This window comes from Pongo pygmaeus, chromosome 1 (assembly GCF_028885625.2).
Source record: "Pongo pygmaeus isolate AG05252 chromosome 1, NHGRI_mPonPyg2-v2.0_pri, whole genome shotgun sequence".
In the NCBI taxonomy this organism is placed as follows: Eukaryota; Metazoa; Chordata; class Mammalia; order Primates; family Hominidae; genus Pongo; species Pongo pygmaeus.
Genome location: NC_072373.2, coordinates 43,429,633 through 43,572,727, shown reverse-complemented (window position 1 = coordinate 43,572,727; position 143,095 = coordinate 43,429,633). Strand labels below are relative to the sequence as shown.

The window sequence follows — 143,095 nt, the reverse complement described above, 5'->3', positions numbered from 1 at the left end:
GAGTCCTGAGGGCCTCTCACCCTTTCTCTAGTGTGTGGGAGCTTATCTCAGCTCCTAGCTGATCATGGATGAGCAGGCTGTCTTGCTTCCCTCTCTTTCTTTGCTTTCGGTGCTTCCTGTCAGTTCTCTCTTGAATTACATGGTTCTCTCATAGATAATCTAGTTGAAGTATGAATATCTACTTGTTATTTTGGCTCATCTCCAGAAAAGAGGTGTGTTCTAGCTGCAACTAGTCAGCTAAATTGAACCCTTGCTTGCTGTAATGTTGTAACATTTAACAACTGTCTCTATCCCTTCCTTCCCCCTACCCTTCCTAACCTCTAGTATCCTCTGTTCTACTTTTTATTTCTATGAGACCAGCTTTTTTTTTAGCTTCCATATATGAATGAGAACATGCAGGGTTTAACTTTCTGTTTCTGGCTTATTTCACTTAATGTAATGTTTGCCAGTTTCATCCATGTTGCTGCAAATGACAGGATTTCATTCTTTTATATAACTGAATAGTAAACCATTGTGTATACATACTACATTTTCTTCATCCAATTATATCTTGTTGGACACCCAGGTTGATTTATATCTTGGCTATTGTGAATAGTGCTGTAATAAACATCAGGGTGCAGATGTCTCTCTGATAAAATTATTTCCTTTCTATTGGATAAATTCCTATTAGTGAGATTGCTGGATCATATGGGAATTCTATTTGTAGTTTTTTTTTTTTTTTTTTTTGAGGAACCTCCATAGTGTTCTTCATAGTGGCTGTACTAGTTTATATTTCCACCAGCAGTGTGTAGGAATTCCCTTTTCTCCACATCCTTGTCAGCATTTGCTATTTTTTGTCTTTTTGATAATAGCCATCCTAACTGGGGTGAGATGATACCTCACTGTGGTTTTGATTTGCATTTCCTGGATGATTAGTGATGTTTAGCATTTTAAAAATATACCTGTTGGCCATTTACATGTCTTCTCTTGAGAAGTGTCTGTTCAGGTCACTTGCCCATTTTTTAATCAGATTGCTTTTTGACTGTTAAGAAGTTTGAGTTCCTTGTATATTCTGGATATAAATTCACTGTTGGATAAGTAGTTTGAAAATATTTTCACCCATTCTGTAAGTTGTTTTTTCCCTCTGTTGATTGTTTCTGTTGTTGTGCAAAAGCTTTTTGGTTTGGTAATCCCATTTGCTTATTTTTGCTTTTGTTGCCTGTGCTTATAAGGTTTTATCCATAAAATCTTTTTCCAGACCAATGTCCTAAAGTGTTTCCCCTAGTTTTCTTCTAGTAGTTTAATTGTTGTGTGTCTTACATTTAGGTCTTAGATCCATTTTCAGTTGATTCTTGTATAGGGTGAGAGGTGGGAGCCTAGTTTCATTCTGCATATTGGTATCCAGTTTTCCTAGCATCACGTTTATTTTTTTGAGACAGAATCTTACTCTGTTGCCTAGGCTGGAGAGCAGTGGTGCAGTCACAGCACACTGCAGCCTTGACTTCCCAGGCTCAAGCAAGGGAAGAGGTGAGAGGTCACCTCAGCCTCCCAAAGTGTTGGGATTATAGATGTGAACCACTGGACCCAGCCCCCAGCATCATTTGTTGAAGAGGTGTCCCAGTGAATGTTCTTGACATCTTTGTCAAAAACCAGTTGGCTGTAAATATGTGGATTAATTTCTGGGTTCTCTACTCTGTTCTATTGGTCTATGTGTCTGTTTTTATGCAATATCATGTGCTTTGGTTACTATAGCTCTGTAGTATATGTTGAGGTCTGGTACTGTGATATCTCCAGCATTGTTCTTTTTGCTCAGGGTTGCTTTGGCCGTTTGGAGTCTTTTGTGGTTCCCCACAAATTTTAGGATTTTTTTTTCTATTTCTCTGAAAAATGTCATTGGTATTTTCATAGGGATTGGATTGAATCTGCAGATTGCATTGGTTAGTATTGTCATTTTAATTATATAAATTATTCCATTCCATGAGGATGGGATGTCTTTCCATTTGTTTGTATCATCTTCAATTTCTTTATTTTAAATCAGTGTTTTGTAGTTTTCTTGAGGAGGTCTTTCACCTTCTTGGTTAAATTTATTCCTAGGTATTTTATATATTTTTTGCTATTGTAAATGGGATTTCCCTCTTGATTTCTTTTTCAGCTAGTTCGCTGTTTGTGTGTAGAGCTGCTACTGATTTTTGTATATTAAGTTTGTATCCTGCAATTTTACTGAATTCATTTATCAGTTCTAAGAAAAAAAAACCCTTTAGGTTTTTCTATATATAACATTATGTCATCTGCAAACAGGAATAATTTGATTTCCTCCTTTCCAATTTCAATACCTTTTATTTCTTTTTTTTGCCTGACTGCTCTGACTAGCACTTCCAGCACTATGTTGACTACAAATAGTGAAGGTAGGTATCTTTGCCCAGTTATACTTCTTAGAGGAAAATCTTTAAGCTTTTCTCTGTTCAGTAAGATATTAGTTGTGGATTTATCATATATGGCCTTTATTAGGTTGAGGTACTTTCCTTTTACACCTAATTTATTAAGGATTTTTATAATAAAGAAATGTTGAATTTTATGAAAAGCTTTTTCTGTATCTATTGAGATTATCATAGTATTTTGTCCTCCATTCTATTGATGTGATGGGTGACATTTATTGATATGCATATTTTGAATCATCTTTGCATTCCTGGCATAAATCCCACTCAATCATGGGGTATTATGTTTCTGATGTGTTGTTAGATTTGGTTTTCTAGTATTTGCTGAGGATTTTTGCATTTATGTTCACTAGAGGTATTGCCCTGTTGTGTCGTTGTCTGGTGTTGGTATCAGGGTTATGCTGGCCTCATAGAATGAGTTAGGAAGAATTCCTTCTGACCTAATAATTTGGAATAGTTTGAGAATAATTGGTATTAATTCTTTCAAGGTTCAGTAGAATTAAGCAATGGAGCAATTGGTCCTGGACTTTTCTCTGTTGGAAGGATTTTTATTACTATTTGATTTTGTTGCTTGTTACTGATCTGTTTGTGTTTCCTGTTTCTTCTTGGTTCAATCTTGGTAAGTTTTATGTTTCCAGGAATTTATCCATTTCCTTCTGATTTTCCAGTTTGTCAGCATATGATTGTTCACAATATTCTGTAATGATCTTTTGTATTTCTGTGGTATACATTGTAATTTCTTCTTTTTTGTTTCTGATTTCATTTATTTGGGTTCTCTCTCTTTTCTCTTAGTCTATTAAATGGTTTGTTAGTTTTGTTTATCTTTTCAAAAAATCAACTTTTTGTTTCATTGATCATTTGTGTTGTTATTGTTTTTCTAGTCTCAGTTTCATTTATTTTTGCCCTTATTATTTATTTATTTCTATTAATTTTGAGTATGGTTTGTTCCTGCTTTTTTAGTTTTTTGAGGTGCATTGTTAGGTTGTTTGAGACCTTTTAAGTTTTTTGATGTAGGCATTTATTGCTATATACTTGCTTCTTAATACTGCTTTTGCTGTATCCTACAGGTTTTGGTATGTGTATTTGTATTTTCATTTTTTCCAGGAATTTAAAAATTTTACTCTTAATTTATTTCTTCACTGATTTGTCATTCAGGAGCATGTTGTTTAATTTCCATTCATTTGTATAGTTTCCAAAGTTCCTGTTGGTGTTGATAACTAGTTTTATTCCACTGTGGTCTGAGAAGATACTTAATATAATTTTGATTTTTTAAAATTTGTTGAGACTGTTTTGTGGCCTAATATATGGTCCATCCTGGAGAATGTTCCATGTTATGATGAAAATAATGTGTATTCTGTAGCCATTGGGTGAAAGGTTCTGTAAATATCTCTTAGGTCCACTAGAGATGCAGTTTAAATCTGATGTTTCTTTGTTGATTTTCTGTCTAGATGATCTGTCCAGGGACAAGAGTGGGGTGTTGCAGTCCCCAGCTGTTATTATATTAGGACCTGTCTCTTCCTTTAGATCTAATAATATTTGCTTTATTTGTATTTGAGTGCTCCAGTGTTGGGTGCTTATATATTTACAACAGTTATATTCTCTCACTGAATTGACACCTTTGCTGTTATATAATGTCCTTCTTTATCTCTTTACAGCTTTTAACTTGAAGTCTGTTTTGTCTGATATAAGTATAGCTACTCCTGCTCAAATATGGTTTCCTTTTGCATGGAATATCTTTTTCCATCCCTCCTCTTTCAGTCTATGTGTGTCTTTAAAGGTAAGGTGAGGTTCTTGTAAGCAGCATATGACTGGGTCTTGTGTTTTTATCCATTCAGCCAGTCTCTCTCTCTCTCTCTCTCTATATATATATATGTTTTTGTTTTTTTTTTGTGAGCAACAAGGCTGTTTATTTCACCTGGGTGCAAGCTAGCTAAGTCCAAAAAGAGAGTCAGCAAGGGTGGTGGGATTATCATTAGTTCTTATTGGTTTGGGGATAGGTGGTGGAGTTAGGAGCAATGTTTTGCAGGCAGGGGGTGGATCTCACAAAGTACATTCTCAAGGGTGGGGAGAATTACAAAGAACCTTCTTAGAGGTGGGGGAGATTACAAAGAATCTTCTTAAGGGTGGGGGAAATTACAAAGTACATTGAATAGTTAGGGTGGGGCAGAAACAAATCACAATGATGGAATGTCATCAGTTAAGGCTATTTTCACTTCTTTTGTGGATCTTCAGTTGCTTTAGGCCATCTGGATGTATACACACAGGTCACAGGGGATATGATGGTTTTGCTTGGGCTCAGAGGCCTGACATTCCTGTCTTCTGATATAAATAAGAAAAGCAAAACAAAATAGTGAAGTGTTGGAATGGTGAAAAATTTTGGGGGTGGCATGGAGAGATAATGGGTGATGTTTCTCAGGGCTGCTTCAAGTGGGATTGGGGCAACATGGGAACCTAGAGTGGGAGAGATTAAGCTGAAGGAAGATTTTGTGGTAAGGGGTGATATTGTGGAGTTGTTAGAAGGAGCATTTGTTGTATAGAATTATTGGTGATGGCCTGGATGTGGTTTTGTATGAATTGGGAAACTAAATGAAAGACACAAGGTCCAAAGAAAAGAAGGCAAAAAGAATTGGGAGTACCCAGGATGTCCAATTAGAGTGTCCAAGGGGATTCAATATTATTGTTTGCTTGATTGGTGAGTTTTTTGGCTCTATCCTTGAGTTTTTTTTTATACCAGGCCAGATTGATTTAGGTAAAAACAACACTCTTCATTTAAAAATATACAGAGTCCCCCCCCACCTTTTTTTTTTTAGCAGTGAGTAAGTCAGGGCCTTGGTGATTTTGGAGGAAAGAGAAATGCAAAGCCAGCAATTGTTTGTTAAAAAGGATTAGAAATGGCTAGGAGAGACTGAGTTTGATAGTGTGGTGGAGATAGCTGGGGAGAGGTAGAGGGTGGCATAAGAATGGGAACCAGAATAATAGTGAGTATAACAGTAAAGAATATGACTTCATCAGGGTGAAAGTATTGGAGTATACTTTGTCAATGAAGATCTTCTATCCACTTAAAGGAGACTTAAGGGTGGCAGTTTGAGGTAAAACCAAGCACCACTGAATACCAAGAGCCTGAGAGACTGCTTGGGTGATTGGATTAGTAAAGGCCGGTCCATTATCAGACTCTATAGAGGTGGGAAGGCCAAACCAAGGAATTATGTCTGACAGAAGGGAAGAAATGACCGTGGTGGCCTTCTCAGACCCTGTGGGAAAGGTCTCCACCCATCCAGTGAAAGTGTCCACCCAGACCAAGAGGTATTTTAGTTTCCTGACTTGAGGCATGTGAGTAAAGTCAATTTGCCAGTCCTGGTTGGGGGCAAATCCCTGAGACTGATGTGTAGGGAAAGGAGGGGGCCTGAGCAATCCCTGAGGAGTAGTAGAATAGCAGATGGAACACTGAGAAGTGATTTCCTTGAGGATAGATTTCCATGATGGAAAGGAAATGAGAGGTTCTAAGAGGCAGGCTAGTGGCATGTAACCTACATGGGAGAGGCTATGAAAGATGGCAAAATAGAATGGGCCTGTGAGGCTGGAAGGAGATATTTTCCTTGGTCCAAGAACCATTTGCCTTGTGTGGGAAGAGATTAATAGGTGGAAGTTTCAGTGGGGAAGTAGGTGGCAGTGACCAGATGAGAAGGAGAAAAGCTGCCGTGAGGGATAGAAGTTGGAATGCTGGCTGCTTTTTTAGCTACCTTATCAGCATAAGCTTTGCCCTGAGTGATGGGATCTGATGCCTTTTGATGGTGCTTGCAGTGAATGACTCCAGCTTCCTTTGGAAGTAAAGCAGCCTTGAGAAGAGTTTTTATTAAAGAGGCATTAATGATGGAAGACCCTTGCATAGTGAGGAAACCTCTTTCAGCCCATATAACAACATGGTGGTGCAGGACATGGAAGGCATATTTAGAGTCACTATAAATATTGATGCATAATTCCTTTGCAAGAGTGAGGGCTCGAGTTAAGGCAATGAGTTCAGCTTGCTGAGAGGTAGTGGGGGTGGGGGTGCAGAGTGGTAGCCTCAGTGATAGATGTGGAAGATACTATAGCATAGCCTGCCTTTGCTGGTGAGTGGAGATTAGGCCTGGTGGAACCGCCATCAATGAACCAAGTGTGATCAGGGTGAGGAACATGAAAGAAGGAAATACGGGGAAATGGAGTGAATGTCAGGTGGATCAGAGAGATACAGTCATGGGGGTCAGGTGTGGTATCAGGAATAATGTGGGAGGCCGGATTGAAGTCCAGGCCAGGAACAATGGTAACTGTGGGAGACTCAACAAAGAGGGAGTACAGCTGAAGGGGCCAGGGAGCAGAAAGTGTATGTGTCAGGTCTGAGGAAGAAAATAGATTTTGGAAGTTATGAGAACTGTAGAGGGTGAGTTGAGCATAGTTTGTGATTTTGAGGGCCTCTAAAGGTATCAGGGCACCAGCGGCCGCTGCATGGAGACATGATGGCCAGCCTAAAACAGTAAGGTCATGCTGTTTGGACAAAAAGCCTACAGGGTGTGGTCCTGGCTCTTGTGTAAGAATTTTGGTTGCACAGCCCTGTACTTTGGCTGTGTGTAATGAAAAGGGTTGGGATAAGTTAGGGAGAGCTAGTGTGGGGGCAGGTTCTAGGGCTGTTTTTAAGGAATGGAAAGAGGAGTGGCAAAAGGATTTAGGACCTCTGGGGTCAGCTAGGTTTGCTTTTGTGAGTTTATACAATGGTTTAGTCAGGATGGTAAAACTAGGTATCCAAAGGCGGAAGTACCTAACCATGCCTAGGAAGGAAAGAAGTTATTATTTTGTAGAAGGGGTTGGGGTTTGGGAGATTGGCCGGACATGATCAGCTGAGGGAGCATGTTGTTTTCATGAAGAATTATGCTGAGGTAGGTAATGGATAAGGAAGAAATTTGGGCTTGACTGAAGTAATGGGGGCTGTCCATGAAGCCTTGCGGCAGTACAGCCCAGGTAAGTTGCTGAGGCTGATGGGTGTCAGGGTCAGTCCAAGTGAAAGTGAAGAGAGGCTGGAATGAAGGGTGCAAAGGAATAGTAAAGAAAGCATATTTGAGATCTAGAACAGAATAATGGGTTATGGAGGGGTTGTGGAAGGAGGCATTGAGGATAGGAGAGTATATGGTTTTGGCACCATGGAGTGGATAGGCAAGACAATGTGGTTGATAAGGCGCAGATCCTGAACTAACCTGTAAGGCTTCTCTGGTTTTTGGACAGGTAAAATGAGGGAATTGTAAGGAGAGTTTATAGGCTTTAAAAGGCCATGCAGTAACAGGCGAGTGATAACAGGCTTTAATCCTTTAAGTGTGCTGTGGGATGGGATATTGGCATGATAAGGGTGATTATGTTTAATGGGATAGTAATGGGTGTGTGATCAGTTGCCAGGGAGGGTGTAGAGGTATCCCACACTTGTGGATTAAGGTGGGGAGATAACAAGTGGAGAATATGAAGGAGGTTTTGAACTGGGGAAAAGGGCAGCAATGAGGTGTGGCTTTAGCATAGGAATAGTCAGGGAAGCAGATAATTTAGTTAAAATGTCTTGACCTAATAAGGGAGCTGGGCAGGTGGGGATAACTAAAAAGGAGTGCTTTAAAGAATGTTGTCCAAGTTGCCACCAGAGTTGTGGAGTTTTAAGAGGTTTAGAAGCCTGGCCATCAATACCCACAATGGTTATGGAGGCAAGGGAAACAGGCCCTTGAAAAGAAGGTAATGTGGAGTTGGTAGCCTCTGTATTGATTAAGAAGGGGATGGACTTACCCTCCACTATAAGTTACCCAAAGCTCGGCATCCGTGACAGTTCAGGGGGCTTCTGAGGTGATTGGCAGCATCAGTGTTCAGCCGCTAAGCCAAGAAGACCTGGGAAGGAGTCAGTCAGAGCCTTGGACCAGTTGGACAGTCTAATTTCCAGTGGGGTCCCGCACAGATGGGACATGGCTTAGGAGGAATCCCAGGCTGCGGGCATTCCTTGGCCCAGTGGCCAGATTTCCAGCACTTAAAGCAAAATCCTGGGGGAGGAAGTCCTGAATGAATGCCTGACTGCTGTGGCTTAGGCATTTTGAAGTTTTTGTGTGCTGGAGATATGGCTGGGATTTCTCTCACAGCAGAGGCAAGTAATTGCAACTCTTCTCTATTATCATACACCTTGAAGGCACAGTTAATTAAGTCCTGTTGTGGGGTTTGAGGGCCAGAATCTAGTTTTTGGAGCTTTTTCTAATGTCAGGAGCAGATTGGGTAATAAAATTCATAGAGAATAAGATGCCCTTCTGGCCCCTCTGGGTCTAGGGCAGTAAAGTGTCTAAGGGTTGTTGCCAAACGGGCCATGAACTGGGCTGAGTTTTTATATTTGATGTTAAACACTGATTTGGGAGAGGTCGGATAAAGAAAAAAGGAGCATAACCTTGACTATGCCTTCAGCTCCAGCCACCTCTTTAGAGGGAATTGTTGGGCAGGTGGGGGAGGGCTAGTCACAGAATGAAACTGTAAGCCAGACTGGGTGTGAGGAGGGGAGGTGATAGAAAGATTATAGGGTAGGGGAGCAGAGGCTGAGGAAGAATTGGGCCCTGGCTTGGCCTGGTGAGGAACAGCCTGGGGAGAAGGGGAGAGGTCAGATGAGTCTGTAGAAAAGAAGGGTTCAAATGACTCAGAGCTGGGGTGGAGACTGAAGGAACAGACAGGAGCAAAAGAAGAAAGATTTGGGATGAGTCACATTGGGCACAGAGACTAGGGAGGGACCAATGTGTATTAGAAGTCCTGGACGTCAGGCACCTCAGACCATTTGCCCATTTTTTGACAAAAATTATCTAGGTCTCATAGGATGGAGAAATCAAAAGTGCCATTTTCCGGCCATTTAGAAACATTGTTGAGTTTGTACTGGGGCCAAGCAATGTTGCAGGAGAAAATAAGACATTTAGATTTTAGGTCAGGTGATAGTTGAAGAAGTTTTAAGTTCTTGAGAACACAGGCTAAGGGAGAAGAAGGAGGAATGGAGGGTGGAAGTTTGCCCATAGTGAAGGAGGCAAGTTTAAAGAGAAGGGTAGAGACATGGAGAAAGGGTTGGGGAGCAGCCCTGGGCTGCAATGTGGGTGAGCAGCCAAAGGAGGCATCTCTGCAATTGACTTGCCACCAAGGGAATGTGGTTGAATGACCAAAGCAGGCATCCCTGCAGAGATCAGACACCAATGGAATGTGGGTGAATAATCAGGCAGGCATCCCCACAATGATTAAACAACAAGGGAAGGCTGCCTTCCTGAGTACATGACAAGCACCAGAGTTTTGGGTTCATGGATAAAATGCGTCTCCTTTGTCTCTACTAGAAAATGAAAGGAATTGAAATTAAGAGAAGAGAAGGAGTGAAGGGTGGCACCAAGATTGAAAGGAGAAAGAGGTTGAGGGATAGTGAGAGAGGTTGGAGAAGAGAGTAAAAGGAGGCCACTTACCCAATTTAAAATTGGTGAGATGTTCCTTGGGCTGGTTGGTCTGAGGACCCGAGGTCATAGGTGGATCTCTTCATGGAGTGAGGGTGAGGACAGGAGACGGTCTCCTGAAGGAGTCCTGCTGACCTGGGTCTTTGGCACCAAATGTCTCATGCATCCATGTGAAAAGACCACCAAACAGGGTTTGTGTGAGCAACAAGGCTGTTTATTTCACCTGGGTGCAGATGGGTTGAGTCCAAAAAGAGAGTCAGCCCAGTCTATATCTTTTAAATGGGAAAATTCAATCTATTTACATGCAACATTATTCTTGATGGGTGAGTACTTACACCTAGCATTCTATTATTTTCTGCTTGTTTTGTATATCCTTTGTTCCTTCCTCTCTTACTGTTTACTTTTGCAGTTGGGCAGTTTTCTGTAGGGATAAGATTTGAGTCTTATCTCTTTCTCCCTGTGTATTAACTTTACCAGTGAGTTTTACATATTTTTATGATGCTGATTATCATCTTCTCTGTGGGGAACAGACCCCCCAAAACCTGGCCATAAACTGGTCCCAAAACTGGTCATAAACAAAATCTCTGCAGCACTGTGACATGTTCATGAAGGCCATAACGCCCATGCTGGTAGGTTCTGGGTTTACCAGAATGAGGGCAAGGAACACCTGGCCTGCCCAGGGTGGAAAACTGCTTAAAGGCATTGTTAAACCACATACAATAGCATGAGTGATCTGTGCCTTAAGGCCATGCTCCTGCTGCAGATAGCTAGCCCAACCTATCCCTTTGTTTCAGCCCATCCCTTCATTTCCCATAAGGGATACTTTAAGTTAATCTAATATCTATAGAAAGAATGCTAATGACTGGCTTGCTGTTAATAAATACATGGGTAAATCTCTGTTGGAGGCTCTCAGCTCTGAAGGCTGTGAGACCCCTGATTTCCTACTTCACTCCGCTATATTTCTGTGTCTTTAATTCCTCTAGTACCACTGGGTTAGGGTCTCCCCAACCAAGCTGGTCTGAGCAAGTGGTTTCCATCATGGGGTCTCGAATCCAGGTTGAAGGGTCACTGGAGCGATGCTTGGAGAACATGGAACTAGCTGGAGGACACCTGAGTACTCTTAAGGCAATCCCCATGGTGAGTAAGAAGGGGAGCTCAGAAGCATCAGGGTAACAATGGGACAAGTGTGCGGTCTGGTTCGTTCCATCTTGGAACTTTTTCACACTGATGATGAGGAGGAAGGAGAGTATAATGAAGTAACAGAAGAGGTTATAGAGCAGGTTTATTTACCAGCTAAAGCTAAAGTGGCAAAGGAGGGAGAGGTTCATCCCTACCCTTCTGCACCCCCTCATTATTATTTTGAAGAAAAAGAGTGGCCTAACCCTCCAGATCTTTCTTTTCCAGAGGACAGTGGGTAAAAATTAGTTGCCCCAGTGACTGTTCAAGCAGCACCTCGAGCGACCGCTCTTCGTTCTATTCAGTCAGGAATTCAGCAAGCTAGATGAGAGGGTGATTAAGAGGCTTGGCAGTTCCCTGTTAGACTACACTGCCCAGATCAACAGGGAAATATTATAGCTACATTTGAGCCTTTTTGTTTTAAATTACTCAAAGAATTTAAAGAAGCTATTAATCAGTATGGACCAGGTTCTCCTTTTGTAATGGGACTGTTAAAGAACATTGCTGTTTCCAGTCAGATGATTCCTACTGACTGGGACACTCTTACTCAAGCTTGTCTAACTCCTGCTTAGTTCTTACAATTTAAAACTTGGTGGGCAGATGAAGCTTCCATTCAGGCTGCTTGCAACACCCAGGCCAAACCTCAAATTAATATAACTGCAGACCAACTTTTGGGGGTTGGCAGCTGGGCTGGTTTAGATGCACAAGTGGTCATGCAGGATGATGCCATAGAACAGCTTAGAGGAGTGTGCATCAGAGCTTGGGAAAAAAAATCACTTCAAGTGGAGAAAAATACCCTTCCTTTAGTGCTATAAAACAGGGACCAAAAGAACCATATGTGGATTTTATAGCTCAGTTACAGGAGTCTCTTAAAAAGGTGATTGCAGATTTGGCTGCTCAGGATATAGTGTTGCAATTATTAGCTTTCAACATTGCTAATCCTGATTGCCAGGCTGCTCTGTGACCTATCAGAGGGAAAGCACATTTAGTTGATTATATCAAGGCCTGTGGTGGTATCAGAGGTAATCTGCATCAGGCCACCTGCTAGCACGGACAATGGCAGGACTGAGAGTGGATAAAGAAAATACTCCATTTCCTGGAGCTTGTTTTAACTGTGGGAAGCATGGTCATACTAAAAAAAAATGTAGAAAAAATCAGCTAGTCAGGCCACCAGATAGGGGAAAAAAGAAAACTGCTGAGCCTGAACTATGTCCAAAATGTAAAAAAGGAAAACATTGGGCTAATCCATGTCACTCTAAGTTTGATAAAGATGGGAACCTGATTTCAGGAAATGCCATGAGGGGCCCATCCCGGGCCCCATTCCAAACTGGGGCATTTCCAGCTCAGGTCACTCCCTCACCCCTGTACAATGCCTGTCCCCCGCCACAGCCAGTAGTGCCACAGTAGATTTATGCTGCACAAAAGCTGTGAGTCTTCTGCCTGGGGAACCCCCACAAAAGGTCCCAACAGGAGTCTGTGGTCCCTTGCCAGCAGGGACAATAGGATTAGTTCTAGGCAGGTCTAGTTTAAATTTAAAAGGAGTACAAATACATACAGGAGTCATTGATTCAGATTAGAATGGGAAATTCAAATTGTTATATCTACTTCTGTTCCCTGGAAAGCAGAGCCAGGAGAGTGCATAGCACAGCTCCTGATTTTGTCATATGTGGGAATGGGAAAAAGTGAAATTAAATGAACAGGAGGATTTGGAAGCACAAATAAACAAGGCAAAGCAGCTTATTGGATAAATCAAATTATGGATAAACATCCTACCTGTGAAATAACTATTCAGGGAAATAAATTTAAAGGTTTGGTAGATACAGGAGTGCACATTTTCTCTACAGCACTGGCCATCTGCATGGCCAATTCAACCCACTCAATTTAACATTGTTGGAGTTGGTAAACCCCCTGAAGTATATCAAAGTAGCTATATTTTGCATTGTGAAGGGACCGATGGACAACCTGGGATTATTCAACCAATTATAACTTCTGTACCCATAAATTTATGGGGAAGGGATTTATTACAACAATAGGGAGCACAAGTTCTAATTCCAGAACAATTATATAGCCCTCAAAGTCAACATATGATGTATATAATGGGGTATGTTCCTGGTATTGGACTAGGAAAAAATTTGCAAGTTTTGAAAGGACCACTTCAAGTGGAAAGACAAAATTCCTGCCAAGGCTTAGGATATCATTTTTGATGGCGGCCATTGTTAAGCCTCCAGAACCTATACCTTTAAAATGGTTAACAGATAAGCCAATTTGGACAGAACAACAGCCGCTAAGTAAAGAGAAACTGGAGGCTTTAGAGAAATTAGTTCAACTAGAAAATGGGCACATAGCCCCAAAATTTTCTGCTTGGGATTCTCCAGTGTTCATAATTAAGAAAAATTCAGGTAAATAGAAAATATTAACTGAATTAAGAGCCATCAGTTCAGTTATACAACCTATGGGAGCATTACAGCCAGGATTGCCTTCTCCTGCTATAATTCCAAAAAATTGGTCTTTAATAGTCGTAGATTTGAAAGACTGTTTCTTTACTATCCCTTTAGCTGAGCAAGACTGTGAATGGTTTTCATTTACAATTCTTGCAGTAAACAACCTGCAGCCTGCTAAGCATTTTCATTGTTTTACAGATGGGTCTAGTAATGGTAAAGCTTCTTATTCTGGCTCAAAAAGTAAAGTTTTCCAGATGCCCTATACTTCAGCTCAAAAAGCGGAGCTTGTAGCTGTAATTGAGGTGTTGACTGTTTTGATATGTCTATTAATGTGATTTCTGATTCTTCATATGTGGTTCATTCCACACAGTTAACTGAAAATGCTTAGTTACAATTTCATACAGATGAACAACTGAAGACAAAAACAAAAAAGGGGGATAAACAGGGATTATGGGACAGCCCATATACAATTGAATCTAGCATTATTAACTTTAAATTTTTTGAGCCTGCCTAGAGGCCAGATGTTATCAGCAGCTGAACAGCATTTACAGAAACCGGCTGCAAAGACAGAAGCAGAACAACTGGTTTGGTGGAGAGATCTGATAACAAAAAGTTGGGAAATAGGTAAAATAATAACTTGGGGTAGAGGTTATGCTTGTGTTTCTCCAGGCCAAAATCAATAACTGATTTGGATACCATCAAGAAACCTGAAACCTTATCATGAGCCAGATGCCGAGGAAGAGATTCCAGGAGGATCCCGAGGACCCCCTGGTTGCACCCATGTCAAGGCTGACACTGAGGAGGACCCCAACTGTCATGAGCAACACCCATTGAACACAGCCACCCACCTGGGGACAAATCAAGAAGCTGTCACAGATGGTGGAAGAAAACCTGAGGAAAGCGGGACAACCAGTCACAATGAGTAATTTGGTGATCTATCATAGTGATGATCACCATTGCCATGAGTATTCCTTCAACAAGGGCTGACACAGAGAACAATTATACTTATTGGGCATATTTATCAATCTTGTCTGGCAATAATGCCTAGATGATTTCACTCTATGACACAGTTACACATGCTTTCTGATCTCAGTATTTACCATAATAAATCTGCTCCTATACTTGAGGCATACCACCCTCAAAAACCTATTTGTAAACAAAATAGCACCTGGCCAGAAATAATGAACAACTTGTTTAGTAAGATTGCATTGCAGAACAGGCAGAGATGTTATGCAACTATTCCTATGGAATCATTGATTGGTCCCCTAAGGGGATGTTTAGCTTAAATTGCACCTCTCAGTCTGCATGCCACGGCCACACTAGTTCATTTGGTCTGAACAAAGTGGTCAGATGGCAGAAATGATAAGAAGTATGGCAAAAGTTCCTATTGTCTGGAACCATGGCAGTATAGTGTCACCTCAACCTCAAATGATATGGCTCATTGTAGGAGCTAAACATAAGGATTTGTGGAAACTATTAATAGCTCCTAATAAGATCAAAATTTGAGAAAGAATAAAAAAGCATCTAGAAAGACACTCTACAAACTTGTCTTTGGATATTGCAAAATTAAAAGAACAAATATTTAAAGCATCCCAGGTACACCTGACCTTAATGACAGGAACTGGAGTGCTTGAAGGAGCTGCAGACAGATTAGCAGCTAGTAACCCATTAAAATGGATAAAAACACTTGGAAGCTCTGTGATTTCAATGATGATTGTGCTTTTAATCTGTGTTGTTTGTCTTTGTATAGTGTGCAGATGTGGATCCTGACTCCTGCGAGAAGTAGCTCACAGTGTCAAAGCTGCCTTTGCTTTTATCGATTTGCAAATCAAAGAAGGGGGACATGTTGGGAACAGGCCCCCCCCCCAAAATCTGGCCATAAACTGGTCCCAAAACTGGCCATAAACAAAATCTCTGCAGCACTGTGACATGTTCATGATGGTTTTAACGCCCATGCTGGAAGGTCGTGGGTTTACCAGAATGAAGGCAAGGAACACCTGGCCTACCCAGGGTGGAAAATCGCTTAAAGGCATTCTTAAACCACAAACAATAGCATGAGTGATCTGTGCCTTAAGGCCGTGCTACTGCTGCAGATAACTAGCCCAACCCATCCCTTTATTTCAGCCCATCCCTTCATTTCCCATAAGGGATACTTTTAATTAATCTAATATCTATAGAAAAAATGCTAATGACTGGCTTGCTGTTAATAAATACGTGGGTAAATCTCTGTTGGAGGCTCTCAGCTCTGAAGGCTGTGAGACCCCTGATTTCCCAGTTCACACCTCTGTATTTCTGTGTGTGTGTCTTTAATTCCTTTAGCACCACTGGATTAGGGTCTCCCCAACCAAGCTGGTCTTTGCACTTCTCACTTCTGGATATAGACCTCCCTAGAGGGTTTTTTTTTTTTTTTTTGACAGGATCTTGCTCTTTCATTCAGGCTGGTGTGCTGTGGTGTATTCACGGCTTGCTGCAGTCTTGATCTCCCAGGCTCAAGCAATCCTCCCATCTCAGCCTCCTGAATAGCTAGGACCACAGGCCTGTGCCACCATGTCTGGCTACTTTAATTTTTTTTCCCTTAGAGACAGAGTCTCACTATGTTGCCCAGGCTGGTCTCACATTCCTGCACTTGTCATCTTCCTGCCTTGGCCTTCCAAAGTGCTGAGATTACAGGCATGAAACACTACACTTGGCCATCCCTGGAGTATTTCTCCCTTCCTTCCTTCCTTTTTTCCTTCCTTCCTTCCTCCCTGTCTCTCTTTCTTTGTTTCTTTTTCTCTTTCTTTCTTTTTCTCCCTTTCTTTCTTTCTTTTTCTTTCTTTCTCTCTTTCTTTCTTCTTTCCTTCCTCCTTCCCTCCTTCCCTCCCCTCCCCTCCCCTTCCTTCCTTCCTTCCTTCTTTCCTGTCTTATTTTAAAAGACAGGTCTTCCAGTTCAGAAATTATTTTATATGCTTGGTCTAGTATATGGCTAAATTTTTATTTAATTCATTAAATTCTTCAGCTCTGAGATTTCTGCTGTTTTTTAATACTATCTTTTTTGTTGTTGTTGAATTTCTCATTCAAATTATGAAATGTTTTTCTGATTTTGTTGAATTGTCTATTTGTGTTCTTTTGTATCTCACTAAATTTTTTTTGTCATTGTTGTTTTTGAGACAGGGCCTCACCCTCTTGCCCAGGCTGGAGTTCAGTGGTGTGATTGTAGCCCACTATAACCTCAAACTCTTGGGCTCAAACAATCCTCCTGCCCCAGCCTCCACCGTAGCTAGGAATATAGCTGTGTGTCACCATGCCCAGCTAATTATTTATTTATTTTTGTAGAGATGTGGTCTTCCTGTGTTGCCTAGGCTGATCTTGAATCCCTGCCCTCAAGTCATTCTTCCATCGTGGCTTCTCAAAGTACTGGGATTAGAGGCATGAGCTACTGTGCCTGGCCTTGTCAAGTTTCTTTAAGATTATTATTTTTAATTGTTTTTCTTTCTGGCATTTCTTATATTTCCTATGATTACTGTTACTGGAGAATTATTGTTTTCTGTTGGAGGTGACATGTTTCCTTTCATTTTCATGGTTGATGTATTTCTACATTGGTTTCTACATGTATGGTGTAAAAGTCATCTTTTCTATTTTTATGGAATAGGTTTTCAGGAGAAAAGTTTATTTGTATGAATGAGTCTTGGGATGTCAGTACAGTGGGGTGCATTTGCCTTGGTTCTAGGTGGATGCAGTAGTGCAATCTCCATGTAGTTTCTTCAGCTATAGTCCACACTAGTGGTGTCTGCAAGTTTCCCAGTAGCCTAAGCTGAGAGAATTTGTGGTGATGATGGTGAGGCTTTGCCAGGGGTGGCTCACCTGGCTGTTTCTGTTTCTCAGGTTGGAAACGTGTGTGTACACAGTGGGTCAGCCAACATGGGGTCTGGCTGTCTGGGGTTGGAGCCTTCAGCCATCTGTGTACTGGAAGGGTGTAGTGGCTACTGGCCCCCAGAGAAGGGCACACTGCAGAAGTGGCTGTGGTCTCAATATTGCATCGTGCCACAGCAGCTTGGCTCACAGGGAGTGGGTGGAGTGTGGGGAGTGTATACTTTGTGCTCCTAATCCAGGGCAAGGCAGCTATGTGAATTCCTGGTAGCTCTCCAAACTGGGCTTAGGACTTGTGAGGACTGTGAGATTCTCCTATAGTACGGACTGTAGGTATTTGTGGTGGCCATGTATCTAGTGGGACTCTTCTGCTTACCTATTCCTTGCAGCGGGAAATCCTTCCCATATCTGGGCTGATCTGATCCTGGTGAGGGAAATGGGGCTACAAAGGGCAGGTGCCTCCATGTTGCCCTCCTGTACTTCCAATCACCACATGTGCATCTCCACTTCCTCACTGTACTCCAGTGCTCTTCCTTCAACAATCCAGTCAAGTCTTAGCTATTTATTTATTGCCATGGTCCTTTCTTGTGGGGGAGACTAGCACCAGGCATCTCTAGTCAGCCATCTTGCTCAAAAGTTTTAAATTTTGATGAAGTCCAATTTGCCAATTTTTTTCTTTTGTTGCTCACGCTTTTGGAGTTATATCTAGGAATTCTTTGCCAAATTTAAGATCATGAAGATACCTCTGTGTTTTCTTCTAAAAAGTTAATAGATTTGCTTTCTTACTAAATTTTCATTGATTTTCTTGAATAGAAGTTTCTTCACTTGCTGTTTACCCTTAGGACCATTTCTAGAGGCTTTGTGTGTGTGTGTGTGTGTGTGTGTGTTTTCTTTCCTTTTCTTTTATTTTTTTTTTCAGACAGAGTCTCACTTTGTCACCTAGGCTGGAGTGCAATGGTGCAATCTTGGCTCACTGCAACTCTGCCTTCAGGTTCAAGTGATTCTCCTGCCTCAGCCTCCTGTAATTCTGAGTTGCTGGGATTACAGGCATGTGCTACTATGCCTGGCTAATTTTGTATTTTTAGTAAAGATGGGGTTTCTCCATTTTGGTCAGGCTGGTCTCGAACTCCTGACCTCAGGTGATCTGCCTGCTTCAGCCTCCCAAAATGTTGGGATTACAGGTGTGAGCCACTGCACCCAGCCAATTTTTGTATTTTTAGTAGAGATGAGGTTTCATCATGTTGCACAGGCTGGTCTCGAACTCCTGACCTTACCTGATCCACCCCGCTCGGCCTCCCAAAGTGTGGGATTACAGGCATGAGCCACCGCACCTTGCCTAAATGTGTCTTTTTAAAAAATAATTTTCACCAGTTTCACCGGGGAGCTGGTCAGTGGAACCCCTCACATTGTCATGCCAATTGTTGATCTCTGTCCATCCATTCTTGATAAAAATCTCAAAATGACAATATATATATTTTTCCCAATGCAAAACAAGAATCATGTTTAATCACAAAAAAACTAGATACATTTATAATAAAGTCAGAAATGGTATAAGAATGTCTACTGTCGACTCTTCCAAGATGGCCGAATATGAACAGCTCCTGTCTGCAGCTCCCAGTGAGATCGACGCAGAAGATGGGTGATTTCTGCATTTCCAACCAAGGTACCTGGTTCTTCTCACTGGGACTGGTTGAACAGTGGGTGCAGCCCACAGAGGGAGAGTGAAGCAGGGCATGGTGTCGCCTCACCCAGGAAGTGCAAGGGGTTGGGGGATTTGCCTTTCCTAATCAAGGGAAGCTGTGAGAGACTGTACCAGGAGGAATGGTACACTTCTGCCCAAATACTGCATCTTTCCCATGGTCTTCACAGCTGGCAGACCAGGAGATTCCCTCTGGTCCCTGGCTTGGCAGGTCCCATGCCCACAGAGCCCAGCAATCTATGATTCATTGGCTTGATATACTTGCTGCTAGCGCAGCAGTCTGGGATTGACCTGGGACGCTGGAGCTTGGTGGGGGGAGGGGTGTCTGCCATTGCTGAGGCTTGAGTAGGCAGTTTTATGCTCACAGCATAAACAAAGCTGCCAGGAAGCTCGAACTGGGTGGAGCCCACCGCAGCTCAGCAAGGCCAACTGCCTCTCTAGTTTCCACCTCTGTGGGCAGGGCATATCTGAACAAAAGGCAGCAGCCCTAGTCAGGGACTTATAGATGAAACCCTCATCCCACTGGGACAGAGCACCTGGGGAAAGGGGCAGCTGTGGGCACAGCTTCTCCAGACTTCAGTGTCCCTGCCTGACAGCTCTGAAGAGAGCAGTGGTTCTCCCAGCATGGCGTTCAAGCTCTGGGACAGACTGCCTCCTCAAGTGGGTCCGTGACCCCTGTGTATCCTGACTGGGAGACATCTCCCAGTAGGGGCCAACACACATCTCATACAGGAGAGCTCTGGCTGGCATCTGGCAGGTGCCCCTCTGGGACAAAGCTTCCAAAGGAAATATCAGGCAGCAATATTTGCTGTTTTGCAGCCTCCTCTGGTGATACCCAGACAAACAGAGTCTGGAGTGGACCTCCAGCAAACTCCAACAGACCTGCAGCTGAGGGACCTGACTGTTAGAAGGAAAACTAACAAACAAAGGAATAGCATCAACATCAACAAAAAGGACATCCACACCAAAACCCCATCCATAGGTCAGCAACATCAAAGACCAAAGGTAGATAAAACCACAAAGATGGGGCGAAACCAGAGCAGAAAGGCTGAAAATTCCAAAAACCAGAACACCTCTTCTCCTCCAAAGGATTACAACTCCTTGTCAGCCAGGGAACAAAACCGGATGGAGAATGAGTTTGATGAGTTGATAGAAGTAGGCTTCAGAAGGTGGGTAATAACAAACTTCTCTGAGCTAAAGGAGGATGTTCCAACCCATCTCAAGGAAGCTAAAAACCTTGAAAAAAGGTTAGAGGAATGGCTAACTAGAATAACCAGTGTAGAAAAGAGCATAAATGACCTAATGCAGCTGAAAAACACAGCACGAGAACTTCATGAGGCATACACAAACTTCGATAGCTGATTTGATCAAGCAGAAGAGAGGGAAGAAAGTGATTGAAGATCAAATTAATGAAATAAAGTGGGAAGACAAGATTACAGAAAAAAGAGTGAAAAGAAACAAAGCCTCCAAGAAATATTGGACTATGTGAAAAGACCAAATCTGCATTTGATTGGTGTACCTGAAAGTGATGGGGAGAATGGAACCAAGTGAGAAAACACTCTTCAGGATATTATCCAGGAGAACTTCCCCAACCTAGCAAGGCAGGCCAACATTCAAATTCAGGAAATACAGAGAACATCACAAAGATATTCCTTGAGAAGAGCAACCCCAAGATACATAATCATCAGATTCACCAAGGTTGAAATGAAGGAAAAAATGTTAAGGGCTGCCAGAGAGAAAGGTCGGGTTACCCACAAAGGGGAGCCCATCAGACTAACAGCGGATCTCTCTGCAGAAACCCTACAAGCCAGAAGAGAGTGGGGGCCAGTATTCAAGTTCTCATATGTAACTAACCTGCACATTGTGCACATGTACCCTAAAACTTAAAGTATAATAAAAGAAAAGAAAAGAATTTTCAACCCAGAATTTCATATCCAGCCAAACTAAGCTTCATAAGTGAAGGAGAAATAAAATCCTTTAAAGACAAGCAAATGCTGAGAGCTTTTGTCACCACCAGGCCTGCCTTACAAGAGCTCTTGAAGGAAGCACTAAACATAGAAAGGAACAACTGGTACCAGTCATTGCAAAAACATGCCAAATTGTAAAGACCATCAATGCTATGAAGAAACTGCATCAACTAACGGGCAAAATAACCAGCTAGAATCATAATGACAGGATCAAATTCATGCATAACAATATTAACCTTAAATGTAAATGGGCTAAATGCCCCAATTAAAAGACACAGACTGGCAAATTGGATAAAGAGTCAAGACCCATCGATGTGCTATATTCAGGAGACTCATCTCACATACAAAGACACATGTAGGTTCAAAATAAAGGGATGGAGGAAGATCTGCCAAGCAAAAGAAAAGAAAAAATAAAAGCAGGAGTTGCAATCCTAGTCTCTGATAAAACAGACTTTACAGCAACAAGGATCAAAAGAGACAAAGAGGGCCATTACATGATGGTAAAGGGATCAATTCAACAAGAAGAGCTAGCTATCCTAAATATATATGCACCCAATACATAAGCACTCAGATTCATAAAGCAAGTTCTTAGAGACCTACAAAGAGACTTAGACTCCCACACAATAATAATGGGAGACTTTAACACTCCACTGTCAATATTAGACAGATCAACAAGACAGAAAATTAAAAAGGATATCCAGTACTTGAACTCAGCTCTGGACCAAGTAGACCTAATAGACATCTACAGAACTCTCCACCCCAAATCAACAGAATATACATTCTTCTCAGCATCACCACACACTTATTCTAAAATTGACCACATAATTGGAAGTAAAACACTCATCAGCGAATGTAAAATAATAGAAATCACAACAAACTGTCTCTCAGACCACAGTGCAATCAAATTAGAACTCAGGATTAAGAAACTTATTCTAAACCACACAACTACACGGAAACCGAACAACTTGCTCCTGAATGACTACTGGGTAAATAATGAAATGAAGGCAGAAATAAAGATGTTCTTTGAAACCAGTGAGAACAAAGACACAATGTACCAGAATCTCTGGGACACATTTAAGGTAGTGTGTAGAGGGAAATTTATAGCACTAAATGCCCACAAGAGAAAGCAGGAAAGATCTAAAATTGACACCCTAGCATCACAATTAAAAGAACTGGAGAAGTGAGAGCAAACACATTCAAAAGCTAGCAGAAGACAAGAAATAACTAAGATCAGAGCAGAACTGAAGGAGATAGAGACACAAAAATCCCTTCAAAAAATCAATGAATCCAGGAGCTGGTTTTTTGAAAAGGGAACGAAATAGATAGAATGCTAGCAAGACTAATAAAAAAAAAGAGAGAAGACTCAAATAGATGCAATAAAAAATGATAAAGGGGATATCACCACCAATCCCACAGAAATACAAACTACCATCAGATAATACTATAAACACCTCTATGCAAACAAATTAGAAAATCTAGAAGAAATGGATAAATTCCTGGACACATACACCCTCCCAAGACTAAACCAGGAAGAAGTCGAATCTCTGAATAGACCAATAACAGGTTCTGAAATTGTGGCAATAATTAATAGCCTACCAACCAAAAAAAGTCCAGGACCAGATGGATTCACAGCTGAATTCTACCAGAGGCACAAAGAGGAGCTGGTACCATTCCTTCGGAAATTATTCCGATGAATAGAAAAGGAGAGAATTCTCCCTAACTCATTTTATGAGGCCAGCATCATCCTGATACCAAAGCCTGGCAGAGACACAACAAAAAAAGAGAATTTTGGGCCAATATCCCTGATGAACATCAATGCGAAAATCCTCAATAAAATACTGGCAAACCAAATCCAGCAGCGCTTCAAAAAGCTTATCCACCATGATTAAGTCAGCTTCATCCCTGGGATGCAAGACTGGTTCAACATACCCAAATCAATAAACGTAATCCATCACATAAACAGAACCAATGACAAAAACCACATGATTATCTCAATAGATGCAGGAAGGCCTTCAACAAAATTCAACAGCCCTTCATGCTAAAAACTCTCAATGAACTAGGTATTGATGGAATGTATCTCAAAATAATAAGAGCTATTTATGACAAACCTACAGTCAATATCATAGTGAAGGGGCAAAAACTGGAAGCATTCCCTTTGAAAACCGGCACATGACAAGGATGACCTCTCTTACCACTCCTATTCAACATAATGTTGGAATTTCTGGCCAGGGCAATCAGGCAAGAGAAAGAAATAAAAGGTATTCAGTTAGGAAAAGAGGAAGTCAAATTGTCTCTCTTTGCAGACGATATGATTGTATATTTAGAAAACCACATTGTCTCAGCCCAAAATCTCCTTTAAGCTGATAAGCAACTTCAGCAAAGTCTCAGGATACAAAATCAATGTGCAAAAATCACAAGCATTCCTATACACCAATAGCAGACAAACAGCCAAATCATGAGTGAACTCCCATTCACAATTGCTACAAAGATAATAAAATACCTAGGAATCCAACTTACGAGGGATGTGAAGGAACTCTTCAAGGAGAACTACAAACCATTGCTCAACGAAATAAAAGAGGACACAAACAAGTGGAAGAACATTCCATGCTCATGGATAGGAAAAATCAATATTATGAAAATGGCCATACTGCCCAAAGTAATTTATAGATTCTGTGCTATCCCCATCAAGCTACCACTGACTATCTTCACAGAATTGGAAAAAATGACTTTAAAGTTCATATGGAGCCAAAAAAGAGCCTGCATAGCCAAAACAATCCTAAGCAAAAAGAACAAAGCTGGAGGCATCATGCTACCTGACTTCAAACTATACTTCAAGGCTGCAGTAAGCAAAACCGCAGGTATTGGTACCAAAACAGATATATAGACCAATGGAACAGAACAGAGGCCTCAGAAACAATACCACACATCTACAACCATCTGATCTTTGACACACCTGACAAAAACAAGCACTGGGAAAGGATTCTCTGTTTAATAAATGGTGCTGGAAAAACTGGCTAGCCATATGTAGAAAGCTGAAACTGGATCCCTTCCTTACACCTTATACAAAAATTAACTCAAGATGGATTAAAGACTTAAATGTAAGAACTAAAACCATAAAAACCCTACAAGAAAACCTAGGCAATACCATTCAGGACGTAGGTGTGGACAAAGACTTCATGACTAAAACACCAAAAGCAATGGCAGCAAAAGCCAAAATAGATAAATGGGATCTAATTAAACTAAGGGATTCTGCACAGCAAAAGAAACTATCAGCAGAGCGAACAGGCAACCTACAGAATGGGAGAAAATTTTTGCAATTTATCCTTCTGACAAAGGTCTAATATCCAGAATCTACAAAGAACTTAAACAAACAAACAACCCCATCAAAAAGTGGGCGAAGGATATGAACAGATACTTCTCAAAAGAAGATATTTATGCATCCAACAGACATATGAAAAAATGCTCATCATCACTGGTCATTAGAGAAATGCAAATCAAAACCACAATGAGATACCATCTCACACCAGTTAGAATGGTGATCATTAAAAAGTCAGGAAACAACAGATGCTGGAAAGGATGTGAAGAAATAGAAAAGCTTTTACACTGTTGGTGGGAGTGTAAATTAGTTCAACCATTGTGGAAGACAGTGTGGTGATTCCTCAAGGATGTAGAACTAGAAACATCATTTGACCCAGCGATCCCATTACTGGGTATATACCCAAAGGATTATAAATCATGCTGCTATAAAGAGATATGCACATGCATGTTTATTGTGGCACTATTCACAATAGCAAATACTTGGAACCAACCCAAATGTCCATAATAATAGACTGGATAAAGAAAATGTGGCACATATACACCATGGAATACTAAGCAGCCATAAAAAGGAAGGGTTCATGTCCTTTGTAGGGACATGGATGAAGCTGGAAACCGTCATTCTCAGGAAACTATCGCAAGGACAAAAAACCAAACACTGCATGTTCTCACTCATAAGTGGGAATTGAACAATGAGAACACATGGACACAGGGAGGGGAACATCACACACCAGGGCCTGTCAGCGGGTGGGAGGTGGGGGAGGGATAGCATTAGGAGAACTACCTAATATAAATGACGAGTTGATGGGGGCAGCCAACCAACATGGCACATGTATACCTATGTAACAACCCTGCACGTTGTGCACATGTACCCCAGAACTTAATGTATAGTAATAATAATAATAAAGAATGTCTACTGTCTTCACTATTATTTAACATTGTTTTGCAGATACTAGTCAATGCAATTAGATAAGAGAAAAAATTATAGGTATAAAATTTGAAAAGGAGGTACAGTTATAATTATTTGCAGACAGAATGTATAGCTGAAAAAGCTGAAGCAATCAAAAGCAAAACTACTAACATTGTAAAAGAATTCAGTAAGTAGTCTGGATGCACAATTAATATACAGAATCGATAGCCTTTATGTATGTAAACGACAACAACCAGTTAGAAAATATAATAAAAGAAATTCCATTTATAAAGGTGGTAAAAAATATTTAGGGTTAAACTTAAGAAATGTGTAAGTGCTGGCTGGACACGGTGGCTCACGCCTGTAATCCCAACACTTTGGGAGACCGAGGTGGGCAGATCACTTGAGGTCAGGAGTTCGAGACCAGCCTGCCCAACATAATGAAACCCCATCTCTACTAAAAATACAAAAATTAGCTGGGTATGGTAGTGCGTGCCTGTAGTCCCAGCTACTCCGGAAGGCTGAGACAGGAGAATCGCTTGAACCCGGGATATGGAGATTGCAGTGAGCCGAGATCACGCTACTGCACCCCAGCCTGGGCGACAGAGCAAGATTCCGTCTCCAAAAAAAAGAAGTGTGTAAGAGGTATATGGAAACACTTCTGAAATTATCAAAAGAAGACTTAAACAAATGGGAAGAAATACCATATTCTTAAATTAAAAAAACCTACAGTGGTCCCCCACTTATCTGTGGGTGACATATTCCATCTACCCCCAATAGATGCCTGAAACCTTGTATAGTACAAAACCTTGTTTACAGTATTTTTTTTGCTGTAGATATATATATATATACATATTTTTTTTGAGGCAGAGTCTCGGTCTGTCGCCCAGGCTGGAGTGCAGTGGCGTGATCTCGGCTTACTGCAAGCTCCGTCTCCCAGGTTCACGCCATTCTCCTGCCTCAGCCTCCCGAGTAGCTGGGACTACAGGCGCCCGCCACCATGCCTGGCTAATTTTTTTTTTTTGTATTTTTAGTAGAGACGGGGTTTCACCGAGTTAGCCAGCATGGTCTTGATCTCCCGACCTCGTGATCCGCCCGCCTCAGCCTCCCAAAGTGTTGGGATTACGGGCGTGAGCCACCGTGCCCGGCCTTTTTGCTGTACATATTATACATACCTATGATAAAGTTTAATTTACAAATTAGGCATAGTAATATATTAACGACTAATAATAAAATAGACCAATTATAACAATATACCAGCATCACAATGCTTGTACTTTGGGGTTATTATTATTATTATTATTTGAGATGTAGTCTCCTTCTGTCACTGGGCTGGAGTGCCGTGGCACGATCTGGGCTCACTGCAACCTCCGCCTCCTGGGTTCAAGCAATTCTCCTGCCTCAGCCTCCTGAGTAGCTGGGACTACAGCTGTGCACCACCATGCCCAGCTAACTTTTGTATTTTTAGTAGAGACCAGGTTTCACCATGTTGGCCAGGATGGTCTTGATCTCTTGACCTTATGATCCACCCGCCTTGGCCTCCTAAAGTGCTGGGATTACAGACGTGAGCCACTACGCCTGGCCTATTTTGGACTATTACTAAGTAAAATAGAGGTTACTTGAACACAAGCACTGTGATACCGTGACAGTTAATTTGATAACTGAGATGGCTACTCAGTGACTAATGAGCGCATAGTGTATAAGCATGGATATGCTGGACAAAGGGGTGATTCACATTCCAGGCAGAACTACAGCAGGATGGTGCAAGATTTCATCATGCTACCCAGAACAGCAATGCAATTTAAAACTTATGAATTGTGTATTTCTGAAATTTTCCATTTAATATTTTTCAGACCAGGGTTGACTGCGGGTAATTGAAACTGTAGAAAGTGAAACCCACAGTTTCAGTTATCTGCAGTAAGGACTGACCTTCCTCTATATCTCATAGGGTCCATCCTCACCTAGAACCTAAAGATGTACTTGGGGGCTATTATAGATAAAGAATGTAAAGATGTACTTTGGGGCTAACATAAAGATGTTTTAGGCTTATAGCTTTTGCTTTCTTATTAAATTTTCATAGATTTTCTTGAATAGATGTTTCTTCATTTGCTGTTTGCCCTTGGGACTATTTCTAGAGGCTTTATTTTATTTTATTTCATTTTAGTAATTTTCACCAGTTTCACAGGGGAGCTGGCCAGTGGAACTCCTCACATTGTTATGCCACTTCTGCAGTGTGCCCTCCTCTGGGGGCCAGTAGCCACTACACCTTTCCAGAACTCAGATGTTGGGATGACAACATCAAGGGAAACCAAGGATGTGGGGAATTCCAAGATCAAGGTGCGGGCAGATTTGATGTTGGTGAGAGCCCTCTTCCTGGTCCGTAGATAGCTGTCATTTCACCGTAACCTCACATGGCAGAGGGTGAGATATCTCTGGGTCTCTTTTATAAGGGCACTAATCTCATTCATGAGGACTCTATCCTCATGACCTAATCACTTCCCAATAGCCCTTAATACTATCACCTTGGGGGTTAGGATTTCAACATACGAATTTTGGGGCAACACACACAGTCTCTAGCAACTATAAAGCCTTCCTAATTCTCTCTCTCTCTCTCTCATCATCGTTGGTATGAGCTCAATTCTTGTTTTTAATGGTTTAAAATTCATTCTTGTATTTATTCATTTTGGTGCTTAAATTGCGTGTAGAGGCCACTTTGATCTGGCTCCTGTGACCTTGTGACATACTCCCATCAATTTTTTGGAACAATTCCTTGCTGTCTGGTATAAAAATATGTTCCAGACTTATCTTGTATCCAATCCTATCCTGGCCTTGGAATCAACCGTTTCTTTTAAGAAGTTCTGTCTCCTTTTAGAAAGGAATGGTGTTAGAAGCTGAAATCTAGGTACTAGATTTGTTCCTTTTTACTGGATGTCATTACTTCTTGGAACTTTCAGCAGTCAGCACTAGGAAATATATCCATGTACATGCCATTGTTCTGGAGGCTGGGAAGTCCAGGATCAAGGTGCTGGCAGAGTCGATGTCTAGTTAGGGCCCTCTTCATGCACTGCTTAACAATGGAGACACATTCCGAGAAACGTCTCTTTAGGTGATTTTGTCATCGTGTGAACCTCATAGAGTGTACTTACACAAACCTAGATGGTATAGCCTACTATACACCTTGACTACATGGTGTAGCCTATTGCTCCAAGGCTAGAAGCCTGTACAGCATGTTACTGTACTGCATACTATAATACAATGCTAAGTATTTGTGTATCTAAACACAGAAAAAAAGTACAATAAAAATACAGTATTATAACCTTATGGGATCCCATTGTATATGCGACTGTCATTGACTGAAACATTGTTATGTGGCACATGGCTACATACTCGTACCTACAAATGTACGTACACACATATATACATATTCATACATATACATGTGCACATAAACAGGCACACAAACATACATATACAATTTTGAGGAAATTGTAGAAAAAGGTGAGAAGCGAGTGTTCTTAGTTATAGTAGGATGCCTATTAGGACTGGTAAATGTAGAGGGTGTGCTGGGATTGGAGAATCATCATTTTGCAATCATCGTAGTATTGATAGGATCAGACAAGAATTGTCAATGGATACTTAACCTACGGGAAATTTTAATGAGCAGCAGAATATTTGCATGGTCTTAAAGTGTATCCTCACAAACTATAAGTTTCAAGGGAGAAAAAAAAAACAAACCCAGTAATCATATAGTGGAGAAATCGGGCAATACCCCCAACTGAGTAATCAAAATTAATTTCACCTATGAGAGACTGGTGGCCATTATGTGCTTCCAGATATGTTAGGCAGAAAAGGACAGAGCATTTCCTATGGAGTATTCTGGGAGACAATGCAAAACCTCAGTGTAATCATGAGGAAATATCAGACAAATGCAAAATGAGGAATACAAAGAAAGGGTGGGTGAACCACAATCTTAGAAAAATGTCAATGCTGTAAAAGACAAAGACGAGTTATAGAAATATTCCAGATAAAAGGACACTAAAACGCATGCAACTAAATTCAATACCTGGCCGAGCATAGTGGCTCATGCCTGTAATCCCAGCACTTTGGGAGGCCGAGGCAAGAGGATTGCTTGAGCTGAGGAGTTTGAGACAAGCTTGGGGAACATAGAGAAACCCTATCTCTACAAAAAATACCAAAAATTAGCCAGGAGTAGTGGTGTGCACCTATGGTCCAAGCTACCTGGGAGGGTGAGGTGGGAGGATCACCTGGCCCCAGAGGTTGAGGCTACATTGAGCCGTGATAGCTCCACTGCGTTCCAGCCTGGGCGATGGAGTGAGACCCCGTCTCAATAAATAAATGAAAAAAAAAAAGAAAATAAATTCAATACCTGACTTTAGATTAAATCCTGTGCTGGAGAGAAAAAATGCTTCATTAGATAAACTGACAAAATTGGTATATGGATGGTGGATTAGATAAAAGTATTGGATCAATGTAAATGCATTAAGTTGATAACTGTACTGTGATTATGTAAGACACTATCTCTCAGGAAATACACATTGAAGTATTTAAAGTTAAAGGACTTCATCCTCAAATACCTCAGAAAAAGTTATGCATGTCCACAGAGAGAAAGAAAAGAGACATAAGCCGGTGGTGGTGGCTCATGCCTGTAATCCAGCACTTTAGGAGGCCGAGGTGGGCAGATCACTGGAGGTCAGTAGTTCGAGACCAGCGTGGCCAACATGGTGAAGCCTTGTCTCTACTAAAAATACAAAAAAATTAGCCAGGTGCGGTAGCAGGCACCTGTAATCCCAGCTATTCAGGAGGCTGAGGCAGGGAGAATCGCTTGAACCCAGGAGGCGGAGGTTGCAGTGAGCTGAGGTCATGCCATTGCACTCCAGCTTGGGCTACAAGAGCGAGACTGTCTAAAAAAAAAAAAAAAAAAAAAAAGAAAAGAAAGACAATGAAAGAGTAAATGATAAAGCAAATGGGGTAAAATTTAACCATAAGTGAACCAGATTAAAGAGCATACAGTGTTTATTGTGTGATTTTTTTTTCTTTTTGAAAACAGAGTCTTGCTCCCTTGCCCAGGCTGGAGTGCAGTGATGTGATCATAGCTCATTGTAATCTCAAATCCCTGGACTCAAGTGATCCTCTTGTCTCAGCCTTCCTGGTAGCTAGGACTATAGGCACGTGCCATCATGCACAGCTAATTTTTAAAAATTTTAAATTGTCTTTGTAGAAATGGGGTGTAGGGGTGGGGATCTCCTTTTGTTGCTCAGGCTGGTCTCAAACTCCTGGCCTCAAATGATCTTCCTGCCTTGGTCTCCCAAAGTGCTGGTATTACAGGTGCGAGTCACTGCATCCAGCCTCTTGTGATACTTTTAGTTTTGCAACTTTTTATTTGTTTGAAATTATTTCCAAGTAAAAATTTGTTTAAAAAAATCCCTTATTTACACAAAAATTTGTTGAAGGAAAAGTGTTTACTTCCAGCTCTGGAAGTAAGAAGTAACTCGCATAATTCTAAAGAATTTGCTTTCATGTTATGCAATTTAGAGACAGAAGTCTTAGTGTCATCTTGTTTGATCTACCATCTAGAGCAGGAGCTCCTCTGACAACATCCCTGGTGGGTGGTTAGCTTATCTCTTCCTGGGCATGTTCAGGGATTCACAGTCTTAAAATTACCCCATTCCAGTCTAGAATGGTGAGATGGCTGTCTTACAAATGCTTCCATACTACCTCTATATACGACTAATGCCATGTTGTAGTTAGACAACTACATAGGTTACAGTGGGTTTGGAAGATGAAAGGCTAAAGAAATGTACCCAATTCAGATGCTACTTACGTGCCACTCAAAACCCTCCTACTAAGCCTCTGTTGGAATAATGTTTCTGGGTGGTCTTATCTGCTAGCCCCTCCCAGGAGCCATGCCATACCTCTTCCTTCCTGCAGGTGCATCACTGTTGCCCTAGCATGGGTCACCTTGGGAACTGCTCTGCACGCATATCCATGCATCCTACATTTGTTGAAGAGTTAATACCCATAGGGCCATCCTTGATCAATGGACTATGGGTGTGAGGGTTAAATGTTTCTCTAGGACAGTTTGCAGATGCTTCTCACAGGGCTCCTGGGAAGGACTGGCAGGGTAGAGCCCCACTTGCCTTTCACAGTGGCTCTTTCTTGTGTTGGCTTTCTCTGCCTCCCTGTTTTCACTCTTGCCCATCTCTCCTCTCCCTGAGATCATTGCCTGAATAGCCCATGCAGACTTTTGTCTCAGGTTCTGCATCCAGGGGGAATCAGGCTAAGATAGCATCATTAGAAAAAAAGTCTAAAACTCCTACGAGAGGGATGCTAATTGCTCATTTACCCAAATCCCACAGCTCAGCTGAATAGCAGCTAAAGCAAGATTAGTTTATCTTAAATAAATATCATTTTGGGACTCATTGACTTCTCTGCCTCTGCAACATATCCTCTTCCTTCAACTGTTTCTCCTTCTTCTAGTTCTCCCCATCTTTTTTTTTTTTTTTTAAGAGATGGGGTCGCACTATGGGTTGGCCAGACTGGTGTTGAACTCCTGGCTTCAAGCAATCCCTTAAATCTCCAGAGTTTTGGGATTACAGGTGTGAGCCACTGTGCCTGGCCCTGTGTATCTCCACACCATTGACCATTCATCTCCCTTCCCTCTTTGTTTTGTCTAATCTCTGGTCCTTCATCTCTTTCCACTTCATCCTCTTTCTGTCTCCTTTATGGCTTTGCTTTTTGTTTTTCTGTGATTCCTCTTATCTTCTTCCCTTTCTGATTGCTGGTAAACACAGTTGACAGTCAACCTAGCTTGTATGACACTTGAATCCCATGGCTTTGCTCTCCTTGCATTGTCTCACAAACAGGGCAGAGAAAGGTGGGATTAGATTGTGTGCTGCCCCACACTAAGGATTCTGAAGGGTTTGCTAAGTAAGGATGGGATTGGCCCTTAATAGGCATCCCATGAATGTGAAAGAATTAGTGAGTGAAAGGTATGCAGAGGGATGATGGGGCTTTGACACCCCCTATAGCCACAAAAATCCAGAGTTGGCTCTGGATACTGGTCCTGGGTGTGTGGACCCCTCAGCCCAATCTTCTCTCCCCAGTTTCTGTTCTTTAGCTGGATCATGGAAGTTTATGCATTCCCAGGATGGAAAATCAGAACCTGGAGAGGAGCTGGGAGACCTACAGAGAAATCTGAGTCCTCGTTTCTTCCCCTGCCCGGGATAATGCAAAGCAAGGCCAGGTCTCCGTGGAGGTGACTTGTTTTGCTTTTCTATAAAACCACCCAAACATGTGCATTTGTTCACAGTTCAAATCCAGTTTATTACCAAAATGAACAAAAGAAGAATGAGGCTTAAATTAAATAAATTATGCAAATATCTCAAGAGATAAGGTTCCCAGTCCTCCCTGGGAATTATATTATCACAGGTCAGTATCACTAAGAACATTCAAAAGTATTGAAATTCTGGATTATTTCACTACTTTGCCTCCATCTTTCCTGCTTCAACCAGGTCCAGAAGAGTGTTCTTTTCCAAATATTCCAGCAGAGATGTTTTCTTCAATGTCTTCCCTCTGCCTCATGTGTTTCCAATCTTACCTCCACAGTGGGCTCTGCAACCCTCAGACATGTTGCAGATCTCTCCCTGAGCCTCAACTCCAGGCCACTGGGTCAACAATCTCCTTCAGTTCTGAGGCTGGTCTGGGGGTTAATGATTACTTGGGGGTTAAGGATCACTTCATCAAGTCCTCAGGGGATCTAGATACTTGGTTCAAAGGGGACTCTGACTTGGAATGTCCTGAGGCTCTGTGACCTTCTCCCACCTCCTGGGCCTGAGCTGGACTTGGAAGGAGGTGGAGTAGGGGAGAGTGAGTTGTCATTGGCTAAGGCTCTTGTCCTCCTGGAATTTGGCACTTCGGGTGCTGGGCATGGTGAATCCCAGATAACATTGTCCTTCGCCTTCCAAGTTTTGAGTTCCATTGGCAGCCAGATGGCATAATGAATTCACAGAAAAGCAATGCTCCTGGGCCAAGAATGTGTTGGCTCTTGGCCAGCACCCCCTCCTTTAACTCTAAGAAGACTTGTTAGCTGACCAACTCACTCAACACACAGACACACAATGCAGGTCTGGCTGAAGTTAGAAATGGGGATGTTTTCCTAGGCTGGGCCAGCCCAACCTGTTGGGGAAGGGGTTGTTAAGTTGAAGAAGCTTGAGAAAAGCAGTGATGAGAGGTCAGAAGATTTTCTGTGCATTTCCACTGAAATTTTACAAAACACTTACACATGGAACCTATTTATTTTCAAGTCAACAGTGGGGTTCCTCTCAATACCTCCTTGTACATATGGAGAAGTTAACCCCTATTTTCATCTTCATAGGAGAAGATGGCCTCAGGTCCTAAGGGTGTTAAAGAATCTTCCTGTGGAGGAAGACCCAATCTGGATTAGCCCCTTTCCACATCTGCATGCAGTTAGGGGATGCAGCAGATCCCTGGAGGACTTCCACCTTTGCCTGTAGAAGGACCCCATTGTGTCTCTGGGCCACAAGCTAATAAGGAAGAGTTAACATGATTGGCTCTTTGCCAAGTAAAGAAAGTTAAGGCAGATTTACCAAAGGGAGGCATTTCCCTGATGGGCCCTGGGGTCAAGGGGGACTGTCTGGGCCCAGGTCCTGTCCGTTTTCCCTGTGTTGGTACTAGCACCCTCTTCCCCTCTGAGTCTCTGGGTGCAAAGAGGGATTCCCAAAAGCTTTTGTGCAGAATAACTGGTATCTATTACTAGGATGCCAGAGGATTCTGCCAGCTACCCATCCCCCTCTTTGGGGTTTCTAGCCAGCCTCCAGGGGAAGGGAGCAGCCTCTGAGGGCAGTGATGTTTCAGGAGGTGAGGCAGAACCTTAGTGGGCTGTCCCTGGGGAGGTAGCTCTGGTGGTCTCGACGGTCCTGGCCACTGTCCAGGCTAGAGTCTGACGTGCTTGCTGACAGCAGTGGTGGTTTGGGCAGCCTTGGGGATGATGGAGGGGGGCGCATAGTTACTAAGGCCTAGACTCCTGGGTGTGGAGAGCACATGGTCCCTGGGTGCAGAGCTGCCAGAGACAGAGTTGAGGCAGCTGGGGAAGGCAAGCCAGATTCCTAACCAAGTTTATCCCTATGTCCCGTGACAGCCTGACACCATCTGACACCGAGCCGTGTGGGCTCTGGGACACTTTTTGAAGCTTGTACAGCAGGCCAGCACAGTTGTACTTGTCCTTCTGTTTTTGGCTCACTTGTAAAAGCTGGAAGTCAAGGTGTCCTTCAGCTGCCAAGGACAGGGCAGAGGTGGGTGGTGTGGAGTGAGCAGGAGGCTTGTCCATTGCGGCCAGGGCCTGACGGGTGAAGAGTGGGCTCACCAGACTCTCACTCCTGTAAGGGTAGCACCCCCCTGCTGCTGAGAGGCTCTCTCTGGAGATGCGGGGAGGGAAGGAGGGGAGGAGAGAGGGGGAGAGGAGAGAGGAACCCAAGCTCTGGGGGATGCATTTTCCTCCGCCCGACACCCCCTGTGACCCCAGGCTCATCCTTTATGGAAGTCCCAAGTGCCAGGCACTCTGTAGGCAGCATGAGGACTGGCTGAGCCCTCACAGGGCGGTCAGGGTCTCTGCGTGAAACATGCTCCCGAACATCTCCTGCAGGAACCACAGGAAGGAAGTGGGAGGGGAAGAGAGAAGTTAGACCAGTTGGGGTCACAGTGGCTGCAACCAAGAGGTGACCCTAGGAACCCCTGGCCAGAACGAGGCACCATGTGTGCCTGTGTGTGTGCGTGTGTGTGTGTGCGAAAGTGTTTGTGAACAGGGGAGAGGCAGGGTCAGCCTAGGAGGTGAACCAGTCCAGCGTGGCAGGAGCAGGTGCTGAAATCTACATGTGAATCACCTCCTGTGTGCTGTGTGACCTTCCACGTGTCCCTCGCCCCCTAATAGCTTCACTTTCCTCATTGGGTAAAATGAGGGTTGGCAGTAGACAAGCTCTAAAGTCCTTTCTCACGTTGATAAGCTATTTTGGTCCTATCCTGGCTTTTTGGAACGTGCTGGAGATTCCAAGAGGGCACAGAAATCAGTCTGCCAAATCTTTGTGGCTCCAGCTCTATTTTTTAATCTGTCCCACCTGCCATCAGCACTGTGAGAGATGGATTCAGAGCACCATGGAGCTCAATGTCAAAAAGAACGGGAAGAGGCACAAAGAGAGACACTACTTCTCATAGATCCAAAGCCAGATTTCCCCAAACCTAGTCATCTGGTTTCTTTTAATTCAGGGCATTGGTGGGGTGGTGTTAATCCAGGGGCCCTATGGGGATGGGGATCCCTCGTATACACATACCTTTTAGGTTTTGTTTTGTTTGTTTGTTTTTGAGACAGTCTAGCTCTGTCACCCAAGCTGGAGTGCAGTGGCATGATCTTGGCTCACTGCAACCTCTGCCTCCCGGGTTCAAGTGATTCTCATGCCTCAGACTCCCGAGTAGTTGGGACTACAGGCATGCACCACTACGCCTGGCTAATTTTTGTGCTTTTAGTAGAGACGGGGTTTTGCCATGTTGGCCAGGCTGGTGTCAAACTCCTGACCTCAGGTGATCCACCCACCTCAGCCTCCCAAAGTGCTGGGATTACAGGTGTGAACCATTGCAGCCAGCCACATATCTTTTAGTTCTTAAGGCTTGTCTACATGCAATAATAATTCATTTGTAGACCCAGAATTCATCTATTCTACCAGAACGTAAGTTTCGAAAAGGCAGAGGCCTTTGTTTTGCTCACTGCTATATGCCCGTACTGAACTGCGTCAGGCAAACAGTAGGTACGCCATAAATACCTGCTGAATTAATGAAAGAACAAGTGACTGCCCTGCCAATCTTGTGTGGTGGATGGGACAGGTATTACCTATGTTTCCCTAATTTCACAGATGATAAAAACTAGGGCCCAGGGTGTATGTGGCTTGCTCAGGGTCACATGGGTGATGTGTTGGAGAATAAGAATAGATACTAGTTCTCTAGGACTTGGTCCAGTGACTCACCCTTACCCCACGATGCCTTTCAGGGAGTGAGAAGAATGAAAACAAAGGCCAGGCATCATGGCTTATGCCTGTAATCCAGGCACTTAGGAGACTGAGGCAGGCAGATTGCTTGAGATCGGAAGTTCGAGACCAGCCCAGCCAACATGGTGAAAAGCTGTCTCTACTAAAAATACAAAAATTAGCTGGGCATGGGCCTGAAGTCGCAGCTACTCGGGAGGCTGAGGCAGGAGAACTGCTGGAACCTGGGAGGCAGAGGTTGCAGTGAGCTGAGATCATGTCACTGCATTCCAGTCTGGGTGATAGAGAGAGACTTTGTCTCACAAAAAAAAACAAAAAAGAAAAAGAAGAAAAAGAAACAAAGATGACCACAAATCTTTGTGGTCTTGAATGTGACTGCTCTGGGCTGGAGGTGAGACAGCTGAGTGAACGCCTTGTATTTGACAGCGACCCCATCCTTCCCCTCCTCATCCTGCTCCCACTCTCACAGCGCGGTCCCTCAGCTCACCTGCTCTAAGTCCCAGTAGCTGGGGATGTCCTCCTCTGAGTCGTACAAGGAGAGTTCAGTGTCCTCTGGAGCCTGGAAGGGAGGAAGCCGGTGCAGAATGAGCTTCAGTGACTGAGCAGCAAAGTTGGTGCATGGTGGCAGGAAAAGGGACAGGTGGCCGGCTCTGATTGGATGCTGCTTCCTGACACATGACATCCTCTTGTCCCTTCCCTCACCTGCCTCACAAAAACAGCACGGCTGTGGTCTTCCCCCTTATACCAGACAGGTGTGTATCGCGGTCTTCCCTCCTTTGTGGTCCGTTAGAGGCAGGGAAGGTTTTACCCAGCTTAGAAAAACTATTGGCTAGCCGCCTGACCTTGGGGAATTCCTGTCCTCCTGGGAATCTATTTTCTAATCTGTTAAAGTCTGATAACCAGCCTCACTTTGCCTGCTTTGTCCCTCACAACGCTGTTGAAAAGATGTGCGTTTATGTGTGTGATTTGTATCTGTGAATATAGTCTATAATATGTGAGTATATATAATATAAAATATAAATTATTTATAAGTCTATAACTAATCAAGTATACATATCAACTAGAGTAGCTGAACATGATTAGGGCACTAACAACTAACGCAGGTTCCTCCAGAATCTCCCTCTTTGCTCTGCAGACAAATTCACGAAGCAGGAAAGCCCGTTGTTTCCCCAGGGTTTCCCTCTAGGCATGGAGGGCAGGAGCCAGCACCCTGTGTGTTCCTCGGCAGTCTTTCAGCACTTAGAACAGATGGTTTCACCTTCTTCAGTCTCTTAAGGCAAAGAGCAAATCATTGCTCTAGAGCCAGAAAAGCCTTTGTTATGACCCACAGAGGGCAGGGGAGGTTTTTACCCAGGGCTGGGGCACAACCAGAGTCTTGGGAGGCCAAGGGCAGGAGCTGAGCTGGGAGGGGACCCTGAGGGCTGAGAGATGACTGGGGATCTGGGCAGGGACCCCAAGAGGGTGGGCTTTTTCTGACTCCCCAGTCTTCTGGAGTTTTAGATGGTGTTATTTTGTATCCCATTTGTATGTCACTTACTGAGCTAGTAAATTAAATGTCAAAAAGCTGAGACAAAACTCAGACCCAATCTCTTTATCCCTCACCAGCCTGAAATCCCTAAGCTTCGGTAAGTTAAAATGGGTAGGCTTACTCCCCTCCCCTCCCTTCCCGAAAGCCTTCTTTAGAAAGAGATGAGGAGGAGGCAGGGAACAATGCCAGCAGAGTGGGCCTGCTCTACTATGCTTTGGGTGTTTGTGCAACCAGAAAATTTATATTGATAAATAATTTTTACAATACACAAAGTGCTTTCAAGTGACACAAAAGATGTAATTATCACTTAACCCTAAAACAAAACAAAAGAAAAATGCAGAGAGGTAGGTAATGTTAGTTGATGGTGCTCATTCTATAGATAAGGAAACTGAGATTCAGAAAACTGAAATGGCAGACTTGATATTGGAATTTAAATCTTCTCCTGTGTTCTTTCTAATGCCTCTTGGTCCTGCTATTTCAGTGCCTTGGAGCCTAGGATTCCCCAGGTGCAAGGACCTTACCCCTTGGAAGTTGCGTCCTGGGGTCCCGTCTCTGGCATTTGCCTGGGCAAAGAGGACTGCGTCATGTATGCTGGGAAAGACGTGCTTGCATTCTAGACTCCCATCCTCAAAGACGCCTCCATGGCTAATGTCTTTGTACACCTGGGCTAGAAGGAGGAAAAATCACCTTCAGAGAGATAACAGCCATTGTGGATTGGAGCTGGGGGGTGGGGAAGATGGTGAGACCAGAGCAGGGATGGGAGAGGCCTGAGGTGCCAGCTCTTGCTGTATCTGAGGGCCACGGCATTGGCGGTGCAATATCAGTTCTGGACAGCAGAGGGCAACATGAACTTGAGGATGCTGAAGTTTCAACCCAGGGCAGAAGGAAGCAGTTTGATTTAGGCAGTCAGTACTTTGTGGTGATTCGAGTGGAAAAGCCTAAGCCATCCTTGAGGAGGCCGCTGCCAGTTCTATCCTCCAAGAACCCATCCTTCCTCTTGTTTTCCCAGACCTTTCCAGCAACTTCCAATGTGTGGCAGAACTATTACTCTTTATCCCAGAGATGGTTTCCTGAGGGGGTGTCCAGTGAGGTTGGGGAGAATCCACTGCTTCTAACTCCAGAACATGTCATAGCAGGTCATTGCCACTGCAGATTCTCTCCCCGAGTGTGGCCATGTGGAGCTTGGGACCTGCAGCCCTGCTGGAGGGGGTCTGACCCAGTGCAGGGAGCTGGATGTGTGTGTATGTGCCCCTTTACATTCTCCTGTGTGTCTGTGTGCACTTGCTCCCACATCTCTGCACTTTGCATACATGCTAGTGATGTAAATGTCTGCTGCTCTGTGGCCACGTCCTTGAGGCTGTGTATATGCACCCTTTGGAGGCTGTATGCCTACAAAACTGCATATTTATATGTTCCCTGGGGAATTAGGGTACTGTGTGCTCTATGCCTATATAGATTCACAGAGTTTCTGATTGGGAGAGGATCCTCAAATCCATCTAGTCAACCCTCTCATTTTACATAGGTAGAAATAGATCCCTTGAGAGATAAAGTGACTCGGCCAAGGATACATGGCAAATTAGTTATGGGGTAGATTAGAATCCTAGCTGTCCTTTTGTAACTCCATGACCCCTTCACCCCCACTCTGCCACTAAGGCCCCTAGGATGTTTATGCAATCTGACCAGTCTCTTTGGACTTGTACCTGAAGCTTTTATGAGCAGGCAGCAGCTTGAGGGGGGATAGCTGGGTGCTCTCATTTCCAACCTCCTCACTATTCAGACCCCACCAACCTGTTCCTACCCCACACTCCTTGCCAGCCTTTCAGTCCCTAAATGTCCTCTTTCTCTTACCATGGATGTTCACCAAGAAGACCTTCACGCCGATCTTCCCATAGGTGGAGCTCAGCTAGAAGTGTTGGAGTAGGGAGGCAAAAGGAAAGGAATGTTCTGAGTGGGTCTCAAAAGTGATTCACAAAACTTACTTCAGAGGGGAAGCCAAACAAATAAGCAACCCCAAGAGCCCAGCAGCCAAAGATAAAAATAGCAGCAAAGCACACCACTTCTCCCTGGAGTGTTGGCTGACGGCTTCTCTGGGAAGTGGGGCGGAAATGGACTTTTGCCAACGTGGTGGGCACTTAAAGTCACCATGGCCCCTTCCTGTGGGGCTAGATCTTTTCTTTGTTTTTCTTTTGAGATGGAGTTTCACTCTGTTGCCCAGGCTGGAGTGCTGTGGCGCGATCTCGGCTCACTGCAACCTCCGCCTCCTGGGTTCAAGCAATTCTCTGCCTCAGCCTCCCGAATAGCTGGGACTACAGGTGCCTGTCACCAAACCCGGCTAATTTTTGTATTTTTAGTAGAGACGGGCTTTCACCATGTTGGCCAGGCTGGTCTTGAACTCCTGACCTTGTGATCCACCTGCCTTGGCCTCCCAAAATGGTGGGATTACAGGAATGAGCCACCACGCCCGGCTGATCTTTTCTTTCAGTAGCTTAGATTCCCAGACTCCTTTGTGGCTTCAGACAGAAGCTACAGGGGAGGATGGAGGCTCAGGGAGTCTAGAGCTTCAGCCAAGGCCGGCCTGGACTCCAGATCCCGGCTAAGGAAGCTGGCTGAGGCCCAAGGCTGGGTATGGGGCCTGCCCTGCGCCTGATTGATGGTGAAGTCAGTCCGAACACTCTCTGTGCCCATTGTTCCCCTGGCTTGCCTCTATCTGAGCCAGCTCTGAGGTTTGCTGACTCCCGCCATTGGCGGTGGCTGCTGGAAAGTTATCAGATAGATACATTCATTCAAGGTGTCCCGTGGGCTGTCTGTTTGGCCTGATGGTGTGGGGCACTGGTGTTATTTCTTTTCCGCTCTTAGGGTGGCCGGTGAATGAGGGACAAGGGCAGCAGATCATGAACCAGGAGCCAAACTGGACCCTCCTCAGAGACCCTGGGTCGGTTCCTGGTGGCTGAGAGGGACTTGGGATGGCCTCTGGGGTGTTGGGGTGGTGGGGGTGTTGGGAGCACGGGGGCCTGAAGCTCTGGTAGACTTCTCCCGCCACTCATTGTCACGGGTCGTCTGGGCCTGCTCTGTGGAGAATGTCCCATCCTGGTAGCGTCTGGGGAAAGGAGGGATTCCTAGGAGCCGTTAGCCTCCCTGGTGAGCTTCCTCCCTCAGCTTCCTGAAATGAGGGCTCCCAGGAAAGGGAATGTGGAGAGCAGAGCGGAGGGGTCGGAGTGGGTGGTGCTTGCTGTCCCCGAGGGCCTCACCTTGGCCAGGGCCTTGATGCCCATCAAGTCCACAAAGCTGACTCCACTCATGTCTAGGATGAGGGTGTGGAAGGTGACGAAGGGCGGGACGCTGGCCAGCGTGTCACTGGGCTCGCCAGGGCCCTGAGCAGAGGCCGGTGGCTCACTCTGGGCAGCTGAGGAGCTGTCAGGGCTGAAGGTGATATAGGACACGCTGGTGCCGTTAGCCGGCGTCTGGTTGTTGTTGGGGTCTGTGGGGGGCGCGTTCTCAAAGTCCTGCTGCAGCTCCTGCAGGGAGACAGTCTGGAGGGGTGGGGACAGTGGGCAGAGTCAGGGACCACCAGACTGAGCCAGACCTTGCTGTGACTGAAGCAGGGGCATGGAGGGTGTAGGTGGAGGGGAATAACTCGCCTCGGTGATGGTGAACACAGACCCCGAAAGCTCCACCAGAGAGGCCTCTCCTAAAGCCCTTTCTTAGGCAGGGCCTGCAAACTTGGTCTCCTACAATCCAGACAAAGTCAGAGGACCCAGCCAAGAGAGGCACTGAAGCCTCAAGCCCACTCTGTCCGGGAGAATGCCCCTCCAGGGACACTGAGCTCCTTTATTTCTTGAGACAGAGTCTCCCTCTGTTGCCCAGGCTGGAGTGCAGTGGCACTATCTAGGCTCACTGCAACCTCTACCTCCTGGGTTCAAGTGATTCTCGTGCCTCAGCCTCCCAAGTAGCTGGGATTACAGGTGCCCACCACCACGCCTGGCTAATTTTTGTGTATTTTTAGTAGAGACAGGGTTTCGCCATTTTGGGCAGGCTGGTCTTGAACTCCTGACCTCAAGTGATTCTCCCGCCTCGGCCTCCCAAAGTGCTGGGATTATAAGGATTTCTCCCATGCCCACCCCAGCCTTGCTAGCCCTGGGCTGCCTGGGTTCCCCAGGAAACTCACTGCTGCTCCCCCCTGGGTTGTTCAAAAGTCCATGGGCCATGTCCTATCTTAGCCAGAAAATGGAGAAGGGCCATGGGGGGTTCAGTGGCTTTCCTGGGAGATGGTAGCACCTCATCCAAGAAGAAAAATGCCCAGGCTGGGCGCAGTGGCTCAGGCCTATAATCCCAGCACTTTGGGAGGCTGAGGTAGGTGGATCACCTGAGGTCAGGAGTTTGACACCAGCCTGGCCAACATGGTGAAACCCCATCTCTACTAAAAATACAAAAATTAGCCCAGCGTGGTGGCACCTGTAATCTCAGCTACTTGGGAGGCTAAGGAAGGAGAATCGCTTGAACCCCAGAGGTGGAGTTTGCGGAGAGCCAAGATCACGCCATTGCACTCAAGCCTGGGTGACAAGAGCAAAATTCCACTTCTTAAAAAAAAAAAAAAAAAAAAAATAGAAGAAGAAAAATGCCCAGTGGCCACCAGGCAGTGTTCCCAGAGACTTTCTGTCTTTGCCTGTCAGGGTTGGAAGTGGGGCCCCCAAGGTACCACGAATAACAGGGGGCAATATCAGAATGGGCAGGAGAGCAGGGTACGGGGCTGCTTCTGGCCTCCATTCACCTTGGTTTTCATGAATAGAGACCTCCTCTGTTGTGTGGGCCTCATTCTCCGCTTCTCCTGCTTCTTGAGGTATTTTTGCTTGGCTAGTAATACTTTCTGGGGGTCCATGCCTGTCTGTAGGGAAAGAGCCAACAGCAATCTTGACCTCCGCCCTCTATGGGAGTGGGCTGTTCTCAGCTCCCACCGCCCTTCTGCTTCCATCTTCTGGCCACTCTCTGTCTAGAGCCTCTGGTCGTCAGGGACTGAGTCTTACCTTGGCAATGACCTTTTGCCTGAAGATCTCTGAGTTGGCAAAGTAGAGAGGGGAGCAGTAAGTGATGATTTTAATCCCCTGGATATCCTGGGCCTGTGACAGGGAGACTGAGCTCAAGTTGCAGAAATGTCTTTATTGGCTTTAAAAAACAACCTCTTCTTGGGGTGGTGCAGAGCAAAAGAAGGAGGTCATAAGCTTGAATTACCTACCCTATTATAGGTCTTGGGATTCACATAAATGTCAGTGTCCATGACCTGGGCCAGTGCATAGCCATTTCGACTGGATGGAGAAGGAAGAGAAAAACATAAGAGAATGCTAATGGCACATGGGCCTGGAAGGGTGCCCCTGCTGGGGCGGGGGCAGAGCCAAGGTTGGATGAGGTCCTGTCCTCACCCCCAGACTTGCTGTGTCTGTCTTTTTGCACTGGAGACACATGTCTGGTGGCCTGTGGCCTCCTATAACTATGAGGATGACAGGCAGGCCCTTGACATAGCTCCCAGACCACGGGGCGGGGGAGAGAAGTGGTAGGAGAAGTGGTGGGAGTCGCCCTGAAGTCATCACTTCCTTGTTCTGAGTTCTCAAGAAGAGAAGATAGGATTCCCCCAACATTCAGCATCCTCCCTGCCTTGGCCAAGACCCCTTCTCTGTGATACTCCCAGTGTGTAGAACACAGCTTCTGTCTTCTACCCAGGCTCTCTCCTGGGGTGGGGTCCATTTGGTTTGGGGTTCTGGCAGTGTCTTTGGAAGGATGTTGAATCTCACCACCTGCCCTTGCCCTCCTTTCTCTGCCACTGCCCTCTCCCCAGCTGTCCCCAGCAAGACTATGCTGGTTTTCTCTGGGGTTTTCAGGATATGGGAAGTTAAACAGCCCAGACTGTGCCCACAGTCCTGGCTGGGTTGGGCTCTCCTTGGGCCTGGCAGCACCTCCAGTGCCAGGCCCAGAGGTGGAAGGTGCAGTGGACTAAGCCAGGCTGTGGCATGGCAGCCCTTTGTGGGCTGGCCCAAGGACCCGACTGTGGGCCTGGGAGGGCAGAAGCTATCACTTACAACTGAGTCTGGAAGACCACGACCAGGATGGAGAAGGCGACACCCACTGCCACACCATAGGGCAGGCTGAGGAAGAAGGAGGAGAGGAAGCTCACTACCCAGATGCACTGTGAAAAGAGAGATGTCAAAAGCAGACCTGGGGAAAAAACAACCTCTTTCAGGAAGTCTTCCTGGATTAGCCAAGGCCATTCTCTGTTAGTACAACCTCAGTGCCTCTCTTCTCTCTCTTTTTTTTTTTTAAATTGCATTTTTGCAATATTTTATGTATTTGTGCTTTGGTTACACTTTCCTCTTTCCCTTAGATTGACTGTCGTTGCCTGATCTTGTCTGCGTTTTTAATAGAAGCCCCAGCACACAGGGAGGCGGCATCTATAAGAGCATGCATCTTGGGTCAGATCTGTTTGGGTTCAAAATGTGTTTGTTTGTTTGTTTTTGGAGTCACAGGGTCTTGCTCTGTTGCTCAGGCTGTAGTGCAGTGGCAAGATCAGCTCACTGGAGCCTCAAACTCTTGAACCCAAGTTGTGCTCCCGCCTTACCTTCCTGAATAGTTAGGACTATAGTCACATGCCACTACACCCACCTAACGTTTTATTTTTCTACAGAAGGTTCTCGCTATGCTGCCCAAGCTGACCTCAAGGTCACTTGGGCTTGAGGTCACTGACCTCAAGTGATCCTCCTGCCTCAGCCCCCTAAAGTGCTAGATCACAGGTATGAGTCACTGCACCCAGCCCAAAGTTTTGTTCTTTAATCGCTATGTGAAACAAAAGGAGAATAATAATGTCTACCTTATGAAAGGATTCAAAAGTTAAGGAATGTGACAATCCTAGCCTAGTGATGGATGCTCAGTAGGTGATCAACAAGTGTGAGTTCCCTCTCTCTGTCTCACAGCGAGCTGTGTGGGCCCTGACAGGAGCTCAGCAGTGCTTTCTGATTGGCTGGGGGCCTGGTTTTGTGTGTGGGTAGGGGGCAACATTGGGTGAAGTTTTGATAGTTGCCCCCTATAGATTTTAAGACCCGGAAATTCCTCTAAAGGAAATAAATCTGCCCAGATTCCTGTAGAGAATTGCTGTGAAGATCAAATGGAAACAAAAGCCACCATATGAACCTAAGGAAATACCGCCATAGTGGGGGCTTGTTGGGCTATGGTCAAAGCAGATCCTTGGGCTGGGAACTGAGGTATAATTTTTCTCCCTGTCCTCATCACTCTCTGGGTGACCACAGATGAGCCACTCACTTCTCTGGCTTTAAGGATTTTCTTTCCTGCCCTAGGTTGGGTGAGCCTCCCTTCCCTTTGAGACAGTACAGCCTAGAGGTCTGGAGTCCAGGACTTGGAGTTTTAATCCAGACTCTACCGCTTCCTACCTCTGTGGCCTTTGACGATTTACTTAACCATTCTGAGCCTTGGTTTCACCATCGTTAAGAAAGTTTAGTAAATCCTCTCCCATAGGTTATGGTGGGGCTTAAATGGAGAGAAGGCAGTGTCATCAAAACACACTGGCCTTCATTACTATGCCCAGCGGATGATGCAGTGGAGTGTGTGACTAATCATAACAATAAGTCATGTTTGCAGGATGTTTGTGCTCATGTGGTGTTTTCCCACTGTGATCTCATTTAATCCTCGGAACCAGCATTTGACGCAACCATGACTGCATGAGTCTTACCCCCATTTACAGATGAGGAAATAGAACCCCAGGGAAGTCTAGTAACTTGCTCAAGATTTTGGTCCCCTGGCTTTATGTTCTAGGGCTTTAAAAAAAAAAAAAAAAAAAAAACAATTTCCTTTTACTTTTTTGGAGCTATATGTCATAAAGTAGTCATAGCTAAGCTTTATTGAGTATAAAATACGATGTAGACAACATGTTTACTTGTATTACCTTGCTTCCTCTTCATAGAAAACCCTGGGAGGCAGAGAGTATAAAATAACCATTTCCCCGATTAAGATGCCAAGAATGGGCAAGGTTAAGGGGATTGCTATTGGCCACAGAGCCAGCAGATGGCTGAGTTAGGGTTTGATCATAGGATGTTTCACTTCGAAACTTGGACTTTTAACAACTCATCTATGCTAATTAGGAAGCAGCAGACTAGAGGGTTCATTGTTAGGACAGGGCTAACTGACAGGGCTGTGGGGTTGGAGGAGAGGGCAGGGGCATGGCCAGTACCCAGAGGCTGCCCAATACTTACACAGTCCAGCTTGCTCTTCCTCCACAGGTAGTAGGGGTCGGTGAGTTGCTTGAGGGAGTTCTTGAGATTGACAGCGATCAGGGCTCCTAGCACAGACTAGAGAAGCAGAACATTGCTCCAGGCCCCCAGGGTCTCCCCTTCTTTTTGCCCTCCTGCGCATACTCGACCCTGAAGCCTGGCAGGACAGAGATGGAGTTCTGGAACACCTCCCCTGGCTGATCCCCCAAATCTCTGCATTCAACCTTAGGTTTGGAAAGTGCTGGCGTTAGAGCCATGGGGTCCTTCCTGGCCCCATCCTTGCCCTATCTCTCTTCCCTCATCTCTAAATGATGCATGCCTAGAGCCCTCCTAGCTGGGCTATATAAGAGCCTGGTACTCATGGGTAGGTGCAAATGTTGCCTAGGGATTAGACTCTGAGGCCAGAAGGCTGGAGTTTGGGACCAGCCTTGCGCTGTAAGCTGCCTCACTATGGACAAGGTTACTTAGGCTCTCAGACTCAGTTTCCTTCACCTGTACAATGGGGAGGATAAAACCTGCATTGTCTACCTCACAGGTTGTGGTTGAGACTAAGTACGACAATGATGGCACTTTGTAGTCCGTAAAGTGCCACACAACTCTCAGGGATTGTTCTTATTGGAGTCTCTCGTTTTCTTCTGCTCGATGGCTGGGCTCTTACCTTAGGGAGAGGATACAGATAGATCCCCAGGACCAGCATGGTGATCATCACCACCAGAGACACACACAGGCTGGCCACCTATTCCGAGAAAGAGTTGGGGATAGAGGGAAGGTGTGAAATTTTTGCTCTTGATTTATTTCCAATCCATGGCTTTGGTGGAGTGGAGACTAAGAAGGGAAGAAGGGGGTTGGAGAAGAGCTGGCCTGGCTTGCAGTGCCCAGGCTTCTTTGGGGCAACTGTTCTGTTACCACCTCCCCCCAACTCCCCTAGAACAAGGCTTACCTGGGATTTTCCTCCAGCTCCATCCACAGCCAGAGTGACGGAAAGCGCACAGCAAATGACATGAATTTTAAAGAAGGAGCCAAAGAAGTTGCTGCAGCCGAGGGCGATCATCTCCTGCAGGTAGGGGACAGGATTAGAAGCCAGTGTGGGGCTGGGGGGCACGGGGACCAAGTGCAGTCAGGCACGCAAGCTGGATTGTGGGCCTAGGACCTGAGAGTGACCCAGTGGTTATAAAGTCACACATTCCCAGTCAAGAGGAGGTCAGCTTCTTGGGGTCAGAGGACCCCCTATCCCCCACACTCGAGGCAGCCTGCCTCACCTCAGCCCAATGAGCTCCCCACCCAAGATATCTCATGCCAGGCCTGAGTTGACCCGTCCTGCCCAGTCCTGCCGGAGGTGGCCAGAGCTACCTGGTTCGAATCCACGTCGTAGCCGTGCTTGTTGGCCAGGGTCCGGCCCATAGCCAGGTTGATGACATAGCTCACGATGGCTAGGGAGAAGGCTGTGCCTATCATGTCCTTCCACTGTGAGACCACAGGCGACACAGGGGTGGGGAACCTGCCGAGGATCCAGGAAGGAGGCAGAACCCAAGGGTGTGAGTGGGAGGGCAGCCAAGTCCTTCACCAGCCCACAGGGACCAGCCAGGCCCCCATGGTGTGCCGGGATCTTTGCCTAAGTTATCCCATCCAGTCTGAATCCTCAGCACCACCCCATAGGGTAGGGACCATCACTCCTGTTTTACAAAGGAGGAAACTGAGGCTGAGAGAACCTAACTTGCCCAAGGTCCCTGGGCCAGTACATGGTAGGGCCTCATTTGTTAACTCCCAGATTCTGAACCCTGTACACTCACGAGTCCACAGACACCTAGACCTTTGGTGCTATATGGTCTTCCCTCCCTTGCCTGCTCCAGTCCTGCAGGACAAGCGTCTCCCCTCTCCTCCCAGGGCCCAGCATGGTGCCTGGCACAGAGTGGATGCTTCATGAATCTGGTTGAACCTAATAGTTCCCTTTCTACATGGACAAAGAACCAATGCATTAGAGCAAGGCGAAGAGCCAGCAAGGGGCTGATCAGAGAGGCTTTGTTTAACAGCATCTGTTGAATGAGATTTATAAGGGGAGTGAGGCAGTTAAGACTCATTTTTGATAAAATAGCCTACATTGGCTGGTTGTGCGGCCCTTCTCAGGAAACGGTAATAGTGTCATACAGTTTCGACTGCACTTTCATAGAGTTCATCTTGTCTCCCTCTCCAAGCTCAGGCCTTAGTGGGGCATGTGGTGTGGGTGGGCCAGGCTTCTGGGCCACCTGGACTCACCCGCGTTGGATTTCTCCCACGATCTGCATGTGATACTTTTTGGGCATCTTACAGCCACCGGAGATAGCTGTTGCCACCACCACCTGCAAACCCCAGAGTGGAGAATGGGGATTGGCCCTAAGTTGGGGCCAGGGCAGGGGTCTCTCTCAAGTCTCCTTTTCTCTAGGGACCCTGAATCCCACTCCCCTGCCTCCTTAGGGGGAATTATTAGAGCAGTAGAAAGAGAGGAAACGCCACATATGGGGGATGGGATGGATTCACATCTGACTTCCTGTCCCACTGGCTGCCAGTTGAGGGGATGGGGTGAGGAAAGGTAGGGGCTTCCTCGTCTCACAGCCTGGCCCCCCAACACCCCAGCTCTGGACAACATCCTTACCACAATCATCTCTGTAGGGATGGGGAAGCGAATCTTGTGCATGTAGCGAGCATTGAGCTCCTTCACCAGCACCAGGAAGGCACCACTGATGACAGCGAAGATGAGCGAGGCGATGTTGGTGTGGGGGAGGTTTTTGCAAATGTCAATGAAGGTCTGGGGGAAAGAGCATCATGCTCACAGGCTCCCACCCCTTCTTCCCATACTACCCCACCTTTGGGTGTCTGACCCAGGGAAGGGTTGCCATCAAAGCTAATGGAGGCACACTGAGACAGAATTAAAACCCTGATCAGGAACCTTGTCCCGTCGTCCACCGCCCTCTCCCAAAAGGCACATGGGGAACTTGTGCTAGAAAAGGAGTGCTTTTTTTTTCTTTAGAAGAGTTTGGGCTGAAGGAGGAGGGATGGAGATTAGACATAAGGCAGGACTTTCCAGGCAGGGAGGGATTGAGGCACTAGAATGGGGAACTGGCGGAGAATGTACAGCTCTTTTCTGCAGGGATTAACTACCAAGAACCTCAGTGAGCCTCAAGGTCATGACTTTGACCCTCCCAAGACAGAAACCCCCTCAGAATCCTCTCTGAACAACAGCTAAGCCAGCTTTTGCAATGAGGAGCTCACAACATCTTAAAACAGTACATCCTCCTCATGTGTCTGCTCGAGCCTTGCCCCACTGGCAGGGGTGCATCCCCAGACTCACAAAGACGATGGACCCTGGGCCTGTGTAGGAGGGGATGGTCAATCCGAAGATGTACTTGAGCACCGAAATCAGGATCTGCAGGCCGGCGGCCGTCATGAAGCCCCGGATGAAGGACTCGGAGAGGTAGATGGCCACAAAGCCAAACTGCATGAAGCCCAGACCCATCTGAGAGGAGGAAAAGGGTGGTTGGTGGAGGAAGACCAATGTGGTTCAGCAGTTCCAATGACCCGCCCCACCCACACCCAGGTCTGGAGCTCCATGCAGTCCTAGCATAGCAGTGGCTTGAGGGAAATGGACCATCTGTGACCTTCATCTGCCCTTCACTGTGCTCTACATGCCTGCCATCAGACCTTCAGCTCCTTTAGAGCGTGGGCCTTTTTGTCACATCACCTCTCTGGCTTTGGCTTATCTGTAAAATAAGTCTGGTCCTCCCCCAGTGTTTTCTCTCTCAGTAAATGACACCATCATTAACCTGGTTGCCCAACCAAAAACTTGAGAGTCATCCTCCCTTACCTCCCACATCCAGTCTATCGCCAAGCTCCTGGTAAAATATTCTTTTCAAGTCCAGCCCCATCTCTTTCTCCACCTGGTCTTGGCCTGCATTATTCCTGCCTGGGCCTCTGCAGAGTCTCCCAACAGGTCCCCTGCCTTGTTTCTAATCCACCTCCCACTGACCATTCTCTGTGTAGCCCAAATGATCCTTATAAACTGCCAATCAGACCCAAAGTCGCTGTTTAGAGACCAGACCCCATATCTCATTGTCTGGTTCCTGCCTACTTTTCCATCCTCTTCTGGGGCTCTTTACCCTCCAGCCACACCAAGCCCCTTACTTTCCCTGGGCAGATCACACTCTCTCAGGCCTCAGTGTTTTTAGGCACTGTTCCTTCTGCCTGGACCATCCTTTGTATATCTTGTTCCTGGTTAAGTTCTCATCCTTTAAGAGAGGTGGAGTGTCACCTCCTCTTTGAGGTCCTCCGTGACTCTGCTCTGTGTCCCTACAGTCTTTGTACATGGCTCTACTTTGCTGCTTATCTCACTGCATACAAATTTATCTGTTGACATGGCTCCTTCCTCTGCTGGGCTGTGAGCAACTTGTGAATTGGACCTCTTTCTTACTTATCTTTGTATCCCAGGGTTTAGCCTAGTTCTTGGCACAAAACTGAATGAATGAGTGAATGAAAAGGTGCTCTCTGGGACTGCGTTTTGCTCTTGCATTCTGTCATGTTGTGCTTTCCTTTGTAAAACCTAGCAGAATCCTTTGCAACCCTTTGCAGAAGCTCAATTTATGTTGTGCAACTGCTGCTGTGGCTTGGAGCAGAGGAGGCTGGAGCGGAGTGAGGGATGTTAGAGAAAATTAGCAGTCTGCAAGACTGTGCTGGCAGAGAGTTGGGTTTCTCCACGGGATAATGGAGAGAGGCTGTGAGTCTTTTACAGTTTTAAATCTCAGGACAGTTTTACCAGGTACAGCTGTTGTTTTTTTGTATGGTCCTGCTGGATGCAGATGAGGAGATACTGTTAATTTTCAAGGTTCACTTTAGCCCTGGGATGGGGAGGGGGGAGGAGGGAGGAGGTAGAGCCCTAAATTGTTTTTCATTCTTTTTTTTTTTTTTTTTTTTTTTTGAGATGGAGTCTCGCTCTGTCACCCAGGCTGAAGTGCAGTGGCGTGATCTTGGCTCACTGCAACCTCTGCCTCCCGGATTCAAGTGATTCTCCTGCCTCAGCCTTCTGAGTAGTTGGGACTACAGGCGCATGCCACCAAGCCTGGCATATTTTTGTATTTTTAGTAGAGATGGGGTTTCATCATGTTGGTCAAGCTGGTCTCAAACTCCTGACCTCAAGTGATCCACCCGCCTCAGCCACCCAAAGTGCTGGGATTACAGGCATGAGCCTCCACACCCAGCCCCCTAAATCAGATTTAGCATCAGTCTGATTGGGGCAGGGTGGTCTGATGCTCTTCTAGCAAGGTTGGGGGCTGCCCCCTCACCTGGATGATGGCAGTGAGGCAGGCTAGCGTAGCTGACACGTGCAGCCTCTCTGCCTCCATGGCTGCTGTGTCCACATAGCTCTCATTGGTGGCGTTGTTGAAGACCTGGAATTTCGACTCTGGGGCCAGCTGCAGACAGATGTTACCCACCAGGATGCTGATAACGGCAAAGGTACCTGTGGTGCCCCACCCAGCCAGCAAAAATCAGAGGTTTGGACCACACCCAATGGAAATCAGAAAGGGGCCCAGGAACGCTTCCCAACCCCCAGGGGGATGGATCCCTGCACCTCCAAGGCTCTTCTCCATCATAATAATAACAACCACTCACTCTAACCATGATCTATGCTTTTCAAGGTGCTTTCACCTCAACGGTCAATATTGTCTTACCAGACATGTGAGGAAATGAACTCAGAAATAAGAAATATAAGCAGAGCCTGAACCAGAAACCAGCCCTTGTGACCAGGCTTTCTTCCATCTCACTTAGCACCAGAGAAGTCCAAATGTCCCTGTAGTGGCCGGCTGGGACCAACTAGGGAGTTAGATGGTGATTTCTCCCATCTGTTTAAGCATGTTATAGCATATGGTACATCTTGTTCTGCCAAGTCTTCCTCTCATTTCTGGGAGGAAGATGGAACAGGTAATGCTAACCGAACTCAAAGAGGCTCAGTGGTTTCTCCAAGGTCACTGAGGACCTGGAAATGACATTCACAGTGACCATTCCCCTAGGACTGACCAGCAACAACTCCAGGAGAATGCAGATGGAAAATCTCCCGAGCCCCCTTTGCCACACCTCCCATCCTTGTGGTCTGGGTTATCCTTCCTGCCCAGAGGGGAGAGGCCTTACCTGGCACCATCTGGTGAACACCTCCCAGGAAGAAGTAGGTTAGGAGGGGGAAGAAGGAGGAGTAGAGGCCATTGACTGCAGGAAGGTTGGCCAGCAGAGCAAATGCCATGCCTGCAGAGGACAACAAGATTGAAGCTCAGCGGCATGACTGGCTTATGGGGATCACAGAGGGATGGAGTGGGGATGAGGAGAGGAATGGTGGGGGGAGTGGCAATCCAGGCCCCTTCACCTTGTGGGACCTGGATGGATCCCCCGCTGAGTCCACCAAGCAGGTCGGGAATGATGTAGTCTTTAATCTTGTACTTGGGGAGCCAGGAGAGCACAGGCAGCAGCCCAAACACCACAGCTTTGATCTTGGCTGAGGAACATCTGGAGGGGAAAGGGGAAAATTTCTAGTCGGCTCTGCATGGCTTGGACATTCCATGTTGGAGAGGGATTATCATATCCTGCTCGTTTCATTCATTGGTTCATTCAAAATTCACTGAACTGTGTGCCAGGGATATTGAGAAGAAAAGGCAGGAACTTTTTCTTGAGAGCTCATCAACTTGTCCTGGGCATTAGCTGGAGGTCTTCTGACTGCCAGCTGCTTACCTGGGGAGTTTACAAGACTTGGCTTAAAGGTATGGGTGTTATGGTGGCTCAGCCTTCGGAGGTATCAGATCCATCCCTTGGCTCAGATGGCTTTTCTGTGGGAAAGGCTCCTCTGAGTCCTGTCTGTCTGATCCCAGGCCTGGGTAACTGCACCTTGGCTCCTGCCGCTGTGTGTGCATCCTGTGTGTGCATTCTTTGCTTTTCGTCTGTCTCTCCCACTAGGCAGCAAACCCCACCATGCATGGCGAGAAGTCTAACTCTCCTGTTCATCTTTGTACACCTTGAGCCTTGCACAGGGGCACTTAGTAAATATTTGTTGAATAAATGAATGAGTGAATACACCTGAGTGGGGCCTGCCTGCTGCCATTTTTCTTAGAACTTCTTTGAAAAGGAAGGCTCTATTGTTCCTGCAGGGTGCACTCTGCTGACTCACTATCCTTTATGTGTGGTAACTCCAATACCGGAGTTCTTTCTCCTGTTAATTCACTGGGCAGCAAAGGAGGGAAGAATTCGTTGGTCAACGCAGGGTGGGGAGAGTTGATCCCTTCCCTGTTTGTTGAACACCTCAAGGTCCTTTCATAGAAACTCAGGAGCGGTAGGAACAAGGGCTTACAAACTCAAGGGTGACAGCCGGTGGATTGATGACTGGAAGTGGGTGAGGGGCATTTGCTTTCCTTCTCCCAGTTGAGGGAACTCAAATACTTAGGGCCCATCTGGTGACTCACTGGCCTGCTCTGATGAGGCTTCCTTTCCTGCCCAGCACCAATTCCTGCTCTTTGCTCTTGCTCAACAATAGTTTCCTTGACACTCGGTCCCCTGGATGTCACCCAAGACTGAAACCAACAAAGACAATGCTTTGTACCTTGGAAAGTCTGGGCAGATTTTCTCTTCCAACTAACACTCCAAGGAAAAGCATCATCATCAATATCTTACCCCCTGTCCCTTCTGGGGCTCATGGGTGCCTCTGCCATCCCTGGGATGCTGGAAGGGGAGGTGAATGGGGGATAAATTGCTTAATGCAACTCTAAAGCCTTGCTTGAAGAGAGAATCAGCCCTGCAGGGGCTCCATCAGGTCTGTTTGTGGCAGAGAAAGCCGAACTTATGAATAGAGAGCTGGCTAGGGAAAGAAAAACAACTCATTTGAGGGCTAGTCCATGCCCAACCTTACTTGCAAGTCTGCTGTATGTTGGGCAAAGCAATCTGAAGCTTGAAAGAAGAGCTGGAAACAGAGGCTGAGAGGGATTAGCTTTCTAGACATTCATTCATTCATTCATTCATGAAACAAATATTTATTGGTGCACCTTCTCTATGCCAGGCACTGTTCAAGGCTCTCATGCCAGTATCATAGGAATTGTTAGTTTGCTGTATCCCTTTACAGCTTTCATTATCCTAATCTTTTAGAACAATAGCAGATCTTCTCATCCTCAGACTTTGTGCCCTAAAGTCTTGGGCACAAAGACTGGCAGAGACCACCTGTCTGAGGAGCACAGCTATGAGGACAGACTGTAACTGGGCAGAAATGGAGCCTCCCAAGAGAAATAGGGTTGGGCTGGGGCTTTTAGTACAAACTCAAGTGGGTGATTCCCCCGGCCTGAACCTGTTCCACCTGCGTCTCCACTTCAGCCATTGCCAGTGACCTCAATCCAGGTAACTGAATCAGCCGTTTCCCCAGGGGAGTGAGGGAGAGTGAGCCGGCCTACAGCTGGGCCAGAGGAGGTCTGCCAGGAGTCTGGGAATGGGGAGGGTGACACCCGCAGCCCCAGCCTCCTGGGGTGTGGGTATGGATCACCTTGTGTAGCGCCTCCTTAGGGACAAGGTTTCATACCCACCATCGCATTTCCCGGGAGCTGAGAGTGGAAAGAGCCTGGCCGCTGGTAGATCCCCTCAGGAAAGTTCAGAAATTTAGGGCCTCCTTTTGGCATTCTCTGGACCAAATGGAGGAAGGAACACCCAGGAGGGAAAGGACAAAGAACTTGGGGTGATGGTAACTTCAGGTATTTTTTTGTAAGGAGGGAACAGGGCATGGAGTAAGGGCTCTGATGCTCCCCATCCCTCCATAATGTAGCATGCTCATCTACCACACCTTAACAAACCCAGAGAGACTGGGGTGGATTGAGAATATGGGAGATGCCATGCAGGGGTTTGGGAATGCCCTATAACCCTTCTGGATGGTTCTTGCTCCTGCTCCCCATCCTCCCTGGGGGTCTCAGTACAGATGAGATTGTAGGATCTTAAATTCGTCATTCAGAACCTCGCTTCCCCAGGGCTTCCCTTAACCCCATCTTAGGGATACCAGTGCGGAAGCCGTGTCCTAGTGCAGAAAGGATTTTGATAGGGAGGAGAGGAGGCAGGAGTCTGGGTTCTGGACCAGTTACCTGAAGGCATTGCGAAGTTTCTCTCCCACTGGGTATGTCCGGTTCTTCTTCTCAAACTCATCGTCGAAGAGGGTGAGGGAGTATGCGGCTCTGTCTACCACGTAGCGGGGCCTGGGCTGGCTCATATCTGGGGCATTTACAAGCTTTGGGAGAAGCAGAGGAAGGGAGGGTGAGGGAACATCCCTCCCCAGTGCCAGCCCAGGCCTTCTCTCTCTGGTCCTCGCAGCAGCAGAGTTTTATTCTGGCCTTCCCCGCCCCGATAAAGCAAGGTGCCTCCCTTCCCTCTGTCAAGTTTTTCCGTCAGACTCCCTGCTCGCAATGGCCTTCCTTCCCAGGCACTGATGATGCATACACTCGCCCTGGCTGTTTTGCTTGGCGCTCAGCACGTGGCTGGCACTCCACACCTGTGGCATCACCATCACCCCCACTGAGCACCAGGCAAAGGGGAGGTAGAAGTACGAGGGCAGGAGTCCCCACTTGATTCAGCAGGTGGACCCTCCCCTCCCCTGACCTCTGGTGTCCCCACAAGCCATACTCCCTCCCCAGACCTCAGTTTCCCTGGCAGAAAGGCTCCCACCATTCAGCCAGTCAGCTTGGAAGAAACAGAAAACAGCTTGCCTAGAAGCAGGGGGATAGCTGAGATGAACTCAGGAGGACCCTTCTTGGATAAGGCACCTAGAACTTCACCAACAGTTTTCCCAGGGGGACAATGGTGTGTGTGGGGAAACCAGCATGGTCCGCCTGCCGGCTCTCTCTCCCACGGCTTCCTGTGCCTAACCTTTCCCCCACCCTTGTGTACTGCCGCTCCTCTCCTCCTCACTTTTTGTGCAACCTTGCTGACGTTCCAGGAGTTGAGATGGGCAGAGCTGAGTGCCAGGGCCCCTGAGGCCCGGAGGAGTTCCCTGCAGGAAGCTTTCCCCCTCCTTCTTCCAATTACTGGGCTTCCCACCTCCCCTCTACCTCCTAGAGCTGGGAGAAGTTGCTCAGAGGACCACAGAGAAAGAAGGACAGAGAAGAAAGAGATGGGGCAGGCTTAGAGTGAGGATTTGTATCTGGGAGGTGGGGAGTGTGGGGTGGCTGTGGCCAGTTTGGCAAAAGACTGGAGATGGGGTTGAAAATGAGTAACTACATGGGGACTAGAGATGCCCCCAACTTCCCAGAGGAGAGCCTGGGTGAGGGGCAGGTTGTCAGAGGGGAGCAGGTTGCTTAATGCCTTTTGTGGAAGGGTCCAGGAGCCTGGGTTAGTCCTGCTTTTATTAAGGAGGTAGAACGGGCAACATTACTTTTCAAACCTCAGATTCCGTATCACTAAAGTGGGGGTAACAGACATATCTCACAGGGTTGTTGTGAAGATCAAATGAGTTAATGGATAAGAAAGGGTTGTGTAAAATGTAAAGTGTGATGCAAATGTGAGTTTCTATTATGAATAAGATTGTGCTCAAGTTGGTGAAGGCTGGGCTGGTGCATTCCATTCATTTGGTCTTAGGATCCCAAGGTCCACTTGAACTACATGTGAGGGTGGGATGCCCGGCAAGACCCCACAGGTGGTACCCAGCAGAAGCGAAGGTGGGAGAATGAACCTACCCCCAGGGCCTGTGCCCAGCCCCTTGCCTTGCCCTTAGTGTGTCCTCAACAAATACTTGTTGAGCGAATTGATAAATGGTGTTTTGGAGGAGACATGGGCAGAAATGAGTAAGGGCAATGGCATGTGAGACATTTCAGTGGGAGAAATGAGAGACGGGGTGGCTTAAGGAAAACAGCACAAGTTTGAGAGCCAGATGACCTAGGTTCAAAGATTCAGTTTCTTCATCTGTAAATGGGGATAATAACAGTTGCAGGCAGATGCTATGAGGATTAAGTGAGATCATGTGTATGAAGAGGCTAGCTTTTTATAGGCACACAGTAAATGGTAGTGGCGGTGATTACTATGATTAAGATGGGAGGGTGCTTTCTACCTCCTAGCAGAGACTATTCAGAGGCTGCCGGCCCTTCACCTGCCCGTGAGTCGGGGTGGTCTCGCTCTTCCTTTCCACCTGCTCCAGAGTCTGCATGGGTCTGGCTGTCGAGGTGGTTTGCCTGGGGGGGGCTCAATGAGTGGGGAGCATGACCTCCCCACATAGGAACCCAGAGCTCCAGACCTTGCTTCGGAAAAAGACTCATGGTTTGGGGAGTCTAGCCCAGGCCACTAAACAGACCACTTGCAAAAAAAAAAAAAAAAAAAATAGCCAAAAATTTCAAGGGGGGCTGAATCAGAAAAGAAGAGCCCTTTGGAAGAGGAGGTGATGGGAGATCTTGCTTCCACACCAACCAGCAGGCAGCGATCCCTGAAGCATCTTCCTAGGCTGCTTTCAAAGGCTCTAAGTTCCGGTAGTGTGTTTGCGGGGAATGGAGTTATTAGCATCTGATTCCGCTGAACCCTACTATCCCAGCCCCCCTCCTCGCGATTTCCCCACTTCCTCAGTGGTACCTTTCTTCCTGCCACCCAGCCCACCCCCATCCTTGTTCCTGTCCTCTCCCTCCTCCTCAGCCTCCATATTCAGTTGTTCATCAAATCCTATTGCTATTTCCTTCCTTCCTCCCTTCCTTCCTTCCTTCCTTCCTTCATGTCCTTCTGTCCTGTCCATTGCCTCCATACTTCCACCCACCCTGTCCCATTGCCTCCCTCTTCAAGTCTTATCTCATATTTGGACTATTGCAAAAATTGATTTGCTGGTCTCCAGCCATGCCCCTCCAACCCAGCCTAAACTCCCTGCTCTGAAACCTCTACCTCCTTCATTTCCAGGAGGATGAGACCCAAACTCCTTATTTTGGGCTTTTTGTTTTTTTATCCTCTGGCCTTAGGTGGATTCAGGAAATCTGTTGGCTGGGTCCCTCCACACCATCCGGGCTGGTCTGTTCTGCACCCGCCAAACAAGCCTGGGTCTCTGTTCCCACTTTCCTCCTTACCTGAGGTGCTCTGACTCATTTCTGCCTTTCTAGACCTGCCCATCCTTAAGACCTGTTGAAGTTCCTCCTCCATCCCTCTCCTTCCTCTTCCACTCTTTTCCCTTCTCCTTCTTGCATATGAAGCCTTTCCTGACCACCTTGAAACCTTGAAGGATTTCTCTTTCTCCCAGGATCTCCATGTGCACCCCTCCAGCCTGTACACTAGTGTTGGCTTTGGCCATTTTTCTTCGGGAGGAAAGCGGCAGGGGTGGTGGAAGTCCTTCAGAGAGCAACAGGTAGGTGACTCAGGACCAGTTCTGCCTCTCTGGGCAGGCTCACCAACAGATGGAGCACCAGATACTAGGGAGTCCCCTCTGACACAGGCTAACAGAGGAAAAGCCTCCCTTGCTTTACTGGAATACCAAATCTGTCTCTTTCCCATGCCCTCTGCCCATCCCAGAAATAGGATGCTGAAGGAGAGAAGGCTCTGGGAGCTTTCACAATCCTGAGTTTGCATAAAGATGAGAACCCAGTAGCCAGTCAGAGTCAGAAAGTTTTGTGTAGAAGAGAACTTGAGGACCACATTGGTCCAATTGTCTCATTTTGCAGATAAAGAAACTGCACTTGATTTAACTCCAGTGTTCCTATTCGAAGGGGCTTCAGACCTTCCAGGGACAAAGCTGATCCCAGGACAATGTTTTCCCCTGAGTGGCACTCAGAATGCCCCTTTCTGACCACCCTGGTGTCCTTGCCACCCCAGCTGATGGGACAGGACCTCTGGGTTCTGTTACTCCTCTTGAGGGCTCTGGTTCCCTCCTGGCCTTGGTTTCCCAGGACTATGATGGCCAGAGTTGCAAAACTGAAGCCACAGGAACTGCCCCAGCTCCTGGTGAGAAGGCGCCCTCAACGTACTTCCTAATTCCAAGAATAGGGGTTGAGGTTGGGTGGGACGTAGAAGACAAGGGTACTTCATCCCCAGCCAGCCCTTCAGGTGAGGACAAGAGGTGGAGGGAAGGGGGATGGGAGTGGCGGAAAAGGGTGAGTGGCATGGTGGGGAGGAGGAGTCTCAGAGAGCTAGCAGGGATGGGAGTCCCAGGGAATCCTCAGAGAGGGTGTTTCACGATGCTAGATGCTACGTTGGGGGCGGGAAAGTGGAAGAGGGAGCAAGAAAGAGAGCCAGGTATAGGGAATATAACAATCTGATCCCTAGTTAAACAACCAAACAGCCATGCTAAGTGATGTCAGCATCGCTGGGAAAAAAAGTCAAGTGCCCTATTGCCAGAGGTGTGTATCTACAAGCCCTGCCCCCGCCACCCCTCAACTGCCTTCCATCCCCCTACCGGGCCAGGGATAAATAGCAGGTGCCATATGATAATACTGAGAAACAAAAGGGTGACCCTGCCCCTCCTCCACTCTGCAGGGAAGGGGGGTAGGTCCTAAAGAGCTGCAGGAACTTAGAGGGGGTCTGTAGGGTTTAAGGGGAGTAGGGGGTGAGCCGGGGAGAGCAGAGGGCAGGAGATGTGGGTCATGGGCCATTCCCATGCCCTGGCAGGAGAGTGGGTCAAATCTGGAGCAGAGGGGATGCAGGGGTCCTGCGAGGTGGAGGAGCTGGGAGAGGGGAAGCAAAGAGAAAATAGACCCTGCAGGGAGGGCACAGGCTGAAGCAGATCCCCTCTTGAGATTCTCCAGGATTTCTCCTCCAATGAGCTCATGCCAAAGCATGCCCCTGGTACATTCTCCCGGTCACATTTCTAACCAGGTCTCTGTCAACACCATCCAAATATTGTAGGCAGAGATGGGCTTGGGCAGAGATGGGCTCAGGCAGAGATAGTGCCCTAGTGGATGCACCGAAAGGCTCGGAACGGCACCTGGCCGTGGGAAGCATGCAATAAACTCCAACTATCATCATTACTGCTATGACTCCAGAGGAGCCTTTTTCTTGCTCTGCCATCTCTAGTGGGCACTCTGCCTTTTTCTGGCTTTCCTTTTTCCATCTGCCCCTATACCCACTGCCCCATGCCTTAACCCCTCCAAATTTTCCCAGGACTTGATGAGAGGAATAGCAGAAAACCTTGTCAGAAGAGGGTAGAACATCTGCGGAGCAGGACGGTGAGGGGCCCATTTGTGGGTTTTGGTCAGATCTGGAGGTGATCTTGTCACTGTGGCCCAGGCTGACTTCCTCCCTCAGTCCTGTCGGGGGTGTGCATGTGGGGGAGGGGGGTTTTGACGCATGTGTGCCAGGTACGGGAACAGCCCTGGCTTGGCCAACCCACCCTGGCGTCCTTATCGCTGGTTCCTAGCCAGCTGGTTGCTGTGTTCTGGGAAGAGGAAAGGTCACCTTGAGGTTTCCCCTTCGCTCTAGCTGCTGGTTGCCTCCCTGCCTCATCCAGGGTGGGGGCCACTGGGTAAGAGCAGCCTCTGAGTGACCCAGGTGTGAATGTGAGTTGGGACAGACAAGCTGGCTGGGGTCTCAGTGGGAGACCACATCCCTGGCAGGAGGAGGAAGGATGTAGAGGCCTCTGCACCCCTAAGGCTTTTTTGTTTGTTTGTTTGTTTTGCTTTTGTTTTTTGAGATGGAGTCTCCCTCTGTCACCCACGCTGGAGTGCAGTGGCACGATCTCGGCTCACCACAACCTCCGCTTCCTGGGTTCAAGCAATTCTCCTGCCTCAGCCTCCCTAGGAGCTGGGATTACAGGTGCGCACCATGACACCCAGCTAATTTTTTTTGTATTTTTACTAGAGACGGGGTTTTGCCATGTTGGCCAGGCTGGTCTCGAACGCCTGACCTCTAGTGATCTGCCCTCCTCGGCCTCCCAAAGTGCTGAGATTACAGGCTGAGCCACTGCGCCCAGCCCCCCAGGGCATTTTTAAACACTCCTTTTCCTTCTACTGTCCCTGTGTTTCCAGGGCAAATCTCTCCCTGCTCCTCACCCCAGCCTAATTTCCTCCTCAGTGTAGGGGAGGATGAGATGTCCCTAAGGTGTCTTAGAGACTGCATCCCATGTAGGGGAGAGATTCACTGATACCACCCCCCAAATCCCCACTCCTTATCTACAGGCGGACTCCCCCTCCCTCTGCACTTTCCCTGCTAGGAATGTGCTGGGCTGAGGAAACAGGCTCCAGAAAGAGGGACCAAGGCTAGACTTTGAGAATCACTTCCTAATAGCAAGACTGACAAGGTCATGGGCTCCCTGGAATGGGCACTTGAGGTTAAATTCCTAGAAGTCTTTAAGGAGACTGGGGTTACTTTCACTTGGAAGCAGGGCCTGGGCAAGGAGACCAGTGAAGGGCCCAGCTGCTCTGGTCCCAGAAATCCAGGCGAAAGCCCAGAGAGGCATCCAGTGAAGATCAACTCCCCTTGAAGGGGTGGCTCTGCCCCTTCCATCTTCCAAATAGTGACCCCACAGCCCCCAAAGCTTGGTCAGTGTTGAGCTGGTCCTCGATTCCCCCAGCAAGTTCACGGGGGTCAGTCTGGCTGTTTAGTACGGTTTAAGAGGCACTCTTGAATACTGGGTATATGCCAATCTCCGGAAGACTCTGGACATTAAAAGACAAAGAGGAGTCCGTCTCTGCTCCAGGGTTTATACAAATGAGACTCAGAGAGCAGGTGGCTAGCTCTGGGAAGTGCCTGGGAAGGCCATCCTGGCAGTGGAGGTGCTCCTGGCCATGCTGGTCTCCATGCTGCCCAAGCAGGGTCTTGCCAGGTTCTGAATGCCAGGGCCAGGATGAGGGAGGTGGGGGAGGACTGTGGGGTTCTGAGAAAGGGTCATCTGCATGAGTGAAGCCACTCAGGGGGAAAGCCCTCTCTCAGTCTGTCCACTTGGGGGGCTGTGTCACTCCAAGGTCTTCTTCTGGTGCTCAGACCCGTGGGGCCAAGTGTAAGGGGGCAGTTGGTGCTGGAATAATAGAAGCTTTGTTAGGTCTCAGCTGGGGACCCTCTGGGCTGGTTTTGAGGAATGGGGGCACTGCCTGAGAGTGGCTTGGAACCCCTTGGAGCTGCAGGATGAGGGGTTTGGGGACTGAGAGCCTGGAGAGCTGGCTGCCCATCCACTGTCCTGGCCCAAGCCCTTCTGTGTTGAAGCATTCACCAATGAGTCGGGCGTCCCAGGTCCAGCTACCACCCACCCGCCTGCCTGATGGAGCTGGTCCCTTGCTCACCCTCTCCCACTCCTCGGTTTCCTCCCCCTCCACCTCTTCCAACTTCTCAGGACTAATGGGGACACGTGGGATTCTGCGTAGTCCATGCTAAGTTCCCCGAGCTGGTGGAGAAGTAAATGAGTGAAGGAGGATGTCTGGTGGGGAGACAGCCATACAGAGTAGGCTGGTGAGTCAAGCATTAAGAGCTTTTGCCTCCAAGACTTGAAAAGAAAGGGAGAGGAGCAGCGCACAGCTTCAAAGGCTGGCGCAGAGGAAGGTCTAACATTTTCCTTTCCCTCGGAGGCCTTTGCCTCGCTCTGTTTCAGGGTCTGGCGACCTCCTCCACCACACCCTCACCCTACTTGCTCCCTCAGCCAAGCCCAGCCTTGCAGCCCAGGTCCTTACATGGACGTGAAGACCCGAAGGGCTCCTCAGAGGGGAAGGGCTGGGAGGCTGCTCTCAGACTCCAGGGGCCAGAGTGTCCTTCCTACTTGTGCCCAGGTTGGCAGTTGGTTCCTGTCATCCCTCCTCTCGGTACCCCTGGTGCCTGCCCTCTTGCAGGGATGACCCCAGCCCAGTGGGGTGGGCTGGGCTGGGTGGGGCTTACCGGTGGGTGAGCAAAGCCGGCTGGGCAGGGCTGCAGGTGTGTCTGGGGAGCGGGCAGCCGAAAGGTGTTCCTGAGGTGTGTGAAAGGGCTCTGCTCAAATAATCCAGGGAGGCGTTTATAAATAACTTTTCCTCAGGGCCACGGGGTGAGCCCCGGCTTCTGATTGGCTCAGAGGGGAAGTGGTTTTGAACACTACACCATAGCTAAGCCTGAGGAGATAGGAAAAGGAGATAAGGGGGAAAAGGTCCCAAATGAACAGCCCTTTTTTTGTTTTACCTGGGGAGCAGGGCTGTTTGATGGGAGCTTGGCACTTCCTAAATCCACCCCGAAGACAATAGGTCACATTCAGTGGGGCTCCTGCCCCACAGGCTCCCCCAAGGCGGCCCGGGAGGAGGGGGACGAGGCAGAGGAGGGGGACAAGGCAGGACAAGCTCCTCTGAGCTTGCTGTCCTGCTGCTTATGGGGCTGGGGGTCAGGCCAAAGAGCCTCTTGGACAATGGGCGCTATTGAGGCCACCTGAGGGGTGTGCTCTTGGGGCTGCTTGCTTTGAAGATTGGAGATCTAGGGGGTGGGAAGACAGTAGTCCTCTGAACACCCCTGGGGAAGGGGAAGAACCGTGTCTGGGAGGCCCTGGGAGCCTTTAGGCAGTTTTGGGTTGTGGTGGAGACCTGGTTCCCAGTTCTGTCCCCAGTCTTCAGTTGCTTATAAGCTCTGTGCCTTGGTCTATCCATCAGTGCAATGGGGGAAATTATTCCTGGCCCTCCAGGTAGTGTGCAAAGAGAACACAGGGGTTTAGAATCTGATAAAAGAGCTCAAGAAACCGGACTTAGAACAATTATATGAGAGGCGACCTGAAGGCTAGCAAATCTCCAATCACAGCCCTCTGCCGCTTCCAGGAATTAATGTCTCCCTGGGTCATGGCACTGATCCGGCTGTTGCCAGCAGAGCTGCCCATCCCAGGCCCATTGAGTGCTACGGAAGGACCTCAGAAAGCAATTGTGGACAGGGGCTGGGAGGGTGGGTGGGGGAGTTTCTTAATTTACTTCCTGGGAGGGAGAGTCCCTACCTGACACCAGGTGCCTGTTCTTTGAGACATCAAGTGCTGCACTGTCCTTGTCCTCAATTGTCCTCTCATCTCTCCAAAAGAAACCAGAGGCTCTGAAGTGGGCTGGAATCAGTGCAGGGGGCTTCAGTAAGGCACCTCTGGAAGTTGGGGCGAAAGTTCCCCATGGTGAAATGAGCTGGCTTCAGTACATAATAGGGACTCAATAAATATTTGTTAAATGAATGAAAGAGTGAATTATCTGCAAGCCCAACCCAAGGGATAGTTTGTAGATGCATTGCTTGTGGGGGGGACTAGGGAAACACCCAAGGTCACTCAGAGTTGTCAGGGTGTAGCCAGACAAATGGCTGAAGAGAGCCAGAATTCAAGTGACCCAAGTGTGCCCTGACACCTGGCTGAGGGAAGGATGCGTGCATGGACACTGCCTCGGGGAGCCCCTCCCCAGACCCCTATGTGGACTTAGCTGACATGTTGCACATTCGTTCCTCTGGCTTTCTCTGCTTCACTCTCATAACACTGACCACAATTAATGGTAATTATGTATGGAATTGTCAGTCTTTCTGCAAAGACCATGAACTCCCTGAGGAGGGCAAGGGGGCAGTGCCTCTTTTGTATCCCTACCCACCTAGCCCAGTGCCTGGCACTTAGGAGGAGCTCAATATAGATTTGAGGAATGAATGAACAATGGTATGATAGAGTCTTTAAACAAACCAAAACCAGAGGGTAAGAATTTGTCCATGCATCTTCAGTATTGTCCAGTGTCATGGGTAGCCTGACCTGTTCTAAACTTTGGCCAGGAAATTCCTAGAAAGCAGATGAGTCATTAGGTTCTTCCTATAGCCAGGTGACAGTGGCCATCAAGATCAAACAACTAAGTCCCCTTGCTGAGACACCATGTCCACCAGGGAATCTTCTGGTTGTATGTCCTTTAGGGCAGAGAATGCACTGCCCAGCTGGCTAGAGCATCTAGGGCTGCTTTTGCAGGCATGCTTCTCTTTTAAATGACCCATGGACATTCTGGGCTACCCATTGGTCCAGTGTGAGTTTTATTAATGTGAGTTAGTATCTCCTGAGTATGACCTAGTTTCCACAGTAACACTTGGTTTTCACACAGGTGATTTGGTTTAATTCTTATATCAAACATTTAGGCACGTTACTGTCATTTTTTGATGAGTAAACTGAGTTGACTGAAGTGAAATCACTTGTCTAAGATCACAAAGATCTGGATGGAAGAGACAGGAATCTAACTTAGCTAAAATGGCTTCAAATCCTCTGCTTAGTCTATGATATCATCTTAACCTTTGAGCCTGTGAAGCTAAGGATGAGATCCTATAAAAGACCATACCTTTTAGATACTATCAGGTTCCCTTGCAGGTATAACTCCTAACGTAATGTGAATGAAGATGTCTGGGGCCTCCAGGATACATACTGGAGTTGGAAACTTGTTTTCTGTCCTCAAAACTTTTCTACTGTCTCAGCAAAATTCTGGGCAGGTAGCTCTTGCATTATAGGGGCAATAGGGATAGATGAGCCCAGAGATTCCTCTGAAGTCACCAAGGAAGATTGATAGGGGCCTCAGAATCTGGGGCTGGTCATTGGTGGAAGGCCCAGGAAGAAGGAAACCAGATCAGAGGCTAGGGAAGCAGAAGACAGAAGGGAGAGTGCCCCGAGGGCTGAAAAGGCATCTTAGGGGTATCTTGGGTAGAATTAAAGTGTGGACAAATTTAGGGTTGGTGGAGGGAACACAAAGATATGGAGAGATAGGTGACAGAAATAGAAACACAGAGAAAAGGTGATGGAGACAAAGACTCAGAAACAAAGAGAAAGGAGCCAAGGACACATTCACAGCCATAGCAGCTCAGCCTTGAGTTTTGCTAAATCGTCTGTGTTTCATGATGAAAGTGATGAACAGCAACCCTATGCCTCTTTCTGGAGCAGGAGAGAGAATCCTTTGGAAGCAACCTACTTCACCCCCAGCCCTAGGGTGGGATGCTGCATTCCTTCATTCATTCCTTCATTCATTCATTCATTCATTCACTGGAAACCCCTTATCAAGTGCCAGGATCCTGTCCTGGGGAAAATGAAATAAATCAAACACAATCCCTGTCCTGAAAAGATCCTACAGTCTGGTGAGGAAGACAGGAAGGTGAAGAAACCATTGTAGCAAGGAACATAGGGTGCTATGGGAGTACAGGGGAGAGGTGCCCAGATCAGCTCTCCAGGGGACAGAGAAGGAGCCAGGAAGACTTCTGGCAAGAGGAGGGCAGGAAGGTCAGTCACAGCTGCAGCCTGGACACCTAAGCTATAGACCCCAGGTGGGGGAGGACTCCCAGGAAGAAGTAGGATGGTGGCTTCCCCTGGAAGCACTGTTTCTAGAAGGGATTTCCAGCTTGTTCCCAAGTCCTCTTTGACTTCTGAATGCACCCAAGGTTCTCTGCCTTAAAGCCCATCCCTATGTTCCCCTGTGATCCAGAGCTTGTGACCACATACACACATGGTCACACTGAACAGTCACACATAACACTGAGTTATGCAGATAAACCCAAAGTATTCCTAAGGTTCCCTCCTGACACATCTCACCTTGGAGCTGATCTTGCTAAGAAACAGCTATTTTTCAGATGAGCAAAATCAGGCTAGACCTGCAAACAGGAGACAAATTCTGCCACCTCTGTCCATCCTTGGGCCTCTGGTCTTATCTGCACCTGCTGGCTTCTTGCACGTGTGCCCTGTGTGGGTGCCAAGGGTGTGGGCAGGAACATGTCTTGGGCAGAGCAGCCCAATGACTTAAGCAAATACCTTAAGGCTAAAGACAGAAAAGTCTTCACCACCCTGCCCTGCAGTGGCAGGATCTGGCCTGGCCCTCCACGGCTGCCAGTTTCATGAGTGCTTGAGGACTGGTGGGACTGCAGAGGTACCCAAGGAGAGGCGAATCCTCACTTCTGTCCCCTGGGAAGCCAGGGGCTCAAGTACCCCAGCTGTAAGTATCTTAGGTTGGTCAGGAGACATGGAAGGCAAGGTGAGTAGGGTGATGCCAACCAGTGCTTGCTTGGTCTTTCAACACAGGGAACTCCTAGCATGTGCCCAGCACTGTGCTAGGCACTGGGCATGCAAGACCCAGTGAGAACCAGTCCTTGGGAGATCAAGACCCTGGCAGGAGCAGGCAGAGGAGGCTTCTAGAATACACACAACGACAGAGCTGGGAGACAATATGTTAGGAGGAACCTTAGGGTGGACTCTGAGGTGGCGAGGGTCTGGACAGTTCTTGTCTGGAGACAGTCAGGTCAGCATTGACCATGATCCCTGCACATCTGAGGCCAGAGGAAAGGACGTGGCACAAACCATAGAATGGGAGACAAGGAAGGGGCCTTAGGGTCCACCTGGTTCACCTCTCTCATTTTACATATGAGATACCCGAGGCCCCAGAGAGGGCCAGGGACCTGCCCAAAGTCACCGAGAGAGATAATGGCAGAGCTGAGGAGATGGCTCAGGTTGGTGCCTGCCTCAGGACCCCATCCTATCCCTCCACCCTGGCCCTGGAGCACAAACCAAGCCCTCTCTCCACAAAGAGGGCAAGAAGTCACGTGGGGACCTCCTCCCACTCCCCATTCGATCATTACCCAGACACACCCTGGGCTCTGAGGTGGGCATATGCCAGCTGCCGCTGCAGAGGGACTGTTCTGCCCGTCTGAACTCAGCACTCCTTTAGGAGTGGTTTAGGGTTGGGGTTGGGGGTGTGGGGGAAGCAGGTCTGCAGCGTCAGGGCTTGGGAGCCCAGGAGGATACAACTCCTAGGTGGGCGGGTCCTGCAGCTTCTAGAAAGAGGAAAGGATTCTGCTCAGAACCAGAAATTGGCCTGGGTGAGGGTGTTCAGGGCAGTTCACACTGCCCTGGGAATGCTGAGACTGGGGCTGGAGCTAAGGAGGAGGTGAGTTCCAGGTGGTTAATGTTGACTGATGGGCCTCCTGGCTGCAATCCTGACACTGGGGCCTTAAGCCAAGCACATATTAACCTGGGTGTAGGGGCTGCTTCTAAGCGGGGGATGTAGACCCCCAATTCAGGGAGAACTGAGAGAGCTGGAGAAGCATGGAATTGAGAATCTTGGGCACCAGGCCTCACCCTATCTCTAGGATCTGGCTTAGGCAGTGAGGGTATTATGGCAGAGGTGGTTTTTCTGACTGCAGTAAAGTCATAGGAAAATGATGCCTTCCCATCTCCCTCTTCCTATTCCACATTCTCCAGGAAAGAGTCTGAGACTGGAAGGTGCCTAATACCCACCACCTGATCCAGCCCACCTGACTCTTCCTCCCTGGTGACTCCTGACCACACAGACCTCTGTTTTCTGAGTGCCAACAGCTGTGCAGTCTGAACCTCACTGCTGGCGGAAAGTGAGGTATTCTAGGTCTTCTAGGTTAGTTTTGTCTCCCAGTGGTTCCTTGAGGCCCGGGATTGTATCACAAGCACTTGTGAGACATCAGAATGTACTGGAAGAAAGAAAACTTTAGGCTCAGATCTTGGCTCTGGGGTTTGCTAGTCATGAGACCTGGGGCAAAGTATTAAACTCCCAGGCTCAATTTACTCATCTGTGAAGGGGGTCGAGTGGCAACAAAGGAGGTGTGGTTGTAAGGTGAATTCCTTTCCTTCCGGCACAAAGACAGGGCCGAGGAATGACCACTAGTGGCATGGCCATCTGCTTATCTCCATCATCTCTCTGATAGCGCAGTGTAATCAGCCGTTCATCCATATCCCAGCTAGGCGAGGCCCTTCTCAACTGCACAATGAATGGCCCTTGCTCCCTTGTCCCAGGGAGCCAGGAGTGCAGAGCTCCCGTTTGCAGGTCTTGCCTCACAGTCTCCCAGAGATGCAGCCAAGTGGCAGAATGGGTTCCAGAAGGCTCCCCACCCAAGCTTCTCCAGAAGAGCAAAACCATGGTGGCAGTACCTGCACCTGAGCCCTGGAGCCCCAGCCCCCTCTGCCTTTTCTCCTTTTGGAAGGTGCCAGGTGGAAAGGGTGTGAGTGAATGTGTGTGTGTGTGTGTCTGCAGTGTGAATTTTGAACAAGAGTGACAATGCTTTTCTAAAACACAGGGGGACTTGGGTATGTAGTACACCTTTCCTCTTCCTCCCTCCTTACCTCCACATGCTCCCTGGTGACCAGTGGTCCTTTGCCTAGCCCTGGATGCAGCTGAGCCCTCTCACCTTCTAGATACCTGGAGCTTTCCTGCCTAAGGAATAAACCAGACTCTCTAGAGCCAGACCCACAGGTGGAGGCAGCTTTTGCAAGAACAGAGTCTTGCAGCAAGGGCTGCTCCAGTTCACATTGGAGGGAAGGGAGTGTGGAGGGGCATGTGTTTACCATGAGTGTGTGGGGGACAAGTCCAGAAATTTATCAGCACCCCTCTGCAAAGTAAACCTCCTATTGCTGCGGGGTTTTTTACCTGCCAAGGTCAGGGGACTTAGCTCCCTGACTCTACCCTCCCCCTTTCCAGCAACCTCCCCAGCACTGATCACCGAGGGCTAAGGTGGAGATGGTAGCAGGGTCAAGGATAGGCTTGCAGCCCTAGAGAAAGGGAATGTCCACCCTAGGAAGGAGACTGGAACCAAGCCAGGGCTTTAGTCTGGGATACACTCGGGTGCCCTGACTAGCCTAAACTCCACTCTTCATCTGGGATTAGGGTCAAGTGTGAACTGTGCATGAGATTCACTGAGCAAAGTGGGCCCAGTGTGAGGGTGGAGGAGGAAAACAGGGACTGGCATGCTGGGACCTCAGCTGGGGCCACTTCTCTGGGTCTCCCAGCACAGCAGGCAGGCCCTAGGTAGGTGTGACAAAGGCTGGCTGAGTGGCGCTGGGGTCCAACCCTCAAGGAGTACCTTCATCCCCAGAGTACAGGAAACAGGTCACTGAGCGAGTGGGTTCTTGGTCAGCTGGGGCTAATTCCTGTCAGCCCTCCAGGACTGTGCTCTGGCCTGGCCTGCTCACAGGGCTGCATTGTTCCCTGGGAGCCTCTTGAGCATTTAGCTTGTCTCGTCCTGCTGGTACATTCATTGGCTGTGATTCCTGCTGAAGACATCTTCAGGGGGCAGGCAGGACGCCAAGCTTGCGGGCAGGACTTGAGCTGCTCCACCGAGCAGGGAGCTCAGAGGCAGCAGGGGCTGGCCAGCCTGGGATGTGACCATCTGGGGCTGTTTTCCAAGGGCAGGAGCAAGTTTGCCTGAGAAGTTCTGACACCCCCACTGGCCCTGGCAAGGAGACTGAGTACCGGCTCTGTCTGCAACTGCAGTGTCCTGAGATTGGCTCTGTCCCCTCCAGAAACAAGCTGTGTGATTATGGGCGAGTTAATAAACTCCCTGAGCTCTTGGCCTCCTCATCTGCAAGATATGGGTACCAGCAGCACCTACCTCAGAGTGACTTTGGGAAGATTAAACAAAGTAATGCATGAAAAGCACATAGCTCAAGGTCTAACACTTCTCAGCCCCAGAGGGCCCAGCCCACTAACACTGCCCTTTCTCTATGCCCTCTCCCCATTCAGCTTGGAATGCTCTCCCTTCTCGCCTCAGCTTCTGAAGCACTTCAGCTCAAGCCACATCTCCCTGATGCCTGCCGTGTGCTCTGGTTGTACCCACACTCCCATAGCACTCTCAGATGGTAACTGCAGTTAGATACTTGACCACGTGTTGTCAGGGATTTGGCTCTAATGGGAGGCTTCATTCCTGGAGCATAAGATTTGGGATGTTTGCTTGTTTTGTCTCCTTTGCAGACCAAAACATACTAAACATTTTAACAAGAGTGCTTACCTGTTGACTGAACTCCCATCCTGGGTCCTACCCCTGGGCAATTAGAATAACCATAATTTATTGTGGTTGTAGTTATGCTCTTTGGAGATTCAAGGGTTCCAAAGAAGTGCTTCAGTTGCAGCCACACCCCACCAGCTGGTGAGCTCATGTGATTGCGACTTACCCACATTTTGCTGGCTTGTGTCCCCTCCCTCTGACTCAGAGCTCGTGTCCTTCCTCAGCTATAGTTTGCCGTGGTTACGCTTGGGAGTCTCTGGGGTGTCTCTGGGTAGACTCTTCTGCTCCAGACTTGTTCTTACTGTCTCTTGCCCATGGGTCATGGAGACAGGGTCCCTCCTGAGAATTCTGCTCTCCTGCTCTGGTGCCATGTCCCGGAGCTCCAACCCTTGAGGGCCCAGCATCTCAGGGCACACTGTGACCAGCTGCCACATCGTGTACCATGCAGAAGTGTGGGTTGTGGCATCTCTCCAATCTGTGTCACACTGTGTTGTCCCAACCCTGATGGTGCTATGCTATCCACCGTCAGAGACTGCATTATGGTAGGACACATGGTGGCCAAGTGGGACTCCACTTCCCAGCCTTCCTTGTAATGAGGTGTGGCCATGTGGCTGAGTCTTCACTGGACTGTGGAATGGAGAATGAGGCCGCCACTTACAGGTCTGGGTCTTGAGTTGTTGGGCATGCTTCCTGAATGCCCTCTCCTCTTCCTGCCAGCTGGAGCCTAGATGTGGTGGGGACCCAGCTTTCACTATGCCTGATGACAATGGCCTGGCAAGTGGGAAAGCAACAGAGGGAAGGAACCTGGGCCTGTGAATGACCTCAGGAAGCTGAGAATGCCAACAGCATGGACTGCTCACTTTGAGACTCACTAGTGTCCCAAGAAGAGAAAAACTCCTATATTCTGTAATCTACTGTATTGAGGTTCTCTTTATAACGGGACTTTAGTCTTTAACACACACATGGGTCCTGAGTCTCATTAAGTCCCTGGTGAGAACAGCTCTTTCTGCTTCTGCTGTAGTCCTGCACTGTCCCCCCAACCCCCTCTCTAAGGGCTGGATGGAACCCAAGGGCCTAGCTGAGGAAAGAGGTCATAGAAGCCCATTTCCTGAGTTCTTCTCTGCACCAAGGGATTTGATCACAGGGACTCTTCCTTTCCTGTAAATAGAGGTCTGGAGGACCTTTGATTCACTAGCTCATCAGACCTACCCAGTCTCTGGATTCTAGTATAAGGTCTTCCAGGTCACCTAGCCCTGTGCATCTTTAACAATGGAAGCTTGGTAATTAATGCCCCAGCATAAGTTAAGCCTCATTGGATGAGGGCATAGTCTTCCTGCTCGGCTCACCTCTGTCTCCTGCTTAGAGTGAGAAGAGAAAGGAAGCAATGGAGGTCTTTCGGATCAGGAAAGAACCCTGCGGGTTAGTAACTTCCAGGTGATAGATGAAGTTGTGCTACTAATCGAGGTTAAGAAAAAATAGTGCTTTAATAATTCCTTGCATTTGTAGAGCACTTAGAGTTTATAGAGTGCTTTAGTATGCATTATCTGAAGCTATTTATCCCCATTTTGCATGTGTGGAGACTGAGGATCCATTGCCCCCACCTAGGATATACCCAAGCTTGGGTTAGCTCTCAGGGTTCCTGACTTCTAGCCTTGTGCTCTTATTTCTATACACTGCCAGGCTGAAAAATGATGGTTTGTGACTTATGCTCAGGAAGTTGTGAACTTTGAGGATGGCTTTGAGAAGAGAGCATTGTGTTGACTTTGGGGGAGACATTTCACCAGCTGAGGTCTCAGTTTCTTCTTCTGTAAATGTGAAAGACATGCCGGCCTCTCCCAGACCAAGTAGAGAGTTTGTTGTTGTCACATACATGGTTCCTATTCCAATTCCTGCCCTTACTCTAAGGCTGTAGGGTAAATTGTTCTGTGGGCTTAGATTTGTCTGAGGAAGTTGGGGTTTGGGGAGGAAGAGGTGTCCTGGGGCTGCTCCTTCCAGATGGGTTAACCCAAGGTGAACCACACTAGGCTGTCCTCTGGGTGGGGAAGTGTCATCTGAGACAAGTCCTCAGCCCAGGGAGACTGGGGTGGGGGTGGGGTGGGGACTTGCTCTTTCACCTCAAGTAGCCCAGCCACACCAGGTGCCTGGGTGGAGTGTAGGATAAAGGGCCAGTAGGGAAGAAAGGCTGGTTTGACCCTAGTGCCCCTGATTTTGCTGCCCCACCAATTACACAAACACAGCCTTGCACACCTGACATGAGCACACCCAGATCAAGAACCACAGACCCCAAGCCCCAGGCCCCTCAGCTTCTATAGAAAAGCAGCATGCAGGATTCAGGTTAGACACAAAGGAAAACTTCCCAGGGTATGGGTATTAGATCAGAGACTGGATGGTGTGGAATTTTCTGAAGGGTGTATGATAGTTTCTATAAACATGAAAAAAATGCTTATCCTCTGGTGAAGGGGGTGGGGGCGGGGCTGGTAGAGACAGTTCAAGTGGACTTGCCTAGAAGTAGCTGGATGAATAATGTGTAAAACCTTACTGGTGAAAGCCTTCAAGCCCAGGCAGAAAGAAAAGCAATGAAAGAATGAAGCAAGAGGCACGTAGGAGCTATACCCCTTGCTTATGTCTATGCCTGGGAGTGGGAAAGAAAGAGCATTCTTGGCTTTGAATACAGAGAGGGGGGCTACTTGCCTGCTGGGCAAGTGGTTACCTGGGAAGCAGGACCCTTTGGCTCTCAGAACAGGGAAGTGGTGGGGGGTCTGTGGGATGCAGATTTCCATGTGTCTGGCGGTCCAGTGACATCTACAGCGGTTATTAGGACTGCCCAAGCAAATGAACACAGGGCATAGTGTGAGAGGGAAGCCAGGGAGGAGAGCTACAGAACAGCTGCTGGCCTCTGCTCCACCAAAGCAAACAAACCAAGGCCTTGGGAGAGGAGCTGAGAGGGTCCTATGGAGGTAGGATGATTCTCTGACCCTAATTCTTCCTATCTCCACATTTTATCATGAAAAAATTTTCTCTAACTTATAGAAAAGTTGAAAGACTTCTATGATGAACATTGTATACCCGCCACTTAGAGTCTTCCCTTAACATTTTGTTCTGTGTTGCAGAACACATATCTACCCAACTACCCATTCCTCTGTCCATCCATCCATCCCTTGTATTTTTGGAAGCATTTCAAAGCACGGTGCAGACATCAGTAGCCATTTAGGCCAATACTTCAGCATCATATCATTAACAAAGTTCAATATTTGTCACAGTTATTTTTTTCTATGGAGATAAGTTTTACATACAAGGAAATGCACAATTCTCCAATGTGCCATACATGAGTTCTGGCAAACCCCTACACCTGTGCATCTCAAATCCTTATCAAGGTGCAGAACATGAAGATGACTCCAGAAAGCTCCCCAATGCCCAATAAATCCCTGCCCCATCCCCAAGCGACAACTGTTCTGATTGTTTTTTTTTTTCTATCAGATTTAGTTTTGCCTGTTCTATGACTTCATCCACATACATGAAATCATACAATATGTACTTGGGTGAAGGTTTCTTCCCTCAGCATTATGACTCCTGAAGTCTTTGGCAAAGAGTCTGCTTTATAAAAAGCCAGACTTTTTTTTTTTTTACCACCAAAAATCATGTCCCCAAATCTAATCTTCATTAACTCCAGGGAAGCTGTGTTTACAAGGGCATGGTCAACACCCCAGAGCACTCATACTGTTTGTCCTTGATCACCTGAAGGTAAACAGGGCTGAGCCAAGAGACATCTGTGAGCTGGGCTGTTTTTCAGTTCCCAGCCTCCTGTTTCTGCTACTAACTGCTCTTTGGGGCACCACCTGCCCCCAGCCCCATAGACTATTCCTACTCCAGGCACATGGGGCTCTGCCTTCTTTATGCCCTCCTCCGCCTCCCTAACAAAACCAGAAGGATCTGCTCACCAGCCATTTACACTAGATGACTGATAGTCCCGGTTACACTGTAACTGCACCGCCTTCCACTGAAGTGTTGCCTCTACAGGGTATTGACTTGGGTTTGCTTCCAAATGGGACCCGATAGGCTCCGCAGCCCTGCGCCTCTTGGACTTCCCCCGAGGCTCCCCTAAGAATGGGGAGCCGAGACTGTGTCTCCACAGGAACTCGAAGATGCAACTCAGCGGTACTCAGTGGGCGCAGCTTCATTCTTAGACACAACCCATAGACAAAGTGCAGAAGACTTAAAACTGTGATGATATGAAAGCAATGCTGTGGCTCACAGAAACCTGGAGGAGGGGCAGAGGATATAGATTCCCACATCCCTCCCAGAGGTGGGGCGACAGGCACTATCTAGAGCTGATGCATTAATAATAAGAAATTAGGAAAGGAAGGAAGGAAGAAAAGAAGCAAGGAAAGAAGGAAGGAAGAAAGGAAGGAAGGAAGGAAAGGAGGGAAGGAAAATAGATAGATCGATAGATAGATCGACAGATAGATAGACAGATAGATAGATAGATAGATAGATAGATTTAAAGATATTGAAAGTCCCAAAGGCAGCAACCAGAAGACCCAAAATAACAAAAATTAGGAAAAGGGAGAGGAGAGGTTGGAACAGTTTCAGGAGATGTGTCATTGAAGAATTATATATTACCTCAAAAGCGCATGTAAGCTGGGTACAGTGGCTCATGCCTGTAATCCCAGCTACACAGGAGGCAGAGGTGAGAGGATCACTTGAGGCTGGGAGTTTGAGATCAGCCTGGGCAACGTAGCAAGACTGCCTTTCTTTCTCTCTTTCTCTTTCTTTCTCCCTTCCTTCTTTCTTTCCTTCCTTCCTTCTCTCCCTCCCTCCCTCCTTTCTTTTTCTTTCTTTCCTTTCTTTCTTTCTTCCTTTCTTTCTTTCCTTCCTTCCTTCCTTCTTTCTTTCTTCTCTTTCTTTATACAGGGTCTCACTAAATTGTCTGGGCTGATCTCGAACTCCTGGGCTCAAGAGATCTGCTCCCCTCGGACTCTCAAAGTGAGCCACTGTGCCCAGCTGATCCTGTCTTTAATAAAAAAAAGTGCATGTAGATGAGGCATCCACTCCCCACTACGCCCAAGTTTATCTGTGATATGAAAGCAGTTCTCCCTTCCCCACCTTGCCACATCGAGTAAAACTGAGGCTCTAGGTTCTGTGTCACAGTTTTCCCTTCACTTGGACTTCCCTGACCCGCCATGGCATGGCTTAGCAGGAGAGGCACAGCTTTTGGCAAAGGCATTTTAGGCATTGATGGGAAATGACAAGTGGTATGTGGGGCCTGAGGGACCCAGAAAATTGCTCTAAGTCCATCCTGCTGGTCCTGAAGGGAAACTCTAGATGTTCCTTTTATCAGGGCTTTGGTTGGAAGAGGGGGTGTTCCTCCTCCTCAGATGGCCTCTGCCCCTGGGGAGGCTGACTGAGCCACAGGAAGCTTGCTTCTGAAGCAACTCGGAGTGAAGGGGTTCTGGTTCTTTCTTCACTGGCTCTCTCGGCATCAGGAGGCCACCAGAAATGGGCACAGAGCTACCTGCCGCCAGCCTGTTCCCTCCAGTCCTTCCCTTCCAGACCTAGGCTCCCTTCTCCCTCCTGCCCTAACCCTGTGGTTGTTCCTCCAGCCCCTATCTTCATCTTAACCACAGTTAGGTTTATCTGACTTGGCTGTATTTCAGAACCTTCTGGAGGAGTTTTTAAAAATACAGATTCTTAGGCCTTGTCCCAAGAAATTCAGGTTGACTGTGCCTCGGTGGGACCTGATTGTGAGCATTGTGTAAAAGCTCCTCAGCCGATTCAAGCACACAGGTAGGTCAGTGGAGCCCTGCCTTACCCCCAACCCTGCCTTCTTTCCCCACTTGCCTCCCAAATATGTGTTCTATGTTTTCTGGCACACATGACGTGACTTTGATTGGTAATTGATGATTTTCCACATCATCACTTTTAAAATCAGATACTCTCTGAAACGTCCCTCTGTCTGCCTGCTGTTTCTACCTTGTCCACTTGCCCATCATCTTTATCAGCAGTGTCACTGTGGAAGACTCATCCCCGTCTCCCAGAGCTGCTCCTAACCTCTTGAGGCTCTAGAAGGCAGCTCCGAGCTGGGAGAGAGTGCCGCTCTACATTTTTCTAGCCAATAGCAAGATGGTCACACTGGGGCCTGGCTCCATGTGCGTCTCATTCTCAGCCCCAAATCAAGCCCCTCTTCCTCTGAACAACTGAATTCTTCCAATCTTTTTTTGGGGAGACTCTCCACAGTCCCCAAGGTGAGAAGAAAGTATTGGTTATGTACATCAGCCAGAACTCCTAGCTTGTCCTCAAGCACTGCATTTCCTTACTGAGCTCATATTAAGCAGTGGAACTGATAATACCATCTCGGCCTGTGACCTCCATGCAGGGAAATATGCACCAATGAACCTGCATTAAATGGTTGGGAAATCACCCCTCCTAACCATTCCATGGCATCCATTGTAGGAAAAAAAGAAAAGAAAGGCGGGAGACTGAACAAACAAGCTTTAGGACGAAGATGATAACCCTAAAACAAAATTCCAAGCACCAGTGAAGAAGAGGTTATTCTGAATTGGGGACAGTGTTGTCACTCCTGAAATTGCAGCCATTTCCTATGGAACACACTGAAGGGAGAAGAAACTAAATGTGTGTGTGTTTGAATGACACACCTGAGTTATAGTTTGCTAGTTATTTCAGCCTCCTCTGGCAAAGGACAAATAGAGGATTTTCTAGAGAAAAATGACGAAGTCTGTAAAAACTCATTTGAAAGGTCAAGATTTTTTTTTTTTTTTTTTGCAAATGACCTTGTTCAAAGAGCTTCAGGCATTTTGTCCTTTAGCAGTCCAGCTCAGATCCAGGCTGGAGAGTGAGATGGTGAAAAATAGTCAGAGGTCAAGAAAGACACCCCAGTTAGAACCCCCTGTTGTTGCTGGTGGGAACCACCTCTCAGCCTCGCTCTAGCATGACTCCTGCCCAAAGGAAGATGAGAGTTTTAGCTTGGGATGGGGGGGCAACCAGAACCCCAAAGATCTGCTTACTCCCTGGAGATTTAGCTAGAAGACATCAGCTTGAACTGACTGACATCTCCCCCCAGCCCCCTGGGTCTGCCCTGCAGCTTCCCAGGAAAGGAATCACCCAATTAATGAACACCCCAGGTCACTGCCTGGAGGCTGGTGTCAACCTGCTGCTTCCCCGGGTCCAGGGACTTGTGACAGCTCCCTGGTTTTTCTCCTCCACTCCCAGCAGTACCCCCTCCAATTTTCTGTTCCCAAACATCACGCTTCTCAAAGTTCCATCATACACAGAACGCTCTTTATTAGTTATATATTTTTCTGCTTATGAAAGTAATTTTTTGCTCACTATAAAAATTCAAAGAAGATAGTAATGTGCAAATAAAAAAGCAAGTCTAAATAATCCCATTTTCCTCAGATAACCCGCCGTAGCAGTTGGGTGTACACCCTTTCAGATCTTTCTCTTAAGTGTGTACAAACAGCTTAATGTGCCAAGCTGTTTGTTTCCCCACACCTTTGCCCATACTGTCTGCCCTGCTTCCTGGAATGCCCTTTATTCTCCTTTGCCAGGCTGACTTCTGCACAGCCTTCTGAATTTAGCAAAGTTTCTCTTTCTGTCATCCCCCAGCCTGGAACAGGTACCTTCCCCTGGGCTCCTTGACCCCTTGCACAGCGCTGTCATAGCACCCAGCACAATGGGTGATCAACTCCTCTCTGTTTATACATCTGTCTCTCCCACTAGAATATAGTATAGTATAGTAATATAGTGGCCAAGAGGTGAGGGCCAAGGTGGACCCTAGGTCCCTCCCTAGGTGCCTCAGCCCCTCTGGCTCTGTCTGACTGTCCCATTCACTTTAGCATCCTCAGTGTCTAGCACACTGCCTAGCACAGGTATTTGTTGAATGAGTGAGTGAATTAATAAGTTCTGGGTCACCACAGGTGTCCCCACCATGGGGCTCTTACATACAGGTAGAGAGCTGCAGAGAGGGGCAACCACCCAAAAACAGAAGAGCTCCATATTGTTGAGCCCCAAAAGCTGCCAGTAACTTACACTAGCTGTGTAACCTTGAGGGAAGTCCTCTCAGGATGCCATGAGAATAAGAATTTATAAAGTGAGGCTCCCTCCTATCTCCCACCTTGGCTACACTCCCACTCCCACTCCCACTTAGGAGGCAAAGAGGCCCTTTCCTCAAGCCCAGTGAAACACTAAGAGCTCAGGTCTCTAATAAAGCTTGGCATGCTTGGCTCCTAGGGGCAGAGCTCCAGATGTGCCAGCTGTGTGACCTTAGGCAGGTGCCATAACCACTCTGAGCCTCCTCCTGCAACAGGGAAGTTAGAATGCACTCAGTAATACCTATGCCACAGGTTAGGGAGGAAGACTAAATTAAGTGTGAACATTGGAGGCTCTGTCAATTCCATGGCTGTTTGTTCTACCTCCCCCCAACCCCAGGCGGTTCAAAGTAAGATCATGGTGCTAGAAACCTGGACTTTAGCTCTGCCCCTCAGCCCAGGCGACTATGGGTGCATCTCTGCTGGTTCCTCATCTGTAACATGGAGCCAGGAGTGTTGGACAAGATGGTTCCGAAGGCCCCTTCCAGCCTCTCACATTCGAAGTGCTCTGAAAAGTAAAATGTTCTGCAAAGTGCCCCAAGTCCTTGGGCTATCATTTGGTTGTGAGAAAATAGGCTCTGCCAGTGGCCAGCTCTCTCTCTCGCACCATAGCCCCTGCCAGTCAGAACTGGGAACACGGAGACTGGCAGGCCACCAGCTGGAACACCCCTGACCCTGGATTTCTGTGCTGGGGACTGCGACACTACCTGATGCTGTTCCTTCTCAGTCCCCAGCAAGGGACAGATGTGAGGACAGTTTGTGTTGTGCGTCTTTTGACTTTTTTGGAATGTGATTTTGCTCTTGGGGATTGTGGGGTCTATTTAGGGAGGGAACACTGATGGGTGACCCTGATGTGGGGAGTACTCATTGAGCACTGCAGTCTGCAGGGGCTCTTGAGGGCTGGGGTTGAGCTGGGCTTTGAAAGGTGCTTACGATTTGGGTATGTTAGAGGGAGGGTGTGTTGTGGGGGGTTGAGAGTTGGGTGTCTGAGGGCCAGTGGCAAGGCCAGGCTGGCTGAGGCTGAGTAGGCAGTGTCTATTCAACAGAGCAAGCATTGGATCAATCAAGCACTCCTCTTCTGGAGACTACCAGATACCACGCAGAGGGAGGACAATGGTTGAAGACACCTTTATCTGGTGTTTCAAAGCTGAGCTTATGGTAGAAACATAGTGATTATTCAAAGTGAGGGTTTTACACTAGGGGCCTCCACATGGCTTGTCTCATTCATCCTCATAGGGAGGCAGGGATTATGAGCCCCACTTTATAAATGAAAATCCTGGGGCTCAGGAATGCCAGTCGCCTGCCCCAGATCACAGGCCTAGTTAGCAGCAGAGCCAGAATCCCCAGCCCAGGACTCTGCACTTGAAGTTCTGAACACGAGGGTGTCTGGAACTCCTAGGAGCTTCTCTGGGGTGAGGGTGGGTAGGGAGCAGGCTTGCACAGAGACTGATTGAATCTAGAGGTTAGGGCTACAGGACTGGGGTGTAGTCTCCCCTAGATGGGGTGAAGAAGCAGTGGGGGAGTGTTTGCTGCTCTTCTTCGGGCTGGGGGAGGCTCAGGAGCCTTGAGCTGGGCTATCAGGTTCAGGGCTGGAGTGACTCCTGAGAAAGGGAGGCAGAGATGAGAGGGACGACTGGACAGGCTTACAGATCCTCACTCAGGCTGGAGGTCAGCCACCACCTGCCCTTCTCCCCTCCTTGATCCAGCAGCCAGACTTCTTCATCAACAAGGAAGCCAGTCTTTGCTGGTTTGGGGCTTGGGACCACGTGAAACCTCTTGTCAGTGAAGAAGCTGGGGCCAGGCCAGGCTGTGTCATTTCTTTTCTTCTCTGGGACTTTCCTACCCCTCCCTCCTCTGGCTTCCTGCTGTTCTGGGCCCAGAGCTGGGGGATGGTGGGAGAGAGTTTCATTCTCTTCAGTGGCCAGATCCAAGGTCCTGACCCTGCCTCTCCATCTGCCTCCTGTCTGATGTAGGCAGGATCCGTCCTCCTTGCAGGATCCATCTACCAAAAGACCAAATACCTTTGGTCTTTTGGGAAGGTGGTCCGGGAGCAGTGTTCCTGGACCGTCAGCATCCTCTGGGGAGCTTGTGAAGAATGAGCTGGCTGGACCTCATTCCAGGTTGAATGTTGGGGAATGGAACCCAGGAATCCACATTCTAACAAGCTCCCCCAGGAGTTCTTAGGAACAGTAAAGCCTAGATCCACCACATGAGATCATCTCTCCATCCCCTGGCTGGGGAGAGACTGCTCTCCCAGGATGCCAGGAGGGAGTGTGGGTTGGTGGCGGTAAGATAAGACCGGTTGAATGAGCAGAGTTTCAGCAACAGGCGGGAAGGCATTCCCCTGGCTGGATGCCCCTGAAGCAGAAAATTGCTTTCTTACCTCCCGGTCAGCCACTCCCACGTCACCCCCACCTCAGACTTCTTCACACGAAAGCCCTCTCCCTCCAGCAGAGCCAACCAGGAACGTGCAGGTTCAGGTTCAAAGACGAAATCCGAGGAAGGGCTTGGAGATGGGCCAAGGCGAGAGTGAAGGAAGTGATGAAAGATATTTTTAGGATTACTTCTTCCAAAAAAGGCTGAGGAGGCACCTCATCACCATCCAAGAACTGGGACAGGCTTATTTATTAGACTCTTGACCAAGCAACTGGAGATTAAATGACAGCTGAAAGGATTCAGGTGAGAGGAGAGGAAGGGACCTGTGAGATACTGACATGGGTCCAGGAGGGAGCTGTGGACGCTCCCAGCCTGGTGTTTTTGGAGGACAGTTTGTTAGTTCATTCAGTTGCTCCTCAAAGGTGTTTTATTATCTACTATGTGCCTGGCATTTGCTCAGTACAGGGAACAGAGCCATGAACAAGGGACAGCTGATTCCTCCCTCATGAGCTGAAGGTCAGGGAGAGTGTCCTGTCTGTCTGGAAAGCCTTATCCTTGTCCCTGTCCACAGGCAGATGCCTGGGTGGCATACACAGGTGTGGTTCTTGCCCAAACAGCCTGGCATGGCTTGGATCCCCAAGGGGAATTGGGAGGTGGGATGAAGCTGTGCCAGGGATCCTGGGTGGGAGTGGGAAGTTGTGCCTGGCAAGCTGGATGCCCTTCCGTGGAGTCACTCTCCTTCCTGTGGGTGCCCCCTCTCCTGCCAACTGCCTCTCACTTTGTGCAGGGACATATCTAGAAGGCCAACTGCTGCCAGCTCTCAAGGATGTCACCTCCTTTCCACAGCAGCCTCCTATGTGACTAAAAGGCTATGAGACAGCCACGCCGAGCAGCCCAGGCTGCCACCCAAGCTCTGACGTCCTGCTGGGGAAAGCTCCATTTCAAAGCAGGCGCCCCAGCCTGGCTTGCCAGGCCTGCGAAGAACACTCCTCAACCCCATGGCTGCTGGAGCTGCCTCGGCCCTGCTTCTCCCCGGCTGGACGTCTGGTTTTCAGATGCCTCTTTTCATCAATGGGGTCCTCAGCTCACTTCAGGTGCCTCTCAGAGAGCCTGGTGCGGGTCAGGGAATTGTTTCTGCTTTGCTGTCTGTCTCTCAATATATCAGCCATCCCACTATTTATTTTTTGAGGGTTTCTATAGCCCAGCATTTCCAAGGGGGTAAGAGGAGCTCAGGAGAAGCCTCTGCTGCAGCCTCTCAGGGTGACCTGGATTTGTACATATGGAGCAATGATTCAAGCCCCAAATGATTCATTCATTCAAGCCCCAAACCACAGGGAAATGGGAATAGAACCCCGGGCACCTCAGGTCTGTGTCTTAACTCCCATTCCTGAGTCACTGGTGACCTCTGGTAAGTTCCAGAACCTCTCTGGATTCTCCCTCTGTAAAATGGGAGGGTGATTTCTGTGATTCCCAGAACCAAGACAGGATGAGTAAAGGGGCGGGTGGGAATGATGGACTGGTTCACTGAGCACCTGTTATGTGCTGGGAGTGGTGCTGAGTACTTTATATAGTTGATCTCATTTAATCTTCTTAGCAGCCCTATGCAGTAGCACTGTTATTATTTCTACTTTATAGAAGAGGAAACTGAGGGGAGGGGAGAGGAGTAACTTGCCCAGCAGTGAGTTGGAGTCGGCTCCTGGCCTGTTGGACCAGGCTCCTTACTGGCAGTGACCAGGAGAGAGGAAGGGCAGGCAGGGGATTGTGGCCAGCGGCTCCCAGGCCCCAGGGTTGCCGCTGGAAGTTCCCGGGCCCAGAGATGCCGCCTCTTCCCTCAGGCCTGGAAACAGGACCCCCATGTCCTCTCCTGCCCAGCGCTTGCTACAGAGTGGCCAACGGTTGCCTGCCGGAGCAACACACCTGCCGGAAAACACCTCTGTTTCTTCTCTCGCCCCAAACCGAGGTCCGTAACATCCCCTCCACATAACCATGCTCACACACCTCAGCTCCACACGACCCCTTTGCTGTTTTCAGAGCATTCTCCCGCTCCATCTTTCCAATGCTGTTCTTCCCATTTGCCAGATGAGGGGACTGAGGCCTGGGTTGGTTCACAGACTCACCCGAGGCCACATGATTGGTGGACTTTCATCCCAGCCTGCCCTTCACCAAACTGAGGTGTCCATATGGAAGGCTATGAAAGATTCTCGGCCCTTCTCCCAGGGCCTTTCATGACCTAACACCCCTTGAGTCAGAATTCTGAGGACTCCAGGATGAGGCACAGCCCATACTTGCTGAATTCATTCAGTCTTTCATTTATTCAGTCATATTTACCTGCCATGTTTAGGAGCTGTGTCAGATGTTTTCGGCATGAAAATGCCTCGAGCTCAGAGGCCGGGATGAGGAAAGCAGAAAGTGAGCAGGCCGTTAAAATACCAGATGTGAGTGCTGAGGAGGAACACCTCAATTTGGGAGGCAAGGATGGCTTCCTGCAGGAGGTGATGAGGTGAAGTCTAGGCTGCAACCTGAAAGATGAATAAAACTGGTCCCTGAAAATTAGGTAGGGAGTGGGAGGGAGGGATGTTTGGGGCACAGCAAACAGCATTCGTGAAGCCCTGATTGCAGGGGAGCTCAGCACATCTGCTGCTCCTTACTCAGCTCCAGTCCAGGCTTCCTCGCCATTGATCTTTGCATCTCCCAACTACTTGTGACCCCCGCCCACCCAATGGGCAATGGGCACATCCCCTCCAATGGGCAAACCCTGGTGTGGGCATCATGGCATCTGCTCTGTCCACTGCCTTGGCACAGAGATGCCTCATCTGAATGTGGATCATCTCCTTCCGGGGGTAACTGGAGAAGAAGCGGCAGGTGAGGCAGCAGGTACAGTAGCGAGGAACATCCTGCTATTGGCTCTGTCCTGGAGACCGGCGGAAAGCCTTTGTCCCAGCGGCCTATAATGGGTTTCAAGAGAGAGCTTCAATATTTGCTGCAAACAGAAGCACAAAGGATGTGGAGGGCTATTGTGGCTTCTCCAAAGAGGAGCTAATCCTCCGGCAAGCAGCCCAGCCAGAAGGGGTTCAAGTGCTGGGTAGGCCAGCCACTGGCGGTGTTGTCATTTACGAGCAACTGCAGGAGATAATACCGCCCAGGGAGACAATCTCTACACAGGTGGAGGGAGGTGGTGAGAGGCACTCCCCACAGGAGGGCGGGTGAAGGGGGCCAGCACCTGTCTTGAAAGCTTGATAGTACAGGCGATGTTCTCCATACCCCCATGCACCCCAAGCCCCGTGCCTGGACCACAGCTCTCTCCAGGCCTGGACTGTCTTGGCACCTGTTCCTTCACTGGGGGTCACTTGTGTCTGGGGGTGGGAATGGGGGTAGGGGTCAGCCAGGGCTCTCAGGCCTCTCTCCCCTCTCCCTCCCTCTGGCTTTCTCTCCTGGCCTCTTTTTGGTCCACTGCACACAGACAAGTCATTTCTTGGCTCCAGGGGGCCAAGAAGAGGGAAACGTTATATTTGCATATCATTAGCATAAAGAGATTGTATTTGCATGAAGTCTATTTTCAGCTCCTCCCTCCTCCAAATCCGCCCCATCATCTCTAAATATGCTACATAAATGTCCTGTCCAGTCACCAGCACAAGGGAGTTGTGAGGGGTGGAGGGCTGTTGGGAAACGGGTTTTCTTGTGGTCAGAGTGGAGTGAAGCAGAGCCCAAGGGAGAAATCTGCAATCCCAGGAGTGGCAGAGATTGGAAAACTCAACTCTTCAAGCTTTGTGTTAGCACAAGGAGCTCGGTCAGGATCCCTCACTTCCAGACACCTCCAGGGGTGCAAAATGATGGGTTTGGAAAGAAGAGGGAGAAATGTGATTGATTTACATAAATTTACATAATTTAATGTAATTTGCATGGGTAGAATTATTCAGTTTTTCAGACAGCTTTTAATTCAATCTTTTTGTTTCCTAAAAGCTTCTTCTTTCTTTGAGTTTTCTTTCCTTTCCTTCTGGTCCGCTTCCTAAGACGCGGCTCTGCTTCCTCTCCAGGAGGGAGTAGTGGACCGGGTAGCAGTATGGTGCAGGGGGTGGGGAGGTGAAAATGGGCAGTGTAGACATCTGAGTGTAGACAGCTGAGGTCTCTGCCAGGTCCCAGCAGTGCCACCTCCCTCCTCCACCATTCCACACAGGATGCCCCAAAGATCCTCAGGTCTGGCATGTTCTCCTTAAGCCCGCCCTGTGGGCTCTAATTTCCACTCACAGATGTGTGGGAGTGGAGCCAGGAAGAGGGTGGTTTATCTGTCCATTTCTCATAGGGCAGCCAAAGCCACCCAGAAAGCCTTACTCCCAGGCCACATTTTGGCAGAGACCGACCTGCATCTAGAAATCAAAAGCCTTGCTCCTGAGGACAAGACACTGTCTTAAGAAGCATCCTCCGAGCCTCTCAACAGACACCCTGCCCTAAGCAGTCGCGAAGCGCCCCTCTTCTTCCGGGTTATGGGCCTTCTCTTTCCTTGGGTGGGAAGAGAAGGGGGAAGAAAACTGATCCTTCTCAGAGCAGAAGCCTGGAAATCTATTTAGTGATTTCCATTGACAGCCAATTATGATTGTGTATAAGATAAAGGTGGCTGGATTCAGCTGAAGCTAAGCTGAAGGGAAACACCTGCAAGAGTCATTTGCTGGCTGAATATCTTTCTCTGCTCCCAGCCTACTTCCACCTTCTCTGGCCCCTTCTTTTTCACTCTTCTCTCTTGTCTCCTAAACAAGCTTTTTGGAAAACATTGTTATAATAATTAATAGCAGGCTCTAATGTTATTTCAATGATTCATAATTGTTCCAAAACAGACCTCAGATCACACTGCTCTACTACCTGGAAAGCTTCGGTGGCTGCCTCCATGCCTGTCCCCCGTCTGGCAGGGCCTGTATAGTGTGGACGCACCTTCCTCTCACTGCACCTCTTACCTCTGTCTCCCTTTCTTGGGACTCTCCAGGTGCACAGGCCGCCTCCTGCTTAGAGAACTTTCCCAGCTCATTCACACCTCAGCCCTTCCTCCCAGGTGTCTTGAAGGTCTACCAGCTCCTTGTCACTGCTCAGGGCTCAGCTCTGATATCCCTTCCTCAGACAGGCCTTCCTGCACCTCCCAGCCTAGGTAGGCCCTCCCTGTGGATCAGACCCGTGCCCACCTTATTTACGTGATAACTTGTTTGTCCTATTTTTCACATGGACAGAGACCTCACCTGCTTTCTCCATCTCTGTGTCTCCAGTACCTGGCAAAGCACCAAGAGCATAGTAGGTGCTCAAGCCAGATTTGCTGACTGGACAAGTGTGGATGAGTAGGGGGTTCGTGACAGATGGTGGATTTTGGAGCCTGTTCTGACTGTGGTTTTGTCACGCACTGGGGAATGGCCATGGGCAGATTTCTCAGCTCTCTGGGCCTCCATTTCTCCCCTGGGACCTGGATAATAATAATTTCTACACTGAAGGTTAATTTCAGCATTGTACATAAGTGTCTGGTGGTAACTGGCACTATTAGGGACTCATTAAATCGTGATTATTAATACTAATAATGATACCTTTGTTTCACACTTACTCTGTACCAGGATCTGGTCCTGCCCTCAAATATTTAGTTTATTGGATGACACAGAGACCTGCCTGGCCAATTATGAAACAAGGGTGACTGTAGCTTAGAGTTATGAACAAAGCACCGTAGGAACAAAGAGGCAAGAGCAGTGAATGTACAACCTCCTCACGAGAATAGAGTTTTATGGTTTATATCCTATATGCACCTCTGTAGCTCATTTGATTGCCCTAAACCTTTAAAGGAGGCAGGGCCGGCCTCAGTATCTACATTGTATAATAGGAGAGCAGAGGTTCAAAGAGAAGACACCATGGGCTCAAGGTTGCACTCTAGCCCCTCGCTCTGCTTTATTCATCTTCCACAGCATTGAATCCTCTGGACACCTTGTGTAATTGCTGGAACGTAAGCTCTGTGACAGCCTGTTTTGTTCATTGCTCCATGCCCAGCCCCTAGAACAGTACTGGCACATAGTAAGCACTCAGTAAGTGTATGTGGAATGAATGAATGAAGGACAGAAGAATTAGTGAGTGGCAGAGCTAGGCTCAAACTTCTCAAGCAGGAGGGAGAAAAGCTAGTTAAGGGGACCAGTTTCTGGAGCTGGGCTGTTTGGGTTTGGATCTCAGCTTTGCCGCATAATAGCTGTGCAACTTGGACAAGTTACTTAACTTCTCTGTGCCCCACTTTCCTCATCTGCCTAATGGGAATGATAATATAACACCTAGTTCATAAGAATATTGTGACAACTACCATGAGTTAACATTCATAAGGTGCTCAGAACATGTCTGGTACATAATATGCTTCAATACTTAAAATACTAGGTATCTTGACTCTAAATCCAGTATTCTTTCTCTGTACTAGGTTATAAAGAACTTTATAGTTTCAAAATCACCAATATATTCATGGCTTTATTTTATCTTTTCAGCATCCTTGTGAAGTAAGCAATAAATCGTTATATTGCTATTTTATGAGGAGAAAGCTGAATGGAGCTGGAAATGATAGGTCTGGCTTAAGGTCAAACAGAGGCTTTATTGTCTGACTTCAAATATACTTCTCTATCCATGATTCTGCAGGTAATCTCCTTCCCCAGATTTAGCCTGAAAGAAAACAAACAAACAAGCCAAAGGGGGAAAGAAATCAGAGCCTAGCAGAGATTCTCAGACGGCCTAAAAGAAGACCTATTTTCAGGGTTTGGAAATCCATTTAATTTCCTCTAATCATAAGCTGTCCTAAATAAGACCAAAGTTGCTGAGGGACTTTAAGGTCAAGGGAAACTCCTATAGATTCAAGAGGGACCAACCCAAGCCTGTAAATGTCTGGGGAGATACCTGCCAACTGGTGGCCTTTCCTTCCAACGAGCAGCTGCCTTCATGAGGAGCAGCTGGTGGGCCCGGAACGTGCCAGGTGCTCTGGGGGCAGGGAAGACACGGCAAGTTCCTCCCGAAGGGATCTTTTGTCCAGTTTGGAGGGTGGAGGCAGAATCTTCATGGGGCTAAGCTCATCCACTACCTGCTTCCAGAGACTCTAAGTAGGTGTAAGAATTGGATTTTAAATTTTATTTTAAGTGACCCCAATGCTAACCAGATGATTTGAGTTCCAGAGGGCATTCAGAGGAGGAGATGTAGAGGTAGTAAAAGAATTTTTGAATTCTTTTGTTTGCTCACTCATTCATTCGTTCAGCTCTCATTTATCGTGTCCTTAGCCTACAATGGGGAATCCCCGAGTCCAAATGCCCGAATTCACAAATAGATTGAAAAAATGCATTGAGTATCTACCATGTGCCGGGCACATTTCATACATAAGTAGAGTGCTTCGAGGGAAGTATTATCATCCTGATGAGATAAGGGAGACTCAGGCTAAATGACATGCCCAAGGTCACTCGACTATGGAAAAGTCAGTATTCATACCCAGGCCTGCCTGACTCCAAGCTCAGGCTATGGCTTAGATCTTTATGCTGGAATATTTGAGTCATAAAAAAGAATATGTATTGGCCGGGTGCGGTGGCTCACGCCTGTAATCCCAGAACTTTGGGAGGCCCAGGCAGGTGGATCACCTGAGGTCACGAGTTCGAGACCAGCCTGGCCAACATAGTGAAACCCCGTCTCTACTAAAAATACAAAAAAATTAGCCAGGTTTGATGGCGCATGCCTGTAATCCCAGCTACTCGGGAGGCTGAGGCAGGAGAATCGCTTGAACCCAGGAGGTGGAGGTTGCAGTGAGCCAAGATTGCACCACTGCACTCCAGCCTGGGCGACAGAACAAGACTCCGTCTCGGGGGAAAAAAAAAGAACATGTGTTAACACACAACTAAGACAGAAAGTATGACAATAAAATGACTGACAGTGATCAAGGAAAAAACCGTTTCCAACAAGTCCTGTCACGGTGTGTGCCTCGCCCCTACTGCACTCCCCCGTTTCTCCTACCAACCCCACTCCAAGGTGACCGCTATCTAAATCCCAGTTTCATCATTCCCTTGCTGGTTTTTGGTTGTTTTAACCACGTGTTTCTGATAAACATGTGTGAAGACAACTCTTCAGTTTTGTTTAGTTTTGAACTTTATGTCAGTGTTTTGTGATGTCTTCTGCAGCTTGCTTTGCATCTTCCACAGGCTTCTGAGATTCACCCAGCTGGTATATGTGGCTTCAGTTTATTCATTTCCACTGCTGTGAAATTCCATTGTTTGAACACACTGTGCCATATTTTATGTATCCAATTTCCTGTAGAAGGACGTCTAGGTCATTTTCAGTTGTGGTTTTTTGTTTTGTTTTGTTTTGCTATTACAAACAATGCTACAAAGAAAATTCTTCATCATGTCTTCTGATGCACCTGACAGGGTTATGTGGGTTCAGGGGTGAGCTTGCAGGGTTGCAGGGCTTGTTTGTGATATATTTTTACTCAATACAACTCCAAAGTAGTTGTACCATTTTCCTTGCAGCTTATAAGCGGAGGAATCTTCTGAGGGGCCACTGTTAAGCTTAGGAAAGGGGGCTCCAAAGTGTTGACTACCTAGCAAACCTTGAGATTAACCTTGAGAACCATCTACCCTAAGAATGGTAATTTATATGGTAATCCATGGAGCAGCGCACAGACTTGATAGTTTATCTCCAGAGCTGAGCCTCTGAGGTTGGAAACACTTGGAGTTATTGACCAATGTCCCAGGAGAAAACTGGCCTCCTAACTGACACAGGAGAACCAAGAACAATAGTGGCCATCTCACCCGACCTGCGAGACTTGGCATCTTTGCCAGAGCATGTGAGCTTGTGGGATTTTTAATGCGTGTCCTTCTCTTCCAACGGAATCTAAATTTGTCAGCCTTGGATTCAAGGGTATGTGATGTGACTGACTGGAGGCAGCTAGATCCTGGCTGGGATTCCACCCCTCTCCCTGCTTGTTCTTCCTCCTTCTCACTCACTTGCCTTCTACTAATATTTATGTCCTTCTTTTACATTTTTGATTGGGTAATGCATTCAAAGAGCTGGAAGTTGAAAGTATAAAACTATATGAGGGAAAGTCTTGCTCTCACTACTCACTCCCACTTGCCTGCTCCCTTTTATTGAAGGTCATCACTTTTGTTGTATATCCATCTAGAATAGGGTTTTGTTTTGTTTTGTTTTTGGTGTGTGTTATTTCTGACAGCATCTCACTCTGTTGCCCAGACTTGAGTGCAGTGGTGCAATCACGGATCACTGCAGCTTGGAACTCCTGGGCTCAAGCCATCCTCCGGCCTCAACCTCCTGAGTAGCTGGGACTATAGGTGCGCACCACCAGGCCTGGCTACTTTTTTTATATTTTTTGTTTTGCTTTGCTTTTTGTAGATATGGGGTTTTGTCATATTGCCCAGGCTGGTCTCAAACTCTTGGGCTCAAGCGATCCACTGGCCTTGGACTGCCAAAATGCTGGGATTACAGGCATGAGCCACTGTGCCTGGCCAAGTTTTTAAAATTATAAGCAAATATGAATATACAGTCTTATTAAAGCCTCCTGCTACAGGAAAGATAGCATACTATATACATGATTCCGCCGTTGCCTTTTCTCATAAAGAGGTATCTTGGATGTCTAGTCCATATCATCATAATAAACATTTCATTATTCTTTTTAAATAGCTGTGTTAATACTCTATTCTATTCCACTAATATTTCTCACTTACTGTGCACCAATCTCTTTGCTGGGTGCTGGGGTCAAAATGATGAATCAAAAGAGGTCCTGCCTTCAAGGAGACTACAGCCTAAGGACAAATAAACAAACAATTATGATGAAATATTGCAGGAGCTATTCATTCCAAAAATATGAAGTACCAACTGCTTGTCAAGCATTGCTCTTGGCAGAGGGGAGATGACGGAAAACAAAACCCATGAAAATCCCTGCCCCGTGGCACTTCCGTCCTAGCAGAGCTGATGCTCTGGCACTGTGATAAGGGAGAGTCGGGGGTGGGCACATGGTGGGGCCCCTAACCCGGTCTGGGGGTCAGGGAAGGCTACCTGGAGGAAATAGGTGGACCGAGAGATAATGAGGGTGGTGTTGGCAGGACTTCGTTGGATTTGACCGGGAGGGAGAGGAAGCCTCGGTCTTCTCATCTAAAATGAGGCAAATGACCCCGTCCCTGGGCTGCTCTGAGACTCTCTGATACAAGTAAGGCTCAGGGCAGTGGTGCTGTCCAGACTCATCCCTTCATCTGCTCCCGTGCTGCTCCCACCTCACGCCTGAGCCATGGTGTCCATACTCCAGAAGGCACTCTGCCTTCCTGCCTTCTCAGCCCACTCCCCTCCCCATCACACACACACACACCACACACCACACACACACCACATGCACACGCCGCATACCACACCACACACCACACACACATACACATCACACCATGCATACACGCACACCCATCACACCGCACAGCACATAAACACACTACACTACACCCCCCACACACATACACCCCCCTACACATACACACACCATATACCACACCGCACATCACACACACACATCACAACATGCATATACACACCCCTCACACCGCACACCACATACACACACAATACACCACACATGCGCACACCACATTCCACACCACACACCACACACACACCACACATGCACACCCCACATACCACACTGCACACCACACACACATCACACCATGCACACACACATACCCTTCACACCACGCACACACACCCTTCACACCGCACACCACACACACACTACACCACACAAACACCACAAATGCACGCACCACATTTCACACTGCACAGCACACACACAAAACACACACACCACACATGCACACACCGCATTCCACACCACACACCACACACAAACACACACAACACACATGCACACACCACATACCACACCACACACCACACACACATCAAACCATGCATACACACACACCCCTCACACCGCACACCACAAACACACACACTACACCACACACACACCCCACACATGTACACACCACATACCACACCACACACACACGTACGCACCACATGCCACACCACACATCACACACACACCCCTCACACCACACACCACATACACACACACACTACACCACACACACACCACATACCACATGCACACACCACATACTACACCCACACCGTACACCACACACACACATGCATACACCACATACCACACCCCACACCACACACACACATGCATACACCACATACCACACCCCACACCACACACATACATGCATACACCACATACCACACCCCACACCACACACACACATCATGCCACAACATGCACACACATCCCTTACACTACACACCACATACATAAACACACCACACACACACCACATACACCACATACCACACTGCACACCACACACCCACACCACACATAAACACATACCCCCTCACACCACACACACTACACCACACACACACCACACATGCACACACCACATCACACACCACACACACACCACACACACATACACACACACACACCACACACACATACACACACACTCCTCACTGCACACCATACACACACTACACCACACATATACACACACACACCTGCACACACCACATACTGCACCGCACACCACACACACACACATCATACCACACATACAAACCCCTCACACTGCACACTACATACACACATAGACACACTACACCACACACACACACACGCACATACTACATACCACACCGCACACCACATTCACACCATGCATACACCCTTCACACCACCCACCACATACACACACACTACATCACACACACACCACACATGCACACACCACATACTGCACTGCACACCACACACACATTACACCACTCATACACACACACCCCCACACTGCACACCACACAACATACCACACGTGCACACACAACATACCACACCTTATACCACACACACACATTACAACACAAATACCACACACACCCCACACACCAAACACACTACACACCACACACATGTGCACACATATATGCACAAACACACACACCGCATACACACATTACACCATACACACTACACATGCACACACCATATACCAAACACATATGTGCACACACACACCCCACACCACACACCACATACACACACATTACACCACACATACCACACACGCATTACACCACACACCCACACACCCTCCATACACACCCCCCCACACCACACACACACATTACACCTCACATACCACACACACATCACACACACCACATACTACACACAGGCACACACCACACCACATACATCACATACATACACACATCACACTACACCACACATGCACATGTACGTACACCACACCACGTATACACATGCACACCACATACATAGGCACGTCACACCACACATGCACGTATCCACACACCACATACACACCCCTCCACACACACACCACACACCACACATGCAAACACAGCACACCCACCCATACCCACCCACACTCACACACACAGACCCCACCCACACCACACCACATACAAACACCACACACCACAAACACACAACATACCATTCACACACAACACAGACATCATGTACACCACACGTCATACATACACCACATACACCACACACACACACACATCATATGCACACACCATATAGCACACACACGCACACACATGCACACAGACACTCCACACCACATACATACACACATTACACCACACACACAACACACTCCACATGCACACACCACATACACACACACTACACCACACATACCACACACACACCCCACATACCACACACACACCCCACACCCCCTACACAGCACACCACACATGGACATACCACATACCACACCGCACACCACATACACACACATTACATCACACATACTATACACACACAACACACTACACATACGCACACCACATACCACACACATGTGCACACACACGTACATACATACACCTCACACCACACACCACATACACACATTACACCACACACACTACCCCCACACACCTCACACACAACACAAACATATACATACACATTACATCACACATACCACACACCTCACACCACACACATACCACACACACACCACACATGCACACACACACCACACCATACACACCACTTACATACACATCACACTACATACAGCACACATGCACACATACATACACCACACCACACATCATACACATGCACATCACATACATATGCACACACACCACACATGCACATACCCACACACCACATACGCACCACACACATCACACCACACACATCACACATGCCACCTACACCCACCCACCCACACCCTCATTTACAGACCCCACCGATACACACCACATACAAACACACATCATACACACAGACCGCAAATGCACAGCATACTATACACACAGAACATATACATCACACATACCACACACCATACACATACCACACACAAACACACACACATCAAAGACACACACATACCACATACCACCCACCCTCCACACACAACATACACCACCCCCAGACACGTACACAATCTTGGTACGGGCCATTGACCCTCTGCAGGAGTTCAACTTCCTGCACAGCCTGGCCCATCCCCATCGCACCTTAGGGAGCCTCCCGGAGTGCGCACAGCCCACTGTCATGGCTGGGCTGCCACACAGCTCTCAGCCAGTCCGGTGTCACTGCCAGCGTGACTGTTTTGTGGACCCCGTTGAACTGTGTGGTCGCAGGACTCCCATGCCATGGGTGCTGCCTGGTGCCTGACCTTGCAGGGATCTGCTTGAGGCATTGCCTGTGGCTGGTGGACAGGACAGGCCACCAAACGTGCAGTGAGGCTTGGGGACTTCTTCTGAGTGGGAGCAAATGGCAGGAACAGTCAGCATTTCCCAAAATCCCCGTGGGTGGTTTGGCACCCACCCAGGCCCAGCCCAGGTTTATTTGGTGATAAGATTCGGTTTTGTTTTTTCCCAAGCCCCAAGGGCGTGTGCCACCCAGAACCCTGGCCTGGATTACCTGTTGTTCAGTGGCAGCCTGGAGCTGTGCCTCGCAGTGGGGCTGTGCTGGGCACGGGGTGGTCTTATTCATCCTGGCCCTCTTCTTTACAGGGATGGTGATGACGGACCCCAGAAGTGCTGCCTGTACACCCCCAACCAGGCTCCAGTGGGTGCCACTTGTCCCGGCCTGAAGTCACAGCCTCCAGATACTGCCTCCCTCTACCAATCCCTATATCTGCCGGGGTGGGCACTGAGGGCCAGTCCCAGACTTGGGAGAAGGGTGGGAGTGGGGTGGGGGGTGGTGCATAGGGAGGGCCTCTATGTGGCCCTGATTGTTGGCTCAGTTTCCTCTGCCTGGGGGATGGGTCGAGGTGTCCCCTGGTTGTGACAGAATGGAGGCTGGGGGTTCTCAGCCCCTGCAATCCCCACCCTGCATTTGGAACATTCTGTCCTGGCTCCTGAGTCTGAAGAAGGTGCAAAATGTGTGGTTTGGAACTCGTATTGAATCCGAGCGTGGCTCTGGCTCTTGCAGACTCAGAATCTTTTCCATTCTAGCTTCAGTGTGTCTGAGACTCATTGTTTGCTAAGGATTGATTTCATGAATGAGTGACCTGCCCTCAGTGGGGCCCGTCCTTGATTGAAGGCTCTGTTGTTGCTGTCTTGAAACTCAATAATGTCTGAACAAGAGACCCGGCATCTCCATTTTGCACCGGGTTCTGTAAGTTATGTAGCCAGTCTCAGTTCACTTTTAGTTGTCTGCCCTTTAGTATCTTTTTCATGTCGAACCATGCATATGTATTTTTAAAAATATAAAATCTAAGTAGCACAGAAGATAAAAACAAAGAAGGACACATTTATTATCTGTTGTGCACCTTTAGAAATGGTCCACAGGTCCACTGCAGTGCACAAGCTGCTGCATACACACCGCACGTGACAATCCAGTCTGTCTGACTCCCAGGACAGCCTGTGTGATGTGCAAAATGCCATTCCCATGAGGGCGCATCATTTTTCCCAGGAGCTCTGAAGGACACAGATAGAGCTTGTGCTCTAGGCCGCCCCCCTGTTCCCGTGCTGGCTCCATGCTGGTGTCCAGAATGAGCCAGTTCACACTCCAGAGCCAAGTGGGGGGAGAAATGGCTCCCAAACTCCCCTGCTGACCTCCCCCCGACCCCTAGGTGTACCTTCCAAGTCCGACGACAGTCATAGGCTAACATCCCCAGCTCTGCTTGGAACTCAGGAAAGGATACTTCTGGATAGACAGAAAGATTCTGCGGTGGGCATGGACTTGGCCATTGAAGACCCTGAGAGGACATCTTGTCCACTCTCTCCAGGCTAGGCCCTGTCTGTGCTGCCTGGAGCCAGAAGAAAAAGATTCCAGACTTGGAATCTGCAGGGATGGAGACTCCCTGCTGTGAGCTTTCTTGCATCTCATTCTAGTATTTGCCATAGATGCTGATTTCTTGCCTGAGTCATGTATATTGAAGTTTTTGCTCATTTCTTACTAGGCTTAAGAAATTGGAATTCTCTGCCTCACAAATCCCAAAGGGCTGAACATGCCCCCAACATGCCCCGTGCCCCGTGAACAAGCTTTGAGCATCTGAAGGACAAAACCCCAGCTCCTAAAGCGTTCATGAGCATCCACTTTCTGCTCAGCCTGGACGAGAAGGAGCACTGCTGCCCTCTGGTGGTCAGGCAGCAGAGCATCAAGGAGCCACCCAAAGGAGCTGGGTCCCCTTTGCTTTGTCTTTGGGACAGCAGCTTTGAGTCTTAGGTCAATGGATGTCCTTTCACTGTTCCTGGAAAATGGCAAGCTTGTTCTTGCCTCGGGGCCTTGGACCTTGATGCTCCGTCTCCCTGGAATGTTCTTTCTCCAGCTCTCAGGTGACAACTGCCTTCTCACTCTCTAGCTCTCAGACCAAATCCCACCTCCTCAGGGAAGCCGTCCTGGACCACTTCGTCTAAAATAGCAACTCATCCCAGCCCCTGTCACTCTATCCCATTACCCTGTTTCCCTTTGTTCATAGCACTTACCTGCTATTTGGAAATATCTGTCTAGAGTCTGTGTCTCTCCCTCACCAGACGTCGGCTCCAGGAGGGCAGAGTCCCTGTCTGTTTTGTTTGTCACTGGACTTCAATGCATCGTACATAGTAGATATGCAAAAATACTTGTCAAAGAAGTAAATAAATGCATATTGACAACAGCTACTAGATTTAAGCACAGCTTCTGGTCCTCAAAACCACACTGTGATACAGGCAAGGCACATCTCACCCCCACAGGACAGATAAACAAATTGAGACTCAGAGATTTATGTGAGTTGCCTGAGCACCCAGCAAGGAGGAATGAGCCACGGTCCCTCATGGCTTCTCCTGTGCTCCCTCAGTCATCTACCCTGGAGGGAGCAGAGGGGGTCTCAGGCACGACAGCTTTTGCCAGGAGCTGATGTGGGCCCTGCACGTGGGGTCCAGACCTTTACTCCTTAGTCTGCTCGTTGAAGGAAGCTGAGCTGTGCCATTGTACAAAGCTTTGCTTGTGGCTGAGGGGTGTGAGGTGGGAGTGGGTGAGGAAGGTCTGTCCACAGGAGGATGTAACCAGACTCCAGTCAGTGGCCGGTCTGCAGAGATGTGCGTTCTGGAGCAGGAGTGTTTGAGGGGTGGATGGGCGGGGAAAGCTGGAGCCACTGTGGAAAGTGTGACTTCTGCAGGGCCAGGGTTTGGCTCTGACATTCCGGGCTTCATCCAGACGCTCTCACTATACTCAGCCTGAGCCAGGGGCTGCCCTCTGACTCTGGGCCCAGCACCAGGGTCAAGAGCTCTGCCACAGAGCTTAGGCCCCCTGCGCTGTGCTTGGGCAGGCAGTGGGGCTGGAGGGGGACGGTCACCTGTTCTCAAGCCTGGGGTGACCAGGCTCGGGGCAGGCTCTGTTTCTGGGCATCCAGAACAGGCGTCTGGAGGTCAGCAGCATCTGCTCCTTGACTGGTCTGGCGAGAGCTTGATGGATTCTGTGAGGTGATTCTCTAAGATGCTCTGGTACTGGGGAAGGAAAGAGAGGCCAGCATTCACGTCCTGAGATACAGAGTGCACGGCCCGCCCTTCATTTCTTAATGGGCCTCAGAGCCTGGGCTCTTGTTTCCTCCCCATTATACTTCTGGGAAACTGAGGCCCAGACAGGAAAGCCACTGGTGTTCCCCACTCTCCTTCTACCCTGTGTCTCCCCTCCAGCCTCTTCCCAGGAGCCCAGAGCAGGTCAGTGTCTGAATTAGTGGCCCAAGTCTCCTGACCTCCAGCCATGTCCTATAACTTTCCATTCTCAAGAGGGGACAGCTGAGGTGTCATTTGGGCTTAGGCAGAGAGGTGATGGTCACTCCTCATTTCTCCTGGAGACCTCTTCCAGCAAATATCCCAATACCCCCAACCTCCTTTTCATCCTGTCCACCTCCCAGCCTCCCCTACTCAAGCCTAGAAAAGCCCAGTCAGTCTTCTGTCCTGGCCACGTCCAGGCAGCCCTCCCTAAAACGGACTCAATGTTTCTCCTGGGCCCTTTTGCTTCTCCAGTCTCTCTTGTCCCAACAAGGGTCCAGAGGAAGCCCCTTCTCAGTCTGCCAAGCTTCTGCCTTTCCAGCTGGCTCCACTTCTCACCAAGACCCTGCCCGCCTCCCCAGTTCAGGGGTTGGGGTAGTATGGAGGAGGGAGCCCTTCTGTAAGCAGATGGGTTCCTCAGGCTGAAGGCTTTCTTCTTCAAGGGATCCCATCTCTTCATGCTGCTATCGCCTCCGCTAGTCACAGAGCTCAATCGCTTTCATGTTCCTCCCACAGCCAGTACTGTGGGCTTCGGGGTGAGTGATGAGCATTCACTCTCTGTGGAAGGGGTTTGTGCTACATTGGCGTGGACCTGAGCAGGGGAAGAGCCTCCTGTATATCATGCAAAATTGTCCCTGGCACTCCATCTCAAGTGTCTTTCTTCAGGGGCAACTTCCAGGGACAGGGGTGCTGCCTCCTCGTCTCTGATTTTATCTCCCCGGCAGTTCCCAGGCTGAGGCCAGACACTCAGCTGGTGAATATCCACCAAACCCTTAATGCTCATGACCCTAGACCTCAGGAGGTGGTGTCCAGCCCTGCCTCCTGCACCTTGATGATGATGGTTCCTCCAAATACATAAGAAGATCCTCTGACACCCCATACTCACTGCCACCCCCAGATTGAGCAGTAATGTACCCCGATGGCACAGAGCTCGTGGTGCTGAACCTGGGTCCAGCCCTTCGTCATGGAGTTGGTTTCTTGGGGATCCCCCATCTCTCACTCCCACCCTGGTAGGGTCTTGGTACTAGCAGAGCGAGTGCCGTCTGGGGTAGGTGTGAGAAACGTCCTCATTTGTTGCATGGGCAAAGCCTGAGGTTTTCATGCCAGTGTTGCCCTAATAACATCTGCACCCTCCCCGGGTCCAAGTCACCGCTGAGCACTTTCCGTTAATGACATCATTTTCACTTGGCGATGGCAGCATCTTGTTCCTCAGATTTCCTGCAAAACCTCCAGGCCATAATTAGGTTTCTATGTCATTCTGTTCTCCAGGCCCCAGGCCTCTTGACAACTTGTGAATCTAACTGTACAAGTAATACAACGCTATTCCAATGCTTGCAGCATTTCAGTGGGGGTGTGACTGTGGGAGTCTGTCTCTGTTCCCCCAATCTGGCCACCTCGGTGGCCTTGCCGTAAGTCCTGCATCCTGAGGACCATGTAAAGCTGCTGTGATTCACTGAGCAGCCGCCAGCCAGCCCACTTCCCTCCACGGGATGTGGTGATTCTGTCTTTTTCCAATTAACCCCAAAAGAACTGGGCCTCTAGGCAATATCTCATGCTACTGGAGCTGGGCCTGACAAGCTCCAGCAGGGATGGTATTGCTAACTTTTCCTCCCCCTCCCCCTCCCTCCCCTTCCCCTCCCTCTTCCTCCCCTTCCCCTCCCCCTTCCCCTTCCTCTTCCCCTTCCTCTTCACCTCCCCCACTTCCCCTTCCCCTTTCTTCCTTTCTTTGACAGGGTCTCACTCCTGTGGCCCAGGCTGGAGTGCAGTGGCATAATCATGGCTCACCATGGCCTGACTTCCCGGGCTCAGGTGATCCTCCCACCTCAGCCTCCCACACAGCTGGGACTACAGGCACGTGCCACCATGCCCACCTAATTTTTTATATTTTTAGTAGAGATGGGGTTTCACCCAGGCCGGTCTTGAACTCATGGGCTCAAACAATCCATCTGTCTCACCGGATGTAATCCCAAAATGCTGGGATTACAGGTGTGAGCCACCATGCCCAGCCGGCAATGCTAACTTTCTGGAGCAAAACCTCTCCACCCCATATCTTCCAAAGATGGTGGATATCTCTTCTTTAATTATTAGGGCATCCTTCATCATATTTTGGAACGACTAAATACCCTAATCCTTGAATGTGGCTAAATTGGTTACTAAAGTAATCTACCTACCTTCTTTCCTTTCAGAATGTTAACTGAACACCTGCTCTGTTCTCTTTCAGAATGTTAACTGAACTCTGATTTCTTTCAGAATGTTAACTGAACACCTACTCTGGTCTTTTTCAGATAGTTAACTGAACACCTACTGTGATTTCTTTCACAATGTTAACTGAACACCTACTCTGGTCTCTTTCAGAATGTTAACTGAACACCTACTCTGGTCTCTTTCACAATGTTAACTGAACACCTACTCTGGTTTCTTTCACAATGTTAACTGAACACCTACTCTGATCTCTTTCAGAATGTTAACTGAACACCTACTCTGGTTTCTTTCAGAATGTTAACTGAACACCTACTCTGGTTTCTTTCACAATGTTAACTGAACACCTACTCTGGTCTCTTTCAGAATGTTAACTGAACACTTACTCTGGTTTCTTTCACAATGTTAACTGAACACCTACTGTGATTTCTTTCACAATGTTAACTGAACACCTACTCTGGTTTCTTTCAGAATGTTAGTTGAACGCCTACTCTGGTTTCTTTCACAATGTTAACTGAACACCTACTCCGGTCTCTTTCAGTATGTTAACTGAATACCTACTCTGCTCTCAGCAGGTGCCTCACATATTGCTCTCTTTACTGCAAGGCTCACTTGCAGAACTCAGACATTTCCACGTGGTGTCTCGAGGAACCTTGAATGCAGTGTGCTCACATGGATGTCATTATCCCTTTCTCTCATGAAGCTCCTGCTTTCTCCTTTGTTCCCTGTCTTGCTTGCCTCATGGAATCACTAATCCATTGTCCCTTCTTTGCCAAGCTGGAAACCTGGTCATCAGCCTAAACTGTTCCTGTTCCTTTCTCCCTGCATTTGATCACCATCAGCTCCTGAAGTTTCTACCTCCAAAGTCTCTTTAATTCACCCTCACCTTGCCAGCTCTATCCTCTCACGCCTGGACTATTGCAGTAGCCTCTTCATCACCACCCATGGTGCTCATCCTCTCGGCAGCATGAAGCTGTCTTGCTGTAAATCCTATGATACAGCTCCATTTTAAAACAGCATGTAATGCTCTCTCTGCACTACAATAGTATTTTATTTAACCCTCACAATAACCTCATGGGGAAGATATTATTATTTGTACTTTAAAGTTAGGGAAGTGGTGGCTTAGGGAGGCTGCATGACTTGCTCAGGGACACACAGTGAGAGGTAGAGCTGAGTATAAAGCCAGATCGTTCCGACTTCAGAGGCCCAGCTCTTTCCACCCCAGCTGGGGGCTCACTCCTTATTATAGAAGCGCCTCCCACATTCTCCTCTCAAAACACCCTGGGCTGGAGCAAATGAGCCCACAATCTCCCTGTTAAGGAATGGAAGTTCCTTATAGGAAATGCCTCTGAAAACTTTTCTTTGACCTCAAAATCTATATTTGTAAACTTCTGTTTCATCTTAAGAATTGATGGGAATTTTACATTCTATGCCCTAGTTAAGTGTTTTTATGTGAACATGTTTCTCTTTCAAATTTCTAAGTAACAAAGACACTGCAGAAAGTTGTGCCCTGTTGGGTTTCAAGGTCCTGGGTGAGCTCCTGAGTACCCTGGGCAGCCTAGCAGCGCCATCTGGAAGGCGTGGGCCTGTGGAATGGCATCTGAACTCCTCGGGGTTCACCAGGCTTTGGTGGCCTTCCTGGCCTCATCACTAACTATGTCCCTGTGCTCTGACATTCCTCCACACCAGGTTTCTTCTTCTTGCCAACATGACCTACAGCAGGTGTCTCCTGTAAGCCCCAGGAACTCATGCCTGGGTCTCTGGCCTTGGCCTTCTCTCTGCCTTTCTTCCCCTCCAGCTTACACCCACCGTGGCCTACCATCTCCACCTGCAAACTGTGAATTGCCTTCCAAACCTTCTGACATGTCACTTCTCCGAGCAGGCATCCTCACTCATCCTCGCCACCAGCTGCCTGGGAGTCACCTTGTCACCTTAGTCACACCCCCCACAGCACTCATGTCACTCTGGGACAGTCACTTATGGATGTCTCACTCTACTGACCTCAAGTGCACTGAGGGCTGTATCTCCAGCTCTAGCCTGACAACTCAATGGATATTTATGGACTCAAATTATTTTCATTTTATGGAGAGGAAATGGAAGCTCAGAATAGTCATATGTCTTGCCAAGGGGTCCACTTGAGAGAACCAGGGCAGGATTCAAATCCAGGCCAGTCTGACCGCAGGTACCACACCTGTGACTTCCAGACTTCTGATCAGTGCACATGCCCCATAAACATGGGGGACTGACATGGGATTGCTACCCATTTATTCTTTTGCCAAGAAAGGGTGTTATAAAAAAAATGCAAGCAGACAAGCCACTGTCTACTAACAGCACCATGTCATAACAGCGACACAGTCAGAAGGACCTGATTTAACCACAATATAGTAGGAAGGACATCATTTGAAGAATAAAGGATACTCCTTCCCCAGATAGGACAGGTGCTAAGCATGCACAGACACGGGCTGTGGGCTGATGGACACTTCCTGGTGACTAAGCATTTGGCAGTCGCTGCACTGTGCTTGTGGAGGATTATTGATCAATATCTCCACCAAGGTCAAACAGCATTCTTCAGCACTCCAGGAGGACAGCAAGAGCCGCCACGCCTGTGCTTCAGGAGCCAACTACACCGCCCATGTAATAAAGCCACACTTCTTGACCAAGCACTAAGAGATGGATACCTTGCTGCTTTCCCTTTCCTGAGACAGTGAGGGCTGGAGGGAAAGCAGAAGAAGAGCCAGTGAGGGTCGGGGGAACCCTAAGATCAGGGCTCTGAGGCCTGAGGATGCCTAGTTGGGCTCTTCTCCCTGAGCAGCCGCTAGAGGTAGCTGCTGCCTCTTTCTCTTTGGGACAACCCCTCGCTGGGGCCTGGAGCACTTCTTTCCAGAGCAGCTGCAGAAGGCATCCCATGAGGGCGGCGGATGCTTCCACATAAGGGAAGCTTCCAGTCCCCCACCCTCATTTGCCCATTTCCTCAATTCAGAACCATTGCTGCGATGATCCTTTCCCCTCTCCTAAGAAGCCCATGTTGATGAGATGTGGCAGAATGATGACACAAGCTGAGCCCCTCCCCAGGCCAATCCCCGGGCTTCCAAACTCCACATCAGACTGATGTTAAAACCACGCCACTGCTTCCAGGCAGCCTTCCACGGTCTTCCCCACCTCCTTGAAGAATTCAGACGTTTCCACCTGGTGTCTCAAGGAACCTTGAATGCAATGTGCTTACATGGACGTCATTACCCCTTTCTCTCATGAAGCCCCTGCTTTCTCCTTTGTTCCCGGTCTTGCTTGGCTCATGGAATCACTAATCCATTGTCCCTTCATCTGCCAAGCTGGAAACCTGGCCATCAACCTAAACTGCTCCCTTCTCCCACTCCCTTCTTTCCTCTCCCTGCCTCCTCCCCGCCCCCTCTCCTTCCCTGCAGCATGGGCTGTCTTTGTGCCCCTCCTCTAGACCCTACCCCCAAGTCCTGCCCCACCAGACCACACTGTATCGCAATCACTTAGGGGCCTATCTGCCTGCCTCTTGAGACAGAGGGTCCCGAGGCCTGTACAGTGCCTGCCACACACTCAACACATTCTTGCCGAACCTTCGTACCTAGCGGTCTACGTCTATTCATCTTTTTGATTGGGAGATGTCAGCAACTCGTGCAGGTTTGATATTTCACTTGGGTGAATGCCTGGCACCTCCTGCCAATGAAGATTGGACTAGACCATCACTTCTCAAACCCTTCCTCGTTAGGATCTCCAGGGCTCGGGTACAGGACTGGAGTTTTTAGATACTCCACAAGGGATTTGGTTAGTTAGCTGGATTGACAGACCACTGACTGCATGCTCTAAGGTAGCTTTCTACCTCTGGCATTCTGTAGTTCCAGAACTGGAGTGCTGTTGAACCCATTCCATAACTAATTAACTGAGACGATGAGCAATCCTGTCCCACCCACATCCCTGCCCGTACCCAGGATGTTCTTCTCTGGAAACTCCTGAGACCCTCCCCAATCCAGGGAGCAGTCTTAGCACGTCCTGCCACCACAGCCACTCACCCTTGACAGAGCCCGACTGGCCAGCATCTCAAAGGCTTGCACCACATTGATGTCATTCTTGGCACTGACTTCAAAGTAAGGAATATCTTTCTCTCTACACCAGCCTTGAGCTACTTCCTGGGGTACCTGAATGAGGGAAAGAAATAGGCGTGGTTCCTGTATTATCATCATCGCCATCACCACCATCGCTACCATCACGTCCCCACCATCCCCACCAGGCCCACCACCACTCCCATTTATTGAGAACCTCCCAAGTGTCTATAACTTTACATATAAACATAGGAGGTGGGAACTATTAGCTCCATTTCACAGATGAAAAAAACGGAGGCCTGGAGAAAAAAAACTTGCCCAGAGTATGTGAGGCTGAGCAGGATTTGAACACAGGCCTGGCGGAATTACAGCCCACTGCACTTTGCTGCCTTCTTAAGGCCTAAACTAAGAGCTTCTTCCACCGTTGCCTCTTTTGTCAGTCCCTTCAAAGAGAGCTGCACATGACAGACACCAGCCAGGTAGGGCAGGAAGGGAGGACTTTCTTCCCCAGCCCAGCTAAGCAGGCTCACACTCAGGAGGCCTGTTGCTGGGCAGAGACTCGGGTCTCAGCTGACCTTGCTTCCCCAGGGCAGGGTCCTAGGAACAATTAATAAGCTCCTACTATGGGCCAGGCACTGTGTTAGTCACTTTATCATATATGAACTCATCTCATCCTCTCCATAACCCTGTGAGATGGGCATTATCAGTTCCACTTTATAGACAAAAACACTGAGGTTCAGAGAGGTTCAGCAACTTGCCCCAGATCACATAGCTGAGAGAAGGCAGAGCTTGGATGTAGCCCCAGCTCAGTGCTCCCCCTGGCATCTGAGCTGCCCTCTACAGGGCACTGCATAAGAACCGTGCCTCTCCTTTTCTGTCTGCCTCCAGGAGCTCAGGGTCAGGAGCTCAGCTCTTGGTCTGGCACACATGAGCCACTAGGCACAGGCTGAATGACTACATCTCCACCCAAGTGCAAATGGCTGTTCAATTTGTGATGTTGGCCTGGAAATGCTCTGGAAGCCCTCTGGGTTACTTCCAGAGACAATTGGTACCCCCGAGTTTGATGTCTAATTATTTGGGGAAGGGGAAATGACCACATATTGAGCATTTGCTGAGCCTGGTACTTTATAATCATTATTTCAATTTATTTAGGGGAGCCAAGGTCTTTCTCATGGAGAAAGGACCATTCCACCCCTCTCCCAGAACACAGTGCAGGCCGAGGCAGATCAAACACTGCCCCTGCTGAATTGTCTGTGTGGCTCCTGCAGGTCCTGGGAATGTCTGTCTTACTGGGATAAAAAGTCCCAGCTGATCTCAGCTGACCCTTTCCTCTGACTTACCATGACCAGATCTACCCAAGTGCCCGGTTATGACAGACTTTTTCATCTCATTTTTCCTTGCTCTCTGTTTGGTTTGGAATGATTGCATACAGACTCCGAAATATCATTGTGATTATGTTGCAAATTAACATTCTTTTTATATCTCCCCCTCCTCCCCACCCCAAACTCAGAAAGCTGGCCTGGGAAGAAAGCTACCCAGACAGTATTTTTCACTTTTCTCTTCCAATCCCAGAGACAGTTTCATGATTTTTAAAATTGTCTCATCTTTTATTTATAAAATGAAAGTTATTTATAACTTAGGCTCTGACTCTGAAAATAAGCTCAGGGTGTGATAGTTGGGGACATGGGAAGTATGACAATTCTGAAAGTATTACTTGCATTAATGGTGCTTTTGGTCAACAATATACTATTGACATTTCACTTTTCTGGTTACAATTTTGCTTGTTCATTGGAGGCCAAACATTTGACAAAATTAGTCCAGTTGGCATCATTTTATTTATGATGCTTTTCCATCTCATGTGCATTTAAAATAATTGATTATACAAGTGCTAAAATTAGCATTACTAATGTTAATTACTAAACCATTAAACCATCACTAAGAATAACAAGGATATTTTTAGAAAACATGATCTTAAGTCTACGGAATCACTGGTAAATCAGAAACTACCCACCTGAGCACAGAGCAAATAATTTACACCCCAGTAAATAAATTCCTTGTAGCACAGATGCCAGCAAAGCTATTCTTTCTAATAAAGTTTTTTTTTTTCACTATTACCTTCTGTAGAAGGAGCAGGGATTTTTTTTTAAGCTAAATCAGTAATTTCTTTAAAATTATTCTGGCTATATATGCCTGTTTTTATTGTGGTAAATATACCTAATAGAATTTACCATTTTTAAATTAAACACTTTTTTTTGAATTTTTGTTTTGTTTTGTTTTTGGAGAGATGGGGGTCTCGCTATGCTGCTCAGGTTGGTCTTGAACTCCTGACCTCAAGCGATTCTCCCACCTCAGCCTCCCACAGTGCTGGGATTACAGATAAAATGTACCTGGCTCATTGTAACCATTTTTAAGCATGCAGTTCACAGGCATTCAGTACATTCATATTGTATTCACATTGTACATTCCCCACTATTCATCTTCAGAACTTTCTCACCTTCCTAAACTAGCAATATTTATTATAAATATGTGTGTATATATGTATGCATATGTGTGTATATATGATGCATGTATGTGTGGGGGGGGTGGTTTTTTTTTTTCAGTGCCTTGCTCTGCCGCCCAGGCTGGAGCACAGTGATGTGATCTTGGCTCACTGCAGCCTCTCCCTCCCGTGTTCAAGCGATCCTCCCCAGCTCAGCCTTCCGAGTAGCTCAGACTACAGGTGTGCCACCACACCCGGCTAATTAAAAAAAATTTTTTTTTTTTTTTAGAGATGGGGTCTCGACATGTTGCCCAGGATGGTCTCGAACTCCTGAGCTCAAGCTATCCCCACACTTTGGTCTCCCAAAGTGCTGGGATTACAGGTGTGAGCCACTGGGCCAAGCTGCAGTACATTTTTAAATACTCATTTTCTTCTTATTAGGCAGGAGAAGCCGCTGTATTTTCCCAGCTGTCCCTTGGAGATAATAATAAGGAGGATCATTTCCTTGTTCCATTATTTCCATTATGGGAATCACATCCTTCCTATTATTACTCAGTCTCAGGAAGTCTGTGTTCTGGTCTCCGCCCTGCAGAGGAGGGAACCGGTCCCGGCCGCGGAGGCACATGGACCAGGTGGGCGGCTGTGAGCCCGCATCTGCGGGACAGGCTCCTAGGAGAAGGCGCCTCACAAGAAGGTACCTCTTGGCTCCCCTTCTCCATGTCCACACCCGGCCAGGGGCAGGCAGAGCCCTTGCTAGTTCTGTGCAGAGTAAGGACATTTGAGGGCCGGCACTTCCCAGCCTCCCCTCTTGGGGCTTTATAATCCCAGGTCTCAGAATTAAAGTCCTTCTGCTCTCTCCCACCCACCTCGTCCTCTCCACATCCTGTCCTGATTTCACTGTCGCTCAATGCCTCCTCCCCTCCCCTATCCTACTCCACCTCTCTACAAACCCCTTCCCTGGGCCGACCTTGTTGAGAGACAGGCTCCCCTCTCCTCCATCCTCTCCTCCATCCTCTCCTCACCCCTCCTCCATCCTCTCCAGGGACCTCCCTGTCTGGCTGAACCCTGGCTTTTCCTAGAGTCATGCTTCCCCAGAGGCCCCTCTGGCCTTCCCCACTGGGGCTATTTGCAGACTTTACTCATCACAGATCCCAGAGAAGGGGCTGGCTTGCCTGGTGCCTCACTGCCTCTTTCAAACCTTTGTTCTTCCTCTCTCTGGACACCAAAGATCACCCACCCTGAAACTTGGATTGGATCCCCTCTACTCCCTCGAGTCACCACCCGCCCTCCTCACCTTGCCAGGTACGCCTCATTTACTAAATACTTGCCATCTGGTGAGGCCTCCTAACCCCTCAACACGCAGCCGCCACCTCTCATGGTAGCCTCAGAAATCCTTTGCTGCCCACAATCTCTCCATGTCAGCCTCTTCCTCTCAGGGCCTCTGTAAAATAAGCAACCTGGTCTCCTGTGCCCCAATCTCCTTTCCCTCAACCTCCTCAGGCCCTTCCTCCTGCTGCCCTGCTCCCCAGCCTCCGCCACCCCAGCCCTGTCCCTTCTGCCTTCCCTGGTCCGTCTTCTGTCCTTCATGGTTTCTTGGTGCCCTCATAGCTCTGTCCTTCATCTTCTCCTGGTTGGAAAAGCCCTAGTCCAAGTTCCTTGCTCCTGGCTGCTACCCTACACAGACCCCACCTCAAACTCATGGTCTCCTGCTTCAGTGGAGTCCTTGGTGTCACCCATCAGATCTTGTCCTTGTCCCCAAGTAGCTCCTCCTCCCACTTCTCCCAAGGGTAACTGGCAAAGCTTCTTCATGGTTCTTAAGCCTTGTATCAGTTTCCTCACTCTCAACAGAAGATGGCACCACTTATTTCACTGACTCTTGGTCTTGAACCCCCCCAGCTTCCCTCCCCACACCCTACAGACATGAAACAAGATGGAAGTTCAAATGAAAGTTTTGGCAGAGGCACAACAACTGGACAGATGTCAGATATAAAGCAGGTGGAGACAGTCCACCCTGGATACATATTCCCAAAGGCTCATGACCAAGACTCTCTTGGATGATTCTAAATCCCACAGCATGGATATAAAGAGCTTGAAAATGAGGATTAGGAGGGATTTCCTTGGAGAGAGTCGTGTTGTGGGTACAACTACCCTTGCCTCTCCCAAGAGGAGGAACAGTTAAGGACTCACCTCTAGCTAAAAGATGGTGTTGAGGAGAGTCGTTAATGTACAACCCCTGGAGTTTGGTGGACATGGTGGACTGGTGTCTGACACACACCTGAGGTATCTGAGGCAACAGGCAAAAGGGCAGAGAGAGAAGAGGCTGCACTGGGCACCAGCTATCCTTGTCCCCCAGTGGAACCAGAATGCATGAGTGTGCCTTGTGAAGGACATGTGGATTCAACAGAGAGGGAGAGAGAGAGTGACAGGCTGGGGCCGGCTAAATCCCACTTAAAGACTGCTTGGAGGAAAAAGTGACCCCCATGGGGTGGGGATGCTGAAAGCTAGGGGTTGAGGAGGAGAATGCAAGACCCTTGTCATGGGAAGTACAGCGAAATGTTCCCAGTGGAGGCTTCCGAAGGATCCACAGGAGTGACCCACAGAAGAAAGAGCTTGCAACACTTGTCAGGCCACAGAGTGCAAGACTGTCTTTTTCTTTTTTTCTTTTCTTTCTTTCTTTTTTTTTTTTTAGATGAAGTCTTGCATTGTTGCCCAGGCTGGAGTGCAGTGGTGCGATTGCGGCTCACTGCAACCTCTGCCTCCCGGGTTCAAGCGATTCTCCTGCCTCATCCTCCTGAGTAGCTGGGATTACAGACGCCCACCACCACGCCCAGCTAATCTTTTGTATTTTTAGTAGAGACGGGGTTTCACCATGTTGGCCAGTCTGGTCTCGAACTCCAGACCTCATGATTCGCCTGCCTTGGCCTCCCAAAGTTCTGGGATTACAGGCGTGAGCCACTGTGCCCAGCCAAGACTGTCTTATGATAGTACCAGCCAAATTAGAATTGCTCTGCTCTCCTGACCTCTTCTCCCTCTTCCTGCTTCACTCCTGACAGGGTCTGAAACCAGAATTACTATCCCAGATAAGAGGAGGAAGTGTGGACATCAAGGTTGGCAGTGAGATTCTAAGGACCTATGCCCTTTCTTATACCACAAGGTTCTCACTCACAGCTGGTCCCAGTGGGGGAAAAAAATGGAGACACCTTGCCTTTGAATGAACTTAGGACTTTGCTTATTATCTGAGGCTGGATATTTGTAATTAGAGAATTGACATGGAGTTTACAACCTGAAGTGACCACAGAACCAATGACTCCTAGATCTCTATTTCCAGCACAGACTTCTCGTTTGAAATTTCATTCTTACGCATTCCAAAGCCTGCTGGCCATTTCCAACTAGCTGTACAAACTCCTCAAACTCGGCATGTCCAAACCAAAAATGTTTCTTTCTCTATGAACCAGAGGCTCTCTTCTGTAGATGGTAGCTCAGTTGGAAGCACCATCCCTCTCTCCCTTTCTCCTTCCATAAACGCACTTCATCATGCCAAATGATGCCTCATTTCCATTGCTTTTCTCTATTTGAACCATTGTGAAAATGCAATTCAGACATGATGATCCAGTTCCCCAACACACTAAAAAGAGAAACTTGGTTTAAACAGCTCTTTTTGGTGGCATCTGGACTTTTGGCCCAAGAGCATCTTTTACAAATTCAGTCTACCATATTCTTTCCTCATTAGTAGGCAAGGATTAAAAGTGCTGTCTTCTCAATGCCCTGTAATGGTAAACACCTACACAAGTGGGGTCACTGTAGTCACGGAGCAGACCAGCTGTCAAGCAGTTAACCCGATGGTCCGGAATATGCTTAAGCTAATAAAAAAATTATTACTTCCCCAGAAAACTTGTATATCCAAGAATTTATAACTGCAGACCTCCAACTTGACCCCAGGAAGAAATGCTGTGCTACAGATTAATTCAAATTCCACTGAGACCTGCCTCCTGCCTACATCTGATGCCTTAACTCCTCCTTTCCCTGTCTCTGGGCAAAATTACCTTTAGTTCTCAGCTTATATCATGCTGTTTATTCAGCCCAGAACCCAACTCTTCCAGCAAACCTGTCCTATATTCTAGGCTTGGGTAGATGCCCCTCTATTGTGGTTCCTTAATGCCCAAGGTATATCTCTCTTATTTCATTTACCATATTGTATCATAATTATCATTTTATTTTATAATTATCTTTTAAAATGTCTGTATCCACTACTAGACTGTGAAATTCCTGAAGTAAGAACTATGCCTGATTCAGCTCTGTATGTGTGGGACCTAACACTGTGCCTGGCACATAGCGGGTGCTCATATAACGTTTGTTGAATGAATAAATGAATGAACGGTACCTTCCGGTCTGCCAGATCGATCTTGTTCCCCAACAACACCATGGGGTAGGACTGCTCCATGGGGACAATCTTGGCCAGGACATCACCCCGCCAGATATCCAGGGCTTCAAAAGACTCCAGGTCGGTGACATCAAAAGCTAGGATGCAGCCATCGGAGCCTTTGTAGAACGTGGACACCATGGAGCGGAACCGCTCCTGACCGCCTGTGTCCCAGATCTGGAGGGGAAAGCAGCCACCCCACGGGGCTGTGATGAGTGGCTGGAAGGAGGCCCAGCTGGATTACATCATGTCAAGGCTTCTTTTGCTGGGTAGGGAGCAGCAGGCCCTGGTACAGGTGCATATGGTTCTTTCACACCGTGGCATCTTGACCCTCCCACCCACATACACTCCAGCACCTTTGCGGTAACGTTTAACATCCTGAGAGTAATTTCATATCTGAGCTCTCATTTTTCCTCCGGGTCATCAAGATGGCAATTGTTATTCCCATCTAACAGATTTGGAAACTTGGACCTTGGGAATGTCTTGCCTAAGATCACCTGCCAAGTTTTCCAGAGAACCTGAGACTAGGCATGGGGTCTCTCAACTCCTGGATTAATGTCCTTCCTTCTAGATCAGGCACCAGCATTTTTCTTCTATAAATAACAGATAGTAAATATTTTAGGCTTTGCAGGTCATTCTGTCTCTATATGCCAATTATTACTCAACTCTGCCATTGTAGTGCATAACTTGATAAGCTAACCAATGGTTATGGCTGTGCCCCAGTGAAGTCTTATTTACAAAAATAGGAGGTGGACCAGATTTGGCCCATGAGCTGAAGTTTGCCCATCTCTGCTCTAGACCATTCTAGTTCTGGTGCACGTTGCTACATGAGTGGCTGTCCGGGTATGGGGGGGATTTTCAGTGTATGTATGTTGAAGAGGGAAAAGGAGGGCTGCTCACCTGTAGCTTCAAAGTTGTGTCACCCAATATGATAATCTTGGAGAGGATGCTGGCCCCCAGTGTGGTCTGGTATTCCTCGTAAAACGTCTTGTGCACGTATTGGTGAAGGAGGGAGGTCTTTCCCACACTGAGGAAAATTCCAGACACATGTGAACACACACATGCAAACACACATGCACATGCTTCCATACCATTCTCAGAATCTTCCCAGGCCCCTCTTGCCACTATCTCTCCCTGAGATTCTGAATTTCAAATTTCTGTGGTCCATGGACCACACTTTGAATAGCAAGGGAGTAGGAAATGGTTTCTCAAAGTAGAAGCCAATCAAAGCAAGCAGAGTAGTCTGGAGACAGTGGAATATCTTACAGCGGTGGTCAGGTTTTTTTCTGTGTGTGTAGGACATGGGAGGACAGACAGATGCTAAATGGCTTGCCTACTTCACACAGCTGGTTACTGCAGAGTCACTGCAGATCTAGGACTAGAAACCATCTGTTTACATGCAGCTTCTTTCTCCCAACTAAGCTTCTTTTTTGGGGATGGGATACACTTGCTGGTGTCACCCTGAATCAGAAAGGGACCTACGGGAGATGGGAACACACCAGGAGGTCTCACTGTCATTGGGTGAGGGGCTGCTTCCCAACTTCCAGAGCTGAGCTTGGCTTACCCAATGGCTCCAACGATAATGAGTTTCAGGTCCACCTTCTTCCGGGGATTCATGGAGGGGCTTCAGAGCCTGTAAGGAAACATAGGTCATCCACATGCTGGCCAGTGTTCCTTGCAGCCATTGTCACTGAGTGTGGCCTCTGCTTTCCCCTTTTCAATGGGCAAGTTACTGCCCTGGCCCGGGACTGGGTGGGGTTCTCCAAAAGAGGCACATAATTCAGCAATCTTCATGTATTTTCTCCCTCACTTTCCCTGGGAGCCTCCCCAAAGCTGGAAGGGTGGTGACTCTCCAGGATGGGCAAATCTCTCATTCCCTCAGCTCTACCAACCCTGCTCTTGGAGGCAGCCTGGAGTGCCAAGAAGGCAGGACAGGATTGAACAGAGGCCTCGCAGACAGCCCAGCCTGGAGCCAGGGATGGAGGGGCGTGCAGGAAGAAGAGATGGGGGTGGGCAGGACAAGGGGTCCATTGTCAGGACTGCCCAGAGGCTTTGGATGGAAGAGTGCCCCTCCCCCAGCCCGAGGTCTTGCTGCAACTGCAGAATCAAAAGGCTCCTCTCTAATGCAGCTGGCAGGGGTGTAATTCATACATGTTTCTGGAAAGCTATTTGCAGCAAGTGTTGAGAGCCTTAAAAATGTTCCCGCCCTCCACTTCTAGGAATTTGTCCTAAAGAAATTATCCGAAATGTGGGTAAAGACTCTTGTTCAAGAATGTTCTTCGCTTTACTGTTTGTAAACATCCAACACTAAAGTAGTGGTTAAATCATAGCACACAATGAATTATTAAGCAGTCATTAAATGGAGTTTTTGAGAATATTACAATAATATGGGAGAATGCTCATGCCCTAGGATCTAAATAGGATCCTAGGATTCCTTAGGATCTAAATAGAAAACAGAAGATGGTACATTCTCAGCAAACTACTGCAAGGACAAAAAACCAAACACCGCATATTCTCACTCATAGGTCGGAATTGAACAGTGAGAACACTTGGACACAGGAAGGGGAGCATCACACACCGGGGCCTGTCATGGGGTGGGGGCAGGGGGGAGGGATAGCATTAGGAGATATACCTAATGTAAATGACGAGTTAATGGGTGCAGCACACCAACATGGTGCATGTATACATATGTAACTAACCTGCACGTTGTGCACATGTACCCTAGAACTTAAAGTGTAATAATAATTAAAAAAAAGAAAACAGAAGATGGTAAACTATACACACAATACCACCCCAACACTTAAATGAGTTCCCACTTGTATAGAAAAAGGCCTGGAAAGAAATATATTAAAAATTCCAGCAATTCCACTACAGGATGTATAGACAAAGGAAATGAAATCAGTATGTTGAAGAGATGTCTACACTCCCATGTTCAGTGCAGCATTGTTCACAGTAGCCAAGATATGGAATCAACTTAAGTGTCCATCAATGGATGAATGGGTAAAGAAAATGCGGTACATGTACACAACGGATACTGTTCAGCTTTAAAAAAAACCTTACAATTTATGACGACGTGGGTAAACCTAGAGGACCTTATGTTAAGTGAGATAACCCAGGCAAAGGGACAAATACCATATGATCTCACTTATATGTGGAATCTAAAAGAATTGAACTCGTAGAAGTAGAGAGTAGAACGGTGGTTACCAGGGGCTGGGCTGGGTGGGCAGTTGGGGAGATGTTAGCCAGAGGATAAAAAATTTCAGTTAGCTAGGAGTAAATTCAAGGGATATATTATACAGCATGGTGACTACAGTTAACAACAATGTATTGTATTCTTGAAAATTCCTAATAGAGTTTATATTAAGTGTTCTCACCACTAAAAAATAAGTATGTGAGGTAATGCAGATGTTAATTACCTCAATTTAGCCATTCCACAATGTATGCATATTTCAAAACAACATGTTGTACATGGTAAGTGTGTACAATTTTTATCTGTCAATTAAAAAATGTAAGTTATTAATTCTGGGTGGTAGGAAATTACATGATTTTATTTATTTTCTCTATGCTTTTTAATAAATTTTTTTTTACAATAAATATGTCTTGTTCCTGTAAAAGAAATGTAAATGTATATGTGTGTGTGTGTGTGTGTGTGTGTTTGTTTAACAAGGTAAAGCAAAACTGTTGTAGGATACATGCTTAACTGGCCCTTTGTTTCACCCGTATATGCACATATGCATATGCACTATCCCCAACTCCTGGGTCTTTTGTCTTTGGACGCACTAAGCATGCTGAGTAAACCTTGACTTGACTCTGCTCAGATGAGGTGTCAAAAGTTGGCCAGCTTGTATTTCCCCCGGTACTTGGAAAAAGCTGTAAATAGGACATCCTGAGGCCTTGGTTCTGGTTCTCACTTTGTGACCTTGGGCCAGTTACTTCCCCTCTCTGAGTCTTGGCTTTCCAACTGGAGAATGAGCCAGCTGAGCCCCAAAGACTCAAGCTGCCTTCTTGGTGAAAAATGCTTTATCTGCTGGAGCTGGACCTCATTGGCTATGAGAGCTGTGCTTGGGACACAAAGTTAAAACGGGAAGCCCCCGGGGATTTAGGATTGTTAGTGTCCCCTTCATGAACCATGTCATGGACTGTATTCATCTGTTCTCATGCTATAAAGAACTGCCTGAGACTGGGTAATTTATGAAGGAAAGAGGTTTAATTGGTTCCGCATGGCTGGGGAGGCCTCAGGTGGAAGGGGAAGTAAACACATCCTTCTTCACATGGCAGCAGGAGAGAGAAGTGAAGAGCAAAGTGAGGAAAAGCCCCTTATAAAACCATCAGATCTTGTGAGAACTCACTCACTATTATAACAGCATGGGGGAACCACTCCCATGATCTAATCACCTCCCACAAGGTCTCTTCCCCAACACATGGGAATTACAATTCAGATTACAATTCAAGATGAGATTTTGGGTGGGGACAAAGCCAAACCATATCATAGACCAAAGGTGATTTGAAGCTCTGCTCAGAGCTGTTTGTCCTAGGAGCTGGAGTTGCTGACACTGGAACTTCTGCTCTAACCCGGGAGTGCTGGGTTGGCATGGTGAGCAATGGGTCTTGTTGATGGTCCACGCATTCATGCAGCAAATGCCTACATGCCTACTGCATGCGAAGCCTTGCACTAGACACTGGGAACAGCACAGAGATGGAGCAAATAGGAACCCACCACACGGAGTCACCAAGGAAGAAAGGACAGGGGCTGAGTGATGACACCAGAGAGAAAGTACACAGCACCACAGGAGAGGCACAGGGAAAGTGCTTGAGAATTCAGCAGAACTAGGTCCTGAAGAAATGCAGCATGTGGTTGGGGAGGGAATGAAATAACCAAAGCCTTGGGAACAGATGAATGGAGAACGTGGGCGATTTGCTTCAGGGAAGGGTGAGGTGAAAGGTGTAAAGGGAGGAAAGGCTGGAAAGGAAGCAAGATTAAGATGGGTTGTAAATATCTGACCAAAGATCCTGGCACTGACTCATTCATTCATTCATTCATTCACTCAGCAAACATTTCCTGTATTCCAACATGTAGAAGAAGGCAATTCAAGGCTTGAACCTGGGCTGGCATTTTGTAATGGATGCTGCTGCCCACGAGGGAAATCAGCCAAGGGAGAAATGGTTCAGAAACCCCTGAAAAAGCATGGCTCTTGAAGTATTTGTTATCACTTTGGAAGGGGCCTAGGAGCAAAGGGAAGCTGTTTCCTAAAGGCATTGATACAATATGCTAACTTAGCTTTAAAAAGCAATACAATGTCTTAGAAAGAGAGTCAGAACCAAAGGCAGGCAGGAAGAAGCGGGAGAAGAGGCAGCCCTGGCTGAGCCCCTGCAGCGGGCTGTGCTAAGTATTCTACCGAGGGTAGGCCATCTTCACTATTACCCTCTGAGACAAGTACAACCAAGCTCCAAGAAGCTGAGTAATCATAGCTCACCCAAGCCTGCACAGGGAGTGAATGGAAGAGCTAGTATTTGAATCAAAGGCTGAGAAGGCAGGCCGGGTGCCGTGGCTCAAGCCTGTAATTCCAGCACTTTGGGAGGCCAAGGTGGGCAGATCATGAGGTCAGGAGTTCGAGACCAGCCTGGTCAACATGGTGAAACCCCATCTGTATTAAAAATACAAAAATGAGCCAGGCTTGTTGGCGCACACCTGTAATCCCAGCTACTTAGGAGGCAGGAGAATCGCTTGAACCCGGGAGGCGGAGGTTGCAGTGAGCCGAGATCATGCCACTGCACTCCAGCTTGAGTGACAGAGCAAGACTCGGTCTCAAACAAACAAATAAACAGACAAAAAACGCTGAGAAGACTTTCCTGTGTCATGCTTCCTAATCACCAGAGTTTGAACCCATAGAATCTGCGTGCACAGGAATCTAGGGCATTGGGCTTAGATTTGGTGAATTTCAACAAAACCCTAGGAGAGTTGGAGGAGGCAGAGAAAGGCTGCCAAAGTGGCAGAGAGATACAGTGGGGGTGGAGAGAACTGGAGCTGCCCAACAGGAGCTATGTGTGAGGACTGGCCACAGGGTCAGAGACGCGGCATGCTAGGCAGAGGGCAATGCTTTCACATGCTGTCACACGACCATGCAGCAGGGCTGGAGTATGTCTCACGTTACAAGCTAACATTTGTTTGGTGGGCACTGTGCTGAGGGCTTTGTGAATACACAAATACACAATAGCATTGTCAGGGGTAAATGAATTATATGTTATTATAATACATTGAACACATAGAATACAATATTCATTGGATATTATGAAACATTTACTGGCACAAATTAAGGACTCAAGAAATGTTAGCTATTTTATTGCACACAAAGATAGCCTGTGAGATTGATACTATTATTGTCTGTTTTACCATTGAAGAAACGGATGTTTAGAGCAGTTAAGCAGTTCAGCCTTAAAGACAGAAAGCCTGCACATGTTAGAGCAGGGTTTGAAGCTGCGATTGGAGTCCAGGCCTAACCCCAGAGCCAGCTCTCTTAACTACTGGGTTCTACTGTCTGTAAACCTAGAATGAGACTCACACGCCTTGCTCCATAGTGCCCCTGTTAGAGAGTTCAGGGGCTGGATGGGTGAGGGTTTGATGCAGGGAGGCCAGCGGCGTGCTTAGGAAGTGAAAGCTGGGGCAGGGCAAGGAAGGTAGAAGGTGTGTGTGAGACATATAACGGTAGGTCGCTATGCACAATGTGTAAGGCACTCATACAGATAATAAAAGACAACACACCTATCAAAAATGGGCAAACAACATGAACAAGTTACCAATTGAAATCTTAAAAAGAATTAGTGGCTTTGAAAAGATACTCAACCTTACTATCAAGGAAATTAATATTTCAAAATACTATTTATTTCCACCCAGTAGAGTGGCAAAATTTTAAAAAGATTGACAACGATATTTAGGATTGGCAAGTGTGTTAGGAAAACACTCTTGTATATTGTTGATAGAGTATGAATTAGCACAGTCTTTTTGGAAGGCAATTGGACAATATCAAAACTTAATATGCACACAGCCTAGGTTCTCATTCTAGGAATCTGTCCTACAGAAATACTCATGCGTATGCTCAAACACATATTTGTACAGATGATTGCTAAAGCATTGCTGTAATCTAACTGTCCATCAATATGAGACTCTCTACATCAATTCTGATCCATTAATACTCTGGAACAATTGGCTGTTTTATTATTTATTTATTTATCTGTCTATTTAGAGACAGGGCCTCATTCTTTTGCCCAGGCTGGAGTGCAGTGGCATGATCATAGCTCCCTGCCACCTCAAATTCCTGGGCTAAAGTGATCCTCCCCCCTCAACCTCCCAAGTAGCTGGGACTACAGGTGTATGCCACCATGCTCGGCTGATTTTTTTTTTTCATTTTTTGTAGAGACGGGATCATGCTTTGTAGCCCCGGTTGGTATCAAACTCCTGGCTTCAAGTGATCCTCCCACCTCGGCCTCTCAAAATGTTGGCATTACAGGTGTGAGCCACTATGCCTGGCCAAGGGCAGTTTTAAAAAGATAAAATAATGAAGTGGGAAGCTATACATGATGCCTTTAAGTAAGAAAAAAGAAAATCACTGAACGTTTTATATAGTGTGATACAGAAAGCTAAGGGGAGATATACACTAAATGATTCATAAGACAGATGGGAAAGGTAGATTAGAGGCTAAGAGCTATTATTTTATGTTATATATGTTTTGTTTTAAAATTTGTTACACAAGCCTAAGTTGTTTTGTAATTTAAGAATATCAAATAATCACTTAACATTTCTTTAAAAAGATGTGTGGATGGCAGCCCAAAGCAATTTGAGCGTGACTTTCAGATAGGACAAATTACTTCTGTGAGCAAGAGAGTGAGGATGTCTGGTGCCATGGAGTGATCATGAGTTTGGGACTCAGAATTCTCATCCTGGCTCCACACATTTGTGACCTTGGGTGGGTTACTGAACCCTGGGGCATCTGTTCCCTCATGGGTAAAATGGACATCACTTGTGGCTGTGGCTTCCTCTGCAGGTGACATGTGTCATGATCTTATAGCACAGCACGGTCCCCAAGTTGGGAAGGATCCAGATAATTGTCTACCACCTGGGAGAGGGGGTGAGTCTAGAGGCCAGGGCCCTGGTTGGTCATGCTTGCCACTTCCTATGGTGTAAACACTTCCACCATGGCTGACTTCAAGCCACCAGAGTGGAGCCTGCTCCAGCACACTCCTGCGAGGACTTCAAAGATCATTTATGCCAAGCACCACCCTGTGCTTGAGTCATCTCTTCCACATCCATGAAAGGTAGAGCCAGACCTGCCCCATGGAGCTGCCTCCTGCTCCTAGGAGTATTTCTCCTGAGGGCCACACAAAAAGGGCTCAAGATCCTTGTAAGTTACCTCGCCCTTAACTTTGGGCTCCCACATCCCACCCCCTCCCTGGTTCCTTCCCCCTGGATGCTCACTCAGGGTGTGCTGCCACTGCAGGTTCCCCTACCCCATCCTAGAAGGGCAGGAGTTTGCTGAGGCTGCTGTTTTATAAGAGGCCAGTCCGTGGGCCCAGCGTCACTAGGAGCAACAAGAGAGTGACTAGGACCAGGTCCGTGGGAAGTGGGGGCGGCTTGTGGGGTGACACAGGCTGGCTTACCTAGGAGGCACATGCAGATCTCATACAGTGGTTGGAGTCCCTTTCCATGTCATCTCTGCTGGGCTTTGGCTGTAGCCATTCATTTTTTTTTTTTTTTTAGAATTGAAGTTTTTTATTAGAAACTTTTAAACTATGAATTCAATTTTTAAAGAAGTATAGGACTAACAGCTTATCTATTTCTTTTTGAGATAACTTTGGTAATGTGTGTCATTAAGGAATTTTTCTATTTCATCTCAGCTGTGAAATGTATAGGAATAAGTTGTTCATAATATTTCCATCTTATCCTTTATCTGTAAAAAATGTAGTGTTGTCACTAAGCCTCATTCCACCCACTCAGCTGACTCAGATGCTTCAAACCAAGGAATCCTCCTAGAGGCCAGGCTGAGTCATCCTCTACTGTTAAGTAACAGTGAAAAGCAGGATTGCAATGCAGGACTCTGCCTTCAGCCAGCCCTGGTCCACACAGAGCAGAACTTGCGGTGACTCACTCCCCACTGGAGGTCCCCATCTCTTTCCCCTTCTTGCCTGGCAGCACTTCTAAGCCTGGAGTCCTGGTCCTGCCCATTTGCCAAAGCTACAGGGTAGCTCAGCTCCTGTGGAGTAAGAAGGACCGAGTTGTTGCCAAGCCCCAGGGCCTGGGACCAGCCCTCCAAGAACGCTGGAACCCCCTTCGCTCTCACTTCTCACTTCCTTTCTCTCCCTACCCGGCTGGCTCCAACCTGAAACCAGGCACAATCTTCTGTCGCATCTGTGTTGGGTGAGGTATCACTTCTGCTGACAGGAGATGAGTGAGCAGAGGCAGGTGAGGATTCTGAAGCAGACAGAGTCTCCTGCCCGCATCATACTATCTTACCAGGCTCTTGTCCACTTAACAGCACCTCCTCTCCTGATCCCATACCTTGGAAAAGGACAAATATATCCATCCTAAAAAATAATGGGACCTACAATCTTGGAAGCAAAGTCTGTCTGTGAAAAGAGGCTATATAGAGAGCACAAGGCTTTGTTGCCTCCAGTAATGTTCACAATTCCGCCTTACCCACCTCAACCCTAGCAGGTCTAGACCTGCTCCCTCTGGGAAGTGCACCTACAGCCCTGGTTTCAGGAGGCTCCACGCTCTTGTTCTTTAGGTTATTTGAGGGTCTTGTCTCCTACAATAGATTGTCCATGCCTGGAGGGCAGGGCTGTGCCTCACACCTCTCTGTATCCCACTAAAGAGCCTGACCAATGCTGGGATTCTAAAGGTTTGCATGAACAGCCATCCATCCACTCATCCATCCATCTGTTCATCTGTCTAGCACAGGCAGTGCGTGCTTACTAAGCCCCAGCACTGTGTAGGTCTAAAGATACAGACAAGTTACTATCTCCGTGGGACCTTTGTGGTGGGAGATTGATCTGTAAGCCCAAAGAAATTGTTTGTATTAATACATAATACCTAGCAATTGTAGAGCGCTTGCAGTTTACAAAATGCCACTGAAGCCCAATGGATTCCTGGGTCAAGAACTGGGTATAGAACCCAGATCCGTCCGACTCTATTCATTGGCTCCCCTGGCATTGCAGCACTGGGCAAGGAGAAATATTTATGATTTAGAACAGGAGTGATAATTTCCTACTCCGGGGCCAAGCTTCCCCTGATGAGACCCTTGGTCCAACACAATTCCATCCCAGAAGGCGCTCCGTCAATGTCACAAGGGGACTCTGGGTGCCAGCAGGGTTTTGCCCTCATGCAGGGCTCTAGTTTCTGGCAGGTCCTGCAGGTTTGAGGCAGCAGTGCCACCCTCTTCTGACTGGGTCAGCAGCTGTGTCCTGGGACTGATGGCCTTTGTGGGTCTCTGAGCTGGGCCCCAGCTCTTCACACAGGCAGGGAAGTCCTTTCTTGCTGCCACACCCTGGGAGCTTCTCCAGGGTGGGGTCTTTGGGCTGGATCTAAACTCTGCAGCTGCCAGATTGGAAATCTCATCCTTGCATTCCCTTCCTCCACTCCTCCACCCAAATACCCAAATAACTCCCAGGGCTGCGGGGGCAGACAGAAGCACTGAGGCAAGCTCCCAGGGCACTTACAGCTGTGGCTGTGCAGCACTCGGCCTCCGCTCTGAGGGCAGCTGGGAGTCCTCTCTCAGTCTGGTGGTCTCTTCTTAGAGCGATGGTCTCAGCAGGGCCAGGGGAAAGGCTTTGGGACAAAGACAGGCAAAAGAAAGTCTGTTGAAGCCACGCCACTTCCCTCTGAGTTTTCCTCCTCTCCCTCTCGTGCACAGACTTGGGAAAGTTGCAAAAGAGGCTGGGCTGGGTGACCTCAGCTGTGTGGGTGGAGGGGGTGGAGTGGAATGGAAAAGCTAGGCTCCAGAGCTGACTGGATTTGGGCCCTTCAAGAATTTCGTTTATAGGAACCCTGGCCCATGGTGATGAGGGTGGGAGCTGTGGGTCAGGGGCCTGCAGGGTAACATGCCCCATTTGTGGGCACCATAAAGAGCCTCTGGTTGGCTTTAGAAACTTCTGCTTCTGCTGCTGGAAGCCACCCAGTAAAGGGGCCCTTTTGTTTTCGTTGAGGTTTTAGATACACATGGGTAGAAGATTCAGTCCTACCACCAGCCTAGTAGGAAGAGGTTCTGGTCCTTATGCTTTGCCCTTATACCAGTACCTGTATACACACACACACACACACACACGCACACTCCTCCCCTACTCCAACACACAGCACGCACACAGATAACACACATACATGCCACACACCACACACACTACCCACACACACCCCACACACGCACACCACACATGCAAACAACGCCCATACATACACACAATATACACACCACATACACAAACTCCACACATACATACCAACACACGTAATAACACACAACACACGCAAATAACAGATGCACCACACATCACACACACATAACACAAACACTCCATACACACACACCACACACACACCCCACACATACACACCACACACAAACACCACACATACATACCACACAGCACACACAAACATCACAGATACATATCACACACAACACACACAAAAAACACACCACACAAACACCACACATACATACCACACACAATACACACTACATAAACACACCACACATACACACCACAAACATATACCATGCATACATACCACAACACACACAAAACACAAACACACCACATACAGCACACATACATACCACACACAAACACCATACATACATACCACACACAACACACACTACACAATACACACCACACATACATAGCACACACAATACACACTACACACATACACACCACACATACATAGCACACACAATACACACATACTACACAAACACACCACATACACACCGTATACACCACAGACACACCACCACACACACACATACACACCACATACACACACACATACACACCACACACACAAACAACATACATACACATCACACAGAGAAACAACACATATACACACCACATACAATATACACATCACGCACACAAACTACATACATACCACACACACCACACACACATCGCACACACACACACCACACACACAAACAACATATATACATACCACAGACAACACACATCACACAAACACATCACACACACCCATGCCACGTACACACGCACACACACACACACAACAAATACATACATTAAACTCCACACCAGGCTTGTGAGATATGAAGCAAGTCCTGACGTCTCCTCTCAAGTGAGGATTGTGACCCAACCTGAAGTACCTAGGAGACTACAGCAATTTAAAACGCCGCTAGCATGCGGCTAATTTGGTATCTCTTTGAGCTGCCTGGAACCACGCCTGGAATCGCTATGACTGGCGGATGAAAGCAGAATGAAGTGAGTTTAGACAGGCCTTGTTCAGGGGATATAAGGCCTCGCCGGAACCCCCTCAAGGCGTGTAATGCATTGGATGTCCCCTTCTGCCCCCACATCTCTGGGGGCAGATTGTGCCTCCTTGGGCCCATTCTTCGTCTAATAATCCTCTGGGTCAGGGAGTTCTTCCTCGTGTCCAACAGAAGTCTGACTCTGCTCTGTGGCTGCTGTCTACGTCTCATCTGGCCGATTAGACCACACATTTCTCAGGGGGGTGCAGAGCGAGTATCCTTGAATCCCACACTGGGCTGCTCACGGTGCCAGGTACAGGCCTGGCCTGGGTATGTTGTGCGTGGTTTCTTCAGTGGAAAAAAGGTTGAAGCTGATTTCCTTGTTTCAATTAGCAAACATGCCTGGAGGGAGGAGGCAAAGGTTTCCATGGAGAGCAGCACTGGGCGGCACACACTAAAGCTGGAAAACCTCCACCCCAGAGCACATTCACCCCAAATGTTCCATTTGGGTGACTTGGGAAAGCGGGCATCAGGCCACCCTCAGGCCAACCACTAATTTTTGATGACTGACTTGTTCTTAAATTGTTGCCCTTTAGAATTTCCCCCCATAGTCTTCTACTTTTTTCTGAGGCCAAGTTTTAAGTGAACACTTGTGTGTGTGTATGTGTGTGTGTGAGAGAGAGAGAGACAGAGAGAAGGGATTAGACAGTGAGCCCCCATAGGGGTGTAGAGGCACATTTGATCCTCTTTTAGAGAAGATGTGAGTGTTCTTGTGGGGCCCACTGCTGCCAAGGGTGCTTTGGGAATGGGAAGTGAACTGTCCATGCTGGTCCTTACAGCCTTTGCACATGGGACTGAAAGTGGTACTTTCAGGGTCTATTTGCAGAACTATCCCAACACCTTTGGAAGCCAAGTCGTCAGCCACCCTCAGACTCTAGTCCCCACTTCCTCCAGCCACGTGGATGAAAAGTCAGCAATTTCCCTTCTGTTCCTGTGACACATGCTCCAGAGGAGAATGACGTCATCTTCGACCCTGCAGAGGAGGCCCTGACACTGTATTCATCCTCACTGCTTCCTTCCTTCCCTCCTGTAGGTGTTCATTCAATGATCTGAGCCTTTCAGTTCCTTTCGGGGGTGCAGAAATGGAGAATTGCATTTTATCAGTGGAAATAAAACATGGAGCGAATAATGGTATAAGAAACACAGCTTAAGGGTTGTGGGGATTTAGAGGAAGGAGAGATTCTTTCTAGTTAGGAGATGTCGAAGAGGGCTTTATGGAAAGGAGGCACTTGAATTGGAGCTTGAAGGATGCTGAGGATAGGAATGTGCAAATGTGTGGTGAATGGAGCAGGAAGTCAGACTCAATATGCAGAGAAGCGATGTGGGGCCAGGGAGAGGAGATGCTGAACCTCTGGCTGGCAGAAGACAGAGTGTACGGAAAGGGCCCCAAGTCATAGCTGAGCACCTTCACAGTGCATCCCATGGGCTGAGATTTCAGTCTAGTGTCTCACAGCACTGTGTCTGACAGCTTTTCACTGTCATCTTAACACTCATTGGAAGGGAGTCATTTTGGGGAAACAGCATGTTCCTCTGATGAATAGAGGAGAAGGAATCCTAGGACTAAGTGTACAAGTAAGAAAATCGGGATGATTCTGTTTGGTGCAGGGTAGACTAGATGTCCAGGGAGAACAGGTGGTCAAACTGAGGCAAGGCCCTGGGAATCCTGGAAGTTGCGTCGGCTTGGATTGCATTTGGTGTGCAGCGGGGCACCATTGCGAAGTGTACATCAGGGCAAGGGTGTGATTAGAGCTGGGCTTCAGAAATATTTACCAATCAGGCACTGGTTTGTTGGAGGGCAAGAGACAGAATCAGTGTCAGGATGTTCCTGGAATATTTCTGGTGAAAGGTAGTGACTGGAGGGTGGGGACAAGCAAACAGATCACAGAAGCGTTTCTGTGGCAGAACCAGCAGGGTCGTTGTGAAGACTGAATGATGTTGTGTGGCTTAGGCGTCACTTTCACACTGCAGCCTCCACTACTCAGACTTCTGGCCAGCACCAGACCAGCACATTAAACAGCCAGGGCGGCCCTTGCACAGAAATGGCCCTTCCGAAAGCCTGCAGGGGTGCTGTCTGACAATGGGTTCCCACATGGCTCTTGGGGTGCTTTGTCTTAGATGAAAAATCATAAAGCCATTACTCTAGGGCTTTCTGCCTTTTATGAGACTCGCCTATGCAGAGTGAAGGTCTGTGGCCTGATGAGCTGAGGCATGTAAGCTAGGTAAATGTTTACGTATGTGCAATGTCATTGCATCCTCACAATAACCCCATGCAGCACAGTCGTCCCTTGGTATATGTGGGGAACTGCTTTCAGGACCTCCAAGTATACTAAAATTTGAGCACACCCAAGTCCTGCGGTTGGCCCCAAAGAACCCACATATAGGATAAGTCCATCCTCCACACATACATGGGTTTTGCATCCCGAGAATACTGTATTTTTTTTTTTTTTTTTTTGAGATGGAGTCTCTCTCTGTCGCTGAGGCTGGAGTGCAGTGGCACGATCTTGGCTCACTGCAACCTCCGCCCCCTGGGTTCAAGCAATTCTCCTGCCTCAGCCTCCCAAGTAGCTGGGATTACAGGCACCTGCCACTATGCCCGGCTAATTTTTGTATTTTTAGTAGAGATGGGGTTTCACCATGTTGACCGGGCTGGTCTCGAACTCCTGACCTCAAGTGATCCACCCACCTCAGCCTCCCAAAGTGCTGAGATTACAGGTGTGAAACACAGCACTGGCTGAATACTATATTTTTGATCTGCCTTTGGTTGAAAAAATAAAATCTGTGAATAAGTGAAATCATGCAAGTCCAAACCTGTGTTGTTCAGGGGTCAACTGTAGTTCCTATTATGATGCCCATTTGACAGATGAACAAACTGAGGTGCAGAAGTCCCACAACTGATACTAGGAATGAAATCCAAGCGTTCCTGACTCCGGAGCCAGTGTTGTTAACTGTTCTACTACACTGCTTTGATAGCTTGTTTGTATCAGGCTGTTCTAAATTAACTTTAAAAGCAATAATTTCATTAAAAAGGAAAAATAAAAGTAAAAACCCAACAAAAAATGTATGTGTGCAGATGTGTAGTTGTGATCTACTCTGAGCATGACACCCAAATCAGAAGGGAAGTTACCACTCTTAGCCAGGTGCTTCCACCCAGGTAAGATCATTGATTCTTCCCTCACCTCTCAGAGGTGAGTGTCTTTGGGACATGACGTCATTACCCGAGGCCACTGAGGAACCAGGACTCTGTGGAACAATGGCTGATGCCATGTATGGGACTGGAAGTTTGCAAGATGGGCTGGAAAAGTTCACAGGAACTAACTTGAAGATCACCCACTGGCTAAAGATAGGGTGATTTGGCATTAAAGAAAAAACTGGTGAGTTGAAACACATCAAATATGTTTAAAATTCTTTGGTGTTTAATATAGCACCAACTCATTCTGAAAACTGGTAAACAAAGGAAACAAAACCCCAAGTAATTGTCTTCTTTCCTGGGCAAATGGTTGATGAGGGAAAGGTTTTGTTTTGTTTTATCTTGTTTTCAAGACAAGGTCTTACTCTATTATCCAGATTGGAGTACAGTGGTGAGGTCATAGCTCACTGCAGCTTTGACACCCTGGGCTTAAGCAATCCTCCTTCCTCGGCTTCCCAGAGTGCTGGGACAGACGTGCGCCATCGTGCCCAGCCAAAGATTATTATTATTTTTTTTATTTTGAGAAGGAGTCTCGCTCTGTTGCCAGGCTGGAGTGCAGTGGCGTGATCTTGGCTCACTGCAGCCTCTGTCTTCTGGGTTCAAGCAATTCTCCTGCCTCAGCTTCCTGAGTAGCTGGGACTACAGGCGTGTGCCACCATGCCTGGCTAATTTTTATATTTTTAGTAGAGAAGTGGTTTCACCATGTTGGCCAGGATAGTCTCGATCCCTTGACCTCGTGATCTGCCCACCTTGGCCTCCGAAAGTGCTAGGATTACAGGTGTGAGCCACTGCACCCGGCGTATGTTTTTTATAGAAGAATTCCAACTAACAAATGCCAAAGGGATAGCAGAATTAGAAAAACCCCTGTTCTGCCGCCCCTAATTATAGTGTGAATCTCAGCAATGATCATCAATGACCACTGAAACGATCAGGTAAAATGCTGAACTTTGTAATGAATGATTAAAGCCAAGAACTCCAAACCCACCCAGCAGTCTTAACATTACTAATAGAGAGGCACCAGCATTATCTGCCTCCTGACAGGACACAACAAGAAGTACCCAGCACCACCTAGGAAGTATTTTTGCCACAAAATAAGACCTCCAGATCTAACTACCATTTTATAGGAAAGATAAGTTCAGAGAACCATGTCAAATGACACCCCGGGATTTCAGCCAGCAACGTTCAAATGTGCTAAACTCTTTAGATGGAAAGAGACTTAACAGACATTTCAAATAAATGCAATATATGGGCCTTGCTTGAATCCTAATACAAACAATCCAACTATAAAAACAGCCAAACATTTGTGGGAAAATGGGAGATGCTTGAATTCCGACTGTATATTTAAGGATGTTAGAAATATTTATGGACAAAATGATGTAATGCTCGGAATTTGCTTCAAAATGATCCAGGTACAGCATGTGGAGCTGGAGAGAGGAGTGGGCAGCACTGTAGATAAACAGGCCTGGCCGTGTGTGGATGGGTTGTCAGAGCTGAGTGGAGTTGCAAAGGGATTTATTATACGATGATCTCTGCTTGTGCAGATGTTTGGAGATTTTCATAATCAAATGTGAAAATTTTTGATTTTCATAATCAAAAATCAATAAAAAATATGAATGTACAACTTAATTCCTCCATCATGACGGTGGTGGGAGTGGTGTGTATGTGTGAAGTGTGTGTGTGTGTGTGTGTGTATATGTGTGTGTGTGTGTGTATTCTCATGTCCTGTTTGGTCTTGATTCAAGTTGCAACCCTGGAAACAGCTACATTCTCTGGAAAATAACTTTTTGTAGGTATAAAGAATGCCCCAACCTAACAGATTCAAGGCGTGTCAGACAGGCAGGCACAGACACAAGGCCCCTCCTTAGGGGACTGCTGGGGCCAGTCCCACACGGTTATTCCCACGGTCAAAGACTGAGTAAAACTGTCGAATGAAGACATCCCCCAGGATCCAGAGGGGCCCAGCTGGAGGGTGGATGTCAAGTCCTTGAAAGCCGCTGCTGCAGAACTGCATTCCATCCACGAAGTCCTGGGGTTGGAAAGAAGGATGCAAATGACATATGGGGGAAGAAGGTAGTAGTACTGCCTGGAGGCTGCCTGTGTGGTGGTGGTGGCTGGCACTGGATGGCCTTGGACAGCTGGTGGGTTCCACCATTTTGGTGGGTGGGTTCTTCCTCCTGCTTCATATGTCCCTACCCTAGGTTGCTCAACAAAATGTTTGTCTGCATAAGTCCATTCTTACGGGCCTGGGGTCTATGTTCTGCAATTTTGAGAACTGTTCGTCTGTTATATACTCCCACCTGCCCCCGTCACCATCATTTTACAACTGGGAAACCCTTGTTGCATGGCTAGAAGAGCAAAAGGGTTGGCACCAGAAGACCTTGGTTTAAATTCTGGTTTCTTTAGTTTCTAGTGAAGCTCAGCTTAGTTTTTGTTAAGGGAGAGAAAGAACTCTGTTAGTGGCTATCCACTGCTGTTTTCTTGTTAATGTTCTGGGAACAAAGATTTGAGTGACCCCCCTTTAGATGAGGCAAATAGGCATCCCTTGTTCAAGAGAAGAGTGTCACCTTCTCCAATCTAATTTTTAGTTTGGCAAAGACATGCTCTACCAGGCAAGTGTGGTCTTTCCAACAATGTTTGAAATTTGAAGTTGCTGATGAGGGTGTGGGAAAATTTGCAGAGAGCTCAGGGAGACTTCTTGAGAGGAAGGACATGAAAAGTCAAAATTTTTACAGCAGTTTTGATGGATCAAGGTGGCTCTGATTGAAATCTGCTAGTGGGAAAGAACCACGCACTGTATTGAGAAAGAACCAGCACAAGACCTTGTGATCCACCCGCCTCAGCCTCCCAAAGTCCTGGGATTACAGGTGTGAGTCACTATGCCCGATCAGGTCATGAGCTTCTAAAATGATCTTCTAAAAGAACCACTCACCATACTGGGAAAGAACCACGCACCTCCCCTCTCCTGGCTTCTAGGAAACTCCCACTCTTTTTTGGTCTCTCCAGTGCCTGGAGCACATTAATGATTTCCACCTGGGCAGGGATTCAACTCACATGGGGGAAGGTGAGAGTGTGGGGGTGCTGGGGTGTTGATGGGCGTGTGGACTGATGAACAGGGCTCAGTCTAAATGTCTCACTGGTCCTCAGTGTGGTGTTCACAGTGGCAGCTCCATAATCCCTATGTGGCAGGAGCTTAGGGGACTTACCATGAAGCTGTGTTTTAAAGCAAACATTTGTTTTTATTTGGATTGTCTGTTGGTGGCTTTGGGAAGGAGTTAATAGAGGCTTAGGGGTAGGGCTGAAGCCCTCAGTCTATACCTTAGCACCCCTCTTCTGATGCAGTCACCCTGATGCTGTGAGTGACTCTTGGAAAAGTTAGTGTGTTGAAGTGTGGTACCGAATACCTACAATGCTGAAAATTCAGACCAACTGTGGTGTGAAGTGCTCATAGGTGTCCAAAAGGTCTAGGAGTTCCCTTTCTACTTCACCCGACAAACTTGAGAATTTACTGCAACAAAAGACATTTTCTTGCTATAGGAGGAATGTTAATTTGAATGTTAGAACAAATATAATCTTATTCTCCACTCCTCCCTGCAAACAGCTCATATCTTGAACCATTTATTTGACTCTCTGAGTCTCGATATCCTCACCTATAAAATGAGATAGTAATAGCTCCAGTCTGACCTGGTGGTTGAGGAGATTAAACTTTGTCAGTGGAAAAGCCCTACATGGCAATGTCAGAAGACTTCCTTAAATGGCTTGCCTGAAGTTCACTACTGCTTCATGGCAGAACTGGAAATTAGAACAAGCCCCGTGGTCTTTCCACCACAGGCAGCTGTGTCCCTCCCAGAGGGAATGCCATGTCAGAGCAGAACAACGTGGGGCGGGGCTTAGGGTAAAGGCAGGCAAAGTGCAGGCGATCGAAAAGGGGAAGTGGCAGGCATGTGGGGAGGGCCCTGTGGCCTGCAGAATAAGGAAACAGTTCTTACCAGTAGGGTGTAGGCAGTTGGGCTGAGGGTGTAGGGGACTCCGTTGATGGTGAAGGTGACATCCGGCATGACGTTAAGGTTGGCACACTCCACAGCATACTAAAACCCAATACGGAGGATCTGTTTAGAGCCTTCTCACCTCCCAAGAGAAGGCCTGGCTCTTCTGCCCCCACCACTCCCTTGCCCAGGCAGGCACTCACTTCTCCATCCACGGGGGCTGCCCCGATGGCGTTTTGCAGCTGCTTAATCTTGTCAGAAGGGCCAGTGATGAGGGAAGTCCCTGTGTCCACAATGGCCTGGCAGCCCTCGGAGCAGAACATCACAGTGCCTCCCACCTGGATGCTGAGGGGACAGGGTTGTGGTCGGCCCACCTTCCCTCCCCTGGCTCCTAGGAAACTCCCACTCTTTTTTTGAGCTCTCCAATGCCTGGAGCACATCAATGATTTCCGCCCACCATATGAGTGTTCCTCAATTGTTTTCTACTGAGATCCATAGGAAGAAATCTGTTTACTTCTTGACCCAGTGCACGCACACACCCATTCATGCCATTGAAGTGCACTCTGGTATTTTCTACTGTATTCCAATTCATCAAAAAATGTAGGTGTCTCAATCTCTTGACCTTGTGATCCACCTGCCTCGGCCTCCCAAAGTCCTGGGATTACAGGTGTGAGCCACCACGCCTGGTTAGGTCAGGATCTTCTAAAATGATGTCATGACCCATAAATAGGTGAATTCCTACAGTGTGAAAAACCCTCAATAGATGGTGAGCATTGAGGCCTTTTATTTTTTGCATTCCTAATGCCTGGTACCTTGCAGGAACTCAATCCTAGCTGAATTGAAACTTGAACTACGCTTTTCCAATTCCTGCATTGTCTAGCACGGCGCTAGGTATGAGGCAGGCATACTTCCCACTTCCCCAATTGCTTCATGCCCAGATACTGTATATATTTCCTGGCTCAGTTTCAATGTAACTCCCTCCATGACACACTGGAGCGTTCTTCAGGTAGAAGCTATCATGCCTGTCTGCTGGACCATGTTGGTGGCACCTCTCTTGGAACACTGACCACTTTCCATTTTACGGGATAGTGGTTTGGGTGCATCTCATCTTCTATACAAGTTTTTTGAGAGCAAGATCTGAGTCCAATTCACCTGTGCAAACCCCCATGTTACTCATCCCTTGCCTTGTGTGTTAATATTAAAAGAACAAAGGGGAGCAGGCTGTGCACTGGTATTGACTGTCTGTTGAGTTAAAAGCACGCCACGTGTACAAGGAAGGAAGCTGTGTCTGGTGCCCTGGTTACAGAGGTCCCTTCCTGCACACTCGCTCAGCACCTCCATACCTCCAACCATAGTAAGCTTCTGGCATCCTCTGCTAGTGACCAGTGGTTTTTCAGTTAATTCGGTTTGAGTTGTGCCTCTTTCCCTAGTACTGTCACTACTTCACGGGGAATACTCACTTATCCAGTGCAATCTGCCAGTAAGCTTGCTTGGTGACTGGGACCCAATTCAGGCTCCCAGAGAAATGGGAGTGGTCGTAGCCTCCGAAGATCAGCTCACTCCCCGCACCACCTTCTGGGTTACTACATGGAGAGAAAGACAAACTGTCCAGGAAGGGCCACTGCAAAACTCTAGGGGTGAGCCTCAGCTAGGACCCTTTGCTTCTTGGTCTCATGCCAAGCACCCAGGTAGGCAGAAACATCAGCCTGGGCTTTGAGACCGGGACTCTGACTACTGCAAGTGAATTGGTCTGGGCCTTTTTGACACAAGGTTAGAAACAGCTCCCTTTGACCATTTGTGAATGTTCTTCTCCTTCTTGGATAAAAAGGTTAAGGAGGTGGGAAATGGGGCCGGTGGGTCTGTCATTCAGAACCAAGGCCAGGACCATCCTGGGTGGGTACACACTGTGTGACTTGAAGCAACCTCCAAAGACACCTTTTCCCAAAGTATCTTCCCCACTATGGTTGTGACAGTGCCTGGCGTTTTTGTGTTATTCGCTCCTTATGTTAAGGCAAAGAGGCTAATATGAATGTATCATGACTTACTAGAGCCTGAAAACTTATTTTCATTGGTATTGATTTCTCAGATTATGTTCTGGGACCTAGCAGGATTCTGGAGAAATAGGACCTAAGACAGATTCATTCTGAGGAGGAAAAGGATCAGAAAGATACAAAACTGAAATCAGGGTGGTAAAGAGGGAGAGAAGTGAATACCTGTAGGACTTTTAGGACACTGGTTTTACAGAGGGAGTGGGGAAAGGAACTCACATTTGTTGATTACCTTGGTGCAAGGCCGTTTACTGCGGATTTTATCTATTTAAACTTATTTAACTCACATCAACCTAGTGGTCCATGAAAGAAACTGAGCCTCAGTGAGATGAAGCAATGTAAGTGGCAGGATTCAAATCCAGGCCGGTCTGACTGCCAAGCCTTGATATTCCCCATTACAGCCCACTTTTCCCAGGCGACAGGAGAAGGAAATTCTGCAAGGGGAAGCAGAGATGTCTAGACAACCTGCCTCTCTTACTCACAGCTCTGCCTAGGACTGGTCCTGAGTGCCGTCATGCTGGAGAGGAAACATAGCTTGATAGGGAAAATCCCGGACCCTCCATATGGGAGAGGGGAACGAGAGGAATGGGCTTATGCTGAAACAGCGTGAAAGCAGGCCAGGTCTGAGCTGGAAAAAGCCAGGAAGGTCAGAAATCACCTTCCTGTGTAAGGAGGAAGAGGAGATGACCCTCCAAGGATGTTGGGCAAGAGTGCCTAGAAACAGGTGAGCCTCATGACCTTTTCCAAAAACAATGTGCAATTTAAAAAAATTGTTGTAAAAATATGTAACATAAAATGTACTATCTTACCCATTTTTGAGTCTACAATTCAGTAGTGTTAAGTATGTTCACACTGTTGTAAAATCCAGACCTTTCATTTTACAGAACTGGAACTTTATACCCATTAGGCCATCAACAACGGTTTGAGAATTCCTCGCTTCCCCTCCCCAGGCTCTGGAAATGGCAGTCTACTTTCTGCCTATGAATTTGACTAGTCTAGGTACCTCACCTAAGTGGAATCATACAGAATTTGTCTTTTTGTGACTAGTTTATTTCACTTAGCATTATGTCCTCAAGTTTCTTCTATGTTGTAGCATGTCTCAGAATTTTCTTCCTTTTTAAGGCTGAATAATATTTGATTGTTTGGCTATGCCATATTTTGTTTTTTCATCCATCAGCATGCAATTATTTTATTGTCAGCTTAACTTTTCATTTTTTTCTGCCTCCTCCTCCTGCAGGTACTGTCTTTCTTGTTTCACTGAGTCCCCAATGTGAGCATCATAATCAGCATATAATAGGAGCTTGATATTTAGTGACAGCATCAATGAAGAACCAATCCCAGAGATTCCTTAAATTTAAGCCAGTGTAGTAGACTTTACAAAGTGTTTTCACAACTACTTGATGAAGCAAATCCCATTTCCTCAATATTCAGAGAGGTTAAGTATTTTGACTCAGATCACACAGCTGATAATGGACCAAGCTACCTAAACCAGGTCTTTTGACTGCTAAGTCAAGTGTACGTGTTGTCTCCCTGTAGTTATAACTGACTTTAACCTCACAGACTTGATGGGCCTTACCTGCTCATGTAGACAGAAAACATCGGCAAGTCCACCAGATTCTGAGCCATCATATTGTCAAACACTGGGGTCACTCCTCCCACAGCCAAGGAGGGGTATCCCAGGCCCAGAATTCCATCAAACTCTGCATCCACAAAGGTCTGGCCTGGCTCTGTGACACTTTCTCCAAACTGCTGGCCAACCACGGTTAGTCCTTCCACCTGGTAGGAGAAAGCCCACAGGAGAATGGCACAGGGGATTGCTGGCAAAGGGTTTGACTCCTGGATTTTCCTCTGTCTTGAAGCTAATTCTTCTCCTTCCCAACTTTCCTTGACTAAATGAGCACAAAGATGCTTGCTATATTCCCAAAAAACAGGACATTCCAAACCTCAGAAGCCCTCACGCACCTGCCAATCATTGCGCCCCTCCTCAAGAAGAGCCAGTCTCCTGACTTCTAATAGCATATATTGGTTTTGCCTATTTTTTGGATTTTATATAAATGGAATCATCTCATATGAACTCTTTGGTATCTGGCTTCTGTCACTCATCATTGTGCTTATTGTACGCTGTTTTTTTGTAACTTGTTTCAGAAAATTTTGCCTACCTTAAGGCCATGAAAACATTTTCTCATGTTATCTTCTAAAAGCTTTATTGTTTACTTTTCACATTGAGATCTGGAACCTGTATGAAATGTGGTAATGTTTAAGGTAGGAGTTAAGATTTATTTTTTTCTATCTGGATATTCATATGACCTGGCACTATTTAATAAATATACCATCATTTCCTTCATATACTGCAGTATCATGTTCAACATAAGTCAGATGACTGTGTGGATAGTTTTGTATTTTCTGTTCTGTTACATTTGTTTATTTTTTAAATTCTGTGCCAACACCACACGTCTATATAACTGTAACTTTATAATAAATCTTGATATTTACCAGTGTTTTTCTTCAGCAAGATTGTATTGGTGTATTACATATCCATATAAATGTTAGAATCAGTTTGCTAATTTCTAAGAAAAAATGCTGTTGTTTTGATTGGAATAAAATTGGTTCTATAGACCAATCTGAAAAAATTTGACTTTTTAATGAAACAGAGTCATTCAATCTATGAGCATGGTTTAGTTTCAATACAGGTCTTTTAATTTTATTCATTAATGTTTGTGATTTTTATGCAAGTCTTTTACTTTTATTTAGTAATGTTTGCTATTATCAGAGTAGAGTTCTTGCACATTTTTGGTTAAATTTACATCAAAGTAGCTGATGGTTTTGATGGTATTATAAATAGTGTCATTAAAAATCTATTTGCCATTTGTTTTACTTGCTACAGGTTGAGCATCACAAATCTGAAAATCTGAAACTGAAGTGCTTCAAAATCCAAAACTTTTTGAGTGCCAACATGAGGCTCAAAGAAAATGCTCATTGGAGCATTACAGATTATGGATTTTCAGATTTGGGATACTAAACTGGTAAGTATAATGCAAATATTTCAAAATCTGAAAAAATTTGAAATCTAAAAGATTTCCGGTCCCAAGCATTTGGGATAAGGATCCACAACCTGTATATATAAATCCAAATGATTTTTTTTGAGATGGAGTCTCACTTTGTCACCCAGGCCGGAGTGCCGTGGCATGATCTTGGCTCACTGCAACCTCCACCTCCTGGGTTCAAGCAATTCTTCTGCCTCAGCCTCCTGAGTAGCTGGGACTACAGGCGTGTGCCACCACGCCTGGCTAATTTTTGTATTTTTAGTAGAGATAGGTTTTCACCATGTTGGTCAGGCTGGTCTCAAACTCCTGACCTTGTGATCCACCTGCCTCGGCCTCCCAAAGTGCTGGGATTACTGGCGTGAGCCACCGTGCCTGGCCCCAGATGATTTTTTTTATGTTGACCTCATATCCAGCAACTTTGCTAAGTTCACATATTAATCCCAATATCCTTTCTGTAGATATTTTTGGATTTTCTACTTATCTTGTCATACATTAATATTGACAGAGTTATTTCTTCCTTTTCCATCTTAATGTTCTTTATTTCTTTTTTCTTGCCTTGCTGCACTGGCTAGGATTTTCAGTACAGTGTTGAATAGAAGTGGTGAGATTGAGTGTCCTTGTCTCATTCTTGATCTTATGGAGAAGTCTCTTGACAATCCACCATTAAGTATAAAGTTTGCTGTGGGCTTCTTTTAGATGAAGCCCTTCATTTTTATCAGATTAAGGGAGTTACTTTCTATTCCTAGTTTGCTAAGAGTTTTTCTTGAAGTCATGAATAGATACCGAATGTTATTAACCTACTAATATAATCATATTGGTCATATGATTTTTCTCCTTTTATTCTGTTAAATGATAAATTCCTGGAAAGATGACCCTTGGTATGATCTTTTTATATACCAAAAGATTTTATTTGCTAGTATTTCATTTAGAACTTTGGCATCTATATTCATGAGAGAAAGATTGGTCTGTAATTTTATATTTTCTTTTGTTATAATGTCCTTTTCAAGTTTCATTATTAAAGTTCTGCTGGTTTCATAAAATGAGTTATAAAGTGTTTTTACTTTGTCAAATATCTGGAAGAGTTTGTGAAAGATTGATTTTTTTTAGTGTTGAGAGAATTTATCAGTGAGGTTTTTCTTTGTGGAGTTTTCTTTGTGGAAAGATTTTTTAATAACAGAGTATATCTTTAAAAGATTCACATTTTCTATTTTTTGTTTTTGCATCAGTTTTGGTATGCTGTATTTCTCAAGGCATTTGCTGATTTTTTGAAAATTGTAAAATTTATCAATATAAAATTATTCTTGATAACTTTACTAATGTTCTCTTTCTCATTTCTAACATTGTTAAGTTGTATTTTCTTTCTTTTTTCTTATTTAGTCATGTGAGAGGCTAACCAATTTTATTACTCGTCTCAAAGAGTTCATTCTTGGCTTTGTTAATTTTCTGTACTGTGTGATTTCTCTATTTCATTAGCGTCCCATTCTACTCTTTATTATTTCCTTCCTTTTGATTTCTTTGGGTTTGATTTGCTATTGTTTGTTTACGGTTTGCTCATTTTCTTGTTATTTATTTCTTGAAATAGGAGCTTAGATAATTGATCATTAGCATTTCTATTAACAACACATGCATTTCAGGCTAAACGGTCCCTTTAAGGGCTGCATCAGCTTCATCTACAAATTTTCACATGTCATATCTTTATTACGTCAGTCAGGGTTTGATAAGAGAAGCAGAACCATTAGGAGGTACTATAGATTATAGATATAGCTATAATGATGTGGATATAGATATTGATTATACGCAACTGTGGGTGCTAGTTAAACAGTATACTTTAGGATATTGTTTCTGTCCTGATGCTGCAGCAGCAGTCTATAGTTTGCACAGCAGAAAGGGAAGATAGATGCCAAGTGGGAGAAAAAGGGCCAGTAGGAACCCATGAGGGTGAGGGTGGACTGGAACCCACATTGTTCTCTCACTGTCCCCAAGTCTCCAACCTCAATGATGGGGACGTTATGCAGCAAAAGCTGATGATTTGTTACAGAGGTAAGTGCACACATGGCCCTGGAGCCAGAAAAACTGAGGGAAGGAGCAATGCAGCTGACATTGCTGTGGGCTTGCCCTACACCAGCCAGGTGAGCCAACAGATAAGTGACAAGCTATAGGCTCGAATTCCCCTTTCTATGCTAATTTCAGTCCCTTCCCTGCATCTCAGAGGTTATTGTGATGATCAGTTTGGGACGTAGCCTTCTAAATAGTTATTTTTACTTTTATATATATATTATATGTAATTAGATATATAATATATATGTCATAATATATATAATCTTATATATAACATAATATACACACATTACATATATTATGTTAATATATTATATAATAGGTTAATCTATTATATAATAGATTAATATAATATATTATGTAATATATTATTACATACAACATATTAATATATTATATAACACATACTATATTATTAATATAATACATTATATCAATTATATTCTATAATATATTATATATTATAGAATTAATATATTATATAACATATATTAATGTAATGTATTACATATTATATTAATTATATAATATATAACATATATTATATAATATAATTATGCAATCATTATATACTATAATATGTTATATATTGTATCTATATAATATATACAGATGGATATATATTATATATACAGATATACTGTATATTACATATATTCATATATGGATATTATATATTATATATGTATGTGTGTATACACACGCATACATAGTTCCAATAGGAAATACAGTACATTGTTTTATCTGTATGATATTTTTACATAAATGGTGTTTTTCTGCTTCTGGCGTTCTTTCAGTTGATAATATGTCCTGCTCCACCCACTCTAAGGGATGTTGATGAAGGCTGTGCCCTGCTGGCTTCGGGAATACCCCATGGACCAATGTTCACCAGGAGTAGGTCAATCTCTCTTTCTCCCAAGGCCCAGGTATATATTGTTGTCTATAAGCCTGAAAAAGTACCAGGTTCTCTGTCCCCACATTTGTCTGATTCCCATAGTTCTAGGACCCATAGGACTTCAGAGGGAGTCAGAGGGTCAGAGGTCAGAAGGAGTTTGAGGAACAGCTCACGAGCTCAGCACTGAGTTCAGTTTGGACCTTGGCCTTTGGACAACTGGGCTTCTGCCTTGCCTCTGTGATTGGACTCCCATTTCAGACCTTGCCCCCTTATGTTACTAAGTCCAAATCTCTCCCCCTGGTGAGGACTTCTTTATCCTTCAAGATGGAGACCTGGTTTTATCTCCTCAATGCCCTAGAGACTGGAGATCCAGCTGTGCACCCTGCCACCAGGCTTTGTGCACTGGGCACTGCTTCCTGCCAGAGTCCCCCTGCACTGCCCTCCTCCAGGGCCCAGCATGCTGTGCAGACTGACCCACTGCCACCATCTCAGGTGGGGAGTGTTTCTTGCCCCTTCTCCTAGAAGTTAGTGCTAACCCCTGTTTCCACCCATTCCTGAGGCAGATTTGAAATGTAAGACCTCTGAATAAGTCTCCCAAGTTTCTGTCCAAGAGAGAAAAAATGAAGGACTTGCACTCACAGAGACTTGGTCGGCTCCAATGATCCCGGACAAGCTCCCGGTTCCATACTGAATGGAGAAAGATTGACCTGGCTGGCTGTATGTGCTGGACTGGGAAGGCTGGAACCTCCTGTGCGTCTCTGGAAAGAAGTGCACTGCTTTTGCCTATGCCACTGGCTGCATCTCTGCCCTAATGCCACCCAGCCCCAGAGTGGCAGGGTCTCTTCCCTCAGCTCTCAACACTGAGTGGGGGCCCCTAGAAGCCTGGCGATGCCCCTCCCTAATGAGCAACTACATTTCCCTCTAGCTACAGATGTGGCCTAATTGGGGACCAAATAGCTATCCCTGAGCAAACCTGATTGTTCACAATGACCTCATGAGGCACACCAAGATAAGTGCCATTTATCAGGCGCCAGCCACAGTCCCTGCCACCCATTGTAGGTCAGAGGTTGGCTTCAAAAGAAACTCAGGGATAAACAATTGCCCCAGGAAATTACTCCCAACTTTTCTCCCAACCCATGGACATCTCTAGCCTTGGGGTTTCCAGAGACATTCTGTCTCTGGGACTTGTCCTGTATCAAACAAGACATCTTTCTGTAGCTCTTCTTTTCCAATCCTCACTGAAACTTCTGAGTTACCTCTGGACAAATGGACCCACCCATGCCATTGTGCCCCACCAGCCCCACCTCTGTGCACCAGGAGATAAGGCTACCAAGCCTCCTTGAAACAAGCAGACTATCTACACTAGAACCCGACTCACCTCCCTGCTCAGAAATAACCAATTAAATTAAACTTCCCCTACATTCCTTTGGGTGTTCCAAAGGAAGTGAGTCATTATGTCAAAGATTTATTTCTCTTTTCAATGGCTTTCTTTCTATTAATTCTGATCAGTATGAAAGTTGCTATCTTGGACAGCAGCTACATTTTAGTTCTTCCTTGGCTTTGCTCTATCTCTGCTATAAGCAGTTCCACAGTAGACTCCAAGATGGAGAGGGGAAGCTGGTGTGGCAGGGATGGCCAGTTTCTGGAACCTAAGCCCCACTTCCCCAGAGTACCAGGCTTGGCCTCCCAGGACTAGCCCCCAGACATTCTCTGCTGGTGCTCCTGGCCCCACTTACTGCAGGCTGGGCTAGTGCAGTACACAGAGGGGACCCAGAGGTTGGAGGAGCCAGTGTCGAAGATGACAGTGAAGTTCTGTGGTGGGGAGCCAATGGAGATAGTGCCGAAGTATTCCATCTGCAAGGAAGAGTGAGAAGGAAATAGGGTGTGGGTGGTGGGGAGGGACAAGGGTGCTCACCAGGAAGCCAAGGGAAAGCTCCCTGAGGCCAGAGCCTGGGGTACTGCAGACTGGAGTTTACAGAGCCTAGGAAGTGGCAACGCTGGAAAATAAAAGGTAAAAGGAGCAGAGAAATGGCCAGGAGGGAGGAAATCAAACCAAGCCTGTGGCTACTTCATTTGATTTTACCTGCACTAACCTGATTCTTATAAATACATTGTAGGAGAGGCAGTGGAGGAAGAACCATCTGTTTTACAGACCAGGGAACTGGGGCTGGGAGAGGTTAAGTAACTTGCCTAAGGGTACACAGCCAGTAAGCTGCCCGGCTAAGAGCAGAAGCAGGGGCCTTCAGTGTGGGATGATGCTTTCACCCCCAGCCCTTTCCTTCTGCAGAGAACTCTGACATTTGGGTACATGGGGGCCTGCTTAGCCAACTCCATGGGGACCCAGGGAATCAGTCCCCATGGATCATCATCCAAGTGAAGAAATCCACAATGGCCTTCAGTGCTACTGATGTGGCACTGGCCATGCCCTAATGCTGGGCCTTCCTCCCGCTCCCACCTCTCCCCAGCCCTGACCCCAGGAGGCCTCACATCTAAGTAGTTGATGAGGGGTTCCTTGGCACTCTGGTCCATTGAGCAGGACTCGGTGAACTGGATCATGTCCAAATTATGGGATTTCCAGAACTCAGAGAGCTGGCTCCGTGCCCGCAGCTTCTTCTTGAGGGACGGATGCCTCCTGAGGGGCACCCTGGAGACAAACCCCCATGTGAGCAGGAGATGTACTTCTGCCTCCCTCTTCCCCCCATTCCCGTCCCATTTTCTCAGCGGCCAACTAGAGAAGACATGGGTGGGGGGCGGGGATCTGCAAGATAGCATGCAGGATACAGGTGGGATCAGCGTCCTGTCTGCCACTTAGCCTGCCCAGCCTCATCTCTGCCCTGTAGGGTCTTAGAATCTTAGAGTGGAAATGGCTCCCCTCCTGGAGCTGAGCTCTTTGAGATCTAGGAAAATGGGAGATGTGGGGCGGTCTACAGTTTTACATGAACATCACGAAGGGCTGATTTAAAGGGACAGAAAAACTCTTGGGGACCGTGACTGTCAGTCCCCTGGGGAAGTACTGGGGTGCTTTGAGCTACAAACCACAACTGCAGGTTCCTGCTCTTTTGCAACACAAGAAGACCCCTGGGACTTGGAAAGGCACCTCCGTGGAGGTGGAGGCAGGAGGATGACTTGTTGAGGACTGGAGATTAAGGCCATACACAGGTGGCCACTGGGTAAGCCTCTTCCATGCATTGATGCAAGCCCTCAGCTTCTTCTCCTCTTCACCTCTCCGTCAGCTTTCCTATCCCAGAGCAGCCCTGAGTTGCAGGGCAGGGGACTACCCAGCTGAACACAGTGCGGGGACGTCTCCTCACCTGTGAAGTGATCCTTGGGCCTCTCCCAGCTCCAGGAGCACCAGCAGCAAAAGAAGGAGCGTTTTCATTGTGGGTCCGACCAGCAGCTTCTCCCTTGCCCCCTCCTTTCTTCTCTCCCTGAGGGCAGTGGGAACGGACTTTCCCTAACTCTCAGACCTGCCCAGCCCAGTCTGAGGGCCGAATGATAAGGCCCTGGAGTCATTAGCCATGCCCAGAGTAAATACAGAGTGTGGAACAGGGCGTTCCCCCTCCACCTCTCCGTCCCTTTCCCACCTACAAGAGGAATATGAGTCTGTGGGGAGAACTTGGGGGTCCTCTGGGGCTTGGCTTCTCTCAGGGCCTT

General features: G+C 47.2%; 3 protein-coding genes and 2 long non-coding RNA genes across 11 annotated transcripts; 2 read left to right on the top strand and 3 right to left on the bottom strand.

Moving 5' to 3' along the window:
* The first annotated feature begins 9,730 nt into the window (after positions 1 to 9,730).
* On the top strand, positions 9,731 to 15,779 carry LOC129012859 (uncharacterized). Its single transcript, XR_010122645.1, has 3 exons — positions 9,731 to 10,197; positions 10,858 to 11,011; positions 14,161 to 15,779. It is a non-coding gene; the product is annotated as an uncharacterized LOC129012859 (long non-coding RNA).
* A 16,775-nt stretch (positions 15,780 to 32,554) lies between these two features.
* SLC26A9 (solute carrier family 26 member 9) lies at positions 32,555 to 62,975 on the bottom strand. Its single transcript, XM_054452472.1, has 22 exons — positions 62,884 to 62,975; positions 55,215 to 55,357; positions 52,478 to 52,617; positions 52,249 to 52,359; positions 51,405 to 51,580; positions 49,421 to 49,585; positions 48,725 to 48,877; positions 48,349 to 48,431; positions 47,446 to 47,593; positions 47,036 to 47,149; positions 46,754 to 46,831; positions 46,078 to 46,173; positions 43,897 to 44,003; positions 43,059 to 43,128; positions 42,850 to 42,942; positions 42,597 to 42,710; positions 41,077 to 41,358; positions 39,677 to 39,731; positions 38,350 to 38,495; positions 36,788 to 36,859; positions 34,864 to 34,907; positions 32,555 to 34,686 (listed from the first exon to the last, which is right to left on the bottom strand). The coding sequence occupies exons 2-22, from the start codon at positions 55,337 to 55,339 to the stop codon at positions 34,281 to 34,283; spliced, it is 2,778 nt and encodes a 925-aa protein (XP_054308447.1). The 5' UTR covers positions 55,340 to 55,357; positions 62,884 to 62,975; the 3' UTR covers positions 32,555 to 34,280.
* On the top strand, positions 54,446 to 97,419 carry LOC129014807 (uncharacterized). The gene is made up of 4 exons (XR_008494349.1): positions 54,446 to 54,486; positions 55,127 to 55,286; positions 90,432 to 90,529; positions 95,331 to 97,419. It is a non-coding gene; the product is annotated as an uncharacterized LOC129014807 (long non-coding RNA).
* Positions 96,053 to 122,626, bottom strand: RAB7B (RAB7B, member RAS oncogene family). Of its 6 annotated transcripts, none has more exons than XR_010122638.1 (8): positions 122,395 to 122,613; positions 113,249 to 113,317; positions 112,585 to 112,711; positions 111,646 to 111,861; positions 104,756 to 104,881; positions 97,251 to 98,249; positions 96,401 to 96,571; positions 96,053 to 96,183 (listed from the first exon to the last, which is right to left on the bottom strand). XR_010122638.1 is itself a non-coding variant. In XM_054452473.2 (6 exons), exons 2-6 carry the CDS (start codon positions 113,299 to 113,301, stop codon positions 98,172 to 98,174), a joined length of 600 nt encoding a protein of 199 aa, XP_054308448.1. In that variant the 5' UTR covers positions 113,302 to 113,317; positions 122,395 to 122,626; the 3' UTR covers positions 96,053 to 98,171. The 6 variants fall into 6 exon arrangements, 1 of the variants encoding a protein (XP_054308448.1); XR_008494338.2 differs by having other exon boundaries at positions 96,053 to 96,239; positions 96,401 to 96,468; XR_010122635.1 differs by having other exon boundaries at positions 96,053 to 96,239; positions 122,395 to 122,584.
* A 5,720-nt stretch (positions 122,627 to 128,346) lies between these two features.
* Positions 128,347 to 142,924, bottom strand: CTSE (cathepsin E). 2 transcript variants are annotated; one of them, XM_054447637.1, is made up of 9 exons: positions 142,753 to 142,924; positions 141,929 to 142,085; positions 141,178 to 141,295; positions 140,081 to 140,199; positions 135,021 to 135,220; positions 132,857 to 132,979; positions 131,600 to 131,741; positions 131,400 to 131,498; positions 128,347 to 129,439 (listed from the first exon to the last, which is right to left on the bottom strand). In XM_054447637.1, exons 1-9 carry the CDS (start codon positions 142,818 to 142,820, stop codon positions 129,275 to 129,277), a joined length of 1,191 nt encoding a protein of 396 aa, XP_054303612.1. In that variant the 5' UTR covers positions 142,821 to 142,924; the 3' UTR covers positions 128,347 to 129,274. The 2 variants fall into 2 exon arrangements, with proteins under 2 accessions (XP_054303612.1, XP_054303622.1); XM_054447647.1 differs by lacking the exon at positions 131,600 to 131,741.
* Between the last annotated feature and the right edge of the window lie 171 nt (positions 142,925 to 143,095).

Bases quoted from the DNA above. Each gene is read 5' to 3' on its own strand.
- RAB7B (XM_054452473.2), bottom strand. From the start codon at position 113,301: ATGAATCCCCGGAAGAAGGTGGACCTGAAACTCATTATCGTTGGAGCC. The intron at 112,712-113,248 runs GTAAGCCAAGCT...AATTTTCCTCAG, and splicing joins ATTATCGTTGGAGCCATTGG to TGTGGGAAAGACCTCCCTCC. The intron at 104,882-111,645 runs GTACCGTTCATT...TCCCTCATTCAG, and splicing joins TCGATCTGGCAGACCGGAAG to GTACCCCAGGAAGTAGCTCA.
- CTSE (XM_054447637.1), bottom strand. From the start codon at position 142,820: ATGAAAACGCTCCTTCTTTTGCTGCTGGTGCTCCTGGAGCTGGGAGAG. The intron at 142,086-142,752 runs GTGAGGAGACGT...GTTTGTCTCCAG, and splicing joins GCCCAAGGATCACTTCACAG to GGTGCCCCTCAGGAGGCATC. The intron at 131,499-131,599 runs GTGAGTGCCTGC...ATTGGGTTTTAG, and splicing joins CAGCCCCCGTGGATGGAGAA to TATGCTGTGGAGTGTGCCAA.
- SLC26A9 (XM_054452472.1), bottom strand. From the start codon at position 55,339: ATGAGCCAGCCCAGGCCCCGCTACGTGGTAGACAGAGCCGCATACTCC. The intron at 38,496-39,676 runs GTAAGAGAAAGA...TCCTCCTTCTAG, and splicing joins CTTCTTGGTGAACATCCATG to CCCAGGTGTACAAAGACATT. The intron at 36,860-38,349 runs GTAAGGTCCTTG...CCTCCCTTCCAG, and splicing joins CAGGACGCAACTTCCAAGGG to GCTCCAGAGGACACTGAACT.